This window comes from Labrus bergylta, chromosome 19, assembly GCF_963930695.1.
Source record: "Labrus bergylta chromosome 19, fLabBer1.1, whole genome shotgun sequence".
In the NCBI taxonomy this organism is placed as follows: domain Eukaryota; kingdom Metazoa; phylum Chordata; class Actinopteri; order Labriformes; family Labridae; genus Labrus; species Labrus bergylta.
Window position 1 is genome coordinate 9,809,921 of NC_089213.1, and position 144,179 is coordinate 9,954,099.

General features: G+C 42.0%; 4 protein-coding genes across 6 annotated transcripts; 1 reads left to right on the forward strand and 3 right to left on the reverse strand.

Annotated features, from left to right (window-relative positions):
• The first annotated feature begins 37,534 nt into the window (after positions 1–37,534).
• arid1ab (AT-rich interactive domain 1Ab) lies at positions 37,535–103,066 on the forward strand. Of its 3 annotated transcripts, none has more exons than XM_020638018.3 (20): positions 37,535–38,831; positions 64,403–64,624; positions 68,478–69,188; positions 69,891–70,007; positions 86,414–86,654; positions 87,597–87,686; positions 89,344–89,514; positions 90,311–90,611; positions 91,881–92,026; positions 92,125–92,222; positions 92,626–92,835; positions 92,975–93,179; positions 95,296–95,428; positions 96,350–96,525; positions 96,612–96,741; positions 97,683–97,802; positions 97,983–98,079; positions 98,418–99,237; positions 99,510–99,640; positions 99,750–103,066. In XM_020638018.3, the coding sequence occupies exons 1-20, from the start codon at positions 37,926–37,928 to the stop codon at positions 101,673–101,675; spliced, it is 6,951 nt and encodes a 2,316-aa protein (XP_020493674.2). In that variant the 5' UTR covers positions 37,535–37,925; the 3' UTR covers positions 101,676–103,066. The 3 variants fall into 3 exon arrangements, with proteins under 3 accessions (XP_020493674.2, XP_065803909.1, XP_065803910.1); XM_065947838.1 differs by having other exon boundaries at positions 37,538–37,800; XM_065947837.1 differs by lacking the exons at positions 96,350–96,525; positions 96,612–96,741.
• An 8,127-nt stretch (positions 103,067–111,193) lies between these two features.
• Positions 111,194–114,255, reverse strand: LOC109999836 (proteoglycan 4). Its single transcript, XM_020654983.3, has 4 exons — positions 114,133–114,255; positions 113,987–114,045; positions 111,335–113,456; positions 111,194–111,261 (listed from the first exon to the last, which is right to left on the reverse strand). The coding sequence occupies exons 1-4, from the start codon at positions 114,252–114,254 to the stop codon at positions 111,252–111,254; spliced, it is 2,313 nt and encodes a 770-aa protein (XP_020510639.2). The 5' UTR covers position 114,255; the 3' UTR covers positions 111,194–111,251.
• An 8,657-nt stretch (positions 114,256–122,912) lies between these two features.
• tpbga (trophoblast glycoprotein a) lies at positions 122,913–126,020 on the reverse strand. The gene is made up of 2 exons (XM_020654985.2): positions 125,227–126,020; positions 122,913–124,938 (listed from the first exon to the last, which is right to left on the reverse strand). The coding sequence occupies exons 1-2, from the start codon at positions 125,478–125,480 to the stop codon at positions 124,089–124,091; spliced, it is 1,104 nt and encodes a 367-aa protein (XP_020510641.2). The 5' UTR covers positions 125,481–126,020; the 3' UTR covers positions 122,913–124,088.
• A 3,194-nt stretch (positions 126,021–129,214) lies between these two features.
• Positions 129,215–136,549, reverse strand: tmem222b (transmembrane protein 222b). The gene is made up of 6 exons (XM_020654988.3): positions 136,403–136,549; positions 134,040–134,124; positions 133,307–133,338; positions 133,123–133,219; positions 132,903–133,033; positions 129,215–132,048 (listed from the first exon to the last, which is right to left on the reverse strand). Exons 1-6 carry the CDS (start codon positions 136,519–136,521, stop codon positions 131,961–131,963), a joined length of 552 nt encoding a protein of 183 aa, XP_020510644.1. The 5' UTR covers positions 136,522–136,549; the 3' UTR covers positions 129,215–131,960.
• Positions 136,550–144,179: the final 7,630 nt, after the last annotated feature.

Consider the following 144,179-nt stretch of genomic DNA (forward strand, 5'->3'; position numbering starts at 1 on the left):
CTTCAAAATGTGTTTTTTTGATACATTTCAGAGCAGAAAGAAGAGCACGTGACTGGAGAAATGAATTGGGTGTTAGAAAAACTAAAAGGAAAAGTTCATGAACTTTATCAGTGTAGTGGAAACCTGAAGCTGCTACAGGATGAAACACTTATTCTGGATTCCTGCCCTCTTTATTCCCACTTCAGTACATTCCCTTAAATTCTGTCCTTCTGTGAAATGTACAGAAATGTTTTTCAGCATTTTCCTTCTGATCTACTCTCCATCACATGTCAGAAGGATATAACTATGACTATGCAGACTTAAGAAAAGAAACTATTGTTGGGATATTGTGATTTAACACATTGAATTTTTATTTATTAATGTCATGTTCTCATTTTCTCTCTCAAATTCGATATCTTCACATTTTAATCAATAAATACACCGCACAAGAAAACTTACAATGAAGCCCAATTTTATTTGCCAGTTTGGGTAGAAAATATTTATGATAAGGGACAAAAATGACACAAGACATTGCTCGCCACAAGGAAAAAACACTTGTTAAAAAACGCGTGTTCGATGATCTAAAAGCAGAACTGAGATAATTCTGTAGATTCCATCCTCAAAGCTTTGATGAGTTTATTTTTAAGGGACACTTACACTGGGTGAAGTTTCCACCTCGATCTATGAATGCAGAGATTCTATAAATGGAAAGTGCCAGCCGTTTAGTGATAAAAAAAAAAAAAAAAACTGAAGGAGAAGTATGAGGGCAGTTTTTCCACTTCTGATAACTCATGTATATTTTTTCTTTGCTTTTTTATTGACATACTTGGTCATTGAGTTTTTATTACTATTAATACTAGACAGTGATTTCTGTCACTTTCTGTTTCTGCTGGTCAGTGTTCAAAAGTGACCCAAAAATAAACACGTCACAAATGTATTATGTTCAATTAAGTTGCAACTCAGATTAAAAAGGAATGCCTTTAAAATGCTGCTTATTAATGCGTTTAATCAATGTCAAATACAATATGATTCACTTTAACATTACTCTTATCTGTTCTCCATATTTTATTTTTACTCTCCTATGAAAAATATGCTAAGTGTTTTACAAGCCACCTTTCAAAAGAGAATTATTGGAACATTAAGAAAAGGACTTTGTCTTAGGATTTTCACACAATACACTTTTCAGTGTAAGAAAAACAGAAGATTCTAGCTTTGTTATGACACAGTCAATCAAATGTGGTTGTTGTTTTTTCTACACTTTAGGTTTTGTAACTTTCCCCGTTGTAAATAAATAAACTTGAGTTGATCTGAAATAAAAGATCCAACCTAGACGCTCACGACTTTGACTGACCTGAGACAATAAACACAAATCTGTAATGGAGTGATGTTTTACAAAAGTGAACTTAAAGGACATCATGTGAATACGTTTTCACCCCTGCATGCTGCTGTGTATCACACTTAAAGACTATTTTAAACCTAATACAACTTACTCACTTTTAGAGAACTCCTCAAAAAAATGTGGTTGGGAGTTAAATGTGCACATTTGCGGTCATGAGTTTGACACTGGGCAAGCTTGTTTGTAAAAGATTTAAGTATTTGAAGTACCTGATAAATCTCTGGAGGCTTGGTGACAACATCCTTCATTGTGTAAATAATGGATGGATGATGTGATAACTGAGTTAAGAGTTTTAAAATGTTGAAACATCTTTGACTAAAGTAGACTGTAAAAGGCTCTCTTACTGAACTCCTTCTACCTGACTTACAGTATTCACTCTAACGCTCACATTGTCCCATCGTGCCGCCCTTTACAGATCTGAGCCTTGTTGTTTTGTTGTGTTGTTCCTGCCGCCTGAGCCTCTTCTGTCTGTGATGTACTTGGAATTGAGTGAGGGCTTTGGAGCGCGACTCCACTTTACTACACCACTTCCTCCAGCTCTACAGAGGCCATAAATGTAAAGAGGTCCTCTCACACCTTTCCATCCCGTATCATTCAGCGGCCTCTTCCTTTTTTTTCCCCCCTCTCTTAACTTTTTTTTTTTTCTTTAATTTTGGAGACAGAGAGTGTTAAAAAGCGGCTGCATACAGGAGCTGACCCCCCCCCCCCCCCCCCCCCTCCCCCCGCAGATCAGAGCAGGGCCTCCAGGCTGAGCCCTGACAGGACGCTGCATCATCACTCTAAAATAAGATTTAATTTCATAAGTCAGAGATGAGTCGTCCTTAGCTGCAGCAACAAAACACTCCAGTTGGCCGTACTCCAGCGCTTGTGTGTTGTGGATGTCAGGTGTTGCCTGGAGAGAAAATATTAAAGCTCAAAACATCCTCGCAGTTTGATTGACAGGCCGAGTCCAAACTGAGCAGAAGGAGGAGCATCTGCCATCCCGAACGGTGAGCGAATGTCTGCTCTCAAATATAAAGTTTACATGAAAATCCAGCAAAGGTTTCCCACAGGTTTTCTTGTCCCTCATGCACACACACAGACACACTCACACTCACACTGCTGCTGCCGGCGAGCTGAGGGTTAAGCGCTTGCAGGCCGCGCTCTGGCATGGGCACACACTCACCTAGGTGAGAAATATTGCAGAGGTCTGGTGCTTCACAAAGGGACAGTTATAACGATGCATATTTTCCAGAGGACTCTGCTGCCCTAAATGAGTAAACACAGCGAGGCGGATGAGTCAGGCCTGGGAAGAAAAAACACTCCTGCACACACACACAGAAGAAGAAGACAGGTACGCACACACACACACACACACACACACACACACACACACACACACTATGATATAAGGTTGTTACTGGATAAACAACAAATAAATGAACACTCCTATCTTTCTGATAGAAGGAAGCATAAAGGTTTATTAAACATCTTCCTTTGACTTATAGATATATGACTTGTAAAAAGGTTCCTTCACTCCTCTCTTTTTGAAAGTTGTATTGCGTCTCACAGCGGAGGAAGTACTAATGGAATAAAGAACCTTGACTATTAGAGACGTGGGGTACCTGCATTCTTCACAAATACAATGTAAGGATGTTCTGTCACACAGCAATGAATTAGTGTGAACTGTGTTGCTTTAACTCTAGCGTGTGCAGCTGTATAGCCTTTTAATGTAATGTTGTTGTTTCCATCCTCATATTCGTTCTCCTGTTTTGTCTTCATGTCACTTGTTATGTCTGTCATGTTATTGCATCACCTTATAAAAAAAAAGAGTATTTACTGGAATATTTTTTAAAACAGATAAAAAAACACATCTGAAAAAGTTGCTTTACACACCATCATGTTTAAAATTATATTTATCTGTATCAATAAGAGTGTCATCAGTCCAACCACCTGATCAATAACGTAACCATAGCAACTCCTGCACTTATACCACATGCCAAATAAGGCTGTAGCAGCCTATTTCTTGATATATATGACATGGTTCAAGGTTTATTAAGTAGGCATTAAGCTTTTCACATTTAAGAAGAAGAATTGTGTTTGTTTCTATTTTAACAGTTTTTATAGTCTTACTTTAGTGAAACTAAAAACACATTACCACATGTGAAAGTTTAAAATCACAGCATGGACGGAAGAAAAGAAAGAAAGGTTTAACTCGTGACCTTCGTAATCACTGTTGTATTATAGTTAATAAATACATTGGCATGTTGTATTGTTGTTTTATGTCTTAAAAAACATTTTAAGTTAAAATAAAGTTTAACTTTAACTTTGAATAAGAGGGTAATGAATGATGTTCTTTAGTCTAAGGATAATAAAGTAGAGCAACATCTGGATTTTATAGGGTACATGTGAGATGTGGAATAAGTAGAAATATACACATTTAGTGAGGTAGAATTGTACTAACGTGGTCGAGAAAATGTCTGACCTACAATTACCTGACAGAAATTCATTTCTAGTGTGTTACTGTGTCTTTAAATAAAGTCGTTCTTGTTGTTTTGTGTGCATGTAAAGACAGAAAGAGCGAGCAAGTGAAACAAGCAGCAGCCTCAACTTCCTCTTAGCCCCTTTAGTGAAGAGAGAGGAGTCACCAACACACACACACACACACACACACACACACACACACACACACACACACACACACAAACACACACACACCGGCCCAGCCCTCCCTGATGTGGATTGGGCCCTGAGCTTCGTCTGTCACTTTTGCGTTTCCACTTCAAGTTCAGGAAATCTAAACTTTCCTCTTCTAATCACCCGTCCCTTTGAAAGGGATAAAAAGAATTAGTGGGGACAGTAATTGCCCCCCTCTCGGCCCCCGCCCTCATCTAGGTGCCCTACAGTAGACCTTGGGACCTTTGGCATGCTAATGACAGGGGGCTCAGCTTTGACACTACAGAGAGCGAGCCGGCAGAGACTGGAGGAGGAGAGGAGGAATCAAGATGTGTCCTTTTATCAAACCTAGTAAAGAATTAGAAAACAGCTTTTATCTTTGAAGAATGTTTTCAGGGTTTATATCTGAACCAAGACAGTAAATTCAATTAATAAAGGCTGAAACATTTACAAAAAAGTATGATTCATGAAGATGTACATTCTTTTTTAATTCTTCATTTAAACCCCTAATTATCTTTATTATTTAAACATCCAACATCTGCATGCCCAATATCTTTATGTATTTTATCACCACCTGTCTTAAACCTCTTTATTTGTTCCTCCCTGTAAACAAACAGAGTCCTTTAAATAGATTTTGTTAAAATGGAAGAACAAAATGACTGGATTGATTTTAATCAACTCCGAAGAAACAGTCCAAAAAATTGTTATCCAAATCTAAATACGTTTTTCAAATGTTTCTAAACCACTCAAAAGATCTTTCATGTATAATTTGCACTCAACATGTACTTTATTGTATCGCTTTCTTCAAACTTCTGCCTTAAAGCGAGCAGTAGTAGCACCAGCAGGTCACACTCGTTTCTATTCGACCTGAAACAGAAGGACCTGCATTTAAAACTGCAGTTTTCTTACTTCACTTCAAAATTCATTAAAAGTCTTAACGACTTGGAAATTGTGTTTTTGCTCACAGGAATGTTTTGCAAATTTTGGATATCTTACACTTACAATCGTAATTGCAAGACAATCTATGCACTGCCTTTATCATCGAAATACTTTCCTGTGGCGGAACATTTTTCTATTTTTCTTCTTGTGAACTCGGACTCAGTATAAGTTTTACTGCCAATATACTGCATGCACAGATATATGAGAAAGTACCCAAAGGTTGTTTTTACCATTTTGTTCTATATATGAGATAACAGCAGCTGATGTTCGAGATTTGATGATTTATCCAAATGAGAAAAAATGCCCAACTAATCTGGATTCAGTATGTAGACATGTGTGCAGTTTCCCTCACAGCTTTTCCTCCTAAACAAATCAACAGCAGAACATCTCAGATTTTCTTTACTGGTTCAAAGATTGACATTAGTTCTGCAAAAATGACCAGAAAAACACAGGATTGAGTCCTGCTTCCTCCTCCTGTGTAGATACAGTGGGCTTGTACTTTACACACATTTTCTCTCTTGCGACTTTTTTTATTTTTTTATTATTTTGGCTGTTTTCTCTATTTTTTCCACTGCGCTCTGTGCTGCTGTCCTGATGTAAATATGAGCAGCTGAGGTCAGCAGACACCAGTGTGTGAGAAAACACAGTTAAATCTCCCTGCAGCAGCCCCCAGCTGTGTGCACATGCACACGTGCGCACACACACACACACACACACACACACACACACACACACACACACACACACACACACACACACGTATCAACTGTAAAGCCTGTGGAGTGAGATCACACTTCATCCCCTCCTGACGTGCAGAGGGATGGACTCAGGCCGGGAACCTGTGACGGACATTAACAAATATGAGCAGATATTAATCATGGGTTTGGGGTTTGGACGATAAGAACCGGGCCCCGCTGTCTGCTGGAGAAGACCTTTTATAACCAACTCAGTCTCTCTCTCTCTCTCTCTCTCTCTCTCTCTCTCTCTCTCTCTCTCTCTCTCTGCTCTGACCTGGGACAGTGAGGTTTTTAGTGGGAGGTTTGAATGGGCAGGGGGGGAGATCAAAAGGAGCGAGGCCAGTTTCCACTGACAAACAGTAAGTGTTAAAGACAGAGGATTAATGATAGGTGCAGCCAGGGAACATTATTTACCCAGAGTCAGAGGACGTGTGACTTCAGAGCTCATCACCCGCTTCCTCTGCCGCCACTTCCTCTCTCTATAAATGCACAATTAAAATGAGATGTTCACACAGCCCAGTGTCACCTTCAGATGCATGACCAATCAGCTTTTGGCATCACACTCATCACATAAACAAGCAATGATACGTCGGGCTAATAGCAGCACCCTGAAGATGTCAGTGATGAAGAATACACTGATAAAAAATAAAGCACTTGCTTTTTACTACAGGTGCAGCTCTGAGAACTTAAACGCCATTGAAGCCACAATCCAGGAATTTTCTGTCTCTACCAGTGGTTGTCAAGCTAAGGGTTGGGGACCCCAGAAGGGTCACAGGATAGATCTGTTGGGACTAAGATGTTTAACAGAAAAAGGAGAGAATTATGAAGCATATTCTTTTTTTCAGCCCTCTAATAAAGGGCTAATTTACTTTTCAAAAAATGTAAAAAACAATTCACACAAAAAAGGGAAAAGAAATGAAATAAATGTTGTTGAAAAATGATTGCCATTGGACATTTTAACTTAAGGTCACTGCATAGTTTTGACTAAGTTCAGAACAATCTATTGAGTGTCCTCAATTTGTATTTTAAATGTTTGAGAATAAATAAAAAAGCTTGTTATCTAATCTGAAATAAAGTCTCCTTGTACAGCTAAGACCGGCTCTGTAGGTATTCATATTTAATTTAATTTCAATATATAAGATTTACTTGTTAATTACTTTTAAACATGCAGTCTGTCCTCTAAAGATGTTTTAATGCACTGAACAAGACCCTTATTGCTCTTAAAGTTAACAAACCGTTTTAGTTACATCTATATATAAAATCACACCAACATGTAAAAATACCAGGAATAGAATATAAGAAAAAAGTTAGCAAAACATTTTAACATATCTACAGAGCTGCACAATACAAAAACATATGACAATACACTGTAGACAATAAAAGGTAAAAATAAAGATATATCATGCAGGAGGTCCACATTACACTTGTGGACTGTAAGTGACTTACAAACAAGTTGTGATGTCTTTAAATGTTGCTGTACTTTCCCCCGTTATAGAACTTTAACTTTATTTAAGGAGAAAAATTATAAAGCAAACTCTGCACCCACAATGTGAAGCTCAAATTTGATTTTAAGGACCAGTTTTTGTTCATATAAGAATTAAAAATATATATTTTTTTTTGCATCATTGGTATGCAGCCATGTGTTTATCTGTCACTAGCTTCACTGCTACCTTCAAAATAAAAGTGCAATTTTGTATTTCTCAAGGAAATAAAAAACTAAATCATAAAAAAAATCTTAAAACCACTGTAACTACAAAATATATGTCTTATATATTCCCCATGATGGGGCTATTTAAGTAAAGTACAGTAGAGGTCCAAGAAGACCTGGTGGTCAGAGCTGGCTGGTCAGGGCGCCGACAGCAAAGTTGTGCGTCCCATGTACAGAGGAAGAGATGGGCCGATTACACATAGTATCATCATATTATTATAATCTTAGTCAGCCTAAACTTGAATGGTATGCATGTCTTTTTCAGTTCTTCCAGGAGCACAGTGATGCTTCATTCAAGCCCCTTTTATTTTGTATTTATTCTTGAGCATAGATTTGACAAAATGGTGCTTAAGTCTTTTCCTAATTTAGTTGAAATGACCCTTTAAGCCCCCTTTATTAAACGCTTTTCCCAGAAACCACATATCTTCACTGAGCATTCGTTTCCTGCTCCACTGGGAGGAAGTACCACTGCGGCCGACGGGTGCCCCATAGAGCCGGCCTGCGTCTGCCTGCAGAGTCTGGGGGCCAGGCAGGACTATAGGAAAGGGGAGGGGGGGAAGGGGGGGGGGGACGCTGCACCGTAAACTGGAGGGGGGGTAAACAAAGGGGCTGGGCTGCTTTTACTGCCTTCCCACGCCAGGCAGCAGCAGCAGCTGACTGGAAAGTGTTACCTGAAATATGCCGAGTTGCCCCCCTCCACCAGCAGACAGCCAATCTGAATGCAGGCCCAGAGACCCAGGTGTACAAACAGCAAACAAGGAGCAACATCAAAGGCTCTCATTAAAAGACAATAGAAGAAGCCCTCCTCCTCATCTCCTCTGAACACCCCCCCCCCACCCCCCAAAGAAAAGTCCTGCCAGGGATTTAGCCACAACAACACACAGCCTCTCCCAGCTGCACTGCCCTCTTCTGACCAGTGTGGCAGTGTGAGGAAAACATTATCATCGAGGGCAACCCATCAGCATGAATAAAATATCCTGAATCAGTAATAACGGGAAAAGATCATAACAGGAGTTAGGAAAAGTTGGAACTCTGTAAATGAATATGTTACTTTTCTTTAAAGTTGAAATTCTGACATTTTCTCTAATTTTCATGTCAATAAATGTATTGTTGTGTGTGTCTGTTCACGCATGTGTGTGTGTGTGTGTGTGTGTGTGTGTGTGTGTGTGTGTGTGTGTATCCAAAGTCTGATTTATCTGATCATCAAAAAAACAGTTCCTTGAAGCCCAAAAACACACACTTATATTTTAAGTTTAAGTCAACCCCACATGCACCGTCCTGCTCACAGACTTACTAACCAGAACCTCAAATATATGTATTCATCTGCTTTTGAAATGAGTTCCCTATCAAAAGCACTTTTTAAAACCGTTCAAGTAATTTAGATTAAAACTAAAGTCTCCCAGTGACAGAATGCATAAGCGAGATTAAAAATATTGCACATCAGTATTTACTCTGTCCTTGACAAAGGGGCTCTTTAAGTGGTTTGACTTGTTTTAACCAACATATCACTTTGAGACATTAAGGTTGTTTGTTCCTACTCTTCAAAACACCCTCGGAGCATTTACTAAACGATTACCCTACTGACTATTAAAACTTAACTCCAGGTTTTAACTGTAAAAATATTACATGTTTTCTTTTGAATTTTTTTTTAATCCTTTCCAAATTTTCAGGGTGAGCTGCATGAGTGAACTCAACCTGCCAATTTGTTATCACCCTGACTCTACCTGGACTTTTTTTCCTGCCTGCTCCCTTCTGAGTGATGCTGGGATGAGCAGATGTGTCAACACAGATGTGCAACTGGTGCAATCTTTGTGCATGTAATGGAAATGAAGCAGGTTCATGCTCTTCTCCGCTCATCAGTATTTTCTTTTCTGCTCATTCATTTATGCTGTGAATACATCCATTTTCACGCAGCACTGATGTAAAGGTGTCAGACTCGACCATCATCTTGAATTTCTGCAGCTCCTTTTCTACTTTTTTTTGTTATTGTGGTCAGGGCTTCTGTGGGCTTCTATCAATTATTATACAACCTTTAAATACTTGTTAAATTGTCATGTCGTGCTGTATTGTCAGGTTAAGTTCAAATTGATGTAAAAAGTTGCACACATATTGGGACTGATGTCTGCCCACATTGGTAAAAGGAAAAAATTGTTAATCTCTCTTCGGATTGGAGAACAAGAAGCCTGAGCCAACTCACACACTCAAAAATCCTTTTCCAAAATGATTGTAACTTTCAGTATTGTGTGTTATTTTTTTAAGCAGTAGATGGGACATGAACTTATATTTGGAAGAATATGGAATTCCTTTTTTCTCTTTCGCCATTTTTAATGCAGTGTTATCTCATAATCACAGTTTTTATGTAAGATTGAATTAAGAAATGTATTGGGTTTATGCGCTAAACAGTTTTCTTCTCCAGTCACTAAGAAATATAATCGGTCCCTCGTGAAACTACCTGCTTAAAAATAGAACCAAGTTGTAAAAATAAACACCAAAGACAGAGCTGTATCCATCATTTTCTAACCTATTATGACGATATCTACCAAAAGTGAGCTGGGTATCTCTCCCAGCTGTCAGTACAGAAACCTGACAGATATGCAGATGATGATAATGACACACTTTTAAATAAAATGATGTTATAAATAGAATGATAATCTGAGCAGCCGCTGATCTTCATGAGGGAAACAAACTTCACAGCTGTGACCGAAATCAAACAGTTTCTATCTCCCGCCATCGTCACATCAGCTTCCTCGCCGTACCGCCTCGTCTCTGATGAGAAACTTTTGAAGTTTTAAATCGGGTAGCTGAAGTCACAGAGGGAAACTCTCTTGCATAAGCATTTCTGCAGCAGTCAGAAGATGTGAGGCACAAGCAGACGTCATCAGTCATCCCCACACAAACAGATAAAATACACACACACTTTTTTAAAGCGGCCCCCTAAAGGTCCGTGCTGCGCCGTTAGATGTGAGCTGGCCTGGGAAAAGCCTATCTGGACTCCACAGACAGCAGCAGCTCCAGCTTTGATGGGGAAGCCTCTTTGTAGTTGGCCTGGAGATGGCTTGTTAGTCAGTAAAAGTGAGGGCTAAATGGCTCCCTAACAGGAAGCAGTTTACATGGTGACGCTCAACCTGCCTGTGGCCCTCTATTGTCCTGAGCCCCATGTCCCACTTCATTACCATTTCCATAAGAAAGGAACAGTAATTGCCCCTTTTCTTCTGCTGCCCCTTCATCTTGGAGAGTCTCCGTTTTTTCTCTGCTTCTTCCTTCTTCCCTTGCTCAACCGTTCTCTCTATCTGCAGCCAAATTCACACAACACACCTGGAAATTTCCAAACATTTCTTGGTGAGCTGCATGTGTGAACACAAACTTTACCCAGATTTGTTCCTGCGTGCCCGCAAGGAAATGTTATCGTGAAATCAGACAAATTACATTAAGCAAGTGGGAGGGGATGCTAACGTATATTCTGAACCCGGTGCGATTTTAAGGCACGCAATTAATCGACTTGATCCAGTTTTCTGCTCACCAGTATGTTCTTCTCCGCTTTTCTTTTGTGCTGTGAATATGTTTTTTACATGTACCATTGATGTAAAGGCAAAAACTGTCATCATAACATCAGACTCGTTGGTGGTTCATTAATATGGACAGCACGTCTCCATCTCCTTCCATTGTATAAAAGTGAAGCAAAACTACCACCAAAGATTTTCTATAAATATTCAGGAATGCATGTGAGGAAATGTGTGTTTTTTGTTTTTTTTTTTTGTCTTAATGTGCCGTCTCTTTTCTTTTATACATCTTAAGTTGTTAAAAGAAAAAGAGTGTTTTTAAATCATACCTGTTCACAAAAATACTATTTTTAATTTCTCACTATTTCGTCCAAATAAAGAAAAAAAAACATGCCCATCCCTAAGTGGGTGCTGGATCCAAGAACTGAAAAGATATAAAGAAGCAAAAAAAACATCCACACAACGAGCTCCATTAAAAGGATTTATTTTACAAGTGATGTTTTCGAGCCAACATCCTCTCCCTCAGACCTCACCATAGCATCCAAAAGTACACAAAAGGTCTACATCTTCAGAGCTGTGTGTTGGTACTTGAGGTCCTGAGACTCTGCTGCCCTTTGATCTGACTTCATGGACAATAAGTCATCTTCATCAGTGAAGAGACTCTGTCCCCCTCGTTACCTGCAAATTTACACCAAGAGTAAATATTCCCCAGTGCAAAACATTTTTAGTCAACATCTAATTTAGTAATACATACAAGAAGGATCTGGACTCATGAGGCACGCTTAATCTTTTACTTGCGATGTAAATGAATTCTGTTTGTATGGCGATAAATCAAAGTTTGGATTTTTGTTGGTAAGCAAGTGCATGAATAAGTGATTTTATTGCAGCAATCATTGCATAGCTGTAATAAGAGCGCATTGTTCACCGTTCTCATTTGTCTTATTTATCTCCAGTGAAATATGAGGAAGCATGAATGGCTCCGTTGGGGATACTGGATCGTTGCAGAAAATAGTTCAGCCAAGAAAAATTAGCGGATGAAACAGAATAAAACAGATCGTGACTTGACAATCAGAAGGCTCAGAGATATTTAAAGCAGCTGTATATGATAAGCACCAATAAATGATGAAATGTATGAGGAACTTGCCTCTGATAAAAGAGGATACAAATACAGGATCATTCATATCCAGATCACACTCCCATTGATGTTGAGATTCATGTGCTCTCCCATGTAAAATAGGGAGATGTCAGAAGGGGGCCTGGAATCAACACTTTAGGGAACAGGGGTCAGAGAGAAAACACACACTCTCACACTTTCACACTGTGGCCCATCACGGGACCCCTCTGCCTCACTTTGAACTTCTGAGGTGACAAGAGGTGAATGCAGAGTGAATCTATGCGGAGAGAACGATCAACAGCCCCCGTGTGTCAGTAATCCTATCAGCAGCAGCGTGGATGCAAACAAGCCAACATGTTGTTTCACACACATCGCCTGGTAGGATACCTGCATCCCCCTGACACCTCCGCAGCAGAGGAGAAGACACTCCTGAGAAGAGATCAGAGGTCATGACTGGAGGATATAAAGTCATATTTTGCAGTGCAAGCGGCTGAGAGGCTCAATCTGAGAACTTCATTCGGACAGAAACTCTCCTGTCTCCTCAGTTTCCTGCAGCCCCTCCCTGGGAAGGCTGCAGGTAGAGCTGCTGTCAGGGGAAGGGGACGGCAGCGGGACCCCCTCGGTGAGTTGAACTGTTTTAATCATGGCCCCATGTGGACCCCGACAAAAGAGCCAGGTCGGAATCACCGTCTGCTCTTTTGTTGCAGGGGGAGCCATCGAGGCTGGGAGCGGGCTGCAGGCTGGGCCTCTGCTCTCATCACCACAGCAGGCCTCCGGTTTATTTGCTTTGGAGATTGTTTTATCCCAGGTGACAGTAAAGGTAGCATGTTCCCAGGATGATATATTGCACTGTAATGGTTTTTACCAGTCAGGCTGCTACGGTTGTCAACAGAGCTGATATGGGGGAAACACACACACACACACACACACACACACACACACACACACACAGACTGAAAATGCTTCATATTTGTTGAACACCTTCATTTTTTGACATACAGGTGTTTCAAATGATTGCAGTTAAAAAATGTACATAAAGAACTGTTTTTAGATTAACTACTATAAGCATAATTGAGAAAACTACTAATAGCGTTTAAAAGCGATATGTAATCAGACATACTTCATTTTGTATAGTTCTATTTTAATAGATGCTCAAGTTGACACTACAGCAAGATGTTCATGACACCTTTATCCGTCTAATATTGTAGCACCTTGGAGTGCTTATCGGCAGCTCTTAAAAAGCTTAAGATCATCTAAATCTCAAAAAAAAAAAACCTGAGAGGATTTGGCTGATGACAAGTTAAGTTAAGAGCTTAATAACTAAAGAAATAAATATTTTATCAACTCAACTTTACTTCTACAACAACTTCAAACCTGAAGCATGAGGTACAAAGTTCTTTATAAAAGTTAAATATGACAAAAACACAACTATAATGAGAAAAAAAAAATACTTAAAATTAATTAATAAAACTGAATATGTAGAAATTAATAAAATATGTAAATATGAAATAAGACCAATTAAATACTGGATATTTTGTATTATTGTATAAATTTTTTATTTTATTTTAATTCAACAATAGATATAAACATACAGTATATATATTCATATTATTTTGTTATTCTATATGTAAAACAGGCTGTTTTGGAAGGGTCCTGTAACTCATGTTGACTGACACTTACTCTGCAACAGCGGTTTTCAGGCATTAATAATATGAAGATAGGAATAAGACATATTGTTTGCTTTTTGTATGTCCCATTGAGACGTCTCTTTTAGTCTGTTTCATAACCAGTTAAAAATCCCAGTGCAACTCAAATTTGTCTGGTAGCTGGAGAGGTGCCAGGTTACTTCCAGAGCACTGCCATGGTGCCCTTGAACAAGGCACTGAACTCCCAACAGCCCTCACTAGGTAGAAGTGTGTAGCAGCCCCACCCTGACATCTCTCCACTAATGCATTGCCACATGTGTGTGTGTGTGTGTGTGAGAAGCATGTCTCTCAATAACAGAGTGTAAACCAGAATTTCCCCTCAGGGATGAATAAAGTATGTAACATTAAAAAATGTCCTTCAATTGAAGCTTTAATTAATGATTCTGTATCTATTCAAACACTCTTTAGAAGATGTATTATGATGAAGCCAAACGGAACACCCTCTATCTTCCACTAATAAACAAATCAACGCTGGTTAAGAGGGAAAGCTCTTTTAAATGAACCTGCTCATTCAAATTGTTCACCATGCCCCTTACTCTTCTTTCCCTCCTCTGCTGCCTTCAAAAGTGACACAGCTGCCGACACTCTTTCGATGTTTGGTGACAGTTTCATTGATCCTCACAGTGATCGCCGGCTAAATGGCCCCCCTGGTGTTTACAGCAGAGGAGGACGGAGAGGAAAACATCTGTACAAATGAAGAGTTTGGATTGGGAAAAAAAAAGTCTGCTTCAAGCTGCAGATACAGATGTGTGTGTGTGTGTGTGTGTGTGTGTGTGTGTGTGTGTGTGTGTGTGTGTGTGGGCGACATGTGAAGGGACTTTGGTTGGCTGCCCCCCCCTCCCACCCCCAACAGCAACAGGATGCTTGAGGCTTACCCTCACACCTTCACCAGTCTTTAGATAATACATGGCCCCCCTCTGCTGGCCACAATAGTCACCACTCTCCTCGCTGTAATAGTAGATGTTTTCTGTGCACCAGCTCCCCCATGTTACTGTGCATTATGTAGAATACAATAATTTAATCTTCTCTGAATTCCTATCCCCAACAATGTACACTGTTTATTTTCCCAACAGCATGCACAAGATTGATGATGAATAAGCTACAAATCATATAAAGAGGCAACAAAAATGCACGCGTCCCCACAGTTTCTTCTTTTTCCCAGGCCTGCTTTTGTCACCGTGAATATTACACTGGGAATCAAATTACAGGCACAGGGCTTTGTGAATGATTGATATAATGCAACAGCGTGCAGTAAAATGACTGGGGGGGATGTTTTATTCATGAGGGGTTAGATAAACAATAAAACCTTGGCTGAAACGTGAACAGCCACCGAACAATAGATTCATGGGAACAGCAAACACATTACATCGTTGTTGTGTAATCGTTCATTCTTAGTGTTATTGCCTGAGAATGTATACATTCTCCTACCTGGATGTTTTTTTTTATTTTTTTTAAATGGACGTGTGCAGCTGCAAAAAAAAATCTTTCCTCCGCTTTCAAGATTTTGGCTTCAGAATGAGACATTTTTAAACACATCTCATCAGGTTTTATGGAATTTCAATAAGTTCGCATTCATGTAGGACTTTTCACATTCTTCTGCGTTCCCTGCTCCCAGAACTGGACACTTTCATTTGCACCCGTGTCTTTCACTCCTTCCAAACCATGACAAACAGATGCATTAGCTCCTTAATTGCTGAGATTACCAATGAGATGCCTTATGAGTTACCCGGGCTGCCTCCTAGAAATGAAAGCCCCCTGCCAATTTGCATGGGAGGTAATTGAATCGCCTGCAGTGAGGGAGAGAGAGGGGACGTGCCACGCATCACAGCCCAATTGGCTTCTCCCCGAGTGTGGCATGAAAAGCCATTTTCCGAGCGCTGAATGCCAAGGGTTTGCTCTCTCATTCATGTAGAGTCCACTTCTCGCAGCCGTTCCCATCCACTCAGGGTTTCTCCGGCCCCGGTTGATGGCTGCTGAATGGGGCTGCGTTCAGGGGCCCTCGCACTTATGGGGAAATGACCAATCACTCCTTCATCTGGAAATCCTGAGAACAGTCACGGAGGAGGGGTGTGTGTGTGTGTGTGTGTGTGTGTGTGTGTGTGTGTGTGTGTGTGTGTGTGTGTGTGTGTGTGTGTGTGTGTGTGTGTGTGTGTGTGTGTGTGTGTGTGTGTGTGTGTGTGGGGGAATGTGGAATAAGATGAACTAGTTCAATTCTCCAAAGCAGGGCTGAGAAATGCATTGGGACAGTCGAGAGATGTAAATGTCATGTGTTATCTACACGTGCAAATTGAATGTACTGATGAGGTGAATAGTAGCTACAGACACACACACACACACACACACACACACACACACACACACACACACACACACACACACACACACACACACACACACACACTGTGGACATTTGATTTCCCTGTTAATGCGAATCTAACACACTTTTTATACAGGAATCCCCATATGTGACACTGTCCTCTCTGAACGTTATTCATTAACATTTTGATGCTCTGCAATACATTTTCCACTTATTTCTTGCTGCCACATTTCATATTTGTTCGTTAATTCGCATGTTTCGCATCCTTTTCGTCTTTGACGCTGGTCATAATATTCTGCGAAAGACAAATGGTGAGATAGATTCATTTTATTTGTTCTTGCTGTAGTTGTTTTCACATTTTGAGAATTGTTGTGTTCTTTTTCTTTAGGCCTGAAGATGAACTCACTGCAGCAACAGCAAACATCCCTCTGTCTTTTACCTTGATTCCTGTCAGCGTGGATGAAAAATCCGATGGAGGTCTCTTTGCTTTCGATTGGCTGCATCTGCATCTCTTTTGTCATTGAAGAACAGAAAACGGAAACACACCCCACCACTCTTGTTTATTTTTAGTGCTGGCCTCAAATGGGAATGAGGCCGATTATACATCCAAGATTGACAATTTTATGCTGCCAAATTAAAAGAACCCTCTGAATTAGCGAGATAATTGCATGCAATCTCCCTTTAATGGGCCTGTCAATGATTACTGGCTGCCTCGACAGGCCTGATCAGCGGCAGGGGAGGGGAGAGCGCTGAAAATGAAATGTCAATCATATTAGAATAAATCAGTAAATTAGTGCGAGTGGCTCATTGTCAGTGCATATCAGTCCTAATGTGCCACCTTCCAACTCGAGGTGGGAACTGACACCGTGAGGAAGGAGGGAGGAAGAAGAAGAAGAAAACAGAGAGAGAGGGAGGAGTAAGCGAGACAAAGAAATTACATGCGAGCACATGGCGCTGACAGCTTATGAGATGTACAATTATAATCTTCAAATGGTGAAGCACGGCGTTGTGGCAAAGAGCAGTCGACAATAATTTCTCTTCATCTGCTCGTCGGGTTCATTTGGGCGATGTTGTGGGCTGCCAGCTGCGGGCCGGGCTGCTGCACTCAAAGACTTTGTAGCAGCATCACTGGAGAGGAAGACATGAAAGGAAGTTGAGAAGAAGCTTTTAGGCGCAGCTCCCCAACACTCGCTCAAGATTTAGTGTCTCCTCCTATAGAGTGTCTTTGTTCCACACAGCTTTCCTAATCCCGGCTCACCTTACAGTTGCAATGTAAACATCAATAAGAGCAGGACTTCTTTCTTCGACTGCTACCAAACTGATCTTTAATGGCTCAAACTATGACAGATATGGGTTTGCTTCACTGGCATGAGTTACTTTTAAGTTCTTGTGAGAAACCTTCAATTTGTGTTGATCTTTGGCGCCCTGTGTGGACACAGCAGTACGTCTTCACGGCAAAAACTGTGTAAATAAATAAAAGTGGATTTATCTACTGTGCTTTATAGTCAAAAAAATCTCAACTCACTTTTTCAACATTTACCTGACTAGTCCAGATAAACATTTCCTACTCATATTGAAATATCACAAGCTAAAAATAAAGCCTGTAATGCTCGTAATACGTCCTAAAAGTAGCTCAGTCCGTAGGGACGTGTGGACCATAATATGGAAGTTGTTCTGGTAGCTGGAGAGGTGCCAGGGCACTTCCCGCGTAACTGCCGAGGTGCCCCTGAGCAAGGCACCGAACCCCCAACCGCTCTGGTGAGCTCCCTGCGTAGCCGTGTGTAGTAGCTTCACTCTGACATCTCTCCACTAATGCATGTCCACAGCTCCTGTTTGTGCATGTGTGTGATTCGGTCCCATGTGTGTGAGAAGCATGTCCCTATAAATAACAGCGTAAACCCGAATTACCCCTCGGGGATTATTAAAGTACATCAAAATACATTAATAAAAATACCCGTGCGCAAGGCAGTGAATCTCCACCTGCTCGGGTCGCCAGCACTGTGCAGCCCCCTCACTCTGTAATCTCTTTACATGTAAGTGTCTATAGGTTTTGTTTGTGCTTTGGGCCCTTTCTGTGTGTGTAGTGTGTCACACAATAACATGGTGTAAAGTTCAATTTCCCTCAGGATTAATAAAGTAAATACATTTGAAAAATAATTCAGATTACTAAAGGCCAGTTTGAACACGATAAACAGATCTTTCATCACTCTGGACATCCACATGCTAAATTCACAAGAGGATCCTGTTCATGATGATGGGTTAAATGACAGTTTAATAAAGAACCCTGTTTAATGTTTTTTATTGTGTTTAATACCATAATTGAGCTGTCATATTTGATGTTTTTAACTGACTACAAAACAAGCGAAAAATCTTTTGTTATATCACACTGCTGTTACATTGTAAGGTAACACAACATAACAACCATTAAGGATGTCTATTTGTCATACTTCACATAAAAGGAATCTTCTGACTAGATCAAGCAGCAGCGTCCGGTGTTGAAAAATGAAGCCGAACCAAATAATTGCAGTTCCTGAAGTATCCACTTGAGGCTGGCTGCAGTATCCCCAGAAGCCAAATACTCACCCAAGAGCTTTTACTGCAGAAATTAAAGTATGTACAGCCTGGTTCCAAAAATGAATTTAGTCTGAATAGCTCATCTTATGGGCACACACTGTACGCTGGGTGATTTATTTATTTTTTTAACTTGTACATTTTATGAAGGATGTAGTTATTCATAATGATTGAGCTGACTGATTAGAGCTGTTCATCAGGAGGCTGAAGGCCCACCTCAGCTCCAGCTTTTTTTTCTGTTAGGTTGATCAAACGTTAGCTTGAGACAGCTTTCCAATATGTCGACCACCACTGTTGGGCTTCAAAAGAAGACTTCAGAAACCAATGGGTGACATCACTGAAACTACGTCCATGTTTTTATACAGTCTACAGTCTAGATTTGATACTTGTGATGTCATCCCAAGACTGAGCTTCAAGATTCAAGTCTCAAACAACAAAACAGCAAGGCATCCCCCTGAGCATCACAGTGCAGAATATAAAAATATTACACATTACTACATAAAAGCCCACTCTGAATTGTAAAGGGCTGAGAGGTAAACAACAGGCAAAAGCAGACCGGAAGAAGAAATGCATGCACTTTCCCAAGCGTGGCAGATTTTTCTGTTCTTCACATTTCAAAAACATTTGTTATAAAATACCCAGTAGCCTTAATTAATATGTTTTTTTCATACCACTCTGATTACGGGATCATTAGTGTGTGTTAGTATAAGTTCATGAACATCACTTCACCCTTTCAGGTATGACCAGAACCAAACACCATTGTGTCTGGGTTCAAAACATCACCTGGCATACAACTCAGTTTAGGCTACTTTCATAACGATCTCCAGGGACTGTATCTGGTTTAACATTGCTATAACTCCCAACTACTCAAAATCAAACACATACCAAATATAAAGACCCAATACCTCAGGCAGGCTGGAAGCCCAGGAGCAAGATTCTCTCGGATGGACACAAAATAATGTTGTTCCATTCGCAGGTGAGTGTGTCGTTTAAGTCGCAGAACAGCTGCAATCTTTCTGACTAGAAAAGCTAGGAGCCCAAAGTGAACCGATTTTGCCTTTTATTTCGCTGTAACTAGAATTCATAATCAGGCAAATTCGAAAAAAATATATAAATTTTCATAGGAAACAAGCACACAACACTCACAATGTTTGGATTAATCATGCAAGCCAAAGACATCAGGGAAATATTACCACTGATGGGCTTCTGGCCTCTTATTTCTAATTTCTCCTCCATAAGTTAAAATCTGCATCGTTCACTGACTCTGTATGTAACTGCAGCGCTTAGACACTTTGCTGTGCTTTTGATCCCAACGCCGTAACACCTCGCTGCTTTTTAGAGTACACTGCCAATGCTCCTTCTTTGTTGCAGAAACTTTCTCTTCTAATTTAAAGCTCAAAAGAATGATTCCTCGGGTGATATAATCAGGAGTTGTTTTCTCAGATTTGAGGGAGCTCCTCCTCAGCAACAGATGACATTATAGAACTGTATAGGCAGGCTGAACAGCACACAACTCAGCGTGCTATATATATATATATAAAACTGGTGCGCATCTTCTTACAGATTTTTTCCTCAAATTAAAGTTTTATTCTAAGAACAATTAATTATCTAAGAAGTTTTGTATTTTTTATTTCCAGTGAACAAATTATCCATACCCCCCCCAACAACTTCTATCACCCTTCTTCCGAGTTTCTTTCTTCACACACGCACTCAGCTCCTTCCCCCGTGACTTCCCACAGGCACCGGGAGCCGAGTGTAAATCAAGGCAAAATTCCTCCACTTCGACAATTCATTTGTCCACAGGCTTGTTAGGCAGGAAGAAGGAGGAGAGGGAGCGCGTGTCAATAAATCATCTGACGCCTGGCTATATTTATGCCCACAGCAATGAGTTTAACAAGGAGAGCGGTCCTTGAAGCAATATCCTAAGTGGCACTTCATCCCTGTCTCCTTCTTCTAACCCCCCCCCCCCCCCCTCCCCTTCCTCTCCTTCTTCCCCCTCATCCCTCCGGAGGCTTCTGATTGTGAAGTGGCAGAAGATGCTGCGGCGCACAGACACAGAGAAGACGGACTGAGACGCCCGCTGCCGTCTCTCGGCTAAAATTATCCCACGAGCCAGAGATTTGGAGAACTTCATTTCCTTGTTCATAATTAAACTCCTCAACCTTAATCTGACCCAGTCTTTCTCCTGCAGGAGCCGAGCCGGGGCTTCCTGCAGCGCTTATTGAGCCCTACTTATTACAGGGATCAGAATCCATCCTCTACTTCAGCTGCCAAGTGTGGGTCACCCTATTCAATTATTTTTGCCATTCATGGTGTAAGGAGATGATAGATCCTGGAGATTCTGCCAGTTACTGCTTTCACACTCCAGTGGAGAGCGAGTGCAGGGTTCAGGAAAGGTGACTGGGATTTCTTATTCGACTGCGCACAAAACCGACGCACAATCCTACTTAATGCACACTGTACTACTTAATGCACACTGTAACTTTAGAAGAAGCTATAGAAAACAAAGCGTGTCTTATTATCCTGCACTGTGCTTGTCACACCACTAGGTGGCAACCCTGAACCAGCTCTCGTCCGCCCTCCTCTTCTTTCCCACACTCTTCCACCCACTGCTGCTTTAATTACTGGCATAAAAGAGGGAGCTGTTTGTTCTGTTCGCTCCTCACACACCATCCTCACTCCTCTGACTGAGATAGACACTCTTGTTTTTCTGTCAAAGCAGTTTGCAAATCAAGAATAGCCCAGCTGAATAAATCCAAAATATTGGGACCTTATTTGCAGTAAATCAACGCTGAAAATAGCTGCTGCCCCTTTTCTCCTGACCTTCTGTGCCAATTATCTTTTCCTTCAGCGTGATCTTGTTCCGAAGAATGAATGAAAATGAGCAAATCAAACATATCTTTGCTGCTTTTCCCAGCAAAGGAATATAACAGCCCTCGATTAGCGCCACACAGGAGGACGGCGCTTTAAGTCGTTGTCATTAATTCTGCAGGTTAACTTAAGGTTGTCGTGGCCACTGCCACACCTCATGACCCGCATGAGCACAAGACAACATCAGAGTTGAAAGGGGAGCAGGCAGGTTATCAGGCCCTCTCACCACCTGTGACGCAAAGATAGCCTGTAAGTGTGTCTGACACAGTGGCAGCATTAGTAGATTTGTCAGTGTCTGCTCCTGCTCCTTCAGCATCACTGTTAATATCATGAAGACAAAAAAAAAAAAGGGTCCATCCAGGTTAACCCTACGCCTGTGTGTGAAGGGAAACAACAGCTGCCTGGTGGTCAGCTCTGTTTCCATTGTCGCTGCACCCTTTATGAAGCTGATTTAGTGAGAGCCCAGAAGTGTGTCTTGTGCTCAGCTACATGATTTGAGCCGGGGTGGAGAATGGGATACAAGCTTGGCTCCATACAAAAAGCCCCCGCGCTCAGGTCGCAGTGCTGAGCCTCTGACCTCTCCCTCTCAATGGGTATTGTGTGGCCCCTTTTGGATCGGAGAGTAAAACAATCCATATAGGTCTAACAGGCATGAAGTAGGAAGGATAAAGCTGGGGGGGACAACTGGAAGGAGAGGTTGTCTGAGCCAAAGGGCCTTGCCCTCAACGGGCTGTGGGTCAGGGGCAGCAGGGTAATCTGCAGGGGAAAAGGTCACTGGCATGTAGACAGGAGCGAGTGAGGCTCGAGTTAGGGCCCTTAAGTCACCTGGAGTGAGCGTTTCCCTTTGAATGTTTCATAAAGTTTTCCAGAACTAAATAGCTTTGCATTCTATATGGACAGCAAGGAATCGACAGAATCCACTGTGTAACCGTCCAGACAAGAGGATTAGTATGCTCTGACCTGCTTAACAGACAGCACAAACAATAGCCTCTCCTTTGTTTTTCATTCATCATGCATCCCTGTTTAAAAGTGTTTGAGCCACATGTGAGTATAGTGAAGATGCTTCAGATCAAGTCTCACCTTCATCACTCCTCTTTTCGATATAATCTACTTTTTTTTTGGCTACTCTGGTCTAAAAAAAAAAAAAAAAAAGAAAAAAGAATCCACAGCTGAATTCTAGGATTAGACCCTGTGTTAAATTAATTCAGTTTCACCGGGCTATGGAACAGATGGCTGCTTTATTTGGGACTCGGAGTAGTTTTGTGTTGCCTGGCAGTCTTCAACCAAACCAAATCAAGGACCATAAACTGTCACTCAGGGGGGCAGTGGAATCTGGTTTTGCACGCAAGCAGATTTCGAGAGCATCGGCCATCATTGAATCACATCGTGCTGGCAAGAAACTGGTCAGGAATGAATTGATGGTTCTGTTGCGAAGCTGATAAGGAGCTGCTGCTTTCTCAAGATCGCAAGAGCAACCTCCAGTAAGGTTATGAAAAATTCAAGGATAGCGCAACAAGCTCTGTTATTTACATGATATGTCAAGTGAGTAACGGTAGGAATTAACGGCTCTGCAGATTCACAGCTTTAGGCCTATATTCTGAAATCTCTCCCCACATAGGTTATCGAACAAGGAGCAGACAATATGTAATGCAGTTATTACCAAATGGTATATGGCCAAAATAGTTGTTTTATTTCTCCATTATAAGACAGGAGACATCCAGTTATAACCATTTATACAATCAAAACACTGACTGTACATCCAAAGACTGAATTTTAATAAGACTGAAACAATGTGTTTACTTAAATTTTAGGCTAGTATAGCCTACTCAGAGGTTTTATTTAACCCTAAGTAACAGAAACAGCTGTATGATTTAAGCAACAAATAACACCCTGTTTGTTTGTTGAAGGGCACTTTGACTGTAAAGAAATCCATTTTAATTATATTATACGTGTTTCAACACCATTTTATTGTCTTCTTGTCAACATAGGCCTATGAAAAGTTGGGCTACATATTCCTGTTAACATAGTGGGAATCAATCCATCTTAATTGAAGTAGCTACACTCATGTGTTGTCTGTAAGCACTCAATGTGGTGGACAATGGGCACTGAATCGTTTGTTTTGTGGACAATTTTGCTGATTAAATTGAGATTTCTGCACTCTGATACGTGTGAGTCGTTATTTTATTATGTGATTACTTTGTGCATTACACCCCAGCAAAACTTGCCTCAATCATGGAAGATGAACTCAGCGTGGTTGCTGTGGGACTTGATGTTTTATAGGGCTTTTCCACTCACTCTCTCCGCTCTCTGTATGTGTCTCTCTGCCTCTCTCGCTCATTTAGTCAAGGCGGGAGTTTACAGGAACAGCAGGCAGGCAGGGCCTTGTCACACCGCGGAGCAACACAGGAATGTATTGTATGCGTTAGAAAGACAGGACAGCTGGGTCAAAATAGTGCACCAAGTTCCCAAAACATGACCCGTGGATGCTGAAACGCGTTATATTAACTATCAAGTGAAAGGGCAGCCAAAATTATATATTAGAGTTTATTTTACGCGGAGATATATGTTATATAACGAGTCGTTTTGTGCTATAAAACAAGAGTCACATACACGCACACACAAGTGAGCCGCGGAGGGATCCTTAAGGTTGCCAGTGAGTGCTGCGGCGCTGAAAGCACACACAGTAAATTGAGGCTCCGGCTTCGTGGAAAACCCGGACTGGAGTTTGATGTTAATCTGAAGCTAAAAACACATTTTAAAAGTGGAAAAAGAAAAGAAGCACATGCCACACTGTTTTACAATTCCTAACAAATATTTTATACCAAAGATTGGCCGTGAAATCGTTCATATTTCCTTCATAATCTGTTGTTTTTGGCCTCCATGTGCTAATGAGCTGCCTGTGTATTGGAGGGAGCGGTTGCTGTACTATGACCTCTATCTAGACTTGACAATCTCTGCCTCAACTGTGAGAGCGCCAGACACCAGCTACACAGGAGTGAAACTGGTTGTACTGGTGGTCAGTCAACAGGGACAATCCTTGAGGTAAGTATAGGCCCGAAGGTCGGATAGCAGTCCACAAAATGTAACATTTCTTCCAAGTGTGGATCAACCCTTTCATGCACCACTGAAGCCTCTGCAACAGGGGAGCCATGTTCAAATGTTAAGGAAAAAGTTAGCGTTATGTTATCTCCCATTCACTCTAAAAACTCTACAGCTTATTTCTTATTAAAAATATCTCACCAAAAGAGATGAACACAATTGATGAGGTAAATAATTCAACTTCAGAGCTACTGCCTCAAACAAAACCTTATAGGCCTACTACTATGTGTTAAAAAGCTTGAATTTATTGTGTACTTTCATTTCCTTTATGATGACTGGGTGACATCTTAAATACTTAGTTATGGTCTTTGACTGGTAATCAGATAATCATCATGGTTATTTCTAGCCTATTTGTTACTGTTTGTGTTTCTTTCAATATTTGGCTTTTCCTTTTTGAATATGTTTAGTTCGACTTCCATGATGCATCTGCAGCAATTTTATTCCATGTATATCTTATGGACAAATAGGAGTGTGAAGTGTTAGCTTGGCCTGTTGCAAACATGTTGATATGAATGCCATGCTGTTTAGGCACTCGGATGAAGAAAAGCAGAGCCAGTTTGGAGAAGGAGCATGTTGAAGGCCAGGTCTGTGTGACCACAGTCATGTTTAGATCTAATGTATCTCGATGGCGGCCCTCATCTTGTACAATCTCTCCAGTCTGTCTGCCCTGGAATGCCGCCACTGACAGCGACTCCTCTCTGGAACAACAGGGAATTATTTGGAAAGGGTGGCAAAATCAACACACCGTCTGTCGATTATCCCCTTGCTATTTTGGGTCCATTGGCTCGGCTGTGTGTTCAGACCATCAAAGACCTGTCGGGAGACGTCGGGCCTGAAGGGAGGCGATGCACAGTTTGATCAAACATTTGGGTGCCTCTATGTTCAGTGTCATGGGCCACTTTTTCAAAGACAGTGCATAATAAGAGAAACAATGGGGAGAAATCAACCCCTTTGGAGCGAGGGATCTGTGCATGTTTGCCCATTCCCATTTTTCACCAAACAGGATTCTGCATTAAGGTGCATTTTGGTTGAAAAGCAACCAAGAACATTATTTGCCACATTTCAAAGGACGACAATCCTTTCATCCTTGTCTGCACAATTCCTTTTCCTGGGATTATCTGTGAGGCCTTAGCCAGGAAAATATATACGTATTTTTTTGTTTACATTTTCCATATTGCGTTAATATATGAGGCTACAAATGGTCCAACACTTATCAAGTGTCACGCAGACACAGCATGTGACATGACATTTGATAAAGGATCTGGAGGAAATGTTAGTGTCTTTCCTGCGCTGCTGTTTTGATTTGGACTCCATCACTCAGAGCGTTTGTTATGGGACTGTATGCCTCTGCCTGGCCTGATAATACCCTTTCTCTACTCAGTCCCTTTCTCGACTGTCACGTCTGTTTGACACAAAGTGCTGCCACACGGATGGGGGTTCACCCATCCCTTGAAAGCCCAGCTGTCAGTGGTTACATAATAGCACAGCCTTGTTGGGCTCGCCGGACGGCTTTGTGCGCCTGTCACTGAATGTGATTGTGGGTAAGATTAAGCGGCGGGTGAGAAGCCACAGCTAAGGGGTTCCTACCTGGTCTCCAGCTGAGACGACAGAACAAACAGAAGCAGAGGTTTAGGAGAGTGCTTTAATGTGGCTCAGCAAGAATCGTATCCTCATTCACGACGTGCATTGTGTTGATGAACAGTGTTTCTTGCTTACATGCTTGATGTTTGTCTGCAAGTGAAAAGCTCAGCTGCATGGGTGGCAGATGAACTGAGCACTCAGAAGTGATATATTTACACAAATGACTGTAACCAACTGCTATTTTTTACATAGACTCAACGCTGCAGTACAATTCCCCTGCAAAGATTTCGCAAAAAAAAAAAAAGGCTGTGCTGAATTTCTGTTGCCCACAGCTACAATCAATAAGTGCTTATGAAATATCATGTAATGTAATGAATTCACCCAAAAGGGGAAAAAAAGGCACATTTGAAATCTCTACCCCAATAGCTATAGGGCTAGGACAATGACATGCCTGTGATTCCAGTAAACATGATTTAATAATGAATGTGTTATTGAGCTTGAAACCATAAAAATCAGAGATAGTGGGGTGGGGGTATAAGGAGGGGTTACCAATTTATGGTGGAGAGACCTGATTTCCCCAGGGCTTGTGTTGTTAATTCAGTGTATTATAGCACTGTTTATCCAAAGAGGGGATGTGAGCTGATTCAATAGGGGTGCTGTCCTTTAGAGGAGTCACTCCTAGAGTGATGGTAAGGTCTGGTCAAACCCAGGTCCAATGATTTCTTCTGGTCTGAATCCTCGCGCTATAACCTGACAATACTCTGCCCCTCTTCTCCGTCTCTCTCTCTCTCTCTCTTCCTGTCAGTCCAGACCAGCTTTTTCCTCTCTCCGCTGCTTATAACAGAGCCGAGCCTTACATTAAATCTGTGTTTCTGCATAACCGGCCTTGTATGTTTTTTCTTCTCTCAGTCTGCTGGGCCCTCTTCTGCCTCTCTCCTCTTTCCCTTTGCAGTGGAAATAGCGCAAAACCAAGCCTCCCAGAGCCTCGCTATCAGCGCATTCTGCACAGCCTGAATTCCTCCAACACAACAGCAAACAAACAGTGTTTCAAAAGGGGGTTGGAGGGGGAGGGGGGGGGGGGGGGGGGTTACTGTGTACAGCACGACAGTCCCATTTAAATCTGTGGCTATGGAAACCCCTCTGTCTTCCTCCTTAATATGTGTTTACGTTGCCGGGTTTGAGTGACAGATAAAGGCACACTGGGGGAAGAGGCTCTTTTAAAATGCATTGTCTTTCAGCTCCTCCCTCCTCCTTTTTTTTTATTTTCTCTTAAAATAGGGCCTCTCTGGCAGCTTAAAATGAGCCAGAATAAATTACTTTTTTCTATATTTTGCCCTTCTTCCCTTACTGTCTTGATTTGTTTATTTGCAGGGCAGAAATGGCTCTCCTCGGCGCCTGAAATTAAACATCGCTGTTGTCCCTGACCATGTTCCTAGAGCCCTTTTTATTGTAACAGCCTCAGTGAGGATTGCGTATGTGGCGCCTGCTGCTATCAAACAAGGGATATGAAAATCTCTTAGAGAGGCATGCAGCCAAGTCCTTCAGTACGAAGGTTTGGAATAAAGACAGAGAAGGTACTGTGTGTTAAAGTTTCCCTCACAAGTAATAGTGAGTATGAAAGTAAATAATCTATATGGAATACTTTTTTTTCTTCCACTTATATCCATGTAAGAAAAGCTTTTATTTTGGATTTTTCTTACCTTGGTCCAATCTTCACACTGCTGAGACTGAAACCACGTAATGTTTTGCATCTTTGCTGTATGTGTTTTTTTTTTTTTTTTTTTACTGATCATCATTTTTGCACTTCTCATCTCAGGCGGAAACTGAGAGCTTTTTAATGAATCATTTTCAGTTTGTAATGCTTCTGTAACCTAATGCTAAGTTGTGTTTGGGCCAGTTGTCTGGAGGAGACAAGCCATACTACAGAGACACATGCCAAACAAAACCCTTGGTTGGCACTATGATGTGGGCATCATGCCTATGCCAGCCTTCACTCTGTATAGGGCCTGTGCCAACCTTTTATAAATGCCCTATTTGGCAAGAGTTGTGCCCAGCAGTGTCTCTTAAGGTTCTGGTTCAAATACCCTCTTCAAATGTGAACCTGATCCAAATCCTAAATGATCCAAATGATGTGTTCCAAATTGTAAGCTCTCATATCATATTCAGAGGAAACCGTGGATTATGTTTTATCAACTCGACTGGCAACAGATGGAGGAAAACTGGAAAGTCATATGCACATGCTCGTTTTTCTTTATTGTCACACATTACAGTCGATTTTGTTCGTTAATCTCAACATCCTCCGCCCCTCTTCATGCACGGAGAAAAAGGCAGGCAGCTGCAGCAACGTCGGCGTTGAAGGTTCGTTTTCTCGGCATTCAGCTCGGAGGTGTGTCACCCGGAATCAAAAGAGCAATTACTGCTGAATGTCCTGTCTTTCATCAGCATTTCAATGCAGAGGTTTGAGATCCGACCCCCAGCCAGTACCACCCCTATCTGCAACCTTGCCCCGCTGCAGCCCCTCAGGCCAATAATCAGCTCAGAAGAATAGTTCCCTACCTCAAAAGCCTTGTAGTCCTCTATCTCCCAGCCTCCCCACTGAGTCAAGATAAAGTTTTGTTTTCACAGTTGACTGGTGGGTGGTGCTGGACCCCCTTCACCCCCTGCCTGTTGTCCTAGCATAGATGCAAAAGGTCACTGCTGAAGTGTGCCGCCACACAAGGAGGCTACTGCCAAGGAACCGTCCTAGGAGCCAATAAATGTAAGCCTTAAAACCCTCTCCGTCATGATGTTGTCTCTTTGCACACATTGTGTTTTAAAGGCCAAAGTTGGTTCCACATTTCCCCCATAGTCTCTGTTTCACTTCATCCTCTTTCAAACTCTCGAACTATTTCCACATTTTCTTCACGACCTGTTTCATATCAAACTGCTATGCTAATGTTTCTATCATCTTTGGGTTTTTTTTTTTGTTCTCTCGTTGCCCTTTGTAAGCAAAGGCACTCATGCTTGAAACAGCACAAACATCCAGCTTCCATGAGAGGGAAGAGTTCAGGCACAACGAAAAGCGCATCTGTAAACAATAGGCTAAAAAAGAGTGGGACAAGAAAATGATTCAGCGGGTAACAACTGAAATGCATCCAATTTCAATATATGAGAAGATTGGTCTCTTGAGCATCTCAGGGCCCAGGGAGTGAATTACATAGGCCGTTTTTCAATATAATGCCTTGTATCAACATACTGACACTGCACACAGAAAATGGTTTTTCCATAAAATGCTCCTTTGGTTTCTACATAGAATCTATTTTCTGTGCTGGATAAGTACGGCTGCCTGCAATTTTTTTTCCCCACACCTCCATTCATTCGCGTCCAATTCATCTTCTCAGCCCGCCACAGTTCATATTGATATATGCTCAGGGGCTGTTCTGTAACAGGTAACTTAATCACTCCGTCTTCAACGTGTCAATTTCGTCCATCTCTTTTGCCAACTCTCTGTGCTGTTCATCACGTCTGCATTACAGTTAGCCATTTCACCTGAAAACAAGCGCAGGTCCTCTGACTGCCACCATTGATTAAAACCCATGGCTTCCCAATCCCTAATTCAAAATGCATATTTGGTTCAATTATAGTTTTAAATATTTATAAGCCAGTCTACCTTTCTGTCTTGAATGTGCTGCATGAGCAGCATCTAAAGGCCTAATCTGCACACATAAAGAAAGGCTGCATCAAAACATATCACTTTTTAACTTTATCTCTTGAAAATACAGCACATCGTGAAATCTCTGTCGTTCAATGAAAGTTGTTCATTTAAAGCACTCAACAGTTACATATCTAATGTGTATCATTTGTAACACTTGAAACGTGTGAAACATTTTCCTTGTGAAATTAGGACGACATGAAGTGAATAACTTGCATTAATTATTTACAATAATCGAGGGATTGAAGAAAGTTATAATGTCAATTCCATCAGTTTTTTTTCCACAAGTCTGGCACTTTGGTGACACCTCTTTGCCTCTTATAAATGTCATAAATATATATAAATTATTTCCAATACGGCTGTTTGTGTACACACATTCGCCTCGAAGAGTTTCAGGAGTTCTGTGCATGTGTGAAAACACCAAAAGTAAAAAAAAAAAAAGATTAATTATCAAGAACTGATTTTAAAGATGTATTAGATTAACAGTTTCATGTTGATATGCAATGTTGTCTCTACTTATACTAATTCATGAATAATGTCTTGTTTTCTTATTAAAGTTTAAACACCTTAGTTATCAATACTCCTCAGAATTACAAGTCTTGGTTGGCCACAAAATTCTCGATGGTAAACATTGATATGCAAAATGTTGGTGTTGGGTAATAACACTGATTGTGTCTCAAGAGCAAGGTTAAAGATTTTAAGATGAATAAATCAGTCTAGCCTAGCTAATGGACCATTTTGGCAGAAAAACAGTGAGTGCAGGTGGAGAGAAACACTGAGAAGTAGACCACATCCTTGGTCTAAGGGAAGGAATGACTTCAGGGGCGTGTCCAGAAGGGTGTCATGGTAGCCCCCTTTAAATCTAAATGGCCACTCAAGTATACACCTCAAAATCCTTTACTATGATTGGCTATTTGCCTTGCCTTGTTCACCAGTCAATCCTTAAATTGAATGTAGAGCTGAATCCCGGATAAAAGCACGATTAAGCCTCTGAATGTTTGTTTATTGTTTGAATGTTGTGTCAAATGTTTGTATCTTGTCTTAATTTTTATGTTTCCATGTGGAGCCAAATTTCTGACCATATCTGACAATAAAGTTCAATCAACCAATCAATCAATACTCAGGCTGTGTTGCAACAGGACGCTCATAGTTTTCAGGGTGCAGATGTTTGTTTGCATTTTTTAAAATACATTCAATTGTGATTTTGGACGTACATTTTTTTTTTTTGAGTCCTTGAAGAATTAAGCTTAAACTATGTATTTGTTGCAATTATCTTGTGTTACTTAAAAGTGGATGTGATTATTTCACGTTGGGTCTCTGGGTTTCTCCACAAGGTGTACGAAGTTGTCCGGTATAACTGGCAAATGCAAACGGTGGTGACTCGTGAAGATAAACTTCTTGTCTGTTACTCAAACTATTGAAAGCTTCTGAAAAAGCCGCATTAAGTGCTGCACTGTTCAGCCGAACGTGTATAAACTGTTACTTTTAATCAAACGTGAGCGAGTTTCAAGCTATTTAAACTATATCTCTGGGCCTTTTTGCCTTTATTGCACAGGACCGCTGAAGAGTGACACGATGAAGACCATAGCCTCCATTCATGGGGCGCACAACCGGTTTCAAGCTGCTTTAACACACCTCTCAAACTTAGTGTGTCTGTGTGGATGTAGAAACATTCCCAAATCCATCAAATTCATAACAACAACGATACTGGTTTAAAAAGTTGGACATCTTAACAAGTCACCAACAACTTTGCATTGTTTTGAACTCAGCAACTCAGTTGCAAAGTCAACTATATATTTTTTTTATATACTAACTTCTGCCACCAGTTGGGCTCCACCAACAAAATATGTCATCACTGTGTGCAAACACCAGACATGATCTTTAAGCTTTGCCATTTCCAAATGATAATTAACTAATTAGACAGTTCTGGAGCAGATTGCTCTTAATTCTCTGGCACAAATGTCCTCTGGATAATCTGAGAATTATCATGAGTGATGACTTAACTAGGTGATTGTTGGCATCTAGCCATCTTAGAGAGCTCTCCTGTGAATGAAATACCAAGAAGCGTAAAACAGCAAAATCAAGAAAAGAAAAACTGAGAAGTTTTTGTAGCTGTTGTGACAACTGTGCTCTGATGCTTTCAACTTGCTAGCTTGTTAGCTGTGGGTTTGTCAGCTTGCATCAACATACCGCCTCGAAAAACACGAGTTCTTTTTTCTAAAGACATCTACAAGAACAACTTTTTAAAAAAAAAAATTCACATTAAAAAGTTCTCAAAAATAAGATGCATGTTGTTAAAAGTTATGAGGCCTGGTTTTGATTTTCCTTCTAAGACCACTGAACAGTGTTTTTCTCATCTTTAGTTTGGCTCTATCTTGCAGCTGAAATGCTGACAAGCCTCTCTGTGTGATTTATAGGGATGGGACTGTTTGTCAGTCGGGTAGAAGCTCACACACTGGGCTCTGTGACCCATAGTGGAGCGCTTCCCAGTATGTTCGCAGTGATGAGTTCCCTTACTACAGAGATGATTCCCTGCGCGGTTTCTTTTCATCCTCATTGAAAAGAGAGCGAACACTTCTCTGTCCTTGCAGGGTGGACACCGTAATTTTGAGAGCTCTTAACCTTGCTTGGCTTTGTTGAGATCGGGGGTGGGGGTGGGTGTGTGTGTGTGTGTGTGTGGGGGGGGGGGGGACGGTCCTTCCTTTACTTCACTTGAACACACTGAGAGAAAATGTGGTGTTTGGAATTCAGCGAGCGGTGACTGTGTGAACTTCATGAATTCTGTGATTTAAAAGAGAGAAGAAAAAAAAAAGCCCCATAGCAAATTATCAGCCACCCACACACAGTGAAGATAGATAAAAGTACCCGAGTACAACCTGAATATGTCCTATCAGCTTTGATTTGAAAGCCTGTCGCGGGGCATTGAGGTCCCCTGGTCTACTTTCACCCAAGTAACGGAGAGGATTTCACGTCTTGGGAGAGAATAATACGAGGAGAGAGGAGCAACTGATGTCTGCTAAGCAGTTCTGTTGAACTGTGGCTCCTGGAAAGTTTGATCCCATTTGATCAAATCAGGTAAGAACAATGGCTGAAAGATTAATCTAAAATATGACCTCATAAGGCAGCAGAGATTTCCACAAGTGCTCTTTAATATCTTTTCTATCAGGGCTGTATGTTTGGATTAAACATGCTGAGGCCCTGACAGTGAAGCCAATATGAAACTGATTGTCCACATTTAATAGGGAGCCCTGAAGGAAACCATGCAGGGCTTTTATTTTATTGCACATGCCTCACCCCTGCTCTGTTTACAAAGTGGAGGGTGTGTGTGTTTGTCAGGTGTAAGTTTAAGCGGCAGGTTCCACACGCTCACAGCGTCTGGGAATGAGCCGGATGCCCATTGCACTTCGCAAAGTGGCACTTCCTTCCTCTACACACTCCAGACTATGCGTTGAACTGCTGCCTGGCAACCGTCTGGACAGGACCCAACTGTTGTGGTTCTGTGTGTGTGTGTGTGTGTGTGTGTGTGTTGTCTTAGTGAGTGTGTGCGGCCATGATCACTTCACTGTGGGATCACTGCTGATGTGTGGTGCAGGTATGCATTAACAACAGGCGGCTTTACAGTCATACATTTGACATTACTGTCAGGTGAGAGCTGTGTTTGGCTGTTGCACATGTGTGTTCGGGTGTGTGTGTGTGTGTGTGTGTGTGTGTGTGTGTGTGTCTTTATTCAACTCCACTCTTGTTAGGAAATTCCACGCTGCATTATTGGGTTGTCTTGGTGATTGTATGGCTCCATTCCCAGACTGGATCCCAAGGGATTAAAATAAAAGAAAAACTCTTGAATGATCAGTCATCAGTTAACTCGCTCAACAAGAATGACACTTTCTTGTTCAAAGCGGAGATTAATTGAAGAAAGTTAATACATTAAAAATGCATATTTAAGAATATCAAAGGCCAACATTAATTAACAGAGATAGCATATTTTTGGCTTAGTTAAGTCAGTAAAATATTTATGACTCCAACCTGTCCACTGAAATTTGTGTTTTGCATCTATAACGAGAATTGACGACATGAATAATGAACTCCCTCTCGCTGTTTGCATCTTCAAATGCAGCTTTTCACCACTGCTTTGACTCATGTTTTCTTCCTTCTGATCAACCAGTGTCATCAATTTTATTCTGATTACAAGAGCAAAAAAGAGCGGCTGGTTGAAGTCCAAGCCGCTGCCTCGGTGACGGCCGGGGAAGACGCAGCGTCGGGCCGAAGGTGATGCATCACAGTCTTCCATACAGGGAGGCGGCGATGGGGCACAAGTAAACCCTCTTAAATCATCATCCTGGGACAGATGTGTGTGTGTGTGTGTGGTGGTGGTGGGGGGGGGGGGGGGGGGGGGGTCATATGAACCAGCAACCCCACCATCTCTCCTGTGCCTCTCCCTAAACACACATTATCAACAGGCACAGCAAAGAGACAAATGTGACGCAGACCAGACAACATTTGGGCAACAACCTGGAAATAAGTTTGCTGTTTTTCTTTGAATGACTCTCATTTAGACTGAAGAACAGACATGGCTTTCAATAGTCCATGTAGGAGGTGTGAATCTTCTTCTATAAGAGCCAGGCTGGATTATGACAGAATGTCTCTGATGGGTATTCATGGTAACACCTTTTTTTGTCATTCTTTGGTTATAGTTATAGTGAAGTGACTAAATATGAACGACTGTAATATAGAATGAAAACTACTGGAGGGGTAGACTCTTAAATCCCTTCCAACAATGCATGTGTCCTTATTAATTCTGTGTCAAGGAGGGTCCTAAGCTTGCTGTTGAGCTTGTCAGGGCAGGCACCATAGCATTTTAGAGAACACCATATCCTTGTAAAACAAGCGTCACATAAATAAATGCATGACACTCGTAGCCACACAGGAGGTCTTTAGCATCCTGTTGTTCCTCTCCCACAGAGATTTAACATACCATATGATCTTAGTGCTTTAAAGTCACTTTGCAGCTCAGCTCAGGCGGCTCAACAACAGATAAATATTTTTCAAGGTGAGTGCTGAAAACACCAAAAAAAAACATTTTGAAGCTACTTCTAAAATGAAGAGCAGGAGAAACAGTGCATAGAACGCAGATTATGGTGCTGTTTTGAGAAATATGAAAGAGTGAAGAAAAGAGAGACTGCACCCCTTTATAATAAACACGAAGTTTATGCTAAAAAGAAATAGAGGCTCCCTACCCCCTCCTCCTTCAGAGCCTAGCCTCTGCGCTTTCTGCTTGCACACACACACACACACACACACACACACACACACACACACACACACACACACACACACTCACTCCTCCCTTAGCCTATATAAGTAGACAGCAGCTGAGCTGACCCCTCCACCCTGCATACTCTGTTTTTTTTATTAAACATACATCATAAAAATATCTTTGTGCATCAGAAAATACACGTGGACATTTGTCTTGATTTCTAGGTTAAACTTGAAGTAAAAGAGAATCTCTTTTTTTTTTTTCTCCAACAGATAGAGAGAGAGCAATGTGAGCAGAAAGCCCCGCATTGTAGAGAGAAAGGGCTGAGCAGAGCAGAGAGCTGGCGCTTCCCATCCCCCACATTCACATAGCAAAGTTCTGCTGCTTTTGCAAGCGGTGATGCTGCCTTCGCGTGCTCCAGCCGAAGCTCGGAAACGCACAATGTCGCAGCACACAAGTCCTTTCTGGTCGGAAATAAAACACTTCAGTCTTACACATAAGTGTTTAATTTGTGTTCTGAGGTTGTTGCTTTTTTTCTTACTTTATCCCAGAGCTTACAGAAACAATATATCGACCCGTCTCCTTATATGAATAAATGTAAACAGTGCTTTATGTGGATATAGGCGATTTCAATGCACTACTTTAGTCTAATTAGTCTAGAAACACGTGGACACAGTGATTGTTTATAAACACTGAATATTTGACACTCTGATATATTTTCGTGACTCAATATTATCTTGTGTCAGTTTGCCCATGGCCTTGCTTTACTGAGTTCTTCATTAATCCACTGTGTTAACAGGCTACTGATGTGGCCTAGCCTTCCGTATGACTTAGTTATTCATTATTGTTTGCAGCTACAGGACACAGTGTCCCTGTAAATGTATTATTTACCCGGTCAAGTGTTGCCTCTTTCCCTTTAAATGTTTCTGATGGTGTTTCTGGGCTACGTTTTGATGAATAAACAGCTGAGCATCTCCACCTTGAGTTGTCTTTGAAATGTTGCAGCGTGCGTGTGTCTTGTTTTGGTCATTTTTGAACTTTCTTGCAAAAACGTTTGATTCTTTCAGTTTTAACACTGTTCGTTTTACGACCTAGAGCCTAGATTCTGAAATTTCCGACGACGGCAAACGCAGCATTGAAGGCTGCTGCTGCTAGGAGAGCGCGAGGCAGGCAAGGCAGAGAGCACGAAGAAAGGGGGTGGGGAGAGAGAGGTGGTGAAGAGACATAGGGTGTCTGTTCCTATGAATTGCATAGAGAGACTTTATGCTTTCTCCAAATCTCTTCTCGTTCTCGTTTGTTTGCATGAGATTTGACTTTTAACAGATAATGTGATGTGGCCTATTCAGTGTCACTTTTCTACCATCAGTGTTTTTTTTTTTTTTTGTATCTCCACTTCCTGCTCTGTAACTGGCTCAGTCCATCCCCCATCCTTCTTCCTTTTCTGTCCTCTCTCACTCTCTCTCTCACACACACACACACACACACACACTGCACAGACATGTACAGGTTGTGATTTCATGCTTTCCTCTGCTGTACTCTCCTCTCATTTGGAGTTTTCGACACATGGAAGCAGTATGGGAGCAGTCACTTCTGCCCATTAGCCCCCTCTAACAGAAGAAGCCTATTTTGTTCCAGTGCTTTAGCGAGCTAATAAGATAAAGTGCACACATGAATGTTACAAAGAGGAGCACACAGCTCATGCATGAAGCAATTTTTTGTAATCAGAATGGTTGAATAGTTTTGGATGACTTCAAGGCAGCAGAGTATGGTAAAGGAAGGGACCTTTGAATTGTTAAACAATGCACAACTGTAGATAATAATCTCTGGTATTTATAAGTGTCAGACAGTGTGAAACCATGTGCCTGTGTGTAACCTATTTAACATGAAGTTTAATGTCTGTCTTTGGTTGTTGTTAAAGCCAAAGATGTAAAACCACTGTATCCTTCTTGGGCTACAATTAGCTCTATCCTTACTTTATGCTGTAGCCTATAAGATGAGATGCATCGCCATAAATCACTGTATGTTGCCCTGTACAACTCTGAAGGTACAAAATAAAGTAAACTGTGCATATTTATGTTATTTCTATCTTTTGATATCCAAATCTCACACGTTTATTTTTATTCAGACAACTCATTGCTGTATTTCTTCATTAGCATACACCTTTTCCCTCAATGCAGCAATTAATTAGTCTGAAAATGACCAGTAGTTTACGCTTAAAAAACAAAGCTTTCCGTCTACATCGACATTTTCAGGCATGAGCTCACTTTAAAGCACATTAAAGCGGCAATAATGGCTCTCCTTGAGTATAAACAGTGTTGTTTTTAGGCAGTCAGCAGCAGTCCGGATCCAGTTTTCGCTGTAAACTCCGCTCCGGGTTTTCATTTTCTCGCGACAGGTCGGTAAGATGGCTGTGTCTCGCGGAGCCTCGTGCTGGTTTGGTTGATTTCTAGCTCGCGCTCTCGTTCTGTAACAGAAGCCCCCCCTCCAACACACACACACACACACACACACACACACACACTCACTTGGGTCGGTGAAATTCATTTCCCTGGCTCAGTATTTATATATTTTTGCTTTTTAAAAAACTTTCCCCTCTCTGTTTTAACTTCAAACGGAGTCGCGGTGGATTACCGGATACCGGTCCGGGCGGAGGGCAAAGGGGGGAATGAACCGGGACAACGGGTACGTTGTTATAAATGTAATTGTATTTATATTCAATGGTTTTTCAGAGTTTGACTGTGAGTGAGTCGCCGTGCTGAGAGAGAGAGGCAGAGAAAGAGTGGAGGAGAGAGAGAGAGAGGGATATCATGGCCGCTCAGGTTGCCAGCGTCGCCACTCTCAACACTAGCCCGCCATCCGAACTCAAAAAGCCGGATCGGGAACCACAGGAGGAGTCGGTACCGGGGGAGAAACAGCATGAAAATAAGGATCCGGGAACCGACGGCGGATCTCCTGGACAGAAGGAGCTGCAGGACGGGACCGACGCTGGAAATGCTGGGGGAGGAGGAGGAGGGGATCCCGATATGAAGAACGGCAACGGGAATTTGCCCAGGGTAAATAATAATAGCAGTAATCAGAATGATACAGGCGGGCCCGAGGGGAATAACCATCCCGGGATGGGACACCACCACCAGGGCCCCTTTCCTCCTCCTCCTTACGGTTACAACCAGCACTACAGCCGGGCCCCTTTTCATCAACATGGCGGACAACAAAGCCCTGGCATGGCAGCTGCATCGGGGCCGGGCATGATGGACCCTTACCCCCCTAATTCACATGAACACGGCTACCCGAACCATTATAACAACTACAGCCCGTTCCAGAACAGGACTTCTTATCAGGGCCAAGGCTACGGGGCCATGAATTCCCCGCGTAACAACCAGCCTCCGGCGGCTGGGGGGCAGCCAGGCAAGCAACAGCCAGCAGGAGGAACCACAGCCATGGCTGCTTCTTACAATAATCAGAGGTATAACATGGGAAGCCAACAACCCACGTCTACGCCTACTTTAAATCAGCTTTTGACATCCCCGAGCTCCGCCAGGAGCTACCCGAATTACCCCCAAGGAGACTATAACAATCAGGAAGGGGCCAATAAGGGACCAGGAGATATGGGTAGCACTCAGTATGGTGGGGTCCATCCGGGTTGGCAACAAAGGAGCCACCATCCGCCTCCCATGAGCCCGGGAAACACTGGACAGCCTCCAAACAGAAATCAGGTAAACTTCCCTCACTGCACTGACACACTTTGACTGAGTTGGAGTCGACCAGGAGCTCAGAAAAAGCCCCTGTAGAGTAGCATATTGCATTGGACCAGCCATTGTCTATGTAGCAAGAGCTCTAAAATGGCTGCCTCTCTCTCTCTTTTTTCTCGCAATACCACCCCCCCTGCAATAGTCTAAAACACAGAGAAAGAAGCAGCATATTCTGCTGGAAACAACTTTCTGAGTTGTGGGTGTTTAGTGTGTGTCTCTGCTGGGTGCAGGGCAGGAGTTAGACTAAGTAGAGCAAGAGTTTGTGAGGAGAAAGTGTGTGTGCATGTGTGTGTGTGTGTGTGCAGAGATATGATGTTTCCTCGCTGTGCTTCTCCTACCTCATTGTAGATTTAAGTGCTGTTTTCTACGAGAATCTGCAGCCTCTTTTTTTTTTTTTCTCCTTGTTTTGTTGTGCTCCCCCCCCCTCTCCCTCCCTCCTATCAGTGCTATCAAAAGTTGTGTCAAAGGCTGTCAAGGCAATAAAAACGAGATGCAAATGACAGCGATAGGCGTTAAATAACATTTGCATAATCATTAAGAAAAAAAAAAAGACCCCTCTGTCGGGGTTTTAATAGCCGCTCCGCACGGTGAAGTGGAGATGTGTCTCACAGTCCAGTGAATGGCAACAATTACACCCGCTAAGTGTTTACTCGGATCAAAGTGTGATTGTGACCGCGATTGATTCATCTTGACGGAGGGGTTTTTTTTTTTTTTTTTTTCATTCATTGTGGGGCTCGGTTCGGCTCCGTTCGCCTCCTCCTCCCCCCACTTCTTTCCTTCGTCCTCCTCGATTCTTTTGCCTCCCATGTGCCGCCTTGTAAACACGGCCCCGCTGGTTGGAGTTGGCAAAGTGCAGATTGCCTTTTGCTTTGGGATTTGAATTATGGAGGTAAAATCCTGCTGTCAGAGCCAGGAGACAGTTGGTCTTAGGTTGACATGCGAGCCGAGATCTGATTGGCTCCCCCGTCCCTCCGCTCTCGGCCATTTATAATTGCATCTAATGGAAAGGCTGCAGAAAAAAAAAAAAAAAACCAGCCCCCTCTGTCCGCTTCTTTCCTCCATCGTGTCAAGAAAACACTATCCGAGTGTCTTTTTTTTGTGTGTGTGTGTTTTTAACCATTTTAAGCAATAATGTCTGCATCTCTGACTTCTTTAGAAAAACATCATTTATCTTTCTAATTTTCATGATATCTTAATGTCGTCATATATCAACGAAAATATATTTAAAAAAACGACATTATTCACCATTTTGCAGAAGTTAAACACTGTCAGAGGCTTTATTTACTTTAGTAATTTAGAGAACACGTTATGTTCCCCCCGCTGCAGTAATTTGCATGAAGACTGTACACATGTAGAGCTGACAGTGTTTTTATATTTGAGATCAAACCATGACTTCTCATGTGCTGAGTCACATCCTTACTCATTTTTTTTTTTTAAGATGTTCACCTCTCTCATGCACCTGAAGTTTTTAACATTTTTTTTTTTTTTTTTGACTCTCAGGGTACATTCTGCACTGCTTGCTCCAGTCAGGCTGAATCTGGTACAGCAGATATAGAGTAGGTGTGGTCATGTAGCTCCGTTGTACAACTGTGCTTTCCACTGTTTCCAGATCAGGACTTGAAGAGACTTGGTGTGCCAGAGTGTCTCGTGGCCACGTGTGTGTGTGTGTGTGTGTGTGTGTGTGTGTGTGTGAGTGAGTCGGACTGACTGCTGTTGTGTTTACAAGCAACCAAGGTGTCAGCCTCGTGTCACGGCTTTGTTTTTTTTTGTTTTTTTACATCAGGTTTATAATGAGCTAATTTACTTCCTCATGCTGAGAGAGTAACCATGTCAACACTGCTTACCTACATCTCTCTCTCTCACACACAGATAATAGCCACATGTTCAGTGTTTTTACTCTGCAGGTAATGTCATGGTGGTCATAGGCAACAAAATAACAGCAAAAACTCATAATTTACACATCACAAAAAATGGCATGTCATTCCTTTTTGGAAAAATACCTACCTACCTTTTTTTATGTTGGCAAATTTTAAGGACTGAAGTTACATAGCCTGACATATTTTTTGAGACTTATTGTGATACCAGGGGAGAAAAAAATATGGTGGCTGGTTTAGTACATATTTAAACTGGATGTTTTATTGAAGAGGTTATTGCTTAGATTTTGTACCAGTGTTGATATGTTAAGGTGCTCAGATGACCGCTTATGAAGGAGAAACTTATTTTTTTCCAGAGAAAATGTAGCTGTCAGTCCATCAAGTGTAAGTGTTTATTAAAACGTTTTAACATTGTTGCATACCAGGAAATACATACTGATGTATTATGGGAGGCAAATATAATTCCAATAAAATCTGCCAACTAGAGGTGGGAAATAAATCGATTTATGTAAAAAAAAACGCGATTCTTATCTTATGAGATTTTAAATAGATTCATAACTTCCAAGAATTTTTTTTTTTTTGGCTAATCAGTCACTCCGTGCTAAGTGCTAATGCTAGCTTGTTAACTCAGTTGAATGCCAAATGGGGCAGCAAGAAATTCAGCCAGTCTCACAGATGACTGGAGGAGATCCTGAAGTATGTACTAATTCAAAAAATTGACTTGAATGAATCATGAATCCAGAATCCTTTTGAATCGAGAAAGAGATTCTGAATCGAATCGTGACCCCAAGAATCAAAATCGAATCGTGAGACACCCAAAGATTCCCAGCCCTACTGCCAACGGACTCATTAGTCGAACTTTATTAATTGTAAACATTCCTTCCAAATAATAAAATAGACGTCTTTTATGTTCTGGCTTCTAGGAGAGGAAAAATAGCTTCAGGTATCTGCTAATCTAAAACTTTATAACTCTGGTGACACAGTTTATGTGTGAGTGTAACGTATTAATCTAAATCAATAAGAAGGTAAATGTTTTATGTTTCACATTTTGTTTATTTGTTTCCATCCAGCCCAAAGATTGGTCATTAAGGACAAACTGTTCATCCTAAGAAAAACTACCGCCACTTGTTGCCTGACAGTTTAAGGTGTAAGCCTTCACACATTTTGATTGCCACTTTGGTGCATCACAGCAGGGTAAATTGCTTCACAGTTCAACTTGGCACATTCATGTGAGGGAAAAGGGTTCGGTCCAAACATGCAACACAAATGTTCAAATATTCCTCATCTCGACATCAGAGAGCGTAAACGGTGTGATTTTAAACGTCCATCAGATGATCATATTATGCAGCATTAATTGACAATAAGAAACGTGCATTTTTGGGATTTCTGTTTCACCCTTTTTGTCTTCAATCTGTCACTTCTTGTGTGCTGAGAAGTGTCGAACCCAAGGGCAGCTTCAGCTTTTGGCAAACGGGGTGAATTGACAGCATCTCAGTCAGTGTGGACGGGGAGCTTTTCACAGCTTTAACTAGTTTTTTTTTGGCCATTGAGTCAGGCATATTTGTACAATCAAGTGTTACATAAAGTTGTAAAATGTATTTTTCAGTCAGTATTTAGGGAACCAGCCTGCGATCCATTGAGTGCATGTTTTCAGCCATTTCTTTAGCGCCACTTTCAAAAAGGCAACTTATTCTTACATTTTTTATTCTAATGTTAGTGCGCTGCACCATTTGTTACAACTTGTTTGAATCAAATCGCTTTGGTTATCACCTTGATTTACAGGTTCAAGCTAGCGTCTTGCTTCTCTTTGAAGAAGTTCTTAAACTTTGAATCATTATATCCGTTTGCTTTAAGGACTCAAAGAGAACTGAACGGTTCCATTCTATTTTAAGGTGTCAAATTAAAGGTTTGAGTTGGTGTCTCATCACTGATTGTCTCACAGAGCAGCATGCAAAAAGATCCGCTGCCTCTTCCCTTGACTTTGTAGCTGTCGAGCCTGCTTCTGGTGACAGTTCGATTAGATTATGCTAGTGACAGTGTGGCACACACTCATGGTCAGGGGAAAGGGCTGTTGTGATTGGCTTCTATCGTTATTTGGTTCTGGGTTTATATTTTTAAAAATGATATCCGGTTAGCTTTCCAAACAAAAAGTCGTATCTCTTCACTCTTTGCACTTTTTCATTACAAGCTACGCAGGTTTCTTTCATATGTGTCATGTGCTTCCAGAGTAGCATTATTGTGAGAAAGTAAGAGGACTGTCTGGGAAGGTAATTGAACATTTTGGTTTTCAAGCACTCTAACAGCGTGGCAGGAGAATCTTTATATTTGTGCAGAAGGCAAACATGCTGTGTCAAAGTCTCATTAGCGTCCCTGAATTGGGAGGAATTAGAAACACACTTATACACCTTTTTTTTTCCAGGAGGTTTTTTTCCCCCCCTGTGTGTCTTTTTTTTTAAAAGTGGTGCAGGTGCAGGGAACACATTATCTTAATGGATATAATCCCAGACATAGTACCTGGAGGACAGGGGCTCTGACAAGGGTAAAAGGACACAAAGATGACCTGAATGGTTTCCCTTTTTTGGAAGCTGAACTGAGCGAAGCCACCAATAAGTGTTTGTTGTGTTGGAACGAGGGGTGTAAGACCATACTGATGATCATAAGTACTGCAGTTTATCTTTGGTTATTGTATTGATTATTCGAAAAGATACTGATTTTTTTTATTTCAAGTGAACATTATAGTATTTTCAAACTGATACAGAAAGATATTAAAGGCCCGTGTGAAACTTTAAGTTCAATTCAACATCGTTGCCCCATTTGGATATCGCGGCATCGTTAACCTCTGCGCTGATTTTTAAAAAACATCCTCCTTTATGGTTTTTATCAGTCAAACATCACTGTGAAACTTCGTGTCAGCTGATATAAAAATAAAGGCTTCCTGTCTATCACTTTGTCTGACACCTGCCCTGCAGCTGCAGTTTTGGACATTCAAACGCAACAAAAGCAACAAAGTATAAGTATTTGACAGCCAACCAAATACTAGGGCTGTGCTCAAAAAATCGACATGGCAATACGTCGTCATGTCCTCCTTGCAAATATGTATTGCTGCAGATGTTACAGAATCAATGTAGCTGCAAAGCTGTGGTGACATATTTGAAAGACAGTTGATCAATGGTGCAGTTCAAAAAAGGTTGTAGCTTTGGGAGAAACATATTTTAATGTATTTCTAGTATCTCTGATGACCTGAGTTGAAGTGTTTCAAATTGTAGGATCCTTATGTCTCTGGAGTTATTCTCAACAATAAAGAACAACTGTTGTAGCGAATTCTGTGGAGGACATGGTCATAATCCCAAATCAATGTATATCGTGATAGACATCGTATCATGGGGCTGTGGGAAATACCCAGCCCTACCCACTACTGTGTTATTTACCATCGGGCAGAATTTCAGTAATCAACAAAATCCCTTTAAGTTTAATAATCATGAAAAACAAATTGGTAAACTGTGCTTGGATGCTGTGGGTGTGGGTTAAATGTGCCATAAACATGCCCAATTTACAATAATTTCAGTCTGTTTAATGACCAGTTAAAAAAACTCATCACGGGTGCTTTAAGTTATCTCCTCAGACTGCACAAACTGTTGGAGGAAGTCTGCATATAATGATTGTTCCTAATGAACTTTTTGGTTTGACCAGAATCGGTTCAATGACTCGAAAATGTCACATTGTGTCTAGTGTTGCAAATATATTGAATCGAACCCTTTTCATTATGATATTTATCGTCTCATAAAATTCACACGGCCTTTCAGAAATCGCATTAGATTGTTCAGGAGGGGAAAGAGCGTTCCATGACGAGTGCTGTTCACTCTGTTTTAAGCAGACTTTACCAAATGCCTCAACTCTCTGTTCATTAACAGTGACACAATCCAGCTTTTAATTTCAGGATATGTTGCGATTAATATTTCTGATGGATGATTTTGTGCGAGGGGGGGGGCTGCTCACTTGCATCAGCCACCTGCTGACGATGAACTAATGCGTTAATTGAGTGTTATATGGCTAATATTATGGGTTTTCATTGCGCTGCACACAAACAAACACCCTGAGGTGGATTGTAATGCAGTGGTTTCGGATGCTGCAACGCCAGGTGTTTCCCTCCACCTCACACATGGGAACGAGCCATCGGGGATGCCCTCTCAGCTCTGCAAGGCTGACTTCCCAAATTGAGCTTGAATGAAATCATAATCGAAGACACTTTGTAAATATTTTGTTTGTTGGGGAAGTCCCACAGTTGACAAAACATAATGAAAAACACCAAAAGCAGGGCTGTTAAATTGGCTGCTGCGAAATAGATGCACAGCTCTGCGGCTGATGTTCGAGGGAAGCCCCTCTGCAGATTAGAGAGCAGTGTACAGATAAACAGAATCACAGCAGCTTTATTCTGTCAAATACTCTCACATGACACAGAGACAGAATACATTTAATATTTAACAGAGGAAATGTCTTGCCATGCTGTGCATTGTTTTACAAAAGTTAAAAGCTTTAACACCTGTTTGATCTTATCTGCATATAAATTTAGTTTAAATAACTGTATAGTGTGTCTTTTTTGTGTGGAGTTTCTGGAAATCTGATTTGGGATAAAAATTGGTTTGGCTAGACCTGCAACTATTGATAACGTCTGATTATGTCTGGTCAATACGGTGAAGTAGTTGTTGGATATGATACACAGATTCATTCTCAGCTTGGATGCAGGAGTTGATCTAGTTGGTGCAGATTTGATGCTCTTCCTTGTCATTAAAGATACTAACGTCTAGGGGTGGGAATCACCAGAGGCCCCAAGATACGATGTTATTGCGGTTTTAAACATTTTGTGATGTGCCGAGAATTGCGACATATTGTGATTTAACTTTTTTTGACTGCACATTATTGTCCACAAAAATTTAAACTAAATTAAGAACTGTTTTGTCAAATAGGAAAACATTCTCCGTCTGTTCATCTCACTTCAGTCTTTTTTATTTCTACAGAATGGGAGTCAAGCCCACAGACTGACCGAAACTGTGATCAAAGTTAAACCCTGTTAAAGGCTGCATGCACCTCACAATCGGAACTGTTAATGTTTCAGTCTAATTGAATGATGGACGACTCTATAACTGCAATACTTTTTAACAATGCAACTTGTTCAGATTGAACTGTGCAACCCCATAAGCATTTAAAAATAAAAAAAACGCATATTTGCTATTAATATAATGAAAATATTGTTACAGGGTGTTATAGAAAATGTAGGCCTGCAATTTTTTAATTAATTTGACAAAACAATTAATCGGCCAGTGAAGCAAAAGTTTATAAGTAAAGAATTGAAGACATGAAATGATACATAAATACATTCTATTTCATACTTAAAGAGTTTTGGACTGATCTGGACTGTGTCAATAGATAGGTCAATAAATATCAAACTGTAGGGGAATCACAGAGAGTCTTAATGGTACAATTCTTTGACAGCCAAGACTTTGTGAGTTGTTCAGTAGACACAACACAGGTTTCTATGAAAACATGCAGAGCGATCTTCCAGCGTGCGTGTTTGGGCTGTGTTTTGTGGGGGTTGGTGCCGTGGAGAAGAGGAAGCCCGAGCATTCAAAAAAGGGAAGTTCACTCTCAGCTCTTTAGTGTGCACTGCTGAGTAATGATTCTCCACAGGCCACATGGACAGCATGCTGCCTCCCGGCAACTCTGTGTGTATGTGTGTGTGTGTGTGTGTGAGGGGATGGTTTATGTGTATATGAGGGAGAAATGGTGTCAGTGATACCCAGGGGAGGGGGGGGGTGTTTTGTGAATGATCTTCGTCTGCCCCTGACAGCTGTGTGTATTTGTGTATAAAGTGCAGCAGTTACTTGGTGGTCGTTGAGAGTGTGTATATGTGTCTATTTTTTGTGTGCGAGTGTGTCACTGCCTCAGGAGCCTCTCTGACCTGCTCTTACTCCTTGTGTCACCAGCCATCCGTCGTAATGTAGTAACATCATGCCGCTCTCAGTCACAGACAGGATTTCATGATGATAATCTGGACATTTTTTTTTTAGATCACTTGTGTGGCTTTTTAAGGTTGTATCAAACCTTGTTATTGTTATTGTTAGTTTTTTGCTTATATTATGTTTAACTTTGTACATTGAGAGCACAGTTACTGAAGACAAATTCTGTGTGTAAACATACATAGCCAATAAAGCTGATTCTTCTTCTTGTTTTTTAACCAGATCAAGGATTTTAGTCGTCAGACGTTAGAGGGATAAGTTAGAAACAAGCAAACACCCTTATTGGCAGCTCGGCTCTCCGCCCCTCAATAACTATCAAGGAGTGTAAAGAAACACTGATTCAACTGAACATGATTCAAACAACCCAGGTTTGTCATTTTGGAGAGGAGATATCTGCCAATATTTGGTTGCCCTCCAAACTTGGTGAAAGATAATGCTGAAGGTTTCTTGACCTAAAATCAGAGATGATGTCATAAATGGCAGCTCAGCCTGCAGCCTTCTGGAAGTCCTGTCCACTGATTTATCACAATAAACTTTTACCCATTTTACTTACTTTTGCAACATAGAAAAGAGTATACAGGCAGCCTTAACATGTGTAACAGAATAGTTAAGCATCTGTTAATAAACTAAATATGTCTTGACCGTGCTTTGCTGTTACACCAATCACTGCATTGGATTTGACTGAAAAATTGACTTCCAACAACCTCAGTTGCAAATGTTTACTGATATCTGTGAAATCTAGTGTTGACCAAGACATGCTCCTTGACCGAGACAAGACCAAGAGAATAAATATCAATGGAAATCGTAATTTTGTGTGCAGCACTTACTTGGACCGTAACACCGGGAAGAAGTAATTTATTCTTTTAGAAAGAGGCGTTTCCCTTCTAATCACAGTAATGACGAGGAAGTCAGTGGAAGTCAGAGGAAGTCAAAGACAAGACCGAAACCTTCAAAAAGTGGTCTCGAGACCAAGACAAATTTAGAGTACTACAACACAAGTGAAATCAGTTCATTTTCATCCCTGTAAGTGAAAATGATTAAACCAAATAATGAATGTATGCACAGTGTTGCACTTTGAAGAAGCACAGAGTAAAAAAAAAAAACAACAACAAGTTCCTCTCTGGACAAATGTCAGAGTTGGGCTCATGCATCAGGGCATGCTGCAGAGTAAAGGTAATTCATTTCTTTTGACATTTGCCTTCTAAAATGCTTCAGATTAGCATAGTAATGTCCTCCTGCGAGCCCGTGTGAGACCACTGACTTCATTTACATGACGTATGGTGTGTGTGTTTTTATGGAATAAAGAGGTTAACCTTTAAATTGGTGCGTTTGTTGATGCTAGGGGGTAGAGTGATGCTTCCTCCCTGCTCTCATACAGCAGCACTCACATTTGCTCACTGCTTTAAAATAAAAAAAAAGCCAATAGCTCATATATAAAGAGGAAATGGGGTACCAGAGCGTACTGTTGGTTTTTTCGCTTTGTGTCTTTCGTGGAACTCAATCATGACGTCTGTTCTCGTAGATTGTGCCCTCTAGTCATTGTGGTGTTTTTAGTTTTGCCTAATGTTTTCTGCCCTTTTGTGATAAAAGCAATACAGTGGAGCGGAGGGCAAGCAGGAGCGGGTTAAAAGCCAGTGCAGTCCTCATGTCTCACATCCAAAGAAAGGAATATATAGAAAGAAATATGGTGATGAAGCTTAAAAGTTAAATTTCATAAAGGAAACTCAAAGTGATCTCATTCCAGCGCTTGTTCCACTTTCCCTGGGCTAAACCTGTGTTTTATTATGTTTTTCTTGTACTTCCATTACCTCAAACATTTCCAATGCTTATCAAAGCCAGAGAAATCAATAAATGTATAGTTTTAACGGGACATGACAGAGCTACTATGACAGACACGACATGTTTATTGTTGCCGTGGAAATACCCGATATTAGGTCAAAAACCGCTGCAGGATGCTAAAATGAAAACGTCATGCAAATTGTACTTGGATACATCGTTGGTAAACATATTCTCTTCTTGAGGTCGGTTCCGCCCGTTCAGCTTGACTACGGTTAATGCGGAGTTTGTTTTCATCGGGGGTGGTGGGGGGATGGTGGGAAGGTAGCAGAAAGAACCACTCCCATGTTTCCCCGGCAGCCTCAACGTCATCCTTTAATATTGTTTCGACTGAGAGCCCCCTGGTGGCGGAATTTACAAACTGTGCCTTTAAGTTTACGACTTTAGCTTGTAAAATGTATTTCGCTGGTCTTCTTAGTCTTTAATGTGTCTAAACTCGATATATTGTTTGTTTCTTACTGTTGGTTGGACTAAATGTTTTGAATATAACAGTTTGTGATTTAATATTTTATATGAACAGATCTTTTATTGAGGAAATTGTAGACTGAACAATGCATGATCAAATCAGTTGTATCATTGGATTTATTTGATGAACAGGTTAAGAGGTAACCCGAGGTTAATGATATAATTCTAAACAACTATTATCATGAAAACTAGTTGTATTGACTTGTGTCTTTGTGCTACCTGGTAGACTTTCAGAAAGTATCAGAGGCAGATACTAATGTTTGTAATCTTACAGGACATATAAAGTTCTCTCAATCTTTTTTTTGAAGTGAACAACTCAAATAACTTCACATGATTGTTCTCCAAAACGCTAACCCGTAAGAGACGAGTTGGGTGTAATTAACTTGTTACAATGTACAGTCAAAATGATCTTTGCAGTCTCTTAAAGAAGTACACATGTCAGCTCTTATTTTAAACTGTCCTGCATAATTTCTGTACATTTATTTCAAAGAACCAGGCCGGTGTTTACACAAGTTTAAAACGCCACCTCTCTGTGTACAGCAGTGTACCAGGCGGCCTGTCAGCAGCCTGTTTGATACGGAGCCATTGTTTTGTTTTGATTTGATCGGCTCTTGGTTTAAAAAAAAAAAAAGAGCAGCCCGTGGTCAGCAGGGACAAAGTTACACAGACAAAAGCCACATAAAAAAGGCTGTTTAGCGTCATTGTTTCTGGCTTGTGTGGCAGGTGACAGTGATTTATGCACCACAGACGTATTTGAACTGTACTCGGTTGCCTGGCTGATTCAAAGTTTGGAGCAGTTTTTGCGATGCTTGAAAGTGTGTCTGTAGAGAAAGCAGTAACGGGTTGTTGCCATGTTCCTCTCCGTCCTCTCCTGATGATTTGCATGGCCGGGCTCCAGTTCACCTGTTTAGTCTGTGAGAGCGCACAAATTAACAATCCCAACGGTCTCTCCAGTCCACTTCAATCCATCGCTCATTTGTTTTTCAGTGAGGCCTGAAACATCTTGGAAAAAGTGCCAGTCCTGTCCCTGCTGTAGTTTACATTTAAAGCGGACAGCTCTGCTACAAAACAAAACAAAACTCAATGGTCCAATTAAATTACAAGTCCATGATTCAGATTATGAACAAGCATGTTATCTTCAGGCTGTGTGTGTGTGTGTGTGTGTGTGTGTGTGTGTATATATGTGTGTCTTATTGTGCAGAGCAGTGTGTCTGACGTAAGTGTCGGAGTTGTGACTCGAACCATGAGGCACGCAGTGACCCAGCCAGGTCCTTAAGTGGCTTCGCCTCATTCAGTAGCCAGGGTATTTTTGGCATAGTAGTGAGTGACACACTTATCGTAATGGGTCGTCCAGGGTGCCAATGGTCAGCCTGAATAAGCATCCTTCCCGGCAGCTCGGCCCGAGCCTCGGCAACGTGATGTAACCCATCACTGTCTTAGCTCCAATGCTGACTGCTGCGGAGTCGCTGCCCGCTTACACATCAAGTGGCTTATCTCTGAGCAGGAGTGCACGGCACAGGCCGCTCCTTTTTCACCTCAGCGGCCAGGTGAAGTGCTCATGTAACCTGAGCGACACGGCTATCCTTGCAGTGTGCTCGCAGTGCGTCCTTAAACAAGCCACACTTCACAGTATAATAAAAGGATGTCAGCTGACCGTAACTGTAAACACTTTGTGAAGGGAAGGTTTAACAATGATCATTTAAGCACTGCTATGTTTATGAGATTTAATTTAATTTCCAAATAGCAAAAAGGTTAAAGTCAGAGAAATGGATTGGTCCTACTGAAGAGTAAGTCAGACTCAGGAGAGGACCATACTCCTTATTATAATGTTTACATGGTCCCAATGTTTCTCCACCATGAGGACAACACTTGGCAACATTAAGAAAAGTAACATTACAAGGAAAAAGTGCCTTTTAACCAGCATTTAGTCAATCAATCTGTGCAATTTTAGTTTTTAGTTAAGTCTGTGTATGCTGGATGAAGCAGTTTCATGTCCAAAATCAGTGTTTCTCAGACTCTATTCAGCAGACACACCACTTGTTTCTTGTTCCTGTATGCTCAGCAGCATCATTTCTGAGGTTAGGCTTCCTTCAACGCTCAACATTTACAAAGTCCTGTCAAAGTAGAATTACAATATTGTCGTTTTTCAAATTATGTAAATGCCAGATACATTACTTTTACCGTCACTGGGGAAGCTACAACCTTCCAGTTTCTGTTGTGTGTGTGCTTTGCAGTTTGCTATCACTCCACTGTCAAGCGACGAACATCTGGTTCGTGCTCGACCATTTCTCACCACAATGTGTGCACCGTGCCCGCTGGCCATGCTTGCCTTGTCTCACTGCTGGGAATCAGCCTCTGTCACCTGGAAATATAAGTTTGGCCTGACAGGTTGACAGCCTGCAGTCAGGGTGAATGTTCACTCTCATGTACCTCCAACCTCAACATTACACTGACAGGCCAGGCAGCAGCATGCAGCACTCTATTTTTTTTTGGATTTTTTTTATTTTTTTTTTATATCAAGCAATAACCGGACAGCCTTGCTGCTCTGATTTACTTGACGGGAGGTGTTCTTTCCCAGAGCACACTTGGCCTGTCAGTAATCGCTGGGAACCAGTTACGACCCAGCAGCTATGTTGTCATTCATCAGTTAACATCCTCTCCCATGTGCTGATTCAATTTGTCAAAATTATGTAAATCCAAAAAGTTTGTTCTCAAAGAAGGGAATATTTGTCTGAGATTGAAAGTTTTTTAACTTTAAAATATATATTCTGATTGACAAAGCAGGTATTTCTTTCCATAACATTAGTTTGTATGTTACAGCATGTCCATTCTGTGACTAAAAAAGAAGTGGGAAAGAACTCAGTTGTTTACAAGTAGCCGAGGCCGATATAGCCAATTCATGAGAAGAAAGAAATGTTCGGCTTTTGCAACCTGTAGGTAAACTCCGATATTTAACTTTAGTTGGATCTATTTCAGTTAAATCTATAATTTCCCGTGTTAATTCTTTTAAAGTGAAAGGGCGGTAATTTGTTAACTGACCTTATGTCAATGAGAAGGAGAGATTTTTTTAAACATATTTTAGTAGAGCTGTGCATCTTCACTGGTCTTACGATTCGATTACGATTATCCAGTCAACAATTTGATTCGATATCACGATTCATCCTCAATTTTCTGTATTACTGCACATGGCTACTTTTTCATACACCGAGACAAACAGTCTTATAAATATGAATTCCTTTTGTATAATTTAAAAAAGTGATTTAGACAACAATGTCATTTTCAATATCTTTACATTGTAAGTTAAAATTAATACATTATATAGGTAGCCTACAGTATAGGTAAAAAGATATTTTTAAGTCACTGTCTGTTCTCTTCTCAGGACGTTGCAGCCTTTAGCTGTGAGCTTTGTTCAGGGTTAGTTTTGTTTCTGTCCTTTTTATTTCAGACGAGTTGTGTTAAGTTGCTACGGCTGTAAACACCCCATTTCCTGATATGAATGTTTCACATTAAAAGCACTACAACTACAGATAGGCAGGGGACTTTTATTGTGAAGAACTCGTCGGAAATAGAATGTGTTTATCATCGAACGAACGCAGCTTAAGCGGAGGTGCACTTATTAGCGGTGAATCTCGATGATGCTGTGTCAAGAGTCAACTTTGTTTACAGCCGCTCACTTTATCACGAGTCACCGCCACGGCCCCCTTCTTTTAGTTATCCTGGACTTAAGACAGCGAGGCATCAGTTTAAACACACCTTTAGCTGTAATGAAGATGCACTCCCGGCTGCTTTTAAAAATCTTTAAAATGAATTATGAACATTTGGGTTATTTTTTAAAACTCATTCTGAAGCAACAAAGTTTTCTATATGACAAATGAACACATACATTTGTGAAATTTGTGGATTGTCTGTTTTGACCTGCTGTGTCTTCCCCCACTGTCAGGATCATCTCCTTACTCTGAATATGAACTGCTGTTAGCAGTTTAGTTCATTTGACCTTGGAATTTGCTCATTGGCCAACATTTGAACACTGAAAAGCCTTTCTTGGAAAAAACAAGCTTGATCAGCATTTATGGCTTGAATTCAGTTCTCCTATTGGGAACTAATCATGAAACTTTGATCAGATCGCAAGAACCTATACAGTTTATAGTCTATAAAAACTAAAGTAAATTTAAGTTAAACACAGTTTGTTTTTCTGCTGCCAAAAACAAAAGACATAGCTTTGACCATCGCCATGGGACTCTGATCTGACAGAAGTAGAAGTCACATTTTCATTCTTTTAAAAAATTCGTTGAATGTTTGCTTTACAGAAACAGTTTGTGGATCTGGTGTTCCCCCGGAGGACACACCACCATAAAGAGCAACACTTAGGATTTATTCCATTTGAAACTTTATTGGAAACATTTTGAGATCATTCAAGTTAACCAAACATACAACACAGGTATTAATTATTTGATACATTTTCATTCCGGTATTTCTTATGACACCTCGTGATATATCTGTAAAGACACTAGTGGTGTCACTGCCCCTCCATGTTTTTTTCTCCTCTCATCATTGCTGCAGAGATGGTGTAAAATGTGAAGTATCTCAAGAATCAACTATAAGCTTTATAATTCTCTTTGCTATCAAACAAATACCTCTTACGTCTGCCATATCTACCGTTGTTTAATCATAATAGCGTGAGTGTTTTCCATCTCCTTTTCTAGCAGGTAAAAAGTTGTTTTTTTAAGTTCTTTGTTGTCATCGTTGTTTCTGTCGTTCTTATCGACCTCAAATAGCCCTGAAAAAAAAAAGCCGTCTTATTTCAGCATCTGGAGAGATGTGAAAGCTGATTTTGTCATCAGAGTGTTTGAGTTTCCCTCCTCCTCCCTAAACATCTTTAGAATTCTTTGGAACAGCTGGGTGAACATCTGGGTGAGTAGGGTGCCGTTTCCTCTGCTGGTTTGAGGATGATAGCACCGACAGGCGCAGGCTGCCACTCCCTCCTGTGCTCCCCTCTACCCAGCCCAGGTTCTCCTCGCTCTTATCCTGAGTCACACGGCGGTCAGCTTCAAGTTTGAACTTCTCAGCATGATTCAGTGGGAAGGCAGACTAATAGCTTAATTGGTAGAACATGTACTTTTCGGTTGTTGCCCCCGTCCAGCTTCATAGCTTCTTGTTTACTCTAACTTTCAGGTACAGATCTGGCTGTACTTTAGCTTCCCTTAAAAGCTTATTTGAACAAGTAATCTGGATTGTTTTAATGCTTCACAGCAGCAGTCAGAGTACCTCACTGCTGTCGTTTAGAGGGGAAGTCTTTCCTTCCTAAACCTGAGCCCTATTTTGTATTTACATAATTAACTAATTGTGGACTCGTAGAATACAAAAAAACATCGAATTGCCCTGTCGAGATTGCTTCAGCCTACAGCCTTAAAGGGGCTTTAAAGGTTGCAATGTAATCCCTTTTGGCAAATGTGCCTGATCAAAGTGCGTCCACTCAAAGTGTTTTTTCCTCGCTATCGACAGGCTCTTTGTGATTGGTATACAAACTGTCTGATTTCCTCTAATCAAAGTCGCCACACACAAATGACAAAAAAACCAATAATTTTACTTTGCCAAACTCAGTCGCCCCTGCTCTAATGCTGCCTCCATTGGTTAGTTTTGTGAGTTATTGTGTGATTTTGGTATTTTTTTTTAACGTTAGAAATCAGAGCACAAGATAGCCTCACAGTCTTGACACGCCCCATGTGCAGAGGCTACAGTCCTTGACTTGAGTGGTCAGATTTGACTCAGACCCTCCGCACATTGTCGCATCTCTCACCCCAGTTTCCTACTCTACTCATGTTCCTTTAATATAAAGACATAAACCTTAAAATAGAGTTTTAATCCAAACAATAATACCAAGACCTAGAAACAGTCCTTTTTGGTCAAGCCAGCGGAAGACGATCAGTTCTGTGTTTTCAATGGGAAAATTAATGATTTTACAAATGCCGTCAGATGGCTTTGAAGGGAGGAATGTAACTGAATGTAGCTGTTTTTAGTTTGTAAATTAAAGAGTCTCACTCAAGAACAGAAAGATTCACATCTGTTGGGATCCTCTCTGTAATGTTTTAGTCATTTAAAGTAACACTCTCAGTCAGCAGTCCAAAAAAGCACTTATAACCTGATGTACTTTGAAGTTATAAGGACTACGATGGAGTCATTCAGACCCCAAAAGATGGGAAAATGGAGCCTAAGTTAGAAAACACTGATTTAACCCCTTTAAGGTGACCTCTCTGTGCTGAAGTGTCAGAACAGTCAGAGGTGGCAGACAGTATTTCTTCTGCCACCTCCTGTAGAAATGTCTAGCACGTTAGTTATGGTACAAAAAATCTTGAATTGTTAACACTTGAAGGAAAAATAATAAAAATGCATTTCAACCCTAACGTTCTTTTATTAAAAAAAAAAAAAAAAAAAAGATCCAGAGCTTTGTCATGTTGTTTAAACTTTGAAAATAGGATATTGTGATGTTTCTATTTCTTTGTTTGTAGACTCTTTAAGGAGTTCACATTTCACCAGACGTTGAGGTTTAATACCATAGATCTGTTTCTATCTCTGAGGAACATCTGCCTCGCTTTAATGTCAGTCTGCTTTATAGTCTGAGTAGAAAGTGGATGAGGAACCCTGTCACTCCTCCTGGAGCAAACTACTTAACCCTTCACTCCCGCAGTGGAAGTGTTCAGTGCTCAAACAGCGAGAGGCTGGTCCTACTGGGCAGCTTCCACTGAGATGTGAAAGTGCACAGATTCACTTGATTCTCACCTTTATAAAGTTGACATTGGTGGTAAAAGGGTAGGTTATCCTGTCCCTCTTTGACAAGTGATGTGGGTGACTCCACCGCCGTATGAAGGCGGCCTTAGCCGGCGTGTGTGTGTGAGCGCTGCTGCGTTGCGTGTCGAAGGGCTTTATCGCAGAACAATGGTGTGTGTGCCGAGCTGAGGCCATGTGGCCGTGTGGCGGATTAAATTAGCAGCAGTTGTTTATCGTCTGTCCCCTCGGTCCATCTGCTCCGCTCGGCCCCGTAGACTCCAGCTCTGCTCTCAGGCTCTGCTCCAGATCCCCCCCAAAGCAATCCCACCCTCCCCTACCCCTTACAAATCCCTATCCCTACACACACATACACGCACACTCTTGAATAGTTGCAATATCCACCATGCAGCAGCCAGTCATGACACAAAATACTCAGAGCAACCTCTTCTGCCAAGTGTGCTCTGGCTTTTCTCTATGCAGATTAGCCATGTGCTAATTGTAGTTATTTATTTTTTTTATGGAAGAGAGGAAAAAAAGGGAGGGGAAGAGTTTCCTCCTGAAATTGATTTGATGACTGAGGGGAAAAAACAGCTTTGTGTAGCGAGTCTGTTGTTAATTTCAGACTCTGTCTTGGTAAGAGAAAGGGATTTTCTTCCTTTATTGGAGAGACAGGACAGTGGATAGAGTTTGAAATCAGGGAGAGAGAGAGTGAGGAATGACATGCAGGAAAGGAACACAGGTTGGATTTGAACCTGGGCTGCCTGCTTGGAGGACTTAAGCTTCCATACATGGGGCGTGCCCACTAACCACTGCGCCACCAGCGCCCCAAAATCAACATATCTTTAAAATGTATTTATTCTTTTGTGGCCAAAATGATGAATACTGACAGTTATTGTTTATTCTCCTAACATGAATGTTAACCCTTGCCTCGTTGAATAAAAGTATATCATTGAACTTTTGGCAGAAGTGTCAGCCTTTTCAGATGAGACGGTATTGGAAATAAATGAGTGGGTTGTTGGAAAGCTTTTTCGCTCTGCTTTTGATCTGTGTTTGTCGGGGACTTTCCCTACTTTTTAAAAACAGCCTTTTTGTTTTAGAACTTTAACAACAAAGGCACTCAAATGCACTACTACCCTTCATTTAGCGTGCCGTTTTTGAGAGAACAGTAAGAAACAAACATGTCTGTTTGCCTGTGTTGGTGGAATGACATCACAAACTACTGGACTAGTGACATTAAGGACAAATGTTAAAAACATGTCTGATCAAAATACAAGAAATCAGACCCCCCTTTTTTTAACTTTCATTTCATTTTAGTCATGGCCTTAATGTATTTTTTTCCTAACAGTAGCCGTTGTGATCACAAGTTTCAATCTAGAGGACTTATTGTTGACATTAGCAACTAGCAGCTACCATAAGCTAGTGCTAATACATGACCAGGCAGTGCTACAGCAGCAAAACACCCCCTGGGAGCATCGGACTGAACATGAGTGCTATTCTATCGCTCATGAATTGAAGTCTTGATAAGTAGAATAATGAACATGCTGTTCCTTTTGAGAGTTGTAGTGTAGCTTTAATTTCGGACTAAACGTTCTGGTTGTTTGCTTGTTCTATTTAAGAAAACTGAATTGATCAGTCACCTTGGAAACTATTGTGATTTGTCCATTCAGGACAGTGCAATCCCCTAGATAGAAGTTCATTAAACCATTTTTAATTTTCTGTTTAGCAGACAACTCAAGTTTCTCCAACACATATTCACATTGCAGTGTTGGTGCTCAAATTATGATTTCTCCTTTATGAGAGAAAGATAGTTCTCAGGCAAATTGACTGCAGATTGTTACTCAGATGATCATAGTTTCTGATCCATATTTATCAAGTCATCTTGTCATTGCTGTCATCTTGTCGGGCCTTGATCGTTGTCATTTATGTTTTAATGAGGACTCAGACTTTCACACTTTCAGACTTATTCAAAGCATGCAGTAGCGTAAAATCCTGCTACTCCTGTTTTACAAACCTGAAAAGGAAACAAAAATATAACTCCAATTGTTATTCAAGGTTTCATTAGTTGTCTGATAGAGATGCACTGATTGTGAAAATCAGGGCAGATGCTGATACCAAAGTTTGAAATAACAATTTAGCCGATTCCGATACCAATGCTTGTTTCATGACTTCTTTTTGTGTAACACTCCCACAATGCCACCATTTTTCTTTCATGGTTTACAATAAAAACAAGTCACAGTTTGTTTAACAAGTGACTTCATCTGCCCAATTACAAGCCTCTTCTCTAAATCATGCCACGTTATTGGCTGATGTCTGTCAACAGGGCCATTATCGGCCGATACCGATGTAGAAAAGATGCATCGCTGCGTCCCTACTGCATGCAATCCATATCAGAATTTAAACTTTGATATGACTCTAGTAAAAATCAAACAATAACAATACCTGTATGGATACCATGGCAACATGAACTGGAGTCCTCAGTACCAAATACTGGGTAACTTCTCATTTTTAATTACCAAACATTGCCCTCTCTCTTTTTCTTGTGGAAGCTTTTGTTAAAAAATACGACGGAAGATCAGACATTTCTTTTAAAGCTTTTGTACTATTCAAAAACTATCAACCATTGAGGCGAAGGAGATGGTATTGTTTTTAATCATGTGGCATCAAGAGTATTGAAGTATCCAAAACCTTTGACATCCGCAGGTTTAAGTTTAAAATGCATACCACCATTTTCATAGAATCTGAGTAAAAATGATTTCTATGTATTTCCTTTTAATATGCAGCAAATGAATAAACATAAGCCTACATACGGCAATCTCTTAATGTGTTGTGTGTATAATCCATACTCTTTTTTTTTTTTTTTGAGAAATTATATACCGTACATATAACACAACATGACGTTGTTGAAATGTTTCAATATTATCTAGCTTTCTTTCTTTTCTCTTCGTTATACCATCATAATTAACTTTTGCATTTCACCATCACATTTGTTCTTTATTTGAAATGATCTGCCCAGCCTTGTACCTTTCATTTTTTTAAAGAGTTTTATTGGTAATGGTTGAACTTTCAACTCATGGGAAAATGAATTCAGAAGCTCAGGGAATTTATTAAACAAGAGCAGAGCTCCAGCCTCGGCGTCGACCTTATAAAGAACCTCTCACTCTGTAACGAAGAGAAAGAGGAACACGGAGCCTTCTATGGCAGTTCCTGACTTCTACACACAGGCGCTCACACTCGCACACAGGCGCTCACTAAGGCCTCAGCCAAAGCTCTGTGGGATCATGTTGGATGTGTAATGGTGTGTCAGATGTGAACAACTTAAGCAATGCGAGGGAAAATGCTTGTAAACAGATCAATGAAGGACACAGCAGAAGAGCAGACTGTTGCAGTGTGCAGAGAGCAGATGTGTTAACATGATCACATGAGGTAGAGGAGTAAAAAATGAAGACATCTGGAGAAGGTTTCATATCCTGGATTCCCCAGATTTAGACTTGGCAGCAGCCTACATACTTTTTAAAGCCATTATGACATGTTTTGAAGGCTGTTGCATAATGTTGAGCATGTTTTGGCAGGATGCGCACTAGTGCATTATGCACATATTGGCATTTTATTGAATACTGGATTTATTCCGCGGTGATTTAGTAAGGATTTCAGTCAATTGAGTGATGAAGCATAAACAAAGAGGATAAGCAGAGTACACACCTGAATGGATAACTCGTTTTTTATAAGGAGTAATTACCAGTGACTGCTGTGGGACATTTTTTTTTGATACCAATAGGATGTTGCGATGGCCAAAGCGATGAAGACAAGGCTGCAGCTGACTGTTATTGTGATTTTTGATTTCTTTGCTGATTTCTTTAAAATGTATTTTTTTGGCTTTATTTTTCCTAAACACACAGTGATGCCTTTAAATTTCAATATTCATCCCAGCATATTCAATTACTGATGGTTAAAAAGAACAACAAAGACAAGTGTCAAATCCTCAAAATAGGAAAATCTATGAAACAACCTGCGAAATGTTATGTAGGTTGTATTTTTTTTGGAAAGTAGTTTCTGAGGCTTTTTTTTTGCCCTTGGCTTTTTGAAAATTTGAATGATAATAAATCGCTTGAAATGTGTTGACTTGAACATTTTGAAAATACTTTGAATATTGGTTCAAAAATAGGATTTATCTCTGAATTCTTAAAATAAATAGATTATTAAGATGTTTTAAAGAAAGAGATTGTTATTTTTTCAGTCAGGTACATATTGGTTGAACATTTGTGACGCTTTTAACTAAGCGTAAGGGAACTATGGCTGTCTGCTGAGCATGTCCTCCAAGAAATGACGTGATGTCACTCAATCAATCTTTATTTGTATAGTGTTAACTCAAGACACTTTACAAAAAGCAGGTAACAACCTTACTCTTTGTCATTTAATGTGTTTGCATGATCCAGTATGCAGATGAAAAGTAGGGGCAGTGTAGAGGCAGAGGTGATGTGACCGGGCAGGGTCAACACAGCAACATGGACAACAATGGCAGAATGTTACATACATTGATACACACTAAATCCACAACTGTGAGTATTGGCAACAAACGACAAATAAGTTCCCTTTTGAAAGTTGTCGTGGAAACCAACAACACTAAATGAAAAAAACGAAATGACTGTGACGTCCGAGCACAGAGGAAAAATATTGGAGATATAGGGCTTGAGGATGATGCCGTCACCTTAGCTGGTCAGATGTTCCTGTTGATTATTGATATAACTATAATGTAAGTTCTAATCTCAGAGTTAATATAAAAGCAACCCTCTTGAGTGGCGCCATGTCTGTACAGTAGTTTACATCAGCTAGTTGCATACTTCCTGAGCTTAAGAGGAATCTTCCGGTAACACGGGTAATGCATAGCGGAGTGTAAGAAAGATTACATTCATGATGCAGCTGGATGTGTACGCTAACCAAATGTTAAATGGCGAGAATATACAGTATCTCCAGTCAGAAGTCGATTAAAATCCTTCATCCAGTAAAATGAAATAGCTGAAAACAAAAAGGACTTGACTTGAAGTCATGAGAAAGTTGTTGCAGTCAGCTGTTACTTAATGGGAACTCTGAGTATCTTGCAGGTAAAATGTGTGACTCATGATATGTTTCTGGTGTGGAGCTTAACTAAAAATAAAGAAAAGGTAGTTCAAGCTTTTTTATTGAACAGCAGAATCCCACAACCACCAGTAACTCCTTCAACATATTCACAGTGACTGTAAACTGAGACACGGTAGAGAAAGAATGATCTGTGTTTTGTTTTTGGAAACATGAGCACTGACTCTCCACGTGGTTTAGGGAGCTGAAAAAAAAAAAACCCTGAGTGTATTGGAGCTGTACTTCTGTCCCTGCTGAGCCGGGCCCCGAGCTGTCAGACTTCTTTAATGGAAAAGCGGGTGTAGAAATATTCTCACCGCCAGCGATATATCGACCAAAAATGGTGGGGGGAAAAAAAAAAGGGTGATTGTTTTATGGCCCCGGTCATCGCTGGGAGATTTTGTCTAAATGAGAAATAGATTTTAACTTTAGTGTTGCTGCTCTGTAGTCTGTTAGCATGCTAGTCATTTTTCATGTGGATAGGAGGACGTTAGCGGGTGATTCAGGCCTCGGTGGCATGCTTTACCGATGACACAGGAGGCTCCGTCTAACTACTTAAGCGGCTCATTAGAAAAGACGTATAGCATATTTCCATCCAGTGAGGGGAAGCTGCTGCGTTTTCGTTTTGCAGAATGTGAAGAAATATTCTGTTGTGGTTGGAGGAGTGCACCTGCCTGAAATTAGTCTATTTTCAACCAGTCATCTTTAGGCTAACAGTATTGCAGGGGGACTCCCATCGTAGCATGGTGTCAGGTGTGTGTGTGTTTGTTGTGAAAGGATGCATTATGGGAGCGTCACACGGTGTCCTTCCTTCCAGAATGAGGTTAAAAGTGCATTAGAGGTCACAGTAGATGGCCTACCGGGGCCTGTTACCTCTTTCCCCCCATGGTGTGGTCGGGAATGACCCTGGGGAGCATAGTAACACCACCACCCCCCACCGTTCTCCTTTCCTTCACACACATATATATACAACATAACACACACTCCTGAACCTGGAGGAGCACAGGAGAGTGTGGCCTGGGGGAGGCTGGAGGGAAAACCAGGAGTGGAATATGTTATCTTGCATAATGTTGGTTGACCGCCTCAACAGCCTGTTGATCCCCCCCCCCCCCCCCCCTCCACCACCGCCTCCAACACCTACAGGATCCCCAGCACACACATATATTTACACACACCAGGCTCCTGCTGAGCCCCCCCCTCCACTCACCCACCCGACCTCCTCTTTCTCATTGCAGCACTGTCATTCATAGAGTGCCAAAGCCTGCTGCTTTATTAAAGCCCAGGAAGAGCAAGGCCTGGCCCAGGTTCAAACAGCAGTGCAGCTGGGACCTGTTACATTTTCGGCAGACTGCCCTCTCCGTCTCACTTGCTATAAATAGCCCCGGTGGTTGTCTCCTTTAACCAAGGAAAAGAGGTTTTTTTTTGAGTGGGGGAGGAAAAACACACACACAGATTAATAACCGTGGGAAGCAATGAAAGCTTTGTGTCTGCTGCCCGAGGTCAGCAGGCCAGGAGGTGTTGCAACTTCAAAGCCCCCATTGTGGCTTGTACTTTCAGACGCCGCTGTGGTGGGTTTGATGGGAACACAAAGAGGCTGCCAGTGGTGTGATGAGTGGATGGCATCGGATTGTGCCAACCAGCCAGATACCCACACAGCACTGGTTCAATTTTTTTCTTTTTCTTTTTACATTTGTAAGTGATGACCAGTTTGTATCAGTTCAATGGCTCGCCTGTTTTTAGTTTGTGTAGATAACTTTGGATAATCTTGAACACCTCAAAAGTTACCAAAAATAGATATTATTATGGCTGTCACAGATACCAGATTTCTAAACTTTGATATGATTGACAAGAATGGTTTACCATATGGATACCTGTTTGGGTCTAGTTCTAGGCACCCAATATTCTCTATCTTAAGTTTGACATAGATAGTTCTTGTGCTCTCTAGCCTTAGCTTGTGAAAGAATTGAGCATGCAGGTAAGTAAGTAGACAAGCAAGTGAGGTTGGATTAAAGGATTGGGCGTGATTTTTAGAGGCCTGGGACAACTACAGGCTAACGTTGGTAGAAAACGATACATTCTGTTATTTTAATGATTGATGGTATCAGAAGTACCTAAGCTTTAAAACAACACTTCAGATCTTCAGCCATATTTTCAACCCAAAGGTGTTGAGATCAGAGATGGCACAAATAATTTTGGTACCAAAATGTATCAATGTATTTGTGCAAATTTGACAGTGTGAAGGAGTTGCTTGCAATTTTTGTAAGTCAAAGACAAGAAATGATCAAGTCTTGGGTGCTTATGCTTTTTTAAATCGTTTTTGTGGTATGGAAACAGGCCTGAATATTGTTTGATTTTACTAGTATCGTATCAGAGTTTAAAATCCTGGTATGATGACAACCCTACTACAGACAGCAGTTTTTTTTTATGTGAGCACATTAATTTAACGATTGCTGTCAGGATGTGAAGAGAACTTCCAATCATATTGACAATGACTAATATAACAGAAAATGGCTATCCTTGCTTTAACTGTGCGTTTTGTCACATTGGCGTATGTTATGTAGGGGATTCCAGGAAACTCTTTATGTTCACAGCATCAGACACTTTATGACCTTGGCTCCAGCTGTTGACAGGCAGGGTTACCTCATTTCAAGCCCCCCTTCTCCTCTTCCTCTGTTCGCTGTCTGGCTCTCTGTCCAGAACGGCCGTCTGGCAAAGCAACACTGCTTGCCCGGGCCATGTGGATCTCCCAGAGTCCAGGCCAAGCCAAGGTCAGACCCCTCCAACACCACCAACCCAGCCTCCGTCCTGACGTGGCTCCAGCTGAGGGGTGGGCCCGGATCCAGCCCCCGCAGACACTTCCACTTCCTTAAGCTTATTTTCATAGAAACCCTCCCCAACGTCTCCGCCGTAACAGTATCCACCCACTGGCACAATGATCTCCTGGGCAGGGAAACGCTCCTGGCGGATGTAGTGGGCTCATTCATTCATTCATGGCCAATTTTTTCCTTTTCTAGTAGGAAAGTAAATCCACTACTGCTTTTTTTTTCCCTCCCCCTTCTGCTTTTTGTTCTATATTTACTTGATTATACTGTGACTGGTTTATGAGATGATGCTTGCACGACTCAGTGGAACAGTGGACCCATTATTTGTGTTCATTGCTGAGTAATGCTTTTTCAAGAAAGCCACTAGAAAGCTTCCAAAATAACTCCGGCTATATTTGAACCAGGATCTTTTCCTGTCACATCACTGGAGTCTGAACAATGTTCCATCAGTTGCATCATTATAGGGCTTGTTATAGTGTGTTTGGGTGTGTGACTGCAAAGTTTAATGAACGCAAACCTTAACCATCGAGTCTTAAACCAAGAGTGAATGACAGACAATTTTCTCTAAAGTCAAACTTGGTGCCAGTATATCTATTCACTGTTTCACCTCATTAAAACATTACAAATTCCCTCTGTGTGTCCCTCAGCCTCCAAGTCCGATGGACCAGGTGGGGAAAATGCGTGGCCAGCCATACGGAGGACCCAACCCGTACTCCCAGCAGCAGCAAGGGCCTCCTGCAGGGCCCGGACCCCAACAGGGAGGCTCTTACCCAGGGCAGGCCTACGGACCTCCAACGCCTCAGAGGTATCCTATGGGGATGCAGGGCCGAACACCTGGCGCTATGGGCGCCATGCAGTACGGACAGCAGGTCAGTAATTGTTGAGTTTTGTTGAGAAGTTCTGTGCCAAATTTTTTTGGAAGTTTGTGTTTGACTGAACTCTCAGAACTGTGCTGTTCTACCTTCAGAGCTTTGTTCAGTTTCTTCATATTCTAGAACGTGAGAATTCTGGGCTAAGTGTCTTGCCCAATGACGCATCAGATATATTGAGAGACGACCCACTCTACAAACTGAGCCACAGCCACCTGTGATATAATTTTTTGGACTATCTTAAAATGTTCAATATTTATGGATCCTGTACAACCTACAGATTATGTCAGTTTTGTGAATTATGCTCCAGCTAATACGTTTTTAATTTCAGATTTATTTAGAAGGATTATGCAAAATAGAATCACCTGCTGGAAGATAGCGGCCGCCTTTCCTCTTGTTGTTATCTTTAACCCAAATAAAAACACAATGATGTCATCACAAAGGTTCAACATGATGGCTCGAAAGACAAAACGCTTAGCTTTCAATAAGAAATGAGTTCTCTAGCTAGCAATGTTTTTATTTTATTCAGAGACTAAAATAGGATTATGCATGTTTGTTTTTCGGCCCTTATTTTTAAATAAAATGATTATTTAATGCAGTTCATTTGTAACAGTCTCGTCACAAATGGAGCAAGTTCAAAGTGCAGCATGTGACCGGGGTTATGTTTGGGTCCACAGAGAAGTTGGCAGAGTTTCCAAAGATTGTGTCATTAACGTCAAACTTATCTGAACAATCATCAACATGACCTTTGAAATGACCAGATATTAAGTAACTGTCTGCTAGATGTGAACTCTAGATAACAAACGACTGTTGTGCTTTGGGAAGGCGGCATATAAAAAGAAGAGATGACGGATTTGTCTCTCCAAAAAGTTAGACTCCTTCTTTTGTTGAGGATATTTAACCAGGCTATTTTAAGTGCCTCTGTTACTTGGTCACTGTGCAGGGCATAGTTTGAAGTCTGACCACAAGTTAATACGTTTTTTTTACATTCCTGTTAGTCGAGGCAGTCGAGCGTTTATTCAAGCTGTGACTTAATTTTGCTGTAATGGTGGAAGTGCAAGCATACAGGAGATAAACTGACTGTCTATAGTGGACTCATTAAATGCTTAGACGTTCGCAAAAGCTAGAAGAAAGTTATGGTTAGATTTTGACACAAAATAGTTTTTACCTGACAAATTACAGACTAGGGGTGGGAAACACAGGATAAATCAAACTATGATATGAGATGACGATACTATCCCAATACAGCCATCGGACGATAATACCATCCATCCGTTATCTATACCGCTTTTCCCATTCGCGGGGGGCTGGAGCCGATTCCAGCTGTCATCGGGCGAGAGGTGGGGTACGCCCTGATGGGGCAAATGATCAATGAGGCAACGTATCATCTTCCTTACTTGTATGAAAGAATGTTTGCATTTCTTGTGCTGAATATTGGTATTGTGATTTAAAATAGTGCTCTAAACAGATTTCCCTGGCAATTTGACTCACAGCGTCACCACTTCCTGACTCCTTTAGCTGCATTTATGACATGAATGCGGCTAACATGAACTGAAGTTAGTTGGCCTAGGAGAAAGAGGACAGCAAAATATTAATGTGCATTGTTGAAAAAAAGGAAAAAGAGATAAACCATGATGAGAAGTAGAATTGATACCAGATTGAAGATGCTAGATACATTAACCCTGCTCTTTACCTTTATAGGCGCATTGTACATTCTTCATTTAATCAGAAATCTTGATGTGACATCATGTGTTTTGTGATGTGTTTTTCAATAAAACAATTATCGCCCAAAGGGCTGCACGGCGGTGCAGTGGTTAGCGCTATTGCTTCACAGCGAGGAGGTTCCTGGTTCGAACCTCTGTTGGACAGAAGCCTCTCTCGGTGCATGGGTGGGTTCTCTCCGGGTACTCAGGTTTCCTCCTACAGTCCAAAGACATGCTGGTTAGGTTATTTGGTGACTCTAAATTGCATATAGTTGTGAGTGTGAGAGTGGCTGGTTGTGTGTCTCTATATGTCAGTCAAATTGAAAAAGCAAACAAAGCAGGTTCCTGTAACAACTTTCTAGTAAGTATTAAGAAGGCCCTCGTTGACCCTGCTCAGCCAGGCGGCTTGTTCTTACAGAGAAATGCATGCAGGGAATCCCTCAGAGGCCAGGTCTTTTCTTCCACGTCCGCCGTCAGTGGTCTCGTGCTCATTGTGTGGTGTGATTATCTCATACCAGCCTGCATGGTGTTTGACCGTGGACTCGATAAGTGCCCTGCAGAGAGAAAACAGCTTCCCTCCCTTTGTCAGAAAAACACACCACAATACAGCCACTTCACATTGTTTTAAATGTCTTTACTATCTCTTATGTTCTTTGAATTCTGGAGTAGCTGAGAACCTCCCAGAACAACACGTGGCTTTTTTTTTTCCCTTACCTCTTCTCTTTTGATTACTGTGTTCCCTCACAAGGTCAGGGTTTTCTCCTTCTATGCTCCTTGAGGGTAATGAAACGCAAACGCTGTATTGAAAGGCTTTCTGCGCGTAGGATCGGTTTGGAATATGAATAGATTCATACTGAAGTTCAAGGAGACGAAGTCAAAACTCAATTTTTATTTTGCACGGCTGTAATTTAAAGCGATGCGCCGCTGAATACCTGCACTTAGATGCTTTTCTCTTGTGCTTTGACTGATCAGTTTATAGAAAGAAACACACTCCTCTCTCTTGCACACACACACGCACGCACGCACACACATGCACGCACACACACACGGAACAGTTGTCTTTCCCTTTTTAATCTCTGAGTAAGAAGACGAGAGTCTCTGATCACACCGCTGAGAGTGAACGGAAACTAAATCAAAGAGGTGACTTATTTGGTTATTTTTCTGTATACTTTTACACTTTTCAGAAGGGATCCTGTCAGCGCAGACTGTCGGGATAGTAAACCTGTAGTAAAATCTGAGTTTGAATTGGAAAAAGCCACAAGTGTTCATGTGTAATTCAGTTGAACTGTGTTATTTATTCTCTTATCTTGCTGGTCTTCCTAAGACTGGACAATATGGTAGAAAACATAATCATGATCCCTATTTTCTAAATAGATCATTATAGATATCTATAAGGATATCTGCTTTGGGTTATGTTGCCTGTTTCAGGAGAATCCCAGTAACGAAGGAAGCCTGAAGAAACCAGTGGGTTATTTTTCAAACTTAAGAATAGTGTTAATGTATTGGCTCCCACACATTGTTTTGAGGCTGTGATATTTTTAGTAAGTAAATAATAATTAAAACCTGTTAAGACAGCTTCAGATTAAATAAACAGTGTTTCTCCTATGCTCTTCTGCATATGGGACATCAGGAGGGGCTGTGAGCCAAGCTGCCATTTATAGTCTGATAACAGTCTTAAGTTTTTTAGGTTAAGATTATTTTCGGCGTTACCGTCCTCTCCAAAACAAACCAACCCATAGACCAACCCCTCTTGCGGCTCTTCACAAGCTACTAGCTGAGCTGCTGCTTACTTTAATTCAGTTTGTTGCTCTCTTTGACTTCCGGACGTCTGATGAAAAAATGCAAAGGGTTATAACATACAGCTGATGGGAACAGAAGATATAAAAAGTGAAAGCAATACGGTTTAATGTCCAGCTGACAAAAAATGCAGGATAAGTGATGTCCCGTTTATTTCTGCTGTGTGATAGGCTCTCAAATCTGTCCATATCAACAAACAAATTAGGAAGTTTATCATCAATGTCAACAACTTGTTTTATCACATTATAGTGCAAATGGCTTGACTGTCCAGCCAAGTGCTTCCCCTCTTAACAGAGTAACTATTGTAGATTAAGACTTTTATGAACAATAAGTCTTTCTGTCTTCATATCTAGATGCCGGCATATGGGCAACAGGGACCGGGTAGCTATGGACAGCAGAGCCAGGGCTTTTATGGTCAGCATGGCGCTCCCCCTCACGCTGGCCAACAGCAGCCTACGTACCCTGGCCAACCCCAGGGCAGCTCCGGAACTCCTTACCCCCAGCAGGGCCACCCTACACAACCTGCGGGTCAACATGGGCAGTCAGGAGCTCCATACCAACAATCCCAAGGTCCCCACGGCCCCGCTCCAGGTCAGCCTCCCTACACCCAGCCCCCACAGTCTCAGCCAGGACAGCCGCCGTATGTCCCTCCCCAGCAGCAGCAACCTCCCCAGCAGCAGCAGGGGCCAGGTCCTCAAAGTCAGCAAGGCCCACAGGGCCAGCCTGGCTACCCACAACCCTCTGGACCAGGCCAGCCACCGCCGCAGCAAACCCCACAACAACAACAACAACAGCAGCAGCAGCAGCAGCAGCAGCAGCAGCAAGGGCCCCAACAACCACAGCAGCAACAGCAACAACCAGGAGGTCCACCTCCTCAGGCCCAGCAACCTCCAGGCCATGGCCAGCAGGGTCAACCATCACCTTATTCCCAGACACCCCCCCTGCAACAGCAACAACAACAGCAACAACAGCAACAACAACAACAACAGCAGCAGCAACAACAACAACAGCAACAACAACAGCAGCAACAGTCACCATATCAGAGGTTTCCACCTCCTCCGCAGGTAATGTCTCCACACAGAACACACTTGGCACACATATGCCTCATTTCAACTGCATACTATGGCTCAACCGACTCGGGTCATTTCTTCTTGTGGTTTATAGGTAGAAGTTGTAGATCGTACTAATAGGTATCACCTCAGACAGGGTCCCAGGCAAGTTGTGACAGCACTAAAATGTCTCTATATTTATCTATTTACTAAAAATAAATCACTCATACAGACGTAGACGTGCGTTTAGATGCAATGCTAATACAAAGGTATCCATAACCGTTCCAGTTCATGCCCCCTTACAGTGTAAATAAAACTAAACGTTGAAGGTGCTTCACAAAGAAATGACCTTGAGCCTCTATTTTCCTCTTGCTTAAACTATTAAGCAGCTTAAGGAGGTTCTTAATAAACATTTGAAGGCATTGAGGGTTAACTTGTTGCTTCATTATTAGTTAGATTATTGGGGAATTGAAGAGTCCTCAGAAGAATAGCAGAAAACAAGATTATAAATCCAAATATGAGCTACTTAGGCAAAGAGCTCACTTTTAACAGTCCATCACTCACAGACATGCCCTTCAGTCAGTATTCAAATCATAATTACCAATGGCACTTTGTTCTGTGTTTGTCCAGTCCAGTGATGATGTATTATCTGTGTCGTTGTACCTATTTACATGTGTGGTATCTATTTTAATATCTCCTTCTTGTTTTCATAATCAGGAACTCTCCCAGGATTCCTTCAGCTCCCAGTCCAGCGCTCCTCCTTCCAACCAGCCCATGGCTTCCAACAAGAGCAGTCAGGAAGACAGCATGCAGGGCCGGCCATCCAGTCTGCCGGTGAGCCTCCTGTCTCTACCTTTTAACATCCGACTTGTGCATATTGTGATATATTATGGTAGACTTACCAACAGGAAATTTCTTCTACAGCGAGTAATTCTTTTATTGAAAGCATACTTAAATTTATTTGAATTTGGGAGGTCCAATAATTTCTCAAATGTAAGCCAGCTAGCGTGTGAAAGAACCACTTCAACAGAGAGTGTCCAACTGAAAGTGTCATTACAGTCACCCTATTTGCCTTTAGTCTGCAGAGGCTGATCATTTGACTAGAACATACTTTCCAGCAGTACTCTTTCATGTTTGGTCTTAATCTGTTCATTCAAACTATTTCTTACATATTGAAGGCAAACCTCTCCCAGGCTTGGACTTAAAACGGCTTAGTTTGAAAGAAACTTAAATTGTAAGTAGTGTTGTAGTCAAGACCACACTAAACAAGACCAAGACATCCCCTAGACCAGAGTGCTCTAAGACCGAGACAAGACCAAGACCACGGCAGGGCGAGACCGAGTCAAGACCAAGACCATAAATATCAATTTAAAAAATCATCATCTTGTGTTCAGGGAGCGTGTCACTTACTTAGACCATAACACCGGGAAGGTTGCGGCCATAACCAGAGGATGAAAAAATCTAGTTTTGAATGAATTTGAGTTATTTTCTTATTTTAGAAAGGACCGTTTTCCTTCTCAGGGCAGTAATGGAAACATAGCCTGTCAGTTTTGGACTTACTGGTTTAAAATCCAGAATCTACACAGTCTGAGACCGAGACAAGACCGAGTAAAAATGCTTTCGATTCCGAGATAAGACCTTAAAAAAGTGGACTGGAGACTGTTCTTGAGACCAAGACTGATTTCGAGTCCTACAACACTGGTAACACACTCTAATGTCAATTTTCAACTACGATGAAGGACGACTAAAGGGTCGGAAGTCTTTGAGAAACTCGTGTTCCAAATTCTAGATTGGATTTAAAGTTCATGTGGCATCCGAACAGGATATTTAGCTTACTGATCTTTAAGTTTTTGTAGTTTGACTTGAGCACTCTGTGAGTAAAAATACATAAAAAATGTAGAATACATGTTGAATTTTTAAACCAACTGTGCAAATAATTAGCTACCAAAAAGTTGAATCTTTCACAGAATGTGATGGACATATTTGTCTGAGCTTTAGCTACCGTGAGCATTGCATGCTCAAAAGTAGGATCAATATTCAGTACTTTGGACTGCTGACTCTGGTGGATTCTCAGTCAGTAATTTCACAGCCTTGTCAACAGAAAGCTGTAAACAAAGCTGACTGCTAGGTGAGACACAAGTCTGCATTTTCAGAAAAAAAAACCCATCTTATTCTAGCCTGAAGTTAGTTTGCAAAAACAGCAATGTGTATGACCAAGTATTAGAATATTAATGACAGTATTGATTGACATTTGTGGGTGAGCTTGTCTTCTAATTAGAGTCTGATTTTAAAACTAAAAATAATTCAGCCAATACCGATGTTGATACAAAAATAATCTGAAGGCTGCTCACAAATATGTGAGAGTTTTCAACATTAATATAGATTGTCATGTCTGTTGTGAACCCTTACCTGATAAGCCTTTTCTTCACGTTTCTTCCTTGAATGCTATTGCTTCTGGGTCATCTCGCCAGGGGAAATGATCCAAAAACACTTTTCATATTGGCACATATGGGATAGTTTATATGCCGATGATGCATCCGTGAAAGGCCCATCAACAGATGATGCAGCACTCTGATATATTGGTCGGGCTCTACTTTTAATTGTAACAGACAAAACTGGAGTAAAAATCAGAGTTACGACTTCCATCTTTTGATTTCCTCTTCAACACACACAGAGTACACAACAACTGCTGATGCCAACACTGAGTTCACGTCAGCTCAAGCAGTTCAGGTTTCTACAGATGTGTTTTAAAAAAAAACCCTGAGAGGGCAGAAAAAAAAACAGATTTCTTGCCAGGAAGAGGATTGTTGAAAGTGAAGCAAATCGGGCTCCTGGTAGCCCTCTGGCTAAGATAAAGGTGAGAGAACCCCCCTCCCCCCCCACCACCACCACCACCTCTCCTCTCCTCACCCCCCCCCATCTTCCAGTTAAAGAGGTGTCTCTCTGTAACACGTTGCAGTTTCCATGGCACTGTTTATAGGTCAGACTGCGGAGCTAACCTCATTCTGGGCCTCAGGGAAGGAGAGTGAGAAATGAGATCATTAATGAGAGAGAATGAAAGTGAGAGAGCGAAGTCGGCAGCGAGGGGAGGGTGAAGGGGGGGGGGGGGGGGGGGGGGGGATTAAGGGGAGTGCAAGCAAATAACTTCAAATAGTGTGAGTGATTGGCTGGAGTGGGAGACGCTGAGAGGGAGGTGGAGGGATGAGAGGTAGCGCTGTCTATGCCAGTAGGGGGATGCCCTCAGGATGTGTTTCCCTCCTCTTTTATTTATTTCTCTTATTTATTTATACATCTCTCTGCGGGCTCCACCATTGGCCGAGCAGGCCAGGCCAGGTCTATTTTTATTTATTTCCCTCAGACTTGTAGGGGATTCCCTATCGGTGCTTTGTGATTGGTTGTGCCAGCCTGTAATCCTGTTAAGGTCGAGATTAGAGTAACTTTCTACTCCTCCTTCCTTTTCTTCCCCTCTGCACCCCTGTGGGAAGTCTACATGACATTTTTGTGCAGATTGGACCATGCTGGATGAGAGTGTTCTTTTAAAACAGCCGACTTCAATCTAACAGGTGTTATGTGTAGATATGCATGCACCAGTGCTATTGGTGGCACCTGGTAATACAGGAAGTTGAATTACCAAACTTGCATGGCACAAACAGTTTTATATGTATGTTAAGAGTAAACCATGTTTATGGGATTAAATATAACTTTGTGTTCTCTGAAGTAGCAGCATGGTTCATTGTCAGAGCATCATTCCTGTGCTGTAGTACCTCCTGTATAGAATTACCTGAGTCATCAAAAGTTGGCATTCGATGCCAAAGTTTGCACTGGTCGCTTGGCCACATACTTCCCTCAAATTCAGAGGAGACAAAAGACTTACAAGCTGAAAAGCTTTAAATAAAAACTATCTGTGCTCAAGCCTTTGGAGCCCCTATAACTCAGACTTGTTGAGATGCGTCTGACCCTGCTTCAGTTTGAAAACTCCAGGTTGGTGTGCTTTTTTTAAATTTTTATAGACAGATAACAGACGGACAGTTTGTATGCAGATGTTCTGAAAAGCTGATGCAAACACTCACTTACAGGGTGCTATCATTCATTCATAATGATCATGTAACACACAGAAACTCGAGAAGTCTGATCGGGCTTTAAACACAAAATGTAGACGTCGTAATGGTTGTTGGTGCATTTTCCCTGAGGGGTCAAAAAAAAAAAAAAACTCAGATGAACAAAATGAGGACGTGCAGAAGCCAAATTTGCATGCAGGTGTGTTAGAAGTCGTTGTTGAAAAGCCATATTAGTAATGATGGAAATGTTTTTACTCATTTGACAGATATCAACCCTCCAGAACTTTTTGGTCCGATTTGGTTCGCCCATTAGTGTTTTTTTCCCCCGCAATTGGTAAAGTTCTATTTATCTTTTATTTATCTAATCAGGCTAAGTTGTTGCGCACATTGTTTTAATAGCATATCAAATTTTGCTACTTTTGGTACTGTAACACAGATGTTAAATTGACGGTGTGGAAAAAGTCCATCACCATGAAAACGAGGTTTAACTTATCTCCATGCTCATTGTATAAACAGAAAGCAAGTGATGCACAAATATGCACTTGTATCGTTTAAAAGCAGGGTAGATGCAGTCTCTTCTGAGACGGATTCAGGGAGGTGTTCATACCTGTACCTGTTGTGCACCTCCGCTAAGAAGAAGGGGGGGGTGTTGGGTATTCTGATCTGAACTCAAGTTTCATGTTAAGCAGAGAGGTATATTCTTAAAATCATAATCCAGCCGACAAAATACTGAGCGCAGAATACAGCTCGTCAGGTTTAATTTGACGTTAAGGTTTTTTATTTTGTTAAGAACGTGCGGAGATTTGCACAGGCGCCTTTGTCTTAATCTGGCTCGGAACGCGTTTGAATCCCGATCCAACGGCGGCTGAGAGGTAAGCACTATTTAGCTACTTTAGTAGCTTTCACACAGAGCCAACCAGACATCACCTCATCCAGAGCACAGATGGGTCTGTTTGAGCCAGGTGCGAAAAGCCCAGCGTCTGTTAGGCCGCTGTTGAGGTGGGAATAAAGGAGTACAGGAGGCTCAGCGCCTGCTGGAAGGTGCAGGTAGGAAAGCAACAGTCAGATTGAGAAACAGGGCTGTGGATAGAGGAGGAGGAGGAGGAGGAGGAGGAGGAGGAAGCAGGGAGGGAAAACACAGGCAGCCATGGTGGAACTAGCTGAGCAGGTTGAGCTGGTTCCTGGCTCCAGGACATACATGCACAGTTTAACTGTTGAGTATTAACAACACTGACGGTTTCCTGCAACTGATGTTGTCTTCATAGAAATATCCTTACACTTGAACAGTGTAGTCATGTAGCGGATGAGAATCTAAAACGACTTGCAGTGAGTACAGCACAATAAGCAACACACAAGCTGGAGAGTAGTTGCCTTTGTGGTTTTCAAATATTTCCTGTGACCTAATAACATAAATGTCATTTCCCTTTAGAAAAGGAAAGAGATAAGAAATGGTAATGAAAGAGATTTATTTGGAATTTCCATATCAAATGTGTAACGTTATTAACTACACGCATCTGTAGTATCTAATGAAAGGAGCTCTTCATGACGAGTACTTTAGGGCTAATGAGAGAATGTCTTTTGACGGGCTCTCTGATGGGCATTCACAAATTGAAAACCAAACCTTATGACGTCAAAGAAGTGTCACCAGGTTGATTTAAAATTTGGCCTTGAGACGCTAAATTCTTGTATAAAACTGACTTTAGAGATTTGACGAGTTGAGTTTGAAAAATGTGAACATTTTGGTGGCAGTAAAAGTCAAAATGTGAGGTCAGATTAAAAGGGAGAGCACTTTTTTTTTGGCATGGTGTAAATAATTCTAGAGTAAGTGAGTGGACAGGAATAGAGAGATATATGTGCTGCTTGGTAGAAATCATAGACGTTGGATTCAAGTCAACATGAGAAAGACGGATGCGTGCCGCTTTTCCGAGTTTCCTGCAAACTGACATGATGTTGATAATACATCATCTAAAGAATCCATTCCAAAAAAGAAGTGTGCATGTCTCGAGCTGCTTATAGGTCTTTTTTATTTGCCTGCTTTTATCTGTATATTGATGATGTTATCTCTGCATTAAACAACTTTACTGCAGTCAGTGTGTTACTTCCTGAACAGAAGGCTCTCTATTTTAAATTTTAACATTATTTATTTAATTTGTCACCCTCACAAGTAAGACAAGTGCATACTAAATTAACCCCTCTATGACCAAACTAGTGCTTTACGTGCGATGTAGAGATGGGGATCGAAACCTGATTCTGCATTTTTTAAACCTAAAAATGAAAAACATTAGATCTTATGGATACTGCTGTTGAGTCTCCTGAGTCCTGTAACCCAAGTGTGTCATTTGAATCCAATCACTGTTTCACAAACATACATCGATTGTCTAATTGAGGTTTTTTTTTTTTTTTTTTTTTTAAATCAAATTGAATTGCCAGACAGCAAACACTTCAGCACTGTGAATCAAGTGGAACCAAAAGGCAGCACCTTTGATTGTCAGGTTGAAAAAAAAAAAACCTCTGTCATCTCTGGCTGCTGCTGCAGGACAGTCATCCTCCTCCTCCACTCAAAGCAGCCGCGGTGAGCACACCCAAACTTTGTAGCAAGTCATCCAATGTTGAAACGAGCAGGATAAAAGCTAGGTGGCTAGCTAAACAAAGTAACACAAGGAAACATTATGATGTTTTTCAGGTTGGGTCAGTACAATGAATATTACACAAAGATTAAAATCACATCAGTATGAAGTGTTAAAATGTAACAAAGAATATTTTATTTTCAGCAAGAACCTTGAATAAATAAATATTTATGTAGAGATTTATTCTGTAGCGATATAAAATACATTTACTACTGCTAAAACCATTGTTGTCCTAAAAATAAGAAATGATCAAAAGTGGTATGGATAAAGACTCGGATCATTACGGTATTCATAAGGTTATCAATATCATTAAATAAAAATCAATAAAAATGATCAACCCCCATCCCTAGTGCTGCTCAGCTATTTGTATACAACCGCCCGATGGAGTTTTTAGTCATGCAAAAAACTCCTTTCCTTTGGGTTGAGCTGCACGTGTGAACACAAACTTAAGAAATCCCCCCTCCCCTGACTTTACCTGTTTTTTTTTTTCCCCCTGCCATCCAGTAGTAAAGTTTCAGACTGAAATCGGGTGAGCTGATGCGTGACCGCAGCAGGGGAACTGTTCAGGAATATTTCCCGTTGGCTGCCGGTGTTATCTTGGCTTATGTACTGACGTTGCTTAATGGGGTTTTCTGCCTCACTGATTGAGCTTGACCACTCGTTTGTTTGATACTGCAAATATGTCCCAATTACACCTGGCACAGATATACTAAGGCAAAAAAAATCTGTTGCTACAGAGTCAGACTCATCTGACGTCCTTTTTTACATTATGTTAAGTCATGACAGTGACAGTTTTGCGTTGTGAGGAGCATTTTGTTAGCGGGCACTCAGTTAGAATTTAGGCTTTCATTTGAGAAAAGGATGCAGATTAATATCCAGCATCTTTATTTGGGGATCTAAAAGTTTTCCTTAATTTTAAAAATAAGGTCCCAGCAGGAGGTCATATATATTTCTACAGTGAGCCCACCTACTCCATTGTGTTCCCAGCAGACCCTTTACAGGCTTAGCTGTCACTGTCTGGCTTTGAAAGTGTCTGGAAGTGACATTTCCTCTCCATGTCAACTCATGAGAATAACCACCGGACCACCACTTTCCCCTCCCTCCCTGCCACCTTCTCTTTTCTCTTCCTTAAAATCTCCTTGTTCGCTCCCACATCTTTTGTACACCCCTTTCTCCGCCGTGGGCCTAATCCCACTCAGGACCGCCCACCGGTTGTGATGCTCCTCTTTTCTGATGTGTTTGAATGTGCTCCAGCCTCGAGAGGAAGGTCACATGTTGGTCACACACTCGAGCTTGAGTTTGTTTTTGCACTCCTCCTGTTTCCCCTTGGCTTTTCCAAATAATAAGGGTTTCATCTGGAGGGCTTTTATCTTGAAGGGAGGGCTAAGGCTTGACTTCATTTCTGCATATTTGCCCGTTAACAATGCTGTGATGGAGTAGATTTGAGATCTTTTATTTATCATACTTAAAATTCTTTAGTATAATTAGTGGTAGGTAAGTGGCCTCTAATGGGAGTATTTAGTAATGATTTAAGTCATAAACTATTCTCCCATGTTTTTTTCTTTGGTCCTAGTTTTCCACCTTTAAATCTACCACAACGTTGCTTCCTATTAGACCCCACCCTTTGTATGAATTCAATCTCATCCAGCTCAGGGACCACCCACATTACAACAACACCCCCCTCCTTTTAATGACCTTTAATGCTATGTACCAAGCCTCCTGATCTGGAACTGAGGGATCCTTCAGCCCTGGTGCCGATCAACTATGAGTACCCCCCTCCTGCAATCCTCGCTCCCTGCTCAGCCCAGCCCCGCTCTGCTCTCCTCCTGCAGCTAAGCTTGTTTTTGCGACATAGCTCTGGAGCAATCAGCCTGACAAGGCCGGCCCACTTTTTTTTTTTTTTTTTCCTCTACCCAACCCAACCCCCTCCTTGCCTTTTTAAATATTACACTGTTTTTTGCTGCATTTCTCTCCTTCTCTCTGTTTTTTTATATATATTTTAGTCTCCCGTTCCTCTTTCTATCTGAATTCTCTTTCGCTCTTGTGCCCTCCTCCCCCCTCCTCCTCCTCAACCTCCTCTTCTTCCCTTCCTCGCTCTCTCTCCTCTCTCAGTAAATCAGCTTTCATAACGCTGTGCAGCACAGCCTTGTTTTGCGAGGCTCTGACGCTGATGGTATTCAGAGTCCGGGGCCGGTTTCCTGTTGCTATTCTGGGGCCCTTGCTTCCTGTGTAGACATGTCTTATTCAGATTCCAGGGTGCCTCTCACTCGCTCTCGCTCTCACCCTCCCCTACCCTTCTCCCTCCTCTGAGCTCGTCTGTTTCTCTCCCCCGCTCCCTCTTGCTCTCACCCTTTTTCTTTCCCCTCTATGTGATTTTTAATTAATGTACTTGAGAAAATTCAATCTGCTGACAAAGTGTGTTGTTTTGCGTTTGCTTCAGTGAATTGTTTCTCAGCTCTGCTCAAACCCTGAGCCCTGTTTTTGCTCTTGTGAGCTCACACACACTCGCACACACACGCACATACAGAGCACTCTCCCTCTCCCTTTTTCGCTCTCTCCACTCGCTCACACACTCTCACACTCTCCCATGCCCCTCCCCTCTGCCTCCATTTCTGCTGGGCTGAGCTAGTTTTGCAGCACAAAGACTGTGGCTGACTGCAGCACTGTCTGTGCTCTCCCGCTCTCGCTGGAACAAGCTGCTGAGCCTGGATGGATGAAACCGGCCCCGCAATGAAATTAACTCTCACTCTATGAAATAAACTCTATATTATTTCTCCCTCCTCTCCCCTGTTAATTCTCTGCTGCTTGCTTTGGTAGCGCCCTCTAGACCTGCTTTATGTGTGTGTGAGTGTGACAGGAGGAGGGGAGGGGCGCTGCTGCTCTGGAGAACAGGCGGACTGGCTGTAGCGGTCTGGAGTCCCCCTCCCTCCCTCCACCTCACCCCGAGGCCCCTCCAGCCCTCTCGCCCTCTGTATCCCAGCACCCCTCACCTCGGGCTGGGCAGCTGCCTGTCTTACTCGGGCATCTGTGTGCTGCCTTGGGACTCCCTGCTACTATTGTGATCTCTACAAAAGGCCCCCCACGCACACACCATCTCCCCATTATTCACAGCAATCAGACCGACCCCCCCCCCCCCTCCACCGCCTCCCTTCAACTATCTACACACAGACTGCAGCAGTGTTTGTGTGCCTCACACACCCCCTTTTTGTCCCCCCCCCCTCACCCCACAGAGAGAAACTCAATTAGGCAAATGTGGAGCGTTTAAAAAAGAACTCCCTACTCATTGATTAAGATTCATAGTTGGCCTTTATTTTCTTTAAGGACTACAAACCCACAGGAATGTTAAAGCAGAGCAGTATTGATCAGCGTCAAATGTAATGTATTTTTTATGCTTCAGCAGAATGAGACTGGTTTTCTGCTGGTTCACTCCTTCATCTTGTACTTTTTTCTTTTTTTTTTTTTTTTTTGGGCCGTGTTATTATCCTCCCCACGTGGCTGCGGGTGATAAAGCAGCAGTGTAATGGTGATCTCTGGGGAGCTGGAGGTAGTAGACATTGTGTCTGTGGCACTGATACTCCAGACAAGATATCCAACCCCAGGAGGGTGATCCCAGGCTCAGAGCACGGTGTCACCCAGCGTGACGACGACATTGTTGCCTACATCTTGGAGAAATGAAACAACAGAACCGACACGTTTGAATTTCATCGACTGAGTGGTTTTTTGTTTTTTTTAACAATCACCTCAACAGTCGAACTCTGCGTCATCATGTGGATTTGGTCAGAGTTGTTCGGTGCACCTATACGTGACTCTGACCGTGTATAGAGAGTTTTTTCGTCAGCCTGTGCTGTATTTGAAACCCTGTAATGGCTGCTGCTGCTGTATGAAGCAGGGGCCTGCTTGCTTCTCCTCCTCTCTCCAGTTCTTCCCTCATAGTGGGATGGGAGTGCCCCCTTATGGTTGAGCTCAGCCCTGCAAACCTGGAGCTGGGGCTGTAGCTGCCTCTTTCTAGGCCTTCTGTGGACTTCCAAGAAGCTCCTTGTAGCTTCAGGATGCAGGTGGGACGCTGTAGGAGGGTGATTGAGAGAGCAGGAACTCCCACCTGTCTGTATTTTTATCTAACACCTGAACATGCTTCAGTCTCATGAAACTGGAGTCAGAACAGGTGGTTTTAGAGACTTGACAGGCAAGATTTTGGTTTGACTGAACAGCTGAAGACTGTCTGTCATCTGTGCATGCGGATAGAAGCACTTTGATTGTCGCCTGCAGATGATGTGCGACAGAGAAACCGCAGTCAGAGGCTGAGCTGAGAGAACGAGAATAGAAGACCCCCTTTTAGAAAATGTGCAGAGAAAAATTTCACTTGATCTTAAGCTTTAAAAGGGAAGAGATGACTTTTCCCATGACCCTGTTTCAGATATCAAAAGCCCACTTTGCCCTGAATGAATGAGTGTTAAAAGCGCAGCGCTGAAGTGTTCTCACTGACGAGATCGACGGCGTATAAACATAAACACGAGGGGGATCGGAAAAAAGACGGCGAGGAAGTTCAAGGTCTGCTTGTTTTGTGTATGTCCACTCTTCTTGTCTCCCAGGCATCCTCAGCGTAAAGGAACCGTAGGCTGTAATTAAAGCAGTGGTGGAGCGGGAGCGGGGGGTGGGGTGGGGTGGAAGGGAGTAAGGGGGGAGGAACCCGGCTTTGGTGCGTCTGCGTTTCCTGTAACAATGACAGGCTGCTTCTTTTGTAGAAGCTGACTGCACCGTGACCCTGCCAGGCTCACAGGGAGGCTGCCTAGAGAGAGAGAGAGAGAGAGGGAGAGAGAGACAGACAGAGGGATGGCAGCTACATGGGGGGAGGGAGGGAGACTGTGTCAGCTCTAATGTGTCACCCACGTGGATCACAGTAACCATGGCAGCCCTTGAGATGCAACTATTTTTCTTCCTCCTCCTCTCCCCCCCCCCCCCCTTTTTTTTTTTTTTTTTTTTTTTTTACTCCTGAGCTATCACCTCACCACAGAAGGATGTGTGAGCATGTGTCTGGAGTGAGTGAGTGAGTGAGTGAGCTTTTTTCCCTTTTCTTTTTTTTTTTTCCCCTCCTCCTCCCCCCCCCCCTCCTGTATATTGTGTTCAGCATCTGGAGGCCTGAGAATGAGGAAGCCTGCCAACTCGGCGGCGGTCGGTGAAACCCTGAGGTATGAGAATGACAGAAGACTGGGTCAGGGAGAGTGTGTGACTGAGGGATGAACTCTGCACCCCGCCTCGCCTCTCCTCCTCACCCTGCCCTCCCCTCTTACCACCACTACCAGCAGATCTAGTTACACTATCAGCCAGGGTCACACAATCCAGATACGTTTCATTATCTGGAGTCGCTTCTTCTTCTGTCTGTTTCTCATAACCTACGCAAAAAAAAAAAAGAGAGAAGAAGAAGAAGAAAAAGAAATCGGCTGGCTTGGCAGACTAATGGCTCTGGTCGGGGTTGATTGATTCAGTGAAGTAATCTGCAAATGGAATACATTAGAGGAGAGCGGGGCAGATGACTCAGAGACAGCACACTCACAGTGAGAGTGGAGAATATGGGAATAATAGGAATAGTAAAGACTTTCTGCCTTTTTTTTTTGTACAAATATAACAAATAACTGCATTTTTTTTTTTTAAAGGATTTAAACTGAACTATTTACTCCAGACGTCGTTCAAACCTTGAATTTTTTTGCCTCTCTTCCGGCTGACAACATTACAAACACTGTTCTGCAGCTTTCTCTTAGCTCTGAAGTTCCATGTTAGGCAGTGCTGTGAAAAACACAAAATGGCTGCCACAGAGAGGAGCTTGGAGCTCCACAGAAAATAGCTGCAGCTCTCTGCTTCTCTCCACAACACAGCTCACATAGCTCCCCCCTTTTTTTTTCCTGCATGTAGAAAAACGCCGTGTTGTTGTGTGTACTCGTGTTATCAGCCGCTTTAATTGTCGTGCTTTTAATACTGCTCCCTCTGAGCTCCCTCTTATACACCCCACCCCCTCCACACACGCTCGCACACCCTTACTCCAACTGTCCCTCAACTCCTCCTCATGCCTGATCCATGGCCCCTTCATCATTCACCCTCTAATGATGAGCGTGTTGAAATAGCAGAGCCACAGCAGCATCCGTATCACAAACCTCCCCCTTCCCCTTCCCCTCCTCCACCTCCCCTCCTCCCCCTCCCCCTCCCTTCCTCTTCCTCTCCTCTCGCTGTCCAGCTTGTGCAGTCAGCAGAACAGGCTGGTGCTGTGCAGTATTGAGTTGGGAAAAATCAATGACTGCAGAGTGGGAGTAGGTTGGAGCTTGTGTGTTTGAATGTGTGTGTGTGTGTGTGTGTTTGTTCGCGTGTGTGTGTGTGTGTACATGATGTTTCTGCTTACCCAGGCTAAGGGATCAGAGCTGTCAGTTGCCAGATACTTACTAAGAGTTCGGCCTCCATGCTGCATACATGCAGCCTATTTGGCATGTGGATACGTGCATGTGTTTGTTGATTTCCTTGTTTTTTTTAGTAAAGGTTAAGTTGCCAAAATGTTTGATACCGCCTTTCTTTAAACATGTTTTTGTTGCGTATGTATTTGTGCAATTAGACCGAGTGCAGGTGGTTGCTTGAAAATAACAAATCAACCAATATTTGGTGCTCCACACTAATATTCCTGTTGCCATGGTATCCAAACAGGTAGTGTTATAGCTCTCGTTTATTTTTACTCCTCACCTGAGTGCCCTAGTAAATACCAGTGTGCATCATCCGGAATAAATATTGTAATTTAGTTTAGTCATAGGACATCCTATCCAAAATTGTTTTGTGTTGCTGCTGTGTTAAAAATGTAACCTCAAACCACGCCTAGTTTAACGCAATATGAAAAAGATTTCTTCAAAACCTAATTTAACAACAACAGCTACACCTTTCCAAACTTCCGAAGTATGCCAGCATTTAACAGGGCTTTGATTTTAGGGGATTTTCCAACCTGAGAAGTTAACCCACTGCACTTTAATTTAGTTAGGGTGTTCTACTCAAACTCAACCTGCAAATTTTGGAGGGAAAAAATGGCCATAAGCCTGCTTGGCTATTTGTTATAATTTGCCGTGCTGCATGTTTACTCCAAAGTAATATGAGCATGTCTGCAAACGACACAGGTGTGTTGCAAGTTGTGATGCACCGTTGGATTGGTTGAACGTTGGTATCGGCCTATCTGCAAATAATGTGGAAGCCGTTGTCGGTCTGTTGTGTTGCATCGATATAAAGCGTTTAATTCAACTGCTGAACCAGAGAAGAGGCTGTTATTGGACAGAAGAAGTTGCCTGTTAGACAAACCCTGAATTGTTTCAACGGTGAAATGTGAAATACATTTTCAGGCAACATTGGGGTCGCATCGTCTCTGGGAAAGACGTTTTTTTTTTTAAATCTTAGGATTTGGTTTAGTTTCTGATTTTCCTAAACGGTGCATCTCGAGGTAGAAGGGTTACAAGTATGAGGACTTCTTCATGGGCACTGAAACACAAAAACTGCAGGTTATATTTGTGAGGTTAAAATGTTGACGTGCAGCACCCTGCTGAACATTTTCCTGCTTTTTTGCCCTTTGCCTTGCACATGCCTGATTGAATCAAATGTTTAAGTCAAAGAAGAACTTCAAGTCTTATTCAACCTTGGACTTTTTTTCCACACATATTTTATTCATGTCTTTTTATTAACCTAGAAAATTACAGAGAGCGATTGGAGAGAGATGGAATAAAAGAGAGGGAGGTTAGCTTCCACAACAGACTTTACCCACATCAGTAATTTACCCGTACAGAACTCATCAGCTTCACAGAAGAGGAAGTCCTCTCCCAGGTAACCTTAATCGGAAATCTGTTGGCCTCACCAAGAGCCTTCAAATGTCCTTTTCCCTAGAGATGCGTGATTTTGATAGCCCATCATTTCTGATAAGATTGGAGGATACGTTCAAAAAGAACGAACAATTTGCTGAAGTACTCAATGGACGTTTTTAGATCGTTTTTTCATTTTTGAAGAAGTTGAACTGTGACCAAAAATGTGATCTTCATTTAGCTTATAACATTCCTCAAATTCTTATTTTGAAGGCTGCTGTCTGGGTTTTCTTTTTCCGTCTGTCGATCTGCCTTTTGGCCAAAGGTTGTGTGCATGTTATGTAGTCGTCGACAGGGACCCCCCTGCTAGAATGCGACTCCCTGAAGTAACTCGAGGAATTAACCCCTGACCTTTTTGCCCTGTGGTCTGAGCATGGATCTCTGCAGAATGTTTGTGTAGCTGCTGCTGAGGTGGTCATCTTGGTGGCCTGCCCCGGTGCCTTCAGATCGAGCGCTCTCTCGTCAGATGACCGGTCTTGTGATGTCTTGAGTGGATGCGGGGCGGTGCTGGGTGGGAAGAGGGGGGGACTCGGGTCAGCTGACGATGCTGGCTTCTGGAAAAAGGATCCGTCATGGTTGTTTAAGCAAGGAATGTCATGCTGTTTGATCTCTGCTCTCTGCTCCTGAGCATTAGGATCTCGGCGCTCTCTGTTGTTCACACCATGTTGCTTTGCCGTGTTCTGACCCGATTTTACATCTCTGAACATTGATTGGGAATCATCCAATGAAACTCTCAATTATTCTCAAACATAAAACCCTCCTGCTGTGTTTTGCATGGTTTAGTAGATTCCACATTTCCCGTGTGGGTCAGAAAGGGCCGGCGTTTGTGCAGCCAGGAAGAGATGGAGGGAGCAGGGTGGGGGAGGATTGGGAGGGTTGAGTTCTGAATCAGCGTTCTCCTCCTGTCACTCCCTCTGGGGTTCCTCCATCAGGTCATGTCCCAAAAATAGCAACGGGCGCTGTTTCAAGTGCAAAACCGCCGGCTTCGGGGCTGCAGCCAGCCTGTGAGTGTGAGATTTCTATGGGAATAGTTGGCCACCTTCCAATGAGTGTTTTTTTTTTCCCTCCCTCCCTCCCTCCCTCTCATTTTTTTTCCCTCCCTTGATGTGACTGGCAGATGAGCTTGCATTTCTGAGCGAGCACATGGGCTGCACGTGAGTGGCCAGTGTGTAAACATTCACCTTCTCACAAACATAATCATCGCCGGCTGCCTCGCTACCTTCCCGCCCGCCCGCCTGTCTGTCTTTGTGTCACAGCCAGCGAAGCTCGGTAACAACACCACATGGCATCAGAGCCGGTGCCCAGCACCAATTATTTCTACCGCTTCCCCAGATGACTTGCTTCAAATATTTTTTTTTTTCCCTCCACTTTCTCTTTGCACGCTGAACAAACGGTGTCCTCCTTGCCAAGATGGATCATTATCAGCGTTAAAGGAGTGATTTAAAAAAAAAAAAAAGACGTAAAAATAGTTCACTGTACCTGAGTGTTTGTTTGTCACATGATAAGGCTGGCAGGCTTGCATGAGAGAGTAACAGACACCGCAGTGATGGCAAAGATTTCTGCAAGGCTTCAGAGGCCATATGGATGTCTGCTCTCTGGATTTGACTTCCCTTGACTTTGACATGACTCTGAAACAAAATGTACTTCTTCGATAAAAGCACATTCTGGAAAAAATGATTGTCCTGCATTTGTTGTTATGTATCAGGTTTCCACTTCATCATAATCAGATCTTCCTCAGAGGACTGATATGTTTCTTTTTCTTTAATTCTCTCTTTTTGTTTTATGGACAGAAATGTATATCACTGCACTGGAAAAAACAACAGCTTCATTTCTTCTGCAGTACTCAGTTTTTTTTAGGATAATTACAACTTTAGTACAATGTGAGGGACGTAAAGTGTATGGGCTGTACATAGGAGTGATTAAAACGTATCAGGCTGGGACTCAAGATGAGGAAAAGTGAAACAAAAGTTAATGAGGGTCCAAATAATCTTAGTCCAAAGTCAAACAAAACATCCTTCTGAAGATGTCGATTTGATGAAGTGATTTGTTCTGAAAAATTATAATTGTCAGTCCATACCTGTTTTTAAGGGTGTTCAGGAAGCAACCAGTACCTTAGTCATGGCTGTTTTTGCAAGCAGAAATCAAAATGCTAAACAAGTATATATCTGTGCACCTTGCCTTAAAATCTACTTGCACAAATCTACATGCACTCTCCAGAAAACATGCCGGTGGTTGTCGTTCTGAAATCCAAAACTGTCTCCAACATTTAGCATCTCTTCCTGCAAAATGTGCTTTCTGCTTTTGGCTCGAAAAAGAACCAAAGCAAACACTTCCACTCAAGTTCACAGCACATTTGACGTGAGAGTTGGTGCATTTCAACGGAAGTTTCCACATGTCTTACCAGCCTGAAAATGTTTCTCATTATTAAAAAAACTGGCACATCGATTTACTACAGGGTTCGGGGATTAGTTTTAAGGCGAAATCTATGTTTGAAGCTTTGCTCTTTGCAAAGCAGTTAGCTATTACTCAAGCAATTTGTCAGCCAAACAATGTGCCAAAAATATCACTTCCATTCTGTTTAAAGTCAATTGTTTATTTCTTTCAATGACAGAAAATCAATGATGTCTCAAAGATGTCACTCTTCAATTTTTCATCACTAAGCCATGTTTCCCTTCTTGTTCCAGGATCTGTCGGGCTCCATCGATGACCTCCCCACCGGTACAGAGGGCGCTCTGAGCCCCGGCGTCAGCACCTCAGGGGTGTCCAGCAGTCAGGGTGAGCAGAGCAATCCTGCCCAATCGCCCTTCTCTCCGCACACGTCGCCCCACCTGCCGGGCATTCGCGGGCCCTCGCCATCACCTGTGGGGTCCCCTGCCAGCGTCACCCCATCCCGCACCGGCCCTCTGTCCCCTGCTGCTGTGCCAGGTAACCACAGAGCACTTACTGAGCTTGAGAAATAAGCGTTTATTTACCAGTATATTATTGTTCTGCAGACGGAAGACGTCTTGTGGTATGTCTAAAAAAAAAAATCAATATTTAACTAAGATACAAACACATCTGGGTTCCATATTTCTAAACCTTGTTTTTTATGTTATACCTCTTAGTGTAGCAGCTTTTGTCAAATAAAAACATTTCAGATTTAAGGCCTGAAATGTAAGTATCATTAAGAGGCTTTTGAAAGTCCCAAATCCATATTTCTATGTGCAGTAATGTGAACATAAAGGGAATACAGTACTTCATGCATCAGACAACCATGAGGCCTGTACATGCTTATTGATAAAAACACAACATACTAAATATGTTCAATGTAATGAGAGGAAAGGAAAACACAGGACGGAGTATCTGAAAACTCAAGCTATTGCATTATCAAAGAATGTACCAATGTAATATAGCCGCATACTAAATTATTAGTTCTTCAACTAAAGGGTGCAAAGTGAAAAATATAGGACTGGCTAAAAGTATCTACTGAGGTGACAAAATCTGAATAAATGTTTCATATAGAGAGTCAGAATCTGTGTGAAACAACATCCAACAGATCACATTTGTAATTCATGAAGTGGTTTGCCAGATGGGAACATTTTTCTCCCAACATGATGCTAGTAAACCATCCGGACGCCTGAGGAACAGACGCTGTGACAGCGATTGTGGAGAGCTAAGTTTGAGGAGAAGCCAACAGGACGCTTTTTTAGTCTCTCTTTGTTTTAAATTTGAATCTTTAAGGTATTGGTTTGATAGACTATTGGTCCCTTCATGGTTGATATGTTCAAAGGTTCAAAACAATAAAAGACCAGCAGTCTAAGCACATCCCTTTGAAGGTAGTCTACAATCCTTTTCAACTTGCCGACGCTTGGTGTTTCTCTCCTGCAGGTAATCAGATGCCTCCCCGGCCGCCCAGCGTCCAGTCGGACAGCATCATGCACTCTACCATGAACCAGTCAGCGATGGGCCAGGACAGGGGTGAGTCATGAGTCATGCTTTGAATCAGAGCCGGATTGTTTTATAAGGGGCATGAAACAGAGTAAATGACCCTGTTCTCAGCTCGCTGTCCAACAGTGTGAGAAGTGTGCCACGTCCTCAGGAGCTTTATGAAGAGCTTGTTTGCATTTGTATGCATTCCTCGCCCCTGTAAACACCGCCCCAGGCTGTATCTTAAATAAGAATGTGCTTGTAGTTAGGTCAAATGAGGGTACAGGCAGACAGACACACTGTACTGTACTGCTGTGTGTTGTAGGAAGGTAAAGAGCTGGGGTGTTCACACAGCACAATGACGGGTTATGATTCAGGATGTTTCAGCACATGCATGTATCTTTTATCGAGGGTGTTTTTAGGGTTTCTTCACAGAAAAAGTATTGAACAGAGTGAAACATTGTTCAAGTCATTATAAGTGTTGAAAACAAGAGGAGAGCAAGGAAAAATAAAAGTTTGCCAACTGTTGTTTTTCTTGGCGATTGCATCATAAAATATAAAGCATGACAGATTCTTTTATTTTTTTGTTTGTCTTATTTATCTTTTATTTGGCTGTGGCTCATTTGGCTCAGTCAGTCGTCTCTCAACCGGAAAGTTTGGGGGTTCGATCCCCAGCCTCTGCAGCAACATGTGCTATGTGTATTTGGGCAAGACAATGAACCCCAAGTTGCTTCGCTGCTTGGTTTGCAGCATATGCATGTGTATGAATGGGATTGGTTACTTCTGATTGACACTTTACATAGCAACCTCTGAAATCAGTGTGTGAATGGGTTTGAATGGGTGGGTGTGACATGCGGTGTAAAATAGCTTTGAGTAGTCAAAACACTAAAAAAGTGCTCTAAAAGCTCATGTCCATTTACCAAGTCCATTCTGGCAATGAGATACCGCTGAGACGGAGGGTTTTACCTCAGGGTGCCCTGCAGCCATACACAAAAGACAACAAAATATACTTACCTGTATTTATTAGCGATTTAAAAGTTACATATATATTGAAACATAAACAAGTTACACAGGGGGCCCTGGATTAGCTTAACGTGTCGAGCGGATGCAGTCCTTCTGGTCCTGACGTTACGTGCTGCATGTCATTCCCCACCTCTTCCCCCCCACCTTTACCCGTCTCTCAATATCTGTCCGACCAAAGACTGGCAGAAATCCCGAATAATAAGCTTTAAAAAAAACAAAACAAGTTATGCATTGCTGTAGAAATAAAAGGGACTATCTTTCTTTTATTTCTGCATTTGTCGTTTTTTCTGCAGATGAACTGAAGAACATAACAGAGACTAAACTCTTATGTGGGAACTGTAATAATGTGTTTTTATTCAATATGTTTATGTTTCTCCAGTTAGTATGTTTCTTTTTAAGTAGATTTGTTTCATAATGAAATGTAGGAGTATGGACAGAGCAGCTGCGACGGGATGTCAGGAAGACTGAAGTTTAAATGGTACTGAATGATACAGCACAGGAAGATGCAAGTTTTCTGAGGGTTGCTTTAACAATCCCAATGACGATGTGTACTCTTGATGTCAAATACAGTGTGAAAGATTTATCATGAAGACTGCAAAAGTCTGGCATGGGCAGGAACCCTGTGTTTTGTTGTTGTACAAGTGAACAAATGTGTAACTATTGTCTATTATCAATTCCGTTCCAGTGTACATGCGTAACCCCCAGATGCCTCCATATGGGTCCCCTGGACAACCTGGCTCAGCCTTATCTCCACGCCAGTCTTCAGGAGGTCAGATCCACAGTGGGATGGGACCATATCCCCAGAACAACTCCATGGGCAACTACGGGCCACAGGGGGCCCAGTACGGTCCACAAGGTGAGGTCTCATGACAGAGGAGAGGACGGTGTTGCTTTAAAAAAAAAATCATGCAGTGTTTTTTTTGTTTTTTTTTAATTTCAGATTCTGAAATTATTATGAATGAGTTTACAGTTGTCCTCCTGCAACCACCACAGTTTCGGAGATAACCCAGATTTTTGAAAAAGGCTTTGAAGTTTCCTCTCACTTCATATATTTATGAAATTATATCACTTCACTTTGAAGTCTCAGATGGTTTCTGTGGGCTTTGAAGAAGTTCTGCAATGAGTCATAGCAGCGAGCAGCGAGGGCCAGATAAAGCCCCGCTTCATCCGGCTGCCTGTCAGAGCTGTGGTAAATTTAGAGCTGGACTGCTGAAATCTCGTCAGAGAGAGAGTGAAAACAGCATGTGTGACAGAATATTTTGGGTACCATGCTTAATCTATGATGACCCATCAGTGATAACTGTACTGCTTGTGGTACGAAGACCCCTCGCTGAAAAGGCCCGACCAAAACCCCAAATCCCGTCCTCAATTTCATATTTGTCCAAAACGGTGACTACAAATTATTATTTCTTCATTGCAATGATCTTAAAATTAAATGTTAATCATTACAAAATAGCATTAATTCAATCTGACTGTGTTTAGAAAGTGAGATGGACTCACTTGACGTCTGATGTTGCATAAAATAAAAACATTGACATGACCTAAATGCATCTGGATTATTTAAATGAATGGTGGTTCGGTAAAAAATACTTACGCAGTCTAAAAGCTTGAGAACTTTTAAGTGAAGTTAATTCCTTCTGCTTCCCTTCTAGGTTACCCCCGGCAACCCGGCTACACAGGGATGCCCAATGCCAACTATCCCAGCGGTCCCGGCATGGGTGGCTCAATGAACCCCATGCCTGGTCAGGGCAGCGGGGCGCCATATGGGAATATCCCACCTGGAAGGATAGGTCCGGGGCAAATGGGCGCCCGGCCCTATGGTCCTGGAATGGCCTCAAACATGGCCGGCATGCCCCCTCAGGTGGCCTCAGGGATGTGTCCCCCTCCAGGCATGAACAGGAAGGACGGTGGCCCCTCCATGCACCATGGACCAACAAACTCCGTACACAACAGGTGAGTGATACAGCGACTGGCTGCATCAGCGTCTATGGAGATGTTCTGATATTAAACCTCAAGCAGCGTCTAAAAAAATTAGCTTCTTAAATAAGTGTTTTTATTTTTATAGTGTGGCCCAGCTTAGGTTTAGACTTTCATTAAACCTCAACAAAAACATTCAGAGAATGAGTGCCGTATGTCATTTATTTATGACCTACTTTGACAGTCAGAAGAAGCTAACAAAATAACATTAGAAAGAGATTAAAAGGGATCCATTAATGTTTTGTGTTATCTTGTTCGAGCACCGAAGTGGAACACAATAAACAAGCAGGGCTAATCTTAGCAGCAGCCTAGCTAGCAGCTAACAGTGTATGCTGAGTCTTTTAAACAGTTGTGGAAACACGGATTTTGAATGTGAAACTTTTCCAAACAGGGAAGCTCTAACTAAAACTACACACTCTGCTATTACCACCATGCTAATTCAGTTTGACATCATCATGTTAAAAAATCCTGAAATCTATTCTGCCCTGAAACAGAAATAGTTTGTGGCTCTGATAATACATCGACGGTAGCAGCACAGCAAGATTTGTTGTTTGGTTGCTATCCTGTGAACCATATTGATTTTTTAAGGGGCCAATAAATTACAGTATTGGATCAGCAGATAGACTGGAGAGCTTGCCTGTACCTGATCCTTCATTTAAGTCTCTATCAGAGCCTTTTCTGATTCTGATCAGTATCAAATCAAGTCTGAATGAGTCAGAAGGGAGCAGTTAGCTGTTGAGGGTCAGTATGTCCAGAGCTTGAAGAGTTTTTTTTTCATCGCTTAGCTGAAAGAATATATGTCCTTGCTCTACATGCTGGTTGTGCACCCTGAACAATGATTGGTTCGTCCCACATGCAAGCCGGTGTGTTGTGTGTTTTGGTGCCTCGGTGTGCTGCAGAGTAGATGGCAGTAGATCAAACACTCATCTGTGAGAGAAAAGGAAAAAAGTGGAGAGAAGGAGATGCTCTCTGACATCAGTGAATCACATCTCTCCCCAGCGAGGATGCCAGCTCAGCCTACAGAGAGGCACTCGTGGGCTCGGCCATGCTGGAGTCATATGACATAAATTGGTTTCCTACAGAATAAGCTGAACCAAGATGAGATAAGGGTAGAGATGTGCTACAGAATCAAAAACAAAGAAAAGGGGGAAAAAAGGACCCTTGAATAAAAAAACATTCCTCTCTTTGTCTCAATAATGGAGTTTTGTTTCAGTGTTCATTCTAATTTTGCCTCCTCTTCCATAGGCCACCCGGCTACCCCAACATGTCGCAGGGCATGATGGGAGCAGGCTCTCCATACGGCCCTGGCATGAACAGCATGCACGGTATGATGAACCAGGCAGGACCGGGGCCGTACCCAATGGGAGCAAATATGGCTAACAACACACCTGGTGAGTAAAAAACAGCACTGAAACCCTGATCATGTGAAAAGTTTGGTATGAAATTGATACTAAAGTCGGGTAATCTTTTAATTTTTTTTTTGACCCAGGTATGCCTCCCAGTGCAGAGTTTGGCATGGAAAAATTGAACCCAGCTCAGAAGATGAACAACAAAGTGGAAGGGACTCCCAAGCCAGAATCCAAAAAGGTAAAAGTTCAAGCTCCTCTAGGGCTGCACAATGAACTGGATTTGTATCATCATCCTTGCATGATCGTGCAGAATCATCAGAATTACACTCATAGAGGCCATGCTTCAAACTATGTGGCTGAGCAGATGATGCTCAAACTAGCAACCCTTAAGTAATAGAGGACGGAGGGAAAAGTGAGCATATTTGGTTGCCAGGATTTGGTTACATTTAGATTATTTCAGCAGCGACAGCGAACGCTTTAATATTTGTTTTTAAATAGTGTGTTGTATTGTCACCATCATATTTAATAGTGGTAAGCACAGCCACATAACATTAAGGTCTAAAATCCACATGTTGATGTTGTCACTGCTTGTCCGAGATTTTATCCATCTCATGATTTCGCTTCATTGATCTGTCCTGTAGAAGTCAAGTTCTTCCACCATCACCAACGAGAAGATCACTCGTCTGTATGAGCTCGGCCCGGAGCCAGAGAGGAAGATGTGGGTGGACCGATTCCTGGCCTTCGCTGAGGAGAAGGCCATGGGCATGAATAACCTGCCTGCTGTGGGACGCAAACCTCTGGATCTCTTCAGACTCTACGTGTCTGTCAAAGAGATCGGCGGCCTCACACAGGTATTCAAGACTTCCACCTGATTTTGATTTAAATATCACAGAGTTTTGAAAAAAAACCAAACAAACAGTTGTTCATTCCTACCAGGCTGTTTGTTGTGTGCAGCTTTGTGAGCTTCCTCCTTCCTCTGTCGCCCACCAGGTGAACAAGAACAAGAAGTGGAGGGAGCTGGCCACCAACCTGAACGTGGGCACGTCGAGCAGCGCGGCCAGTTCGCTCAAGAAACAGTACATCCAGTGTTTGTACGCCTTCGAGTGCAAGATTGAGCGCGGCGAGGACCCGCCCCCAGACTTCTTCAACACGGACACCAAAAAGACCCAGCCCAAGATCCAGCCTCCGAGCCCAGGTGAGCCCGGGCATCTCTTCTTTTCGTTCCCCGCTTTTGTCCCGAGTTAAATCTACTTTGTGGAGATTTTAATCCAACAAAATATTTTCTTTCCCTCACTTCCAAAACATTGATTCATACTTATTATATCAAGATCTTAACAAAACAAGAATACTGCTTCTGTACATAGCAGCCGCCAGAGTCAACACTAAATAAAAAAATCCTTATAGCTCCTTTAAATCACTCTCATATTGAATCAGTGCAAGTGTTTTTATTTTCTCCCCTTCTCCTTTGGGTGTAGTGTGCTTCCCGTGCACCTCATTACATCCCCCTTTTGTATCTGCCTCACATCATCTGCCCGACAAAGAACTGCATTTTATTGTGCCCTATTAATTGCAGAGTTAAAAGCCGATCTTAAACTGTTATCTCCTGCACGAGGCTGCCATTCTCCATAAATCAGAGTTGTTTTTGGCGTGTGTTGGAAGAGCTGTAAATGACGGCGTGGTGGCTGTAAGTCATTGAAGTGCACCAGATCATCCTCTGGACAGTTCCACACACACATCTCTCTGGAGAATACTTTGGCATTTGTTCAGGACATGACGAAAGACTCCCCCTGGTTGATTTGTCTGTGAACGACAGCATGCCAAATCTTTCAATGAACTCTGAATGTTGGGTAAAAGTCAGTGTGTGAACTGGCAGTCAGTCGGGGGGTGGGGTGGGGGGGGCTTCTCAGGACGATGCGTCGCCTGGAAGCTGTTTATTTTGGACGGACTCTGGTTTTCGCTGCCAGGAGCAGCCGCACCAGGAGCATGACCACGTGTTGCTCCAGTCTGGCGCAGGCCCAGGCTGTCAGACATGGGGCAGTGAGTCAGCATCGGGGTGTTGTTACAGGAGACATCAGGGTGCTTGTCAGCTGGCATTAGCCCTCTAGTTAGCACGAAGGAATAGCACAGTAAGGGCAGGGGGGGGTGGGGGGGGAGGTTGTGGCGGCATGGGGCGGGAGGTGATTTGGCGATAGCGATGCTCTGTCAGTGGTGTGTCCTCGCTGCCTGGTGCCTGGCCCAGGGCTACAGAGGCAAGGCAACACTCCCTGGAGATTAGTGCTGAGCCAGAAATGATGAATGGGGGGGGGAGAGGCTTGAATGTGTGTGTGTGTGTGTGTGTGTGTGTGTGTATGTGTGTGCGTAAAAGTCTGACTCTCTGTTTCTACCACGCTATTTTTTTTCCATCCTCACGAGATATCCCCCCTCCCCTCCCCTTTCCTCCCTTCATCTTCAGTGGAGGGAAATCCCTGCCCAGGGGGAGGAGGAGGGGGAGTCAGTTAATGTGTGTGTGTGTGTGTGTAAGAGGGAGCAAGAGAGGCGAGAGGCTGATGTGAGAAAATGTGAATAACTGTGACCTGCCAGTGACCTTGCTGTTGTGTGTGTATGTGTGTGTGTGTGTGTGTGTGTGTGTGTGTGTGTGTGTGTGTGTGTGTGTGTGTGTGTGTGTGTGTGTGTGTGCGTGCCAATTTAATGAATGGGAACCTGTGAGTCATCAGACTGGCGTGCTAATAGTGAGAAGTCCTGAGCTGAAGTTAAGGACGAGAGCTGCATATCACACATGCACACACACGCACACAACACAAACAATCACTCACGCTCATGCACACACTCACACATCTTGCAGGCTCTTGTCTCTGCAGGTCAGGCTGTAATCTGTCACAGTCAGAGTTTAGATCATTGTTTCGTGGTGACTTCAAGACGACTGGCAGTGGGTGAAATGAGGGGTGGGGTGGGGGGGTGGGGATGATTCTGTGATGAGCTGGAAGATTCAACATTTTTTCGCTGGCTGTGCACTCAAAAAGCAAGACAGCTTGACACAAACCATGTTCCTCTGTGCAGCGCTCAGGAATTTCTTAATGGGATTTAGGATTGCCGAAAGCAGCGTGTGTTCCTGATCGTCCCCCAGCAGTGCTCAGCCTAACCACAAGACTCTCCTGCCTCACTATCAGACATCAACTTTAGTTCCTGGAGAGATGAGAGGAGCAGGGGATGTGCCTTGAATCAGCAAGAATCTTTAAAGTTTACAAACCTGAGGACTCCATTGTCGCATCTCAACACTCACTAAGTGTGTATGTCTTTTTTTTTTCTTGCAGCTGGTTCTGGATCCCTGCAAGGACCCCAGACTCCGCAGTCCACCAGTAGTTCAATGGCAGAGGGCGGAGACCTGAAGCCCCCCACCCCGGCCTCCACCCCGCACACACAAATGCCTCCAATGCCTGGTGTCAGGTACGAGTTGGAAGCCTCAATATCATGTTTCTTTGATGTTAAAAATATCAGCAGTCATCACGATGAAATGAAAGTGATCCCTCTGGCAAAACATGATCCGTGAGATGGGAAATGGAAACAAAATACAACAGAACTGTAGCTTTTGTGATGTAATCGTAAGTCATGTTAATGCTGCGTTCATATGGCTTCAGGCAGGTGGTAGACAGGAAACCGGATATCATTTATTGGTCGGTGAATAAAGGTGAGGATGGTAGTGCATACCAATAAGGATTGTGGTCGATGACAGTCAGTCCAGAGTATTTTAGCTTTTTGCAGCACATGTTTTACGTCAATCTGGACAACAATAGGCTCATCATTTTGATGCAATGACATAAACTCTCTATAGGAAATCACCAAGTATACACTCCATTCACTATGCATGTTGTAAACCAATAAATGACCTTATCTTTCATCGGGAATTTAAAAAACAAAAAGCGGTTTCCATCAGACATTTTCTAGAATTCCTAGAATAATTACATGAAATACAGACACAACATATTGTATTGCATGAATTGTATTCCATTCCTTGTAAACGAAACAGCACCGTGGCATATGGTCGTGTGCGTTTTGTTTTGCAGTTCTGCCATTCTGTCGGACTGTGTTTTTGTTTTCTCTATGCCGTTCAGAAGGTGTTGTCCATCTGCCATCTGCCTGAATACAGCACAACATGTATACACAAACAACCAGCTGGATAATAAGTGTTAAAGACGAGTAGATTCATAAACAAAGTATAAAGAGTGGAGTTTAAGGGTTTTTATTATGACTGTAGTAAAAAGTGCTAATGAACTGCCAAAGAAATTTGAAACCAACTGTGAGTGACTCCTGTAAAGATAATATGTAGGAGCCAGTAAATGTGACAAACACCTCCCCTCCTTCCTGCAGGAGTAGCGTTAATCTGCAGGACCCTTTTGCGGACGGCGGTGACCCTGCATTTTCCAGAAGGAATGCCATGACTCCCAACTCACAGGGCTATCAGCCTGGCATGGGCGGCCCAGAGATAATGGGTCGAATGGGTCCCTATGAGTCTAACAAAGACCCCTTTGGTGGCATGAGAAAAGGTGCGCGACAGAAAAACCAAAATATCGTTATGCTATGGCAGTTGACTTAGAGTTAACACTAACAATTATCTGTGTGTCTTTTGAAGCTGGAGAGCAGTTCATGCAACCCGGCCCCAACAGTGGGATGGCAGAACAATATAACAGAGGCCCACCGGGTCCTATGGGCAACATGCAGATGGGCCAGAGGCAACAGTACCCTTATGGATATGACCGAAGGTAAAAACAAACTGCTTTAAATTGAGTTGGTCAGTAGTAGTTCATATTATCTATATATACAAAAACATTTAGGGGTAACAAAGTAAGGTCACATTTTTTCTACATCAGTCAAAATCCATAATTATGTCAACATAAAGTCTGTCTTTTAGATGAAAATATACTTCACAAATATATGCCAGAGTTGTCCTTTACAGACCTAAAAGACCATATTTGTCTTATTTTAACCTTAATAAAAACTAGTAAATCTCTGTGTCTGTAATTCTTTAGAAAACAAAGGATGTCTGGAGTTGCTGCAACCTAAGCTAAGCTGCAGCTAACTATGCTAGCTCAGTTTGTAGGGAAGGATTCCTCTTATTTGTCATTATTCATGAGGTTTCTACTAGGAGCAGAAATACCCAGAGAGGTTTTTTCTCTCAAAAATGAACAGAACCAGTCATGCAAACTGGTAAAACTCTGAATAAACCAGTTTTATGTCTTAGAATTGGTGTTTCTGTGAAGCTCTCAGGGGCTGTGAGTCATCTAACATCGGCTTACATCAGCGCAGACTGACATGTACATCTCTTAACTGCGAGACACCCAATGACTGAAACATGTTATCAGGTTAAGATATGGTGAAAAAATAAAAAATAAAATCAGGAACTTTTGTGTGTTGGTGACATGTCTTGCAGAGTTAAAAAGTGATCAGACTGTCCAGGGGTTTGAGCTTACAGATGCAGACTGACTGTTGTCGTGTTTATCTCTGCTGTGTGATAGGCTAGTAGATCTATCATAATACTAACTCATTTTGATCACAATCCCCTGTTAAGATTGTTTCATCACTAGCCATTTGACAAGCTCTTGGACGACATTGGATTCAGGCCTTCACTTGTACAAATGTGCTTGGACATATCACCTTAATCAAATCGGTCACATTTGTTTTTTTTGTATTTTTTTGTGTACAGACCAGAGCCTGGCATGGGTCCTGATGGCACTATGGGACCAGGAGCCCCACAGCCCAACATGATGCCTTCTGGAGCCGACACAGGGATGTACTCGCCAAGCCGCCCTCCACCACAGCAACGGTCAGTACCTCTCAGTGCTCACACTGTTGTTGAGACGTAGTTGTTAGATAGTTGTGTGTGTGTTTGTTTGTTTTTAAATCCCCTTAATTATCAGCTTTGGAGATTCATATGTAAACTATTACATTTCCTGTTAAACAATACTTGAAATGTAATGATATGAACATTTGTTATTGTTTTCAGGCATGACTCCTATACTAATCAGTTCCCTGGCCAAGGAGCTCCCCCTGGTGGCCCATATCCAAATCAACAGCCAGGAATGTATCCACAGCAGCAGCCGGTGAGAACATTTTGTACAGCATTTGGAGTTCTCCTCATATGACTTAATTCTTCTCCTTCATACATTTCCCTGATTAAAGATACTATTTAATTATTAAGATAATCTCCCTCAGTTATGTTGGTGACTTGTTGACTAGATTAATCAATCAATCTTTATTTGTATAGTTTTTTTTAATCTCAAGAGACTTTACATAAGAGCAGGGGGAAAGACCTTACTCCATCATGAGCGCTAAACAACATTTAGCGAAGTCACAGTGGTGAATGCATTCATTCCTCTAAAAATGACAGTACAGAAATACTTGATTATTAATTATAATGCTGGTTGTATTTTTCTGATAGAACTACAAGCGTCCTGTGGATGGAGGGTACGGTCCTCCAGCCAAGCGTCATGAGGGAGAAATGTACAACGTCCCCTACAGCGGTCAACAGCAGCCAGGACCCCAGACCTCGGGGCCTCAGGGTCAACAGGACATGTATAACCAGTATAACGCGTACCCTGGAGGGGATCGTAGACCACCAGGCCCACAGAACCAGTTCCCTTTTCCTTTCGGCCGGGACCGAGGACCATCGTCTGCAGGCCCCAATTCTCAGTCTCCAATGCCTCCCCAGATGATGGCAAGTTCCATGCCTTCAGGTCCTGATGGCCCCCAGGGTCCAATGTGGCAGGGTCGCAATGAGATGGGCTACCCCAACTATCCCAACCGACAGGGACCTCCTGTACCAGGCCAAGGCCCCGGGTACCACAGCATGAACCGCTCTGAGGAGATGATGACACCAGACCAACGGATGAACCACGAGGGGCAGTGGCCCGGCCATGTCAACCAGCGGCAGCCGCCGTTTGGCCCCGGGGGAACAGGATCTCCGATGACCAGACCCCTGCCATCCACCTACCAGACTTCCCAGAACCACATTCCTCAGGTGTCAAGCCCAGCACCCATGCCCCGGCCTATGGAAAGTAGGACGTCACCAAGCAAGTCCCCCTACATGCACCCAGGCATTAAGGTGCAGAAAGCCGGACCCCCAGTACCTGCGTCCCACATCGGCCAGGCCCCCGTGCAGCAACCCATGATCAGACGGGATGTGGCCTTCCCTCCTGGCTCTGTGGAAGCCTCCCAACCCCACCTGAAGCCTCGCAGGCGTCTCACCATGAAAGACATTGGTATGAAGCTTTTACAGTTTATTTTTTCAATCACAAAATATCTGATGATTGTCAACCTGCCCACCACACTGACTTTGCCTTTTAATGTTACTGGTTGTGCTAATGGAAATCTAATAATCAATCATAAAACAGATAAAAGTGACTTAATTTGAATAGCTGTCAAGGGTATTTTCCATTCAGCTGTTCGGTTTCTAAAAACCCTGTTTATTCAGTTAATGAACCTCCGGCCTTTAGTTTGCTCATATTTATTCTGTTTTTTATCTTTTTTACAGGCACTCCTGAGGCTTGGAGAGTGATGATGTCATTGAAGTCGGGTTTACTAGCTGAAAGCACCTGGGCCTTGGACACCGTTAACATTTTACTGTATGATGACAACAGCATCTCTACTTTTAACTTGTGCCAGGTAAGGTCCACAAACCGGCTCCTGTTGATTTTCATTTTTACAAAAGGATTGTCAATAATGTGTAAGTTTAAAGGATTGTTTAAGTGACTTTCTTCTTTGGTTTTCTCAGTTGCCTGGATTCCTGGAGCTGGTGGTGGAGTACTTCAGACGCTGCCTCATTGAGATCTTTGGCATCTTAAAGGAGTACGAAGTAGGAGACCAAGGCCAGCGTACCCTCATAGACCCCAACGCTGCTGAGGACTCTGATGATGAAATCCAAATGCCTGAGGGTGAGGATATGGATCTGGATGAAGATGACGAAGAGGATGAGGAGGTAGAGGAATCAAAGGCTAATCCCGACGCCCTCCCACTGGTCCAGGTGAAACAGGAAGACGAGAGCTCACAGACACACAAGTCTTCAGAGGACGAGGAAGAGGAGAAGGAAAGGGAGACTACTATCAAGGAACCCAATACCTCTACCTCAGTGTCACCCCAGGACCTCCACTCTGAAAAGCCCAAACAGGCAAGCAAGTTTGATAAACTTCCCATCAAGGTGGTGCGGAAGAAGAATCCCTTCCTGCTGAACCATTCGTCCAAGCTTGGGCAGCGGCAGAGCTTCGACAGCGGCCTGATACACTGGAGCATCGGCGGTGGTGACACTACCGAACACATCCAGACCCACTTTGAGAGCCGGATGGAAGTTCTTAAGCAGCGAAAACGCACGCATACCGCATCAGAGAGCCGCAGGAAGGTCCATGGGGCTGACACTGTCTCAGAGAACTCTGAGAAGTCCAAGTCCAACGGGGAGGAAAAACCTCGGTCGCAGCAGCAGCTGCCCCAGTCCTCTGAACCTCAGAGGTCACCAGTGGAGAAGACCCCCCCTCCTTCTCTTCCCATTGGTGCTCCAGTCACTGCCACCATCGATGATGTGCTATCTGCTCGACCGGGGTCGGTAACAGAAGAGGTTGTTCGTGGAGGTGCAGAAGAGCAGAAGGAGAATGGAAAGTACCTGTTCAGCATCAACCCAGAACTCCAGAGTCGACGCAACATCAAGATCCTGGAGGACGAACCTCACAGCAAAGACGAAACGCCACTCAGCACTCTGTCGGACTGGCAGGACTCGCTTGCCAGGCGCTGCATCTGTGTTTCAAACATCGTACGCAGCCTTTCCTTTGTTCCTGGGAATGACCTAGAGTTATCAAAACACCCCGGTCTCCTGCTGCTGCTGGGCCGCCTGGTGCTGCTCCACCACAGGCATCCCGAGCGCAAGCAGGCGCCAGTCACCTACGAGAAAGAGGAAGAAGAAGATGAAGGCGTGAGCTGTGAGAGAGACGAGTGGTGGTGGGACTGCCTCGAGGTGTTAAGGGAGAACTGCCTGGTAACTCTTGCGAACATCTCAGGCCAGCTGGACCTTTCTATCTACCCGGAGAGTATATGCCTGCCGCTGCTGGACGGCCTTCTCCATTGGGCCGTCTGCCCCTCAGCGGAGGCCCTGGACCCCTTCCCCACACTGGGGCCCCACGGCTCACTGTCCCCCCAGAGACTGGTCCTTGAGACCCTCAGCAAGCTCAGCATCCAGGACAACAACGTCGACCTCATTCTGGCAACGCCACCATTCAGCCGCTTGGAGAAGCTGTACGGCTCGTTGGTGCGCCTGGTTGGAGAACGCAAGGTGGCTGTTTGCAGGGAAATGGCTGTTGTCCTGTTGGCTAACTTTGCGCAGGGTGACAGTTTAGCGGCACGAGCTATTGCTGTACAGAAAGCCAGCGTGGGTAACCTACTGGGCTTCTTGGAGGACAGCCTAGCTGCCACACAGTTCCAGCAGAGCCAGAGCTCCCTGCTACAAATGCAGGGCGGGCCTCAGTTTGAGCCCACCAGTGTAGACATGATGCGGCGGGCGGCCCGTGCCCTGCACGCCCTGGCAAAGGTCGAGGAAAACCACTCAGAGTTCACTTTGTACGAGTCGCGGCTACTGGACATCTCGGTGTCCCCACTTATGAACTCTATGGTGTCCCAAGTGATCTGTGATGTACTGTTTCTGATCGGCCAGTCATGACAGCCGTGGGGAGGTTCCAGCTCTGCCTCTTCCCGTTCCCAGTCACACCCCCACCCTCCTTTTTTTGTATGTGTGTGAGTCTGTTGCGTGTGAGTGAAAAGAGCAAAACTGACTGTCCTTTTTTTTAATTTATGCAAAATCACCTCGGAGTCCACTGTCTTTCTACCCCTGCTTCTCACTAAAAGAAGGAATATCATGAAGTAGATGTGGATTTAAAAGCGTCTGAAATAGAGATACTGACAAAGAAGAGCAGATTGGGACCCAGGCATAGGACAGAGTGCGCTGCCCTGCGGAAATGACTTGTTTTTTAATGAAAAGAAAAATCTCCAGAAAAAAAAAAAAGAAACTGTAACCAAAGTTGCTGTCTCGTTTACAGTGAGTTTGGGGGATACATGTGCTCGCTTTCTCCCTCGGGGGTTTGCAGGGGGAAGAGGACATGGACTTAACAATATTATGGTTCATGTTTGGAGGCTACATAGACTCACAGACTGTGGTGTGGTATAATTGCTGTAACTTTGGATGCTATATACTCAGCCCCACAGGAACCACATTATTGGCTGTGAACAGACATCTGTCATGGGAGGCCTGTGCAGTAGATTGTAGGACTTTTTTCTGTACTGTACACCTTAAAAACTGTAAACATACTGTAATAATACTGTTTCACACTGAGATACGCTGGCTTGGCAGCAAACTGTAGTTTTTAAAAACAGTTTTAGTTAATGTCAAGAGAGAAAACGGCTTTCCCCCCAAAGTATGGTGAACCTACAACACCCCGACCTCTTCTCTTTGTCCCTTGATTGTATGACTTGACCCTTATATTAAAAAGTCACCTCTTTAGGACTGGTCCTCAACTCTAGATGCAGTCCAAGCTGCAGTGTATATATGATGTTGTACATTACACTTCTCTCTTTCTCTCAACTTCTGTTGCTCTTCACCGTTTTTAATCTTTGATGATGACAAGTTTCCCCCGCATCAAGTACGCCACCCTCTCCGTTACTTAGACGCCTCACCCTGCTCGTAATGCGCTCCGAGATGGGGGCGTTTAGCTGCTTTTCCAACGCCACCCCCAACAAACACATCTTCAAGTTTCAGTTTGTCTCCGGTCTGGGTGTAGAGAGTATAACAAAAATCATGTCTGCAGTTCCATCTGAGCTCCTTCATAAATGACAAACTAGGTCTTGATGAAGAAACCATTTTTATTTTGTTTATTTTGTTTATTTTTTTTTTTCCCAGTGATGCGGATTCTGCATATTTGTATTTCAGATGATGTAGCTAAAACTTGATGTAAATTCCTCTTTTTTCCTTTTTTGGCTTAATGAATATCATTTATTCAGTATGAAATCTTTATACTATATGTTCCACGTGTTAAGAATAAATGTACATTAAATCTTCGTAAGACGTTTGCTGTGGATTTATTATTCCCCTCATATTTGGTCGAAGCTGCAGTTAATAAAGTGCTGAATTTTTCATCTGGCTCGCTGAGAGAAATCGATACGTCTAAAGCAGCATACAGTGTGTTCTGCTGATGGTTTTGATATTTATAAATGGATGCAGAGACACAACACACAGCCAGCTCTGTGGAGAACACTGCTTATCAAATGCACAGCCATGTTTTCCATCCCTGCATTGATTGACATCTCACCCTGTTGTTGCATGGCTGTCCTTGTCCCTGGATCAAACACGCTGCTGTTTACATACATATTTACATGAGTGGGGAATGCTGAACAGACTGTTTGATACATACAAATAACATGGTACTCTTACACAAGGAGGGGAATATTTTTCATCCTCAGCATATTCACTGATTTTCTTTTCTGATATTTGGCAGAGGTCACATTCATATTTGAAAAGCAATCATTGGGCAGGATTTTCGGCTGAGGCTTCTGCCTGATAAACCAAATTTAGCCAACTACATCAGAGCAGTCCTTTAAAAACAAAAAAAAAGGAACTGTCTCTGTGAACCACTGTTAATTTCTAGGCACAAATAACCCCTAATAATAGAATATCTTACACTGTTTTTCTTTTTAATTTCAAATGTAGTCCCCTGTACCAGGACAAAATACCACCAAAAAAAAAGAAACACTGCCAGCATGAGCTACAATTGGCACCAGCTAAAGTTGTAAAAACTTCTGCCATGTCTTGATGCACTTCTACTTTATTTTTTCAGAAGGGTCTCACTGAGATCAATATCTAATTACTACGCTCATGAAAACAAAGTAATCCAAAGTAGTCCTCACTTCCTTTTCACAACATTGACTCAAAATTGTTTGAATACATGATTACAGCATATCCTGGATGTCTTAGAAACGAATGAACTCCAATAATATTGAGTTAGGAAATATCCATTTATGTAACACTTTAAAGCTTCTGTGAAGACCTTTCAGTTTGGTGCCCCCTTTGGATGGAGCAGTACTTCTTGATTTAGTCCTGTAAGATGTTTTTTTAACACAAAAAAAAGGGTCTCATTCTTGTATCCTTAAAATGTGACGTCATTCCTGAAAAATAGTTGCTGTGAAGTAAGTTTAAAAAAAAAAGGCAGAACTTCACCATAAAAAGGAAAACTCAAGAGCTCTACATCAACAAAACGTATGACAGCTGGTGGTGTTTTATTCTAATTATCCACAGTTATCCACAGCTCCAGTCCAAAACAACTCTGTTTCAGTGCCAATCTGTCACAGCAGTCAGTGATAAATGCTTTCATATTAGCATGTTTGGTAGGTGTAGGCTAATGCTCCCCATCTCAGCTGAACAGGTTAACATTGCCAACACTTTCTCATGTGTAGGAGGTTTAATGTTCACTATCTCTGTCAGGAATGTATTGTGTTCACCACATCCACCACCTCAGTGTACCATTGTAGTATTCATGTTCAACAAAACATTTAGCGTGCTAACAGTTGCTAATTGTGAGCAGGTGACGTGTTAATCATATTCGACTTTGAAGTTGGTTGTGTTGGCATGAAAAGAGTTGTTAACTGTCCCACTGTTCATGAGGTAAATGTTCACCTTCACATTTGAGTGTGTTACCTAACAAGCAGTAGCCTAACTATTGTTTATTAGGTTTAGTGTTCTTCATATCGTTTGAGTTGGCAAGCATGCTAACAGGTTGTATTGTGCAGCAGATTCAATGTTCATGGTATTCACAGTTTTAAGTGGATTTGTAAGTATGCCAATTGTTTAAAGTTAGCACCAAACAAAATACCGTTGAGTTTGTGGGATTTTGTGTCAAACTGAAGCGATTGATCCATGAGGGAACATAGGGCCTAACTTTTATTGGGGGGAAATTTCATAGGAACAGGGATGACCCCGGGTCAGAATGAGACTCTTGAGAGATTCACATGAGTTTTGTGACCTGTTCTTTTAGATTTCATTACATTATTTTGTACCAGGAATTTGCTTTAAGGGGTTTTTTTTTTTCATGGGTATTTTCACTAAAAGTTTGGAGCAGGAAGTTCAGTAACCCAGCATGCACTTACATGTTACTGTATTATTACAATGGGTTAAAATCATTAGATTACATTGCAACAACTATTTAATCTAAAAATGTCTACTGGGTTTACTTGCCACATCGGCGCAGCTGTCTGGATCAATACAAAGTAGAGATTCTAACTTCAGGTGCCATTAAAGCAGTCTTAGTTTCTCTTTCATTGACACAATTCTGTTCTTCATGTATCATTTAAAACAGCACCTGAAGCTCGCTGAGGCCTGAAGACATCTGTCATGGATATTGAGTACAGCCATAACAAACAGTCATGGAAGCCTGTAGTAAACACACTGACAAAGATTTTCCACATTTGTAAAGAGAGTCTTGATCCATTATAATTGCATCAACAAAACACCTAACAAAGCTTTCAGATCCCCCTCATCCTCTCACTTCCATCATGTATGACTATGAACACTGACAGGATTGATTACAGGGGATGACGTGGTCACTGAAACTCAACATAATACTCCATGCTTAAATATCGTTTTCAGCATTTAGCCGAGTAAAAAAAAACAAAAAAACACATGGATTATTATCAAGATCAAATAGATCAAAAAACATTGTATTTACAGCAGGATCTATACACTATGTGGATTGCATTAATAGATTTAAAATGTGCTGATTGTTTATGCAGCTTGTTACAGTTGCTTCTGTTCATTTTCTTGCTGTTGTTTTTTCACATCTCTTTACTGAGCCTATATCTTCTTTTGTATATTGTTTTATATAATTCACAAATGTTATACCCTGATCAGCTATGACATAATGACCACCTACACAACATTATGTAGGCGTCCCTCTTGTCAGTTCAGGGTCAAGACATCCCTGACATAACAGACGGACTCCACTAGAGGGTGTGCTGTGGTATCATGGTAGACATTAGCATCAGATCTTAAAAGTCCTGTAAGTGTTGAGATGATCCCTCCATGGATTGCATTTATTTGTCCAGCACATCCCGCTAAATACGCAATTGGATTGAGATCTGGGGAATTTTGAGGCAAAATCAACACATTGAATAAATAACCTGTGTTTCTGCAGGCTGCCTTCTTCCATTGCTCTGTTGTCCGGTTCTGATGCTCATGTGCCCGTTTTAGACGCTTTCCGCGTTGGACAGGGGTCGTAATCGGGCACCCAGCTGCCCAATACGCAAGAAACTGTAAAGTTCTGCATGCATTCTTCTGGCACCTTTCTATCAGAACCAGCATTCACTAGTTCAGCTATAAGAGCTCCAGTTGCTCTTCTGCTGGATCAAACCACAGGCGCACCTTTGCACCCCACATGCATCAATGAGCCTTTGCTTACCATGATCCTGTCTCTGGGTTTACTGATTTTACTTGTTTAGACCACTTTTGGTAGGAGCTTGACCACAGTAGAGCTAGAACACGCCTCAAGACCTGCACTGTTGGAGATGCTCTGATCCAGTTGTCACATTTTGGTCCTTATCAAAGTTGCTCACATCCTTACACCTGCCTATTTTTCCTGCTTCTTGCATATCAACTTCATGGACAAGATGTTTTTTTTTTTTTGCTGCTTACCATATCTCACATTGATAGGTGACATTTTTATGGGATGATCACTGTTATTCATGTCACCTGTCAGCGGTCATAATCTTGTGGCTGATTGGTCTTATTGCTTCTATTTATTTTCTAATTTTCTTCATACTTACATTCAGTGCAAAAGTAACAGGAACACACAGTTTTCTGATTCAGATTATTATGAATGTTTATGAGAGGTTCAGGTGTTTTTATCCACCTGAGCACCTGAGCATGTCTCTTGTTTTGCAGTGTTATTATTTTTATATATAAATGACACAACCTTTACTAAGTCTTTCATTTTTGGAAGAATATGAGGCTGACGAAATCAAGTCTGTATTTCATCACTTTCTACAGTTGGCCATCTTTCTACTTTGAAGCTGTGGCGCCCTCATGTGGTAAAACTAGAGGAGTACAATGTGCCCCTTCATCAAAACATTATCAATTAATCTATAGCATGGGCAGAAAGTATTCAAGTATTCATTGTGAGCCTGTGTTGAAAAAAAAGTCAACTTAAAGGGCTGCAGACAGACCATGAAGCGAGTCAGAACAGTGCTGTAACTTTTTTAAAGTCCTTTTAAAGTTTAAAGTATTAACTTGTGTGTTCATTTTGATTGACCTTAAGCAATTTAACCATGTGTACATGGTTCACTCGCAGTTTTAACAGCAAGGCAACATGTGCTCTGAATTGTGATTATCCAGACTGCAGTGGCCATAAGATGCAAGATGCCTGGAAACTTGTTTTAGTCATTGTTTGATGATGGTACAAAATATCCTGTGGGTTTATAGATATTATGAGAGTGGATAAAAGGTCTGTAAATAATAATTATTTAAAAAAACAAAAACATATTCGTTCTTTGAAACAGTTGAGTAAAGGTTGCATCCGCATCACAAAAAAAAATGTAGGAAAAGCAATGTATTGAATGTTAAGGCCCTCAGGCCATTCCACTTTCTTTCTGCACACTTTGAAGCTGCACTTTTTGGAGAGAATCTGTAAAGCCTTGCAGATGAACCAAAGATATTGAAGTTTTGTTGTGCTTGAACTTTTTCCTGCAGCTGTCTTCTTCATCGTCGAGCGCCCTGCAGCTGAAGGGATTCCGGAGCTGATCAGGATCATCGATGACGACGAAGGCGATGTTCTCCCGATCGACACCTCGATCAGGGATGTCGACCTTCTGGAGGATGATGATGAGGAACCTGAGGTTCTTCATCTGGGTTAGTATGTAACTACACAATTCTGCCCTCTTAACCATCTGGAGGGTGAGGAGGAGAGGGAAGAAGAAGAGGAGGATGAAGAGGAGAGAGAAGAAGAGGAGGATGAAGAGGAGGAGAGAGAAGAAGAGGGGGATGAGGAGGAGGAGAGAGAAGAAGAGGGGGATGAGGAGGAGAGAGAAGAAGAAGACAAGTAGGATGAGGAAGAGAGAGAAGAGGAGGATGAAGTGGAGAGCGAAGAAGAGGAGGATGAAGAGGAGAGAGAAGAAGAGGAGGATGAAGAGGAGCGAGAAGAAGAAGAGGAGGATGAAGTGGAGAGTGAAGAAAAGGAGGAGGATGAGGAGGAGAGAGAAGAGGAAGAGGATGAGGAGGAGAGAGAAGAAGAAGACGAGGAGAGAGAAGAAGAAGACGAGGAGGAGGAGAGAGAAGAGGAGGAAGAGGAGGAGGATGAGGAGGAGAGAGAAGAAGACGAGGAGGATGAGGAGGAACCTGAGGTTATTTATCATGGTGATAATGTAAATGCCCTTTCAACGGTCTCGAGGATGAGGAGGAAGATTACCATGAAGAAGACAACTGGTCCGATGAGTCGTGGGAATATTCTGGTCCGGTGAGCGAAGATTCTGGTTATGACTCCATGTCATTTGATGAAGAGGATGGTGAGGACTTGGACGACGGTGGAGAGGCTGATGAAGAGGCTGAAGAAGAGGAAGGTGAGGACTTGGATGATGGTGGAGAGTGCAGATGAAGATGATGAGGACAGCATCAGAACTCTTCGCTTTGAGGACCTGCCATCACCCTCCCAGAAACTCCTGGAGTTGCCTTGACCACATCCCTGAAGAAGCAGCTCCATCCACGTCTGGCCTCATCACCTCCGGGAAGAGGAGACGAGAGGAGGAAGAGGAGGTGCAGCATCCTGCTCAGAGGCCCAGGAGGAGTACAGAGGAACCCACTCCCTCAACTTCAGGCCTCAGCTCCTACTCAAACAGGATCCATAAAGGTCCACGGCAGGACTGAGGCTCTTTCCGAATTGCCACAGTTCAGTATGCAGTACGTACTTTTCAGTAGGGAGTTTCAGTATACTGAACTTTCATGGTCATTCAGTATGCATTTTGTGTGTCCACCTCAGTATACTGAACATTTCAGTATGGATACTAACTTCCGGGTGTCATGCAGTATGGATCGGATGCGTGCTTTCAGAAAATGAATTGTATTTTACCACCCACAATGCTGTGTGAAATCAAACGTAAATCGTCACTTCATGTGCGCCTCCAAATCAAAACAAACGAGCGTTGATTAATTTAATCTTAATTTAAAGTCCCGACTGAAATCGCTACTTTTAATTAACAACACAAAATGTAACAAATGTCTGCATTATTATTATTAAACCTTTCCCCCTCTATTTAAACAATGATTTCACTATTTAAAAGTGTCTTTATTGGTTTATTTTATATTCTGCATATTACTGTCTTTCATTTGTACTTTCCTTTATGTACTGTATGTTATTTAGTTATTCAATCTGTCTTTTACTTGTGATATTGTTTTTTGTTTACCTGACTGTATATGCACATTACTCTTCTTGAATAAAGCTAAACAAAAACGTAAATGACGCCACTTGGTGGATAAAGGGTAAGTACAAGAAACAAAGTGACTTACAGTAGTCTTTGATATAAAGACACTGGAGGTCATCTCTGCTAGTTAACATGTTATACCCGTTTATTCATTCATTCAAAAGTTAAGTCATAAGTTAAAGATGACTCACTCTTCTGTTCTTTTTTTAACCGAGGTAAAGATGACTTTAGCCGACAGAGGTGAGTAAATCATTCATTATTTTACCACAGAGTCTTACAGGTGGTGTTATTAGTAATTCAGTGATTCTTTCTGGGATTCACTCTGTTGTATGTTTTTACTCAGGTGCAGACGGCTGTAACTGTTACAGAGAGGACGAAAGAAGACCCCAACGCCCCTGCTCTCCATTCAGGGTTCCCATGACGATGATGAAGAAGAAATGCTCACTCCCGACAGGCCAAGATGGAGATCATGTGGTGCTTGAGTCATGAAAGTAAGTGAGCCCTGCATTAAGACTAAAAATAACACTTTAGTGACATAAAGTTCTGATCAGCTAAAGACAACATAACAATGATATTTGATAATATTTAAATATTAACGAGTTGTTTTGTGATGTCCGATCATCCCTTGAAGTTCACACCACAGCAGTCGACTGAACTCACTCCTGCTGCTTCCAGACCCCAAAACCAGAACAAGAACCAGAAGAGCCCCACTCCAGAGGATGAGGAGTGTCACAAACTCACCTATGCAGGATGTGTGAAGCTCCTCTCCCACATTAACTTCTCAGAATCTGCATGAATCAGGACAATGCAGTGTTTCAGTTCTGAAACTAACATTGCCTAAAATATTTTGCACCTTGATTTTATAAAATTGACAGTATGCTAAATGATACAATGTTCTGTGAGATCTTTGATACGCAATCCATCACAGAAACCTAACCAGATGTTGTTGCGCATGTGCTTTTTCTCATAGGTCAGCTTGTGTAATTTATCATTAGTGTACTTACATATGCTTTCTATTAAACACTTTAAGGTGAGTGCTGCACTGTCAAAAAAAATTGATTGAGATCAGGTGCTCTTCAGTAACAGGGGACAGAAGTCAAGTAGTGAAGAGATGACTGTTCTGATTAAAGTTTGTAGTGTGGAAAGGCAGTCTAAACTTTAAGCCCAAGGCACCCTGATGCAGTATAAAAATCCTTTAACAGGAGTGTATGAAGGAAATTTTGTTAACTTGCAGATTGAAAATTCCAGAAGTTCTCTTAAATCTCAAACTGTATCACAGTTCATGAAGTTTTAGAGAGTGTGAACTACACTAAAATGTAGTTTATTTGTTTTGTGTAGCATTAAGACCTCACACTCAAGTTTGATTCAGTGACAGAATTGAAAGAAGCCTTATTACTACATTTTCAGTTTGAAAATATTCAGTCCTGAATAAAGAAAAACATATCATGTTCCACATGGCTAGGTGTTCAGTTAAGAATGATCTCCCAATTTGACTAAAAGTTGTGGTCAGATATTCCTCTTAAACATACTAGTATTTAGTTAGGCAATAACAGAGCAGCAATATGCAAAGACTGTTCTGCAACAATTTAAGTGTGAAGTACATATTTAGGTCAATGGTCTTGCACAAACCAAATTTGAATCTGGTCCAGTGCAACACATCTCATACCCACTAGATGGCAGCAAAACAAAATAGATACACTTCAACAGTTACCAGAACCACAAAAGACATGATTTAAATTAATTTTTTATTTTCAAAAAATTAAATCTTCATCCAGGGATCGTCATCTCAGCAGTGCCTAGTAGAACAATGAGAAAGAAAAAAGCTCAGCTCCAGTCACAAAGTTAAACTGCTGGTACACGAGTACTCACCTGCTATGGTCACAGCCTCTACCATTTGGACTCCTCTTGAACACTCTGGACCTGTGGTTTGTATGAAACGCTCGCCGCTGGCGGGGCCGCAGTGGTTTATAAGATACAAGCTGTGCTGAAGGAGCTGCATGGGCCTGTTTTGGGTCTTGAGGCTTGGGCGCCGATGAAGCTGTGTATTTTTGGTCTGGCTTCCTCAATACAGTATGCCCTGAGGGACCCGAGAGGGATTGCTTAGGCATGTAAGAAACAGACTGTACCGATGGTGCCATGTAAGTTTGCTCTTGCTTCACAAGACTCTGGACCTGAGGTTTGTAGTTCACAGTCTGTGCTGAAGGAGCCGAGTAGGTCTGCTGGGGCTTCCTGATGCTCTGGACCTGAGGTTTGTAGTTCACAGTCTGTGCTGAAGGAGCCGAGTAGGTCTGCTGGGGCTTCCTGATGCTCTGGACCTGAGGGTTGTAGTTCACAGTCTGTGCTGGAGGAGCCGAGTAGGTCTGCTGGGGATTCCTGATGCTCTGGACCTGAGGGTTGTAGTTCACAGTCTGTGCTGAAGGAGCCGAGTAGGTCTGCTGGGGCTTCCTGATGCTCTGGACCTGAGGGTTGTAGTTCACAGTCTGTGCTGAAGGAGCCGAGTAGGTCTGCTGGGGCTTCCTGATGCTCTGGACCTGAGGGTTGTAGTTCACAGTCTGTGCTGAAGGAGCCGTGTAGGTCTGCTGGGGATTCCTGATGCTCTGGACCTGAGGGTTGTAGTTCACAGTCTGTGCTGAAGGAGCCGAGTAGGTCTGCTGGGGATTCCTGATGCTCTGGACCTGAGGGTTGTAGTTCACAGTCTGTGCTGAAGGAGCCGTGTAGGTCTGCTGGGGATTCCTGATGCTCTGGACCTGAGGGTTGTAGTTCACAGTCTGTGCTGGAGGAGCCGAGTAGGTCTGCTGGGGATTCCTGATGCTCTGGACCTGAGGGTTGTAGTTCACAGTCTGTGCTGAAGGAGCCGAGTAGGTCTGCTGGGGATTCCTGATGCTCTGGACCTGAGGGTTGTAGTTCACAGTCTGTGCTGAAGGAGCCAAGTAGGTCTGCTGGGGATTCCTGACACTCCCATCAGGACCAGTCAGCCGTCTGATAACAGAGCCGCCAAAGTGTTCAGGGATGTTGTGGGTTCTGGTGGGGGCGTAGCGCTGACCGGCACTGCTCCCAGAGGCAGCAGGGTTACGAACTCCTTGGACTGGACTCATGCTGTTCTGCTCAGTGGCAGTGTAACTGAACCCCTGATTGTTGGGCATCTGCACACTGCGAGGCTGGAAGCCAGCAGCATTTTGTTTACTAGACAGTGAAGAAGGACTGTAGCGTCCTTGGGCATGTTGGTAGGAGTTCGCACCTTCAATCTGGCTCGGAAAATAGTTATTCAAAGTAGATGAGGGATATGATGTTTTACTCGTACGATGTAGAGACACTCTTTTTGCAGGGGCGGTGGCTGAGGTCTGCACAGCCGTTCCTTGCCATGCAGGGTTAAACAGGCTGGAAGACAGCTGAGCAGCAGCATAGCGTCCTTGCACATAGGATGTTCCAGCTCCAGAGATGGGAGCGTTCTGTGGGAGTGACTGGTAGGAGGCCAATTGGGAGGGGCTTTTGCTAGAAGGACGCTGAAGAGATGCAGAGCTGCTGGACAGGTACTTGCTTGCACTCTGTGCTGCCTGCTGAACTGGCCGAGCCATATTCCTGCTGGTATCAGTAAGGGCACTCGGTTTCTTACTGTACTTACTCACAGAACTCCCACTAGCAATAGCAGTTGAAAGGCCAAATACACTCTTTTTAGGCTCATGCACCTTTTGAGTCAGAGTTTGCCAGTTAGGTTTTGACACAGAGTTGCGCTGCACAAACCTGACCGAAGAGTGGCCACCTTGAGCCGGCTTCGACAAAGTTTGAGAGAAGCCGCTACTGGACGGTTCCTCGCTATAAACACTGTGAACTGCAGCCTGGGTGTTGATGTTACTTGTTTGGGCTGACCCTGGAGAAACAGAGGCCTGTCTGAGTTGATTCTGGGGATTACTGCCACCAAGTCGTCTTACTCCACTTTCCTGTTGAGAGTAGCCAACATATCCATTGCCGTTTTGTCTCTGGAAGCTTTGAGCTGCAAAAAAAAAAAAAAGAAAAGGCAGGATGAATATCAAGGGTACAGTTTTTTCCCCATTATACATCATTGAGCACCTGCTCAACCAATTAACCAAACGGGTGGCCTGATTTTAGCTTTTTAATTTTTATAGTATGGGATACTTGTCAGAGGCAAGAGCCAATTTAAAACATAACCAAACCATAGACTACAGATATTATCACGCATGTTGAAATTCTGCAACATTTAACTTGCTTCCTCTGGCAATGAATACATTCATTTTGGCTCTCAAGATCGCCACCCATTTGTCTCAGGATGACACTAGTTCTCCTGTGTTATCAGGAAGTGAACGCATAAGAAAACAGGCATAGTCTGAGATAAATAAGTCAAGAGTTAAGTAATAAAGCTAAACAAAAGAATTGTGGGCTAGGGGCTTCTGTAAGCAAGTTATTTTTTGCATTGCCAGTTTACAAAACTTGAGTCTAGTTTTCTCATAGCAGAATATACAGCTTGCATTGCTAAATTCTAGTGAAACATTGTGTTCTGCTCACCTTGTGTAGCCCATAAACAGCGTATATGCTCTGCATGAACTAAGCAAATCAGCAAGATCCTGGAAAGACAACACACACACACACATTAAAGGGTAGAAGAAATGGAACGACAACTCATAACACTCAGTGTAGCAGCAAAAACTTACCTCAAATTAACTCCACAAACCATTCTGTATGTCCAAGAACCAGCACACCAACAACCCAACTGCACCAAAGATACTTGCTCTGGATGTTTGTGTATGCATGTGCTGTAGGCTGGAGGTAGCATTAAATACAGCCTGCTTCCAATCACTTCTTAATGAGCTGATTGTCTACAGGTGTGAAGTCAGAACAACTCTGCTGGTTTTCTTCTTTCTCTTTTCTGCTGGTCTTAAATCCAGAAAGGACTTTGGATTAAAAGCTTTACTGTGCTAATAGGAAAGAAGCCTTTTTTTCACTACACATAGCACCACTCTTGCCCTTGAAAAAGATCATGTTACTCTTGATGGTCTTGTTAGGATTATTAATGATGCCTCCTGTACCCCCTGATGCTGAATAGACCCGGGCGGCACTCTGCAGTAATGAGGCAGTCGACCCTAACTATGACAAACAGCATTTCAAGATCAGCCAGCTTCCGCCTTCTGTTTGCAGAAAATAAATTACACACCGCTGTACAAATACAGAAAACCCTACATTAAACATTTCCCTTTCATTTGAACTGTTGTAACCACAGATGCAACTGTAGGAAATGCATATGAGTGTGATAATAATCAGCTTCCTGTGACCATGTGGGACGCTCCACATGAAAATGACCAATGCACTGACAGTGTAGGTGACACATACACACATGCACGCACACACATACAAACACACACACACACAAACACAGCGAGAACACACTCCCTGGTATCTTGACAGGTGTGAATCTTCATTCGCGACAGTGTTTGGGCCTTAGTGCTCATTAATGACACTCCCCTGCTGCCAGAGTAAGCAGGACGACAAATGAGTGTGTCACCCTGTCCTACTTCCCCAGTACAGTAAAACTGCCGCTTTGGGGTACACTTCTTAAACCCAGATTTATGATAATCCACATTCTTATTTTTCATCTTTTAAGCACTTAAGTGTTAGGGCCAGAGCAGGGGATAGCACATCTCCTCCCCTCCGTCATAGGACAGAAGTGACACCTCGCATGCGATGACCAGATGAGTGTGGTGGCTTAGATCAAAGACACAATTTCCTGTCAAAGGAAATGGCGCAAAAGGAATTTTCTTCAGGAACAGCTTCCTGCTTTCTAAATTCTTTCCATTACTCTTATCAACATTCATATGAGCAAGATGTGAAAAAGGAGGTCCAACATTCCTGATGACACAACATAATAGGAGGCAGGCAAAACAACACATGAAAGAGGGGCATTCAAAAGAAATGAAACAAGATTATTTGATGAAAGTAGTTTTTCTTAGTTGATCTCATTTTAATTCAAATTAAGCTTGAGTCATGTCACATAGGTGCATTTTTTTTTCTGCTAAGGAAGAAATAAATAGGACTGCTCAGAACACGACCTTGACCTGTGCACAAGTAGAAGAGCCACTCATTGGTGAAGCCCCCCATCTGTATTTAGATTATAAAGTTCTCGAGTGCTTATAAGCTGAGATAGATTTATATCTGTATACGTGTAGAACCATTAAAAAAGTGATGATGGATGAGGGGTCAAAAACAACAGGATTCATGGGCAGAGTGATGCAGGACGTGGAGCCCAGTGCCTGAATGAGACCCAACAAAATGCTGCTACCTCAGGTAGAGTACTGGGCATGAAAGTATTTCTAGAAGTCTTGGTAAAAAATCATTCTTGAAATTAATTTTGGAAGGAATTAATTCAAACTTTATCAAATTGTGTTAAGCACATTTTCACACTTTATGATGTATGATATAAAAAAATACATTTCTTTTTTATACTTTATTCATCCCTAAGGGAATTTTTTTTTCCCCCTATGTTGTTGAGACATGCCACACACATAGGTCAACATACACACACATTCACAAGTATGACCCTGTGGATGTGCACTAATGGAGATATGTCAGTGGTGAGGGGGCTGCACCTGAAGAGCATCCAAACAGTTGGGGGTGGGAGGGGGGATGCCTTTAAAAAACCTATGTGACATATAGTGCAGTGCTACAAACCTTGGATTGAGTACACTGAGTAAAACATTGAATATTCATTCTCCTTGTAGCTCTATTTGAGCTTTTTTTTTAAAGACCCCCCAGGAGAGTCTTTGTTTACCCTTTGCCTTGAGAAAAAAAAAAACAGTCTGTGCTATGTATGTGTATAAAAGGAATGGCATGTTTTTTTTTGCCAGAAAATACTACTTAGATGATGATTTTTTAGAGTTTCAGACACAAAAGCTAATTATATTTTGCTTATTATTTTGTCTTTCTTATTAAAGATAAGAGATTTTCCATATTTTCTGATTCAAACTGTGTAAGCAGCACTGGTGGATTTTTATAACTTCATAACCTCCTCATCCAGAGTGACTATGTTCTGCTCAAAGTCCTAAATGTTGCAAGATGATGTCAAGTCAGTGAGAGACAGTAAGCAGATGGTGTCTCCTCTCCGGAAGAATCTAGCCTTTTGGCCTCCAAACAGTTCTTCTCCTTTTGACCAATCGGGTGCCTCGGGGCCCTGTTGGGTGCCCTGGGCCCCCTCCCGCTCCGGCATCTGGTCCAGCATTTTGAAATAATGAAGCTAATAATAATGAGCTCAAGTCTCCTCCCTCCAGGAAGGCGAGAGGTCAAACTACCTACAGAGAGTTCACACTAAACACATTCCACGAGCTGCTTCATCATCGGAGAGGCTCGCCCCTTTAATGTTCTTCTGAAGGATTATTTCAGGGCAACTTTGCTCATGTTCTCATGGTCATCATTTCTCAGCAACTGCTTGAACCTGGTAACATATCTCCTTCATAACAATTAAGACGTCTAAACCAGTTTTCTGGAGGTAAAACTGAAAGTCAGTACACATTTGCTATTTTCACACATGCATGAAGATAGCACTGGTTTCACAGCCTTTCTTTGGTTTTATATATTATTACTAACGTCATCCTCACCCACTCGCCGGCTGTAAATTTTCCTGATTATTACCTGCTGTGTTCACACATCAGCTCAACCTGACATCAAGGGGACATTTTTCTATGGGCTGGCAGGAAAAAATCAGGGTAAAGTCTTAACTGACACGTCAGCTGGCCACAACATTAGCATCTGTTTTGTTGTTAACAGCTCCCTTCTGTTATAATCAGCATGAATGAGCTAATGAGGGTTGATCAAAACAGTTCATTTGTGGGTCAGAAAACCCCCAGAATTAGTTAAAAGAAACTTAAAGTGCTCTGTATAACTCAAGGAAAGTACAGTGAGGTATTTCTCTTTGGGTTCATCCCTGGCAATTCTTCCCATTGTTTATATAAAAGTATTGATTACTGCAGGTTTAATACATCTTGTATCTGGTACAGTAAATTAAGCCATTGTATGTGAACCATTGAGGGTCGAATAAAGGAGGATAGGATCCCAAGTGAATGTCTTCAAATGAGTCCTGTTTCAACCAAACGATTGTATTCTGCTTTGCTTTCTGCTCAATTTCAACTCAACCTATCGATGCCTGAGGTATGATGAAGTAGTGCAGGAGTTGTGTCCTGTCTTTTAAAATGGGTCAAGTCCATTTATAATCAACCAGTAACACAAACCTTTGTCTTTTTCTCTGTGTGGACCAGAGGATATCTCTTTCATTTGTCAGACTGAATCATTCATCTTCATGGTGTTGTTCTCTTTCCAAGAATGTTAAAGCAAAGAAGTGTCAGCTCAAAAACATTAATACAGCTTTCACAAAACACAAAAGTCCTCCTCTTCCAACCATGCCAGGGCCAAGGAAGTGTGCAGTGCATGAGCATGTTGTAGCACTCACACTAGTCAAACAAACTGGACTTTGGGGGTCAAATATTCTTGGGCAGTGGGAGTGTGCCCTCAATCTTCTGTGTTTGCACATAAATGGCATTCAAGAGGGCCCCACGCCACCCAACTGGAAGTGCCATGCTTCAGGGATAGCCTCCCCTTCTATTGTGCATGTGTGAATAATCAACTCATGAAGATACCAGGGCGGCCTGCCACAACTTTTCTAGAAAAGTTGAGCAGTGCATTTATGAAAACTGCTTAAGTTGCCTTTTGCTTTGGGGGCTCAGTCAACGTTTGAGAGACAAAGGAATAATGGGACACAGGGAAATATGTTTCTCAAATTAAAAACTCCCCAACCTCATCCTCCTGTAAACAACCAAAGCAACAACAAAACAAAACTTCTAACAAGCCACATGGATCTAGAGACTGATTTGTGGCCAGCTGGAGGACAGCAGAGCCAACAACGAGACTTCAGGACACTCTGAGGCCCAGAGGAGGGGGAGCTGTGGGGGTGGTGAGGGGCCATAAAGCCTGGCAGCGCCGTGCCGTTGCTCCGTTTACAGTTGTAGTCAATTCTGAGATCAATGGAGACACGGTCATGAAGACTTCAGAGGGAAGCTGCATTGTTGTGGTGGAGTGTTTTACATGAGCCTTTCTTTCATACGAGACAGGCCTTTGTTGAGAGCATTTGTTTCTCATTCTCTACGGGTCTGGGGATCCATTGCGGTTATGCACCAAGAGATTTTTGTTTAAATTTCAAGAGCATAATGAATCCCTTTATGACATGTGAAAACATACAGTACAAGTTGTTCGAACTCTGTGGTCAATGTACCCAAAATGGGACTGATATATTATGAAATTACAACATAATATCACAATTCATTTTTCTCAAGTCTAATTCATAGTCAGCAAAGTGATTTGTAGTTTTCAACTCGGTCAACATAGTCACATGGCGGCCATTTTTCTCTGATGTTACACCAAGGATGACAAGCTCTAATGCTATTGTCAAATGGATAATGTGGTACAGTTGTTTTCCACATTGTGACTTGGTTAAATCAATCTTACAGACTTTTAACATTTCAATGCTTTCTGAAAAATCAGAAACAAAACAAAAACACAACAGATAGAAAACAATGGGTGGGACGTCTGCCTATTTTTGATAGTTCTTCAGCTTACGTTAGCATTTAACTACTTCCTAGACTTAAATTTGAATGGCTGTACAGCATGATAATTTGCTCTTTTATATCTTCCTTGTGTATCCCACTTAGAAAATATAGCCTACAGCTAGCAAAAGAAGCTAATTAGCTTCCAGCTTAAGAAAATGGCAGGCAGCTGGCATAAACCACAGTGCTTTACCTGGATGTGAGTGTTTACAGGGTGTTAACAGTGTTCTCTTTGTCAAGTTATGTAACTATCTCAGCTTACAGCGCTGCAGTGTATAAGCGCTTTAAGTAGTCAGAGGACTAGAAAGGCGCTTTATAAGCTCAAGTCCATTTACTATTGGCCATCTTTCCCTCTTGTAAATAAAATACATAAAGGTATCATTTTTACCAAAACCATTCATTTTTAATCATACCAAGTAGTTTTGTTCCCGCTAGCCAACTTAGCTGGGACTGTTTAAAACACTGAAAGAAAATGGAAGAAATCATCTCCATTTACAGTTAATGAATTCAGCATGAAGTGACCATGCAAAGGTTTGGCTTATTAACAACTTCAGCTTTCTTACTCGTAAAGTAGAAACAAAACTCAATTTCTATCAGACACAGGACGTAAGGCTACCACGTCAGCTGTAAGCCAACATTAATGGTATCTTTTCCTGTGTCCACTGTAAAAGCAAATAACCAAACACATAAGCCATTTTTAAATAGCCTTTTCACTCCTATAAATTTCTAGAATTTAATGAAATCTTCTGTTTTGCCAGTTCAAACATGCACCACACAGTGGGAGACTATCCCAGACAGGAGGGAGGCATCTCAGAAAGCGAAACGGCTGTGGCTCATGTTAAGAGTCGGTCGGTCTCTCAACCGGAAGGTCGGAGGTTCAATCCCCTGCTCCTGCTGCCACATGTCCAACGTGTCCTTGGGCATAACACTTGACCACAAGTTTTGTCAGCGGCTTATGGACTGAGTATGAATGGGATAAGTTACTTCTGATGGACACTTTACATGGCAGCCTCTACCGTCAATGTGTGAACGGGTGTGAATGAGTAGGTGTGTGAAAGCACTTTGAATAGTCAGAAAACTAGAAATAGGGACAAGCTCAAGTCAATTTACCATTTACCAAGACAACGAGTAGTGGACGGAGCAACGGAGTGTGACAATATAATGAACATTTTTGCCTTTATATAAATGCTATAGTGTAATTTGACGCATTCATAATATCAACTCAAAAGACGAGAAGTACATACTGGCAAACTGAAATCATTATGAAGCAGTTTCATTACGTGTAAAGAGATTGCACCGGTCATGTGCATACAGTCGACACTTGTGAGCAGGTTGCAAGATATAAACGTCACAACCCCCTACCACTCAGTTGTGAATTTCCATGAGTATAAGACATTTGTCTTGCCAAATTCTATTATAACCCAACGTATATATGGTGTCCTGAAATAAAAGGTTTTGCACTACAGTAGTGATCAAATTAAGATGTTTGCCTCCTGAAGAATACTAATGAAGGAACTATTATTAACGAACAAACACTGATTCAGATTTCTGATTGAATTTAAGATAGACAGATATTTAAGAAAGGGTGGCTGTGGCTCAGTTGGTAGAGTTGTCACTTCTCAACCAGAAGGTCAAGGGTTCAATCCCCAGCTGAATGACTTGTCCAATGTGCAATGGGCACAACACTTATCCCTGCATGGCTCCCACTGTGTCAGTGGCAGTGTATGAATGGGTTAGTATTTACTCTCTGATCTATGTTGCTTTGGATAAAAGCGCCTGCTGAATTGAAAGAAGAGAGTTTGTCTACTTTAAAGACTTCCTCTGATTCTGGCATGAGTGTGTGTACATGGACTGTGTGCTTTATGTGTGTTTAAGTGCTTGTCAGCTCCAGCCTTTATGAAGGTGATAAATGGGGGGCCGGTTGGCTTTAATGGGTAGTCGGACCAGCTGTACCAACTCCTCTTTCGCTTACATCCAAACAAGCGAGGAAGGGCACACAATTAGTCACATTGATCAAGTGAGCAGCAGAACAATGGGTGATACCCCACTGGAACCACTTCTGTGCTTCAGTCGCCACCTTCACTCGCCAGGCCAGTCCGACATGATGGATAGGACACATGGACACTGGGAGAAAAGGATTCTAATGTCACAAAAAAAAGTACATTGTGAAACAGAAGGGAAATGATAAAGGAGACTGGACTTTGTTTCGCTCTTCTGCACATGGTCTGGTTTTAAAAGTGGGCGGGCAAATTTGAAGCAGACTGAATCAGAGGACTGTGTTGTATTTAGTGATTGCAAATGTAAATGATGACATGTGTCCCTCGCTGAGCTGTGTTTGTCATACCATGGCAGTAAGGGGGGGGGGGGGGGTTGGTAGATGCCACTTTGTCTCTGTCGTCATGCTGCTGACTGTTGTGGTCTCTCTTTAACATGTTCAATTCCTCGCAGATGTGGTGTTCACTTTTAAGGCATATTCTCTATCACAGCCATTAAATCCGTGTAATGGCGCCAAGATGTTCTCGGAGACAGGAGGCGTATATATCATAAAAATCCGGCTGTGCTCCAGAGGAACATTCTCAAAACTGAAAGGACTCTCAACATGTATTTTGCAATAGGAAAAAACCACATGCTGCACATACAGCAACAAAAAGCTGTTAAAGTTTTTTTTAAAGAAAGAAACCTCAGTGGTGAAACAAATGACTTGAATGAAATACAAGACATTGCAAACCAAGCTGAAATGAAGACATGATCTTTTAATCAGATATGTGCAACACACAGAGCTCTGTAATCGTGGATATTTTTCTGTTTTTAACAAGCCTCCTTTGCATTGGGAGTAATGGAGATCTTCTGGATGAATTGTATGGTTTCCTCTTTTCATTGGATTCCTGCTGAGACAATCTTTGCACAGTCTATAGCAAACAAGCCCTATATTTTTCAAACAGCCAGACTCATAAAAAGACAAGAAAGGCACAGGTCTTAATCCACACTTTAATGAGTGAAGTTGGAAGTAATGACATGGAAGGAGTCATCGTTCTTCTTTCTGCTCTGCCTGCTGACACCAATAACCCGTGGCCGGCGTAATGCCCCCCCGGTTGGGACACGTTTTGTTATAGCAAATGAAAATTTCTCCGGGGATTTTCCTCCCACAGGCAATTATTAAGAATGATGACACTTTAACAATAGCCGGATCAGAGCGCTCAACTTTGTCATCGTGAGTGAATCCTATTACGCCGCAGCATAATGGCCGTCTGTGACAACAGAAAGACAATGAGTATCACAAGACATCTCTCTGCGCTGGAAAACAAAGCTTATTTCAGGCGTCTCTTCATCCGAGCCGCTCTTTGTGTCAGCCTACGACTCCCAATTGTTTTCTCCTCAGCGAGTAAATGCCCCGACTTAATGTGGTTCTGCTGCGCCTCAGAGAAATGATAGTCCAAACACTGCAAATACATATTTCATTGTTTTTTTTTACAACAAGCAAAACTACACTGACTTCAAATGGCTATACAGACTTTAAAAGCTTTATTTTGTCTACACATGCAGTAAAATGGATCCTCCATGCTATAAACATTTCTGGATTGCTATCAGAGAAGTTTGGGGAACATCTTGATAGGATTGAAGATGCTGCTTTGGCTTCGAACAATGAGAGGCTGTTTGAGTTCACTCCAGGCAAGCGTTCCCCACAGTTCCAAATACCTAGATAGCTGGCAATTTGGGCAATAAACACTCTGAGGAGGCAGCCTGCCACCCCCCTCTCTGCCTCTCTGTCTCTGTTTGTCTTACTTTGTAGCATCAAAAAGGCCACAGGAAATGTCATTTAGCATTTAAGAAAAACTGGGACGAAATGGTACATTTCAGAAAATATCATCATTTAATGTTTGGAATGCATGCAGGTTTAATTGTGCTTCATTTCAGACATGCATGTTCAATGTACAGCTCTGATTTAACAGAAATGTCATTCTTGTTTAAGGAAAATAACTCCATAAAAGTCACCTTTTTTTTCCCCCCCAAGACAATCTCAGTTTAAAAGCAAAAAACAGGTTAAGTAGACATTCTTTCTTTCTCCCCATTAACTTGTCCGAGCAAACTGCTGAATGAAACAATGTCGCTGGTGTTTCGGAATCATCTGTATCTTATCACTGGAGAGAGAGAAAAAAAATCCCACTAAACAGAAAAACATGGAGAGCCAGACTTTTCCTTCAAAGAGCCTCTAGAGCGGCTGTTGTCTTTTAGGAAGGGGAGGGTAGGGATTGCTTTCGGCGGCCTCAGCCGGGACTGGTTCTCATCATTTTGACAATAAAATTCAAGGAGTTGAAACAAAGAAAAGCTTCATGAAAAAAAGAGAAAAATGAGGGGGCTAAGAGAGTTCCGCTGGTCTGTCCCCCCCTCTCAAAATCCAAGAGCCAAATGACTCCTCCTTTGAGAGTGGTGACTTTAGGAGAGCTTTGGAAAAGCTTCGGGGGCTTTAATTCCTCTCTGGCACCCTGGGGGCTGAAGGACTAGGGAAGGGGCGGGGGGGGGGGGGGGGGGGACCAAAGGGCTTGAAATGGTTTAAAGATGAATGAGCGATTTTGCTTTAAATACCCAGAGGTTTGTTTTTTGTTTTTTTTAGTGTTAGGGGTTTTATTGCAGTGTTTTGTTGCTTTTTTTTTTTTTTTTTTTTTACAAGCTTTTTATGAAGATCTGACAAAGATAATGAATAATGTTCAGATCACACCATTAATAAGGAAATAATACCTAATTGACTTTAGGCACTTAATGCTTTTAAATGGACTATATAGAAAAAAATGTCAACCAATAAACTTGCTTGACTCAACAGAACACCTAAATTAAGACTGAATTAAAAGAGCATTGAAGTTGTGTTACGTAGAAAGACGGGCAGTGCATGCTTTAATTGACAAGGCAGACAGATTATTAACTCCACTGTATGTATTTACAACAAACCTGTACAATTTTTACAATCCGGTCCTGATAAATGCCATAAAAAACAGTCTTTAGAAAACACACCGGGCGTAACTGTCCTCTCACATGTCGGCGTTGGTGGAGACCTGTGATAGCCTTGGACCAGAGTCGATCTCGAAGCGATAGTGATATCCGTCCCACACCTCCCTGCAGGCGTCACGCATGTCATATATCCTCTTCTTGATGCCCTTGCGGTTGAGATAAAGTACAAAGAGGAAGATGAGGCCCACAAAGCCGAGGACTATACCCAGGAAGACGTAAGAGGTCTGCAGAGCGAGGTCAGCGCCCACATTCCTCTGGTGGCACCCCAAGGTCAGTGTTCCCACAGCGAGCATGGATGTGTTCCTCATGCTGGCTGGGAAGGCGCACACAAGGTCCTCTGCGTCACTGATGCGTTCCTGCGATCTGTTGAGCCACAAAGCAAAAGGTTCGATTCCACACTTGCACATGAACGGGTTCTCCCCGAGGAGGAGAGTTGCTGGGTAAATGGAGTCCAGCTCTCGCAGCCCTTCTTCAGGCACCGTCTTCAGGGCATTGAGTGTCAGGTCGAGCTCCTGCAGACGCTCCAAACCTGAAAAAGTGGCGTTGTGGATTGCAACCAGGGAGTTGTTGGACAGCTGGAGGCGCTGCAGGCTGCTCAGGTGGGAGAAGATCCGCGAAGGTAAGAAGATGAGGCTGTTGTGTGACAGGTCCAGTGACCTCAGGTTCCCCAGGGAGCTCCAGCGGAGGGAGTTGGCCAAGTCCATTACAGACGAGTGGTTGTAGAGGGCTCGACTGAGGTTGAGCTCCCGCAGAGACTGGTTCTGCGCGATAAAGGCCTCAGGGTGGATGACTGCCAGCTGGTTGTTGCTTAAATCCAGAGAGCGGAGGCTGCGGAGTCCAGTGAAGGTGTGGGACTCCACCTCGGAAATTCTGTATTGGAGAAAATTCATGAGATAACATTCACGCTTTCAAAAATACATACAAGAACAAGAAAGGTGAAAAAAAGAACCAACACTGCCAACATTTAAACAGGATATTGGCTAGAAAGCCTGCAGAGCCACTTTTACTGTGGTATATCATGAAATCTGTCATGAAATTAATGATTTAACTCCAGAACTTTCATTTTATCCAAAAGGAATAAAAAGTATTGGGAGAATTGGATGTATGCTTTGCATTACAATTAGAAGAGAAACGGCAGGGGCTCAACAAGAGTCTTACCTGTTATTGCTCAGAGAGAGGTTGGTCACATTATCCAGCCCTTTAAAAGACTCCGGGCCGATACGACTGATCTGATTCCCAGTTATGAACAGATTCCTGGTGTATCCGGGGATCCCGGTCGGTATACTCCGCAGGTCTCTGGAGACGCACTTCACGGTGTGAGCCGCCTCCGAGCACTCACAGCGCGGGGGACACGACGCGTAAACGCAACCGAGCAGCGCGCACAAAACAACGTGCTTCGCCAAATCCAGCATGTCGGGAAGAAAATGTGTGCGGTCCGGGAGAAGAAACCCAAAGAAAAAAAACTGATGAGCGATCAGCTCCTCCAACACATCGTGATCGTCTGTCGTCCCGGCTGGGAATGCGCCTCAACTTTGCATCTCTGCAGAAAGTGTGGCCGGGAGGCAGGGTCTGATTTCCATGAGAACAAAACCGGGGGTCGCGCTGATCAGAGGGGGTGTTTGATCCTTTTGCCGAGGCAAAGCGGGGCGTCGCTTCTTCTGCAACAATGAAGTTTAAAAAGGACCATCGACTGGTGCGATGATCTGCGGGGAGGGGCTTCTTTCGGTCCGGATACACGAGATCTTCCTCACAGCCTCGAGGAGACACTGCTGGCACGAGTGATGGATGAGGAGGAGAAAGTGCTACAGCTCTCTTTCTCTTCATTATATCGAGGCTACTATTACGCGCCCACTATAATCTTATGACGTCGATCAATACCGAAGTCCCTCATACCTGAGCCCAATTTGCCTGCTGGCTCAGAAATATTGATCTTTATTGGTGAATATCAGACCACAGAGTGAGGAAATAACGATTTATAAAAAATAAAAAATAAAAATCTTTAATGTTTTTTCTCTCTGTGTAACAATTGGGGAGGCTGAGATTGATTGTCATTTTGTTTTACTCTGAATTTCTCACCATTGGTGCATCTTACAATAGCCATTCCTATACAGGAGAAGTCCAGAATAAAAACATTATCTTAAAACATCTTTTTAAAATGATGAAACACCCAAATGTGACCATCCTCACCTGAGCTGTTGATGAAAGGGTTTATGTACGCAGCGGGGTGATTTTAGTGAACCACCAGAAGTGACTATAATGGAAGCTATAACCTTCATCTTTTTAAGAAGTGTTTGATTACGAAATGCGAAATTGCAAATAGACACCTTTTTCCTCATCTTTATTTATTTTGGTATCACAAAACAAGCTTAAAATATCCCTTGAGCCATAAATGTCATATCAACATGATGAAATGAGCAGATTTGATTTGCTTCATTCTCTGTGACAAAAGAACGTCTCATCTATAAAGGAGTTTTTGGTTGATAGATAAGGTTTCTGAGAGTTGCTTTGATTTGCACCGACTCTGCTAAAACATCACAATTTATTGCTTTGAGAATCAATCTGGTGTCCCCTGTCATTCTCACCTACCCAGGTGGTATGTTAAAAGTGGGGGAGGGGTGTTTGGGGGCCAGACCGCAAAGCCTTTGATCCCGCTTCTCTTGAATACAAAATACTTTGTAGGATAATGGCCACTGAGTGGGACTTTGGCCACTTGATAACAGAGTATCAAAGCCATGACTGCTTCCTTTTCTTAATGTTGATTCTGACAGCTTAAAATGATTATTACAGAAATCACTTCTGAGGGTATTTATAGAAATGTGAGGCTGATCATGAGCACACTGAGCCTTTCATGTCTGAGAGAGCCTTTAATTTCCGACATCATCCTTCCTGATGACAGCATTGAAGAAACACAGTTTTCATGAGTCAATGAGGGAAATCCATCAAATATAAACTTCAGTAATAGAGCTTAATTGATGTTATAGCTATAAATCATAAACACATTCAGAGTTCAAGATCAGGAGTCTTTAAAAGTCCCCTGAGGGCTTTATGAGCTGCAGCATAAAAGATGTTTTAGGATAAGAGAAACAAAAGGGGGTTTTGAAAGTGCAAACTGGAATAAGCATATATGGATGGTGGCACTAATAATGGCATCCCAACTGTCTTTTGTCAACTGACCACAGGTCTCCACATTCCTGGACCTGGCTCTTGGATACAGCCAGGCACCGCAGCAGGCAACATCTAAAGCCATTCAAATGATCTCCACTCAACACTGCAGTCCTGCACATGCACTCCGCTAAAATTATCTGCACCTCACCTATTAAGAGTAGATATATCAAAAACACTCATAATGTAGAGGCACTATAAGGCATCTTATCAACTGTTGTGAAGGGCAAATCAGGTATCTAATGCCGTAGTTAAAAATGTACTGAACAAGCTGTTCCAAGAACAAGTGTCTCCCATAATCCCTCATTTGTTGCAAAGAACTTTCACTCTTCTGTTTCTAAAGCTGTTCTCCACAGACGCATTAAGTGTTTGACAGAGATGTGAAGTTTCACTACAATTGAGGCATTCTACTTTCCCCCAGTTTTATCTTTTCAAACAAATGATCAATTAAAACTGCATTTCCACAAAAAGTACTGAGAACTATTAGTTCCAGGAACTTATTTTCAAAGAACTTAAAGGTTCCCTCGGCCAATGGTTGCCTCTGTTTCAATGCCAGTAAAGACCAGTGAAGTTTGATCAATACATCTGCTGTTTTGTTTTGACACAAGTATACCATAGAATGACAATATATTGATACCAAGATGGCGCCGCGGATGGTTGCCATGGTACTGCACTCTCTTTGTACATTGAGAGCACAGTTACTGAAGACAAATTCTGTGTGTGTGTGTAAGCATACATGGCCAATAAAGCTGATTTCTATTCTATTCTAAATATTAACAGACGTAGCCTTATAGCGACGTCAGCCATCTGTTACTGCAGAGGTCCAGAGGCTCATCGGCAGCAGCCACCATGCTGGAAATGCTGTCTCAGCCTAACTTTCAGTCGACATAACGACAGGCTGAGAGCTAGAGCTGAGGCGGGTTTTAAGACTCTTGACAAACCATTAACTTCGCGCCCACCTGTCAATCATGTCAGCTATCTAACTAGACAACACGTATCGTTCATAAAATCAAAACTGAACCATTTAAAAAAAACGCTGTACATACAGTCTGTGCGCATGATGACAACAACTAATCAGACCTATATTGTTTTTGTACCAGTCTGTAAACATGTTAATTTATGCTGTAAAAACTTAGTTTTTTGTCTGTGGTGTGTATTTGACCTCAGGAGTTCCTGAAGCCAGCCTCAAGCAGACACTTTAAGAACTGCAGGATTTTCCACTTCTGCATTGGCTTCATATACACAACTCCCACAGCATTTATTTTTCTTATTGTGAATCAATCAATTTTATTTGTATAACGTCAACTCATAACAAATGTTATCTCGGGACACTTTACAAAAAGCAGGTAAAAGACCTTACTTATTGCTACATTACAAAGATGCTGAATAGTCCCAGCTGCATAACCCAGTAGTTTTAACTTGTTTAAATGTTACCTGAAACTCAGCAGAAAGACCTTAGTTCTTAATCTGTTCATGCTAACTTTATGTAAATACCCGCTGTTGCATCATGTTGAGATTAATTCACTTCTTCCATAGAGGGTTGTACTGTATTAAAGTTAGGTAGCAAAGGCATTATATTCCTTTTAACCCATATAGTAGTACATTTTTTAAGTTTCATAACTCTATCCAGACCTTATATGCTTTTGTAAAATATAGTGCTTGTAGTGGGCAAAAATATATTTCAGAGTTTTCATTTATACAGTTTTTTCCAGTAGTACCGGGTTACATGGGACAAGTTTATTAATCAATTGATAGACACATTTTTAAACTTTGGTGGAATAAAGTTGCAAGTTAAAAAAAGTGATTATTCTTCTCTATTTAAAAATATTCCCAAACCATACTTTAATGTGAACAGTTTCCACTGTTTAAACTGAGACCAGATTCCTTTTCTCCACTGGTGTGCAGCTCTACTCTACAGAATCTGTAGCTGCACACGGCACAGTATAGGCTATAGCATAAATCAAATTGAGCAGTCCCGTTATAGTCTAGTTTATTATTTATTCTCCCAGGGTTTACCAGAAATCACATACAATTTGAAAGATATTAAGATAAAGATGAGCAGTGATAAAGAAATTAGTCAGTAGGCAGTTGGCTGCAGTGAAATGCAGCTGATAATTAATAAAGAAGCCACAGTATGAGTCCAAATTCTCTCTCCAACACCATTATTCTTGCATGCATGCAGTACATACATGCTGGCATGCCATCACGTGCCCTCTCTCTCTCTCTCTCCGTTCACTCGCTGTGTGCATGACTATCACACACACACACACACAATCACACACTTATTCAGGCACAATTCTGCTTCACTGCAGGGCAGAAATAATACAGAGTATAAAGAACAAATATTATACAGTAAATAATTCAAAGGATAAATCTGAAGAGTGAGCATCAAGTTTGCAAAGTATATAAAGAGCACCTGGTGTACATAGTAATGTGTGTTCAAATATTTACAGGCAACATGGGTGAGATACACACAAGAGGCCACAGAGTATCCGCTTTCAACAGAAAGCTCAACGAGAAGAGCGAAGTCTAGAAAACTGGCACTGTTCGAACCCTTCAAACAGAAAATATATATTTTTTTTATTCATAAGCTGACACTTAAGATATCTACTTTGCATCATTGGCCAGTATACATCACAACTTTGTGAACCAGTGCTGACTTTCAGATCCGCTCAGCAGAGGTGGAATGACGCTGCTCCGGCTCTCGGCTGAGCGGAGGATATTCAGCAGGAGTCAATGAGTGTGAAAAACCTGAGGATCCTGGCTACCTGCTGCTTCTGGCAGCAACACGGACAAAGAGGGGCTCAACACTTTTTTTCTGTTTGATTGCAAACAATAAGGGGATTTGAATCTACTCACTACAGCCATGGCAACGGATTTTGAGTGCTAACCGTTATATGGAGTTTAGTTTTCTTTTTAAATGCATACATGACCGAAGGTAGAAGACATGAGGGATATATGATCGAGGTCTTTTTAGGCACTGACTATTTAAATCAAAATGTAGTTATCAGAACTTCTCTTCACTAAAACAAAAAGATTAGACCAGGTTTCATAACTCTGAAAATCTCAAGCCACCAGCTGTCCACTTGTTACAAAAATAACTCTGATTTTAAGGGGCACAGTTTGAGTACGTCTCCTGAACTCCAACATTTGGCACAATATAAACAACCAAAGGAGCTGTATCTTTCTTAAATGGTAAATGGACTTGAGATTGTATAACGCTTTTCTAGTCTTCTGACTACTCAAAGCGCTTTTACACCGCAGGTCACACCTACACATTCACACACTGATGTCAGAGGCTGCTATGTAGTGAGACCATCAGAAGTAACTAATCCCATTCATACGCATTCAGGGAGCAATTCAGGGTTAAGTGTCTTGCTGCATGAGCTGGGGATCGAGACGACGACCTTCAAAAGCCTTTAAAACCTGTAAAAGACTGAACTTCTGCAAAGGTCACCTCCTCTCCAAAACAAACAGAGTGGGTAATTAAACATGAATAAATCCCAAATAAGAGTGTGGTATTAAAAACCAATGTTTCTCTGAATGCTATACAGTTGACCAATGTGGCTGCTAGTAGAGCTGCTTAAACCCAGCATAGCTGACTCAAATCAGTCATCCAATTAACTATTCTAGTTACAAACGAGGTGACATGACAAGACAATAAAAAAATTGTCTGTTGGAAATCTTAAAAGTACTTTCAAATCTTATAATAATAATGCATCTTACAGTTTAAACATGAGACTCATGAAGACTGGACTCCACTGACAAACAATCAGAATCAGGTACAGCCCTACTTTTCTGTTAGGTATCTACCAACAGTCACATTCATTGAGGTTGCTACAATCATTGCACTGATGAGCTGCAGGTAAACATATGAAAATGCTTATCGTAAACCTATTGAAGTAGTACCATGAGTTGAACCATGTAATGCATGTAAAATACACAGGTGAAAAAATATCTCTTTTTAGAAGACGATGACGTTTTGATATCCTACAGAGTTAGACTGAATACAAGTTAGAATATGCAAAGAAATATAAACTGCTCTGGAATATTTAGGTTTAGGTTGCAGGGCTGTAGAAAAGCTACATAATAGCTCAAGCATGAAATGCATTAATTCCCTAGAAAGGCATCCAATTGAATTATCATGTTTGTGCTCCACAGTATAAAAATGGCATTCTGGAAGCACAGAAAAATGGGAGTGTTCTCCCAATCCATCACAAAGGTCATCAAAGTTTAAGCAAGGCATGAATGTGTTTCCCATTTGAGTATTCAACAATGACCAGCGTGCACTCCTTCCTCAACTATTAATACAGCTACACAACCTGTACACTTTGCAGGTGGGGATTGCTTAAACCTGCTGTTATCCTTTCAAAAGCTGCGTTCCATTGAGAGTGTTTGTTTGGTTCAGGTAGTCTTGAAGATGGTGATGTGTTTGGTTACGTCTCCCAAAATGAACGGCTAAATGTGAATGAACTTCCATCGGCAGGGCATCCCAGCTTTACCAGCAGATATTTCAGTGACAGGCTGTCTGCTTTTCCACAAACCAAGCATGTGTTGGTGTACGTGTTGGGACATTCCTGTTCGACGATCTCCTCCTGGAGGGTGGGTACTCCTTATCTCCTCGATTACACTTGCAAGTCACAATGGGATTCTCCCCACCGTTGTCTAAAAGGTCAACTCCTCGTCCATCCTGCAGGGGGCTCCACTGTCTCCTTAATCTGCTTCCCAGGTCACCGCAGATTGAGGGCCAGGGCTACCGTCATGATGATGCCGTTCAGCATCAGGAAAGGCAGCCAGGTCTTCAGAAAGCCTGCGCAGCTGGAGAGAGGAAAAGCAGAAAAATGAAGGTGACGCCAAATGCAAGGAGGTGAAGGCATACTGTACACTAAAGTGCTGATGGTACAATCTTAGCATAGCAACAATATTTTTTATCTTTTTTGTTTTAAAGAAATCCTCCAGCAGGATGTGTCCTGCTTGAATGCAAACTAAATCACTGCATTTCCACCAAAGTGGAAAATGGAGGGAAGTGACAGCATTGACTTCTTCTGTGTTGCTTTATTTACTCTTTTCTTTCCAACTGTTACCAAAAAGCCTCTGGGATGGAAGTTCACCCTTGTTACACCAGTATTTTTAGACCTCTTGAAGGAATGTCCTGTATACACTTTGATACATCTCAAGAATCAGGGCAATCTCTCTTCAATACCAGTTAAATTGGGCTTAGCCCATGGGATCCCAGTGAGAAACCTCTTTGAAAAGCTTCAGCCCTACTTCTTTTTTAAGAGAGCAGCAGTAGATTAAAGGTAAGGCTCTACTCAGAGCTGGGTGGATTTTACTGTCTAAAGGTCTAAACACAGACATGGTCCTTGTGATGCTCTGTACTGCAGCCATAATATCTTCCTGCTTGTTTCAGTGGTTTCAGCAGGTGGACCACCTGTTCAGTTGGAATAAGATCAGGTGACTCACATGAATCGTCAAGGACATGTCCTGCTGCACTGTCTAAATATTAGGAGATTGATACACCAAGATCAACAGTATACAGCATTAAGATGACACATGACACACACAACCCTGAACAAGTCTCCTGCTATCTTTGCTTTACTTCAACATAAATAAAGTGTTTGAAAGATCTATGCGTCACCTTGGCAAAGTGTGAACGTGTAAGCCCATCTTACCTGACATGTTTCCCATGGATCAGTACAAGGAGGCAGAGTTTGACCATGTTCCAAGAGGTGCTGTTTTCATATCGCATCAGATTCAGAGCCATGGCGACATGTGAGTGACAGTTGTCGCAGCAGAGGTTGTGCTTTGGAAAAAAAAGGAGTCCAAATGATGACTGATGTTTTCACTTTAACAAAGTCATTTAAAGAATATCTATAAGCCTTTCTTTTTTACCATTCTGTGCTTATACTCCTCTGATGCATCATGCACTGCTGTGTCCCAGGCATTGGAGCCGCTAGCATAGACTTTACCAACGTCCAACATCCAGTACCTAGAGGGAGAAAAACACTTCTCTGTAGCAGTATATTGACTAAAAACAGTGTAATCACAACACCCCAAATATTTTATTAACACTTACTTTGTTGGTCTTCCAAAAGCCATGTTGTCTTCCTGCAAAAATATATATTTAAAACAACATCATTAGATCCAAAGCTGCTTTGCTAAGTATTGGTGATTAGGGTGTAAACCAAAAGCAGCACTTTGACAAACTGAAAAACAAACTGTTCGTCGTGATGTGACGAACATTCAAATCTTCACTGACACACTTTTGGGAACTGGAAGATGTAGTTTGGATAGTATCAAGAGATTTAGGAAATGTTTCTTACATCCTGTTTGTCCGTATTCACCATCAGCTTGTTTGTGTGCCACAGCCAATTAGGTCCAAGTCAAAACGCTAAAGCTGCACAATGCAGCAACATCACGTTCATGTTCGTTTATTTTTCACACAATATGAAGACGCTCCAAAACATAATGCAGAAAAATTGTAGCATTTGAATCAGATGCCCTTTTATAAATGCATGTATCTTAATCAGCAGCTATTATGACTGATGTTTTCACTTTAACAGCTTGATGTTGAGGTGGTCTGCTCTAATTATGATAACCATTGTTTGTTATATCACAGCTCAGAGTATCCAGCAAAAAACACCACTACTGTGTGTTCCCTATTCTGGTTCTTTCAAAGCTCATACTCTTACTTGACATAAATTGTCCTAGCGAAGACAAAATGTTCTGTACCAAATTTGACCTACAATCTTCAATATTATCTTAAAATGGGCTTATGCAAACATTACATGCACACAGTCATTACTCACTGAGACAAAGTAAGGTCCAGCAAAGTCCCGGATGACGCCAGTGGATGTGCAGATTCCCATGTGACCAATAAATGGTAACAGCCATCTGAACAAAAAATAAAAATAACATGCAAAGTTATCATCACAGGCAGCATAAAAAAGTATTATTTTTTTTATTTGTGCCTACAAAAAAAATGGCACAAAACCAAATATTAGTAGACATGACATCTTTTTGACAATGTCCACTCAGGACAGATAAGACCGGTGTGAGAAGCTACAGTGTGACAGTGCAGGACCGCACTGCACAAGACAAATTTAAGTTCACTTCTACACCATCCTTTTCTGGTTTCTTATGGGAGTGATTGGAGGGAACTTGTCAGTCCTACCAGCTCCCACAAGGTGTTTCCAACAACAGTATAAAAGGGTGTGATCTTTAAAAGTGAATATTCTTCCAAGAAAAGATTAACTTGAAAAACACACCCAACTTCTTTGAATTCACATGAACAATACTGTAACAAAAACATGAAATTATTTTTTTTTTATTGGCTGGATTCCAAAATATGGAGCTGCAGCTTTTAATGGCTGTCTTGATGTTGGCAATGTCTTACATCTTTTAATCAATCGTGCCCTCACGTCGTATCCCCGGCTTGGGTTAAACTGCCAGGTATATTCCAGCATGCTTCGAATAGCGAATCAGCAACTTGCTATCACAATGACAATTGGATCAATGACAATGACAATGACAAGGATCATTGTTGATCTCAACAATGATCCTTGTATTCTGCCTGCCCACTGAAAGCAATTGTCATCTCTGAACCGGAAAGTTGGGAGCTTGATCCCCAGCTCCTACATGTTGAAATGCCCTTGGACAAGATACTGAACCCCATATTGCTCCACTGTGAATGTGTAGTTAATACTGATGGCATGTAATTAGCAGCCTCTGCCATCAGTGTGTGAATGGATAGGTGTGACCTGCGGTGTAAAAAGCCCTTTGAGGTACACCAGTAGCCATACCTACTAGGCAATAATCCTCAGAGCAGGTGCCAAGGTTTGAATCTGACCTGTGGCTCCTTTCCCGCATGTCATTCCCCACTCTCTCTCTCCACAATTCTTCCACTGTCCTGCCTCTAAAATAAAGGCATAAAAAGCCCCAAAAATAGAAAAGAAAAAGCTCTATACAAGCTCAAGTCCAATTTAAAATCATTAAACATATTTACACATGTAGCATAACAGTGTTATTAAAAAAGGAATTTTCCCAAAACAACTCTTCATCTATTTTGGAAACTCAGATGACTGACTTTAAAGCACTCCCCTTGTCTTTAAACATTCAAATGTGACTCTATGATTAGATGATCACTCAGATTATGCACCAAAGAAATAGAGGAAATGTTCTCAGCTGTTGTTGAAATACAGTCAACTCAGTGTCAGTGGAAGACAAAGACAAGAAGCAGAATTAACATTTGCAAAAGAAAATGTGACAAACTCCTTGTCCCACAAGCCTAGCATGGGCGGTTGTAGACAGGGGCCAAAAGGGGCCAGTGCCCCTTTAACACTGAGCTTTGTCCCCCTGTGGCCCCACCCCCCAAAAGGAAGAGCCCCCCTAATAACACATGCACAGTATTTGACTCAACAACCAGACTCACAATCTAGTATTAAATACAGCTACTGAAACAAATATAAATCATAGTATTTAATGATGTATTATTTGGGATAATATTATATTTTTTATCTTTGTTTATTTTTCCCCTCTGACAAAACAACTCGCCCCAGTTTGGCCCCCTCAGTAAAAGTGGTCTAGAACCGCAACTACAGCCTAGAAAACACACAAAAAAAAAAAACACACACACACACTCACACTTCTACAGAGGCATTGTTCAAGTGATAACACTCAATTAATAGCTGAATTATTTGACAGAAAGTGATTCAACAGGGCAACACATAAAAACAATTAGACAAAAGCAGATTAAAATACAATATAGTCATTTAGTACCAATGCTTATTACCAAAGTTATCAAATGTGTAAAATGGGGTTAAACTAGTCTTAGTTGTTGCGTAATTAAAACTTTCAATTTTTTTCAACTTTAATTTAATTTAATTTAATTTAATTTTTAATTTTATTTAATTTTATTTATTTTAATACATTTTGTTAACATGTTTAAAATTTGCTTCATAATTTATATATTATATATTCACGGAAATAAATGTGTGTAATAAAATGACACTCATAAATAAATAAATATCTGTGACTCTTTGGAACAACAGGTTTAAAAAAAAAGAGAAATCAGCAACAGGATGTTATTGTACGCGTGTAAGCTAACTGTTAGCTAAGCTACTGAAGCTGTCACATTAGAGACCATGCGCACAGCAGACGGCAAATAACTCACGATAACACGGGGATAGGTGTCCAAACAATACAGTACGGATACCGACAGGTCGCTGTGTTAATTTTCTCAGACGCTATGTGGTAATTCTTCATGGTGTCTTTATCAACAACATCCGCCATCACCAACAGCTGTGGAAAATGAACTTCATTTGTCCCAGTTACAGATTTCAAGCCAGCCGAAATTCAAACCGGAAACGTATAGACTTTAGCTTCAAAATAAAGTTAACAAGTTATTGTTTCGACCAATAATATGGCTAAAAACAGATGTTTAAACCGTCATACACACATCTAATTACATCTTTGGTGTTTTCATTACATATGGAAAAAAGTCCTACCTGAAAATAGTGGCCAATGTATTAAATTGTTGGCAGCACAATATATAATGATAAAGTAAATGTTTTATTTTGAAAGGCAACATCAAATGTTTTTTTTCTATTTACGCTGGCTTGATGGGTGCTGGCTTGGCAGCGGTAGTAGCTTCCGGGATCAATGCGAGCCAGACAGGGAAATAGATCTGTCTTAAAGTTTAGTTAAACAAGCCTGTAATTTAGTTTAATTGTGAAACCTCACAGCCAAAATAAGCTTTAACTTCAAACAACTTAACTGGCATTCATTTCACTTACTTTTCTGCAAAGTAAGCTATCAAGTTGGATCATAAGAAGTCCTTTCAAATAAATGAGTGTCTGCTTGGTTTGTTTGTGTATCAATCAGCCTCCAGAGGTCTCTCATTCACCAAGAACACCCTGGGTTATCAAGACTTAAAGACATGTTTTATTTTCACACTATTATTTAGCCTAAGTCTATTAGAAATGTTAAGGTGTCATGTCTGTGTACCACATTTACGAGGTGGTAAATGTTTGGGTTCATTCGTATAAATTAAGGGAATCTGGGCTTATTCTATACCTGATTATACTTTTTTCAAGGAAAAACACAAAATATATTGGTCGAAGTGTTTTATTGAATCAAATTGGTGTTGAACTTCATTAATAAAATACTTTTTTCCTTTTGGTAACTCAAAATAAGATTGTTAATCAACATTTTTCAATAACTTATCTTTCCCACAAATTAGTCTAATTTATCAATACCTAAAATTTGGAACTTTAAAAAAGCATTTCGGGAAGCCAGTAGTTCACAATCACAGACTTCAAGTGTTTGAAAGGTAAATCTGAGGGTTAACAAGAGGATTAGAGAAAGACAAATAAAATAAGTTTGTGTGTGTGTGTGTGTGTGTGTGTGTGTGTGTGTGTGTATTTCCTTTCTAAACTGTTAGAATAATTACAATGAAGTCATCATAAAAGGAAAAATCCCAAGTTACAATGTTTTGTCAATGCTCTGAGTTAGGCCATTCAGACATGACAAAAAAAAACCCATTTGCATTGCATTATATTTGATCAATTAAAGTATATTTCTATATTTATTCTATGTACATTTATGGGCATAAGAAGTACTGCTTTTTTCTTTCTTTTGACTACATCTCAAACCGAAACCGATCAAAATCTCTTGCTTACATTGAATGAGACATTACATTTTGCTGTTTAATTAATAAATTATAGAAGTTCTTAAAAGGAAATTAAAGTCAGGGATTAAGGGGCGTTGGTGGCGCAGTGGTTAGTGCGCACGCACCATGTATGGAGGCTGTGGTCCTCCAGGCGGGTGGCCTGGGTTTGAGTCCCACCTGTGGCTCCTTTCTCGCATGTCATTCCCCACTCTCTCTCCCTGATTTCCAACTCTATCCACTGTCCTATCTCTCTATTAAAGGTACAAAATAGCCCAAAAATAAATCTTTAAAAATGTATCCCATAGATTGGCCCCCTAGGGGTATTTTGGTTTAAGGGAATACTGTTCACTTAGATTTAACGTGTTGTTAGGGGACAGATGAGCACAGGTAAAGGAGCTCCAGTAAAATGCATTTTATTGCTTTAAATAGTCAAAATGTTTTTTCACAGTGCAAACTATTGAGGTCATAAAGCGTCCACAGTCGGCAGCTAGCTCCATTTTTATCAAGAGTTTGCAGCAGGCAGGTGAGCTGGCTGACATTATTTGCTCTGAAGCTCCGCCAATCCAGGAAACACAGAGCCAGGTAGAGGAGAGTCAGAGAAGGAGGGGGGGATTTTCTACAGTACTCATAACAGCGTGAAAAAATAGGATATTGCAGCTACAGTACTGGGCAGACAAATCACTCAAATCCAAAAGATAGCAAAAGACAAAGAGGGAATTTCAGATAGATTCTCTGTACTGGAAAACGAAGCATTGCAGTCCAAAAACATCAAACAATCCCAGGCAGGGACCAGTAAGAATACAGAAATAACACAGGCATGCACAGGGCAGAGTCTATGCCGCAGAGAAGAACTCTAGTGAACTTCTGGAGTTCATCGCAGTGAAGCAAGGAAACTAGGGAATACATGAACAGGCTGCACTTGGGACAAAATTGAGGGCAGGTTAGAATTGAACACAGGTGTGGATAAATCAAAGGACAAGGAGACACAAGGGGGATGTCAGTCTTTTTTCGAAATGTGCAAAGATGAAGTAGATGTTGTAGCAAAGCATTGAAGCTAATTGTGCTCTTATGGAACATGACTATTGATTATTAAGCATTAATGGTGCTGTACAATGGTAGCAATGGCATCTATAGTGGGGCGGCAGTAGCTCAGTCTGTAGGGACTTGGGTTGGGAATAGGAGGGTCGCCGGCTCAAGTCCCAGCACGGACCATGTCCGGAAATTGGTCTGGTAGCTGGAGAGGTGCCAGTCCACTTCCTGAACACTGCCGAGGTGTCCTTTAGCAAGGCACCGAACTCGAAAAACTGCTCTGGAGCGCTCGCTTTGGGCAGCCCCCTTACTCTGAGACCTCTCCATTAATGCATGTCCATAGGATCCTGTTAGTGCATGTGTGTGTATTTCGGCCTATGTTTGTGTAGCATGTTCATTAAACAGAGTGTAAAACTGAATCTCTCCTCGCGGGATTATTAAAGGATAAATTATTATTATTATAGACACTGGTTAAGTTGGCAAAAACAGTCCTACACAAAAAAGATAAGAACTGCATGGACCACAAATAAAACAAATCTAAATTGGTACTAAATTGGGCTTCTGTCAAGTTGCAAAAAGAAGCTTTTCTCGCTCTCGCCAGCACATAAAGAGAGCTCCCAAGTACAGTGGAGATGGAGGGCTGCAGCTATATCGAAGGAGTTATCTGTGGCAATGGTGGAAATGGAAACAAAGATGAACCCAAGGGATCCGCCGGGGCCTTGTGTACCCGATACTGGGTCCCATTAGATGTGACAGGTGATATATTGTGCGAAGGGCAAAAACAAACTACTCAGCAAAAGCAGGCAGACGTTGATAAACGAAGGCATGCTGGGCTCATCATCGGGGAGCTGAGGGAATTCTCCGGCAAAATGCCACCTCAATAGCTGGCTGAGCCATCCAACCCAATTAGGCCAGAGGATGTGCTGCTTTAGGGACTGCAACTCGGTGACACGTTCTACTCTTCTGTCAAAGGTTTCAAATGTAAAATGTCAAGTGCCTGCTCGTGTCACATACAGCTCCCTGGACTGAAATAACCACGCAGAGAAGTCAAACGTGGGTCCAATTTAACACTTTCTATAAACCCATTTGTAATGCAGAGAAGTTGAGTAAAAGAGTAGACGCAGTGAAAAGTTGTCATTTTTACTTCTAAAGAGAGACCCTCAATAAAGACTGAGAAAACGACTCTTCATTTTGAGGCAACACAACCCTTTGCTACACAAAACAATGCCACCAAAAAGCTCCTTGGACATGAAGAGCAAGCCTGGTGAAACCTTAAGAATCGTTGTGTCACTAACAAGCAACCACAAAAAGAAATCACACAATGAATCAATCCATTGATTCAGTGTAATTTGTGGATATTGTGCTATTTATTTTCTGTCTATTTTACATCTCTAAGGAGAAGGAGACTTCAAAATTGAAAGTGGACAAAGAGGGAAAATGTCCCCATGGGGATTTGACCTTCAATGCACCCAGAGCCCCAGAAGCATTTTGTAGCAATTAGTTTGTGATTGTTTGACAACTTTTTTTTAAAGAATATCCTCCAAGGGAAGAGCAAATTAAACTGAATTGAAGGAACAAAAAGAAATTGGGGGTTAAATGTCTTGCCCAAGGACACATCAGTGTTGCTGACATGTTGCTGATTGAACCCTTGACCTTCCGGTTGAGAGACAACAACTCTACCAACTGGGCCAGAGCCATCCCAATGGTTTTGGGAAGCTTTATTTTTTAACAGTCTTAAACATACCAAACATGTAACAGGATACAGTTTAGATAACCAAACGGTGGTCCGTTTCTGAGGCTCTGGCATTAAAAAGTAAAGGTGGACAGAGTTGTAGATTTATAAAATAAAAAATAAAGCTGAAGCATCTCTCTCATTCTATTATAAAAATTGTGGCTAAACTATTATCTTCAGTCTCCTGAATACAAGAGAAGAACCACTTGCCCCTCATTGTAACAACCACTATTACTGTTGTAGTTTTTATCACAATCATTGTTGTTGTTTATTTGGTGCACTGGTGTGGGGTTCAAATCACGTGTACCTATTCAACAACAAACTTCCAACTAAACATTATAAGACTGAAAGTTGACATGATAAAAAACTTTAAAAAAGCATGTGACAAAAGCACTCGCATGGTTGACAAATATAGAAATAACTACAGAAAATAAAAAAATAAAAAATCATGGCACACTGTATTACTCTTGCATGTATACACCTCAATCGGACCCAAATTGGCCCAATGTGCTGGATTTTGAATTGGAAGTTGATAAGAATACATATAAATGCTTTATATTAAATGCTTTGCATGTCAGAAGTTGCATTGCTGTTGGCATTTGGTCATCACACTAAGCTATAGAGGGATAGCGGCATTGCGTTTGTACCAAAAGTAAAGTGAACAGTATGTACGAAATGTACAGAGCTGTTGTGCATGTGTTCACCATTTGATATGCAACCAGTTTGCTGCTTGTTTATTTGTAAGTAACGTCAACTAGAATGTCCAATAGTAACTAATCAATCAATCTTCATTTGTATTGCACCAATTCATAACGAATGTTATTTCGAGACGCTTTACAAAAAGCAGGTTAAAGACATTACTCATTGTTATGTTACAAAGACTCAATGTTAATCCATCATTAGCAAAGCACTTAGCAACATTTAGCAAAGTTACAGCAGCAAGAAAAAACATCCTTTTAAGAAGCAGAAATCTTGGGGAAAACCAGGCTTATGATGAACAGTCGTCTGCTGAAACTGCACTGGGCTTTAAAAATGGGATGGGGGAGGGATAAGATGAAGGGGGAATCAATAGAAGCAGGCCGTCCCCACCAACAATCACGAGGAATCTACGAGACATGAGACTGACAGGGGGCATACCGCCACCTACCATAGCTGAGTCGGACATAGCCTACTTCTGTCAATAAATTGATATTTGCCCCCTGTGGGACAAGGACAGAAGTCCAATTAAACGTCCTGATACAGTTGTAACTGTAGATTGGCTTAACTGTGCATGTAAACATACTGAGTGTATGGCATAATGTGTTAGGTTTGTCATCAGTTTGCAGTATCTCCTGAGCCCCAGCACCCTCAAGAGGGGGATTTTGGGGCTATTTCCTGGAGGATGACTGAAAAACTGATGGATGTCCATGGGTGGCATTCGCACATGAAATTAAACTTTAATTTGACTTGTGTGTCAAAGACGAGCTACTGCAGCCATGTAACAACAGGAACAAGAGCTTAGCACTGCCCTGTTAATCAATGAAGTTCAATTGGACGCAAACCTTTACAAAAAGTGAGTAAACCATAATAAAAATGTGAGTAAATTATTTAACAAGTGTTTACCTGGCTGTATCCAACACCACATGCATGAAGTTTAGTACTTAGACAATACAAAGAGTTAGAGTAATGTCGGTGGAACGGGAGCCCACATCTAACTTTTGCCCCTGGGTCTCCTAAGAGGTTAATAAGGCCCTGTAGCAGCCAGGAATTTGTCTCAGCTTTGGTGCACTTTAAAGCTACTGTGAAGAATATTCATTTTGTGTTGATCTTGGCGACCCCTGTGGACCAAATGGTAGGTCTTATAGCTTTACTGATTTTGTCCTGCATAAAAGTTGTGGTTTTCACAAATTAAAAAAATCTGCATTTGTCTAGCAGCAAAACGTGTAACTCACTTTGAATCTTTGCCATGGAAAATGTAACCAAGGCTTCTTCTGCAGCATCCTGTTAACTGCTTTAGATGATTCTGACCCTGTTTCAATGGTAACAAGCATTTAAAACATCCAGATATAAATATGCAATCTTTTTGCTGAAGGTCTTTACTTTTGAAGCTCAAATAGAGGCATCAGTATTCATTCCAGTCTGTTTCATTACCCACCAAAAAACTCATACTCATTCATTAAACCTTTATTTGAAGTATTATTGAGGGAATGCCCTCTTTTTTAATGTTCTCAAAATTGAAATGCATGTCATCATCCCATGTTGCAGTTTGAAGAACGATCTGCTGAACACAACATAGTTACAAAAGGTAACACTGCCCCCCTGTGGATATGCAGCAGAGTTACAGGAAATGGTGCCACAAACCAGTCACCACATTGAGAAAAAAAAAAGCTTGTACAAGTTATAGAGAACTATGTGTCGATTACAATTTTTATTTGTGAAGAGAAAACAATAAAAGTCTGAACTTGTGTGATCCAACCCAAAAAAATTACAGCATTTGTGGCCATTCGTACTGTGCAAATTAACCTCACCTTTTCCGGCTGCAGAACAGACACAAGGAGTATTTGGTCTAAATACACCTTTCTTATTATGAAACAGTGTTTTGCTTTCAGGGATTTGTCTATCATCCCTGTTTCAGTGATAAGTGGATGGCAGCGTATACAGTTCTCTTTTTACTCAAGTATATTTTACTTCTGCTCTGAGGAAGTTTAAGGGATAAGTTCCCTGTTGGCTGAAAGGAATTAAAAGTGTTAGATTGTACATCTGGAATTCTGGTGAAAAGCCATGAATTAGCTTACAATGTTTGTATTCAGTTTAGTAGAATACTTGCGGTCATATTTGAAACATATCATTAAACATGTGTAACCCCATGCACCATGTCCTAGGAACAACTGAAAACAGGGTGAAATAGAACAAAAACTTTGGGCAAAATGCAGAAACATTCAAGTTGACCATACATAAAAAAAAATTAAAAAAATAGCAACAAAAGATGGAAATGGCAAAATGTAACCTAGTGAAAGCTTACAGGTTGAACAAATTAGAGCAATACAAATGTAGATTACTTGAGTGCAGGAACTGAAGTTATCGAGCAGGGAAATGTGGTTAGAAACAGGAAGTGTGTCAAAATTTGTTGCAGAGATATACACGGAGGGAAGGGCGTGAAGGAGTGAAAAACTTGTGTCTATATTTAAAACTCTGAAAGTAAGACTTCAGCAATCCCCTCTAGTCGAGAGACAAACAATAACTTGCCAAGTGTCGAAGATAAAGTAGAGCAGATAAGTTCTTATATTATGACACAATGTGCATTTTATGAGAAGAGAAAAACTTCAGTCAGCATAAGCTCAGTCTGTAGGGACTGGAAATCGGTCAGGTAGCTTTCTGAGCACTGCTAATATACCCTTGAGCAAGGCACCCAATCCCCAAATTCTTGGGTGCTCGTCCATGTGCAGCCCTCTCACTCTGACATCTCTCCATTAGCGCGTGTCCATAGGATCCTGTTTGTGCATGTGTGTGTATTTCAGCCTGTGTGTGTGCAGCATGTTT

Coding starts and splice junctions, on each gene's coding strand:
- tpbga (XM_020654985.2), bottom strand. CDS start 125,480: ATGCTGGATTTGGCGAAGCACGTTGTTTTGTGCGCGCTGCTCGGTTGC. Junction 124,939..125,226: donor CTCTCTCTGAGCAATAACAG/GTAAGACTCTTG, acceptor TCTCCAATACAG/AATTTCCGAGGTGGAGTCCC.
- tmem222b (XM_020654988.3), bottom strand. CDS start 136,521: ATGGCGGATGTTGTTGATAAAGACACCATGAAGAATTACCACATAGCG. Junction 133,220..133,306: donor GCTTTTGGAAGACCAACAAA/GTAAGTGTTAAT, acceptor TTCTCCCTCTAG/GTACTGGATGTTGGACGTTG. Junction 133,034..133,122: donor AGGAGTATAAGCACAGAATG/GTAAAAAAGAAA, acceptor TTTTTTCCAAAG/CACAACCTCTGCTGCGACAA.
- LOC109999836 (XM_020654983.3), bottom strand. CDS start 114,254: ATGCTACCTCCAGCCTACAGCACATGCATACACAAACATCCAGAGCAA. Junction 114,046..114,132: donor GTTTGTGGAGTTAATTTGAG/GTAAGTTTTTGC, acceptor TTGTCTTTCCAG/GATCTTGCTGATTTGCTTAG. Junction 113,457..113,986: donor CTGTTTATGGGCTACACAAG/GTGAGCAGAACA, acceptor TTTTTTTTGCAG/CTCAAAGCTTCCAGAGACAA.
- arid1ab (XM_020638018.3), top strand. CDS start 37,926: ATGGCCGCTCAGGTTGCCAGCGTCGCCACTCTCAACACTAGCCCGCCA. Junction 89,515..90,310: donor GGCCCAGTACGGTCCACAAG/GTGAGGTCTCAT, acceptor CTTCCCTTCTAG/GTTACCCCCGGCAACCCGGC. Junction 97,803..97,982: donor CGCCCTCCACCACAGCAACG/GTCAGTACCTCT, acceptor TATTGTTTTCAG/GCATGACTCCTATACTAATC.